This window comes from Cervus canadensis, chromosome 8 (assembly GCF_019320065.1).
Source record: "Cervus canadensis isolate Bull #8, Minnesota chromosome 8, ASM1932006v1, whole genome shotgun sequence".
Taxonomy (NCBI): Eukaryota; Metazoa; Chordata; class Mammalia; order Artiodactyla; family Cervidae; genus Cervus; species Cervus canadensis.
This window is the reverse complement of record NC_057393.1, coordinates 54,561,063-54,705,241: the sequence shown is the minus strand read 5'-3', so window position 1 is coordinate 54,705,241 and position 144,179 is coordinate 54,561,063. Positions and strand designations below refer to the sequence as shown.

The window sequence follows — 144,179 nt, the reverse complement described above, 5'->3', positions numbered from 1 at the left end:
GCAGGTGGATTCTTTACCACTGAGTCATTAGAGAAGCCCCCTCCCTACTTCAGTCCTATTTAAAATGTGGAAATGACAGTCTTGGCCTCAAAACATTTTAGAGTCAATTGAATGAAAGCTTATAGTAACTGCTGTTTTAAAATACATACATAGAGTTTAAGCCTATCCACGCTGGGAATAATAGAAATATTTATTGCCAACAAAGGTCCATCTCTCTAGTCAAAGCTACGGTTTTTCCAGTAGTCATGTATGGATGTGAGAGTTGGACCATAAAGAAGGCTGAACACCAAAGAACTGATGCTTTCAAATTGTGGTGTTGGAGAAGACTCCTGACAGTCCCTTGGACTGCAAGGAGAGCAAACTAGTCAGTCCTAAAGGAAATCAGCCCTGAATACTCATTGGAAGGACTAATGCCGAAGCTGAAACTCCAATACTTTGGCCACCTGATGCGAAGAACTGACTCACTGGAAAAGACCCTGATTCTGACTGAAGGCAAGAGGGGAAGGGGACTACAGAGGATGAGATGGTTGGATGGAATCACCAACTCGAATACATGAGTTTGAGCAAGCTCCGGAAATTTGGTGACGGACAGAGACGCCTGGCATGCTTCAGTCTATGGGGTTGCAAAGAGTTGGACATAACTGAGTGACTGAATTGAACTGATTCCTTTTGGAGAATATGTTAGAGGTAAAAGCCAAACTTTTAAAAGACAAATTCCTTCCAAATTCACAAATATGAAATGCTGTACAAATAAAATGTTTATGAGTGTCCAACAAAGAGCAAATGCACAGTATATATTAGTGACGATAACATGATCAGGGGCTTAAAAACACCATTAAAAAAGAAGAAATGGTTAGTTTGAGAGATTTGTAATATTAAGATTGTAAGTAAGGGGGCATCAAAAGGGAAGTAGAAAAAGTCCTACACTCAGAAAATTACAAAGGAACTTCCCTGGTTAAGAATCTGCCTTGCAATGCAGAGGACAAAGGTTCAATCCCTGGTGCAGGAACTAAGATCCCACATGCTTCAGGGCAACTAAGTCCACACCTGCCACAACTACTAAACCTTCACACCACAACAAAAGATCCTACATGCCACAACTAAGACCAGATGCAGTCAAATAAATAATTTTTTTTAAAAAAAGAAAATTACAGAGAATAATTCTCACTCTATGTTACTTGGGAGTTTTAACATGCATGTAAGAGAAAGCTCACCTCAACCTGGCTCAAAAACAATTAAAACACAGAACTGGAGGTCCAAGAGTTAAGACAGCTCTGGAAGCGATTGACTCAGGGACTCTCTGACGTCATGAAGATGAAGCTTGTATCTCTCTGCCACAGTGTGAGCTCCATCTCCTCCTTATGACTGCAGTCATAAGGTTGCTACATGCTTCTTCATCCTCGCCTAAAGGAGGCCCCACTATTTCAAGTCTTCTATTCTAGTCTCCTGCCCCAGAGAGTATGGTCAGGCCAAGAGCTAGTGCCAGTCCACAGCAAGAACTGAGTTGGGTCCTCAGCTTCATCCCAAATGGTAGAAAACAGAAAAGGGGGAAAGTTCAAGTGATAATGTGGGCAATAGTAAATGCTGAATAGTTAACCATTGGGTGTGCTGTCTCCCTGAGTGGTTTTTTCAAGAGGCCAACACTGAATAGCTAATTAATAGTGTTCATGACACACAATTGCTGGTCCTCTGAGAAATTCACCACATCCAAGGGAATGAATTTTGCCCAAAGGGTGGTCACCAAGCTCTTCTGTCAGAAACCATTTGCTGATCCACAGAGATTAACTGGCTTCTCCTTTGATCCCTTTCGGCCCAGTGTTTCTGTGCTGAGTACCATGAAGATCCAGGTTGATTATTCCACTGGGCTCAAAATGGAGATGTGGCTCAAAAGGCCGTGGACTTGCTGTGCCTGAGACCGATATGGGGTCAGAAGGCCCAATGCTGACCCAGGCCTGGGCTACACTCCATCCTTTGTACTTCCTCAAATTAGCAGTCTTGATTTCATAAATTACACAGTTTTCTCAATCCATCCAACATTCTGACAAAACTTTTTTTTTACAAGCCTGGTTTATTTCCAAAGGTGAAAAAGTCTAAATTATAAAACACTGCCAATGTCTCAACAAAAGTAAACAAGGGAGAATTAGGTGAAAAATCATGGAAGTTTATAAAAACTCCTACACAGAATGAAGACTCCCCAAGGGCACTTTGTCTGGTTTAAATTAATAACTTATGCTATGATTAAAACACCATTTGTAGGAATGCTTCAGCAATTCCACATAATGAGAAAGGTCAAAGCTTGGCCGCATGCATTGTATGGTTTGGGGCTCTGCTCACATTCTTCCATGCAGAAGGAGAGCTCTCCTAACTTTACCTGGAGGCTATGTGCTATCAGCACAGAAGCATGTACTCCTGGATTCTCAGGAACTTCTATTCCACTTCTAGCCTGGGGTTAGCTATGGCCCCTGTACCTTTTTATTTAAAATTCACAAAAACAATATGAATACTCCCAAAATATAAATAAAGAGCTGAAGATAGAATAAGATATTTTTTAAATGACAGGCAGAATCACTCAGAGAATCAGGGCTTATGGAAAACATTAATTTAACCCCAAGGCATTTATTACCCTCTTGGGAACAATGGTGGGTCATTGTCACATCTGTTTAGTGGCATCTATTTACTTTTTCAAGCAACTGTGCCCAGTGGTGGCTCTCAGAGAAGAGTTTTACAGCTTCTCAAAAATGTTTTCTCTGGCATCTATCTGGGATATCACAAAGTTACTTTTTTTCCACTTTAGTTACAGGGTGAATAAAGTTAAACAGATTTCTTTTTGTTGAACTATCCTTGCATGCCTTGAACAAACCAGTCTTCATCAGAATGCACTATTCTTTGTTTTGATCTTTGTGGCTCCATGGACTGTAGCCCACCAGGCTATTCTTCATTGTTAGATTGGTTAACATTTCAAATGTGATTTTGCATTCTTGTTTATGAGTGAGATTAACCTATATGTTTCCCTTTTAATGCTGTTATTTAATCTAATGTAGGATGAGGGTTATGTTCACTCTTTAGAAAAAGATGAGGACTGTTTCATCTTTTTCTGGGTTCTGGAATAGATTAAATAATAGAAATTATCAATCCTTTGAAAGATAGTGACTACTTTAGTAGTACATATTTTGGATCACATTTTACATTTCTCCCCTAGTTTGGGGGAATTTCTGTACCCTGATGGAATCAAATTTAGAAATTTAGTTTCCTAGAATTTGTTCTTTCCATCTAGATTGTTTAAAAGCTTTTATAAAGGATTCCTTCTTCTTTTTCTTTTTAATTTTGGCCATACTGCCCAACTTATGGGACCTTAGTTCCCTGATCAAGGACCAAACCCATGCCCCCTGAAGTGCAAGCATGGAGTCCTAACCACTGGACTACCAAGGAATTCCCAAGGATTTCTTCTTTTTAAAGTTTCTTAACTTTCACGAAACACACTGAGTTTCTCAATCTTCACTGCTAATATTCATCTTCTCTTTTTCTCTTGACTACTGTCAAGAGGTTGGCCTGTTTTGGTATTTTCAAAGAATCATCTTTTTTCTTTCATTTATCTTCATTAATTTTGTACTTTCTGTGTTTAATTAGTCCTTCCCACTACTTTATTTTGTTAAATTTGGCTTTTTGGTTTTGTTGTTTACCTTCTTGACTTTTTGCCTTATTTTTTCTTATCTAATAAATACATTTTAAGGGAGGGGGAATTCCCTGGTGAATCCAGTGCTTAAGACGCCACACTTCCACTGCAGGGGTCATGGGTTCAATTCCTCTTCAGGGAGTTAAGATCTCATATCCTTTGTGGTGTGGCCAATGAAAAATTTCTTAATAAAAATAAAAGCAAGAACACTCTTCTTGAGTTACATTTAGACACATCATGTCATGCTGTTAGTAGTTTTCACTTTTAAATACACGCTACTTCCTAATCGATATTTGCTATAGTCAAAGTTGTTTAGAGGTATGGCCAAAATGCCTGTAGGCCTCCTATAGGCACACCAAATCACAACAACCTATAAAACAACTATTTATGAGGACAAACTGAAGACTAGCAGAAAAGATTTTCCACAATTAAAAATATAAAAAAGGAGCTAGAACTAGATGAGTAAAGGGGGTAGAGACATAGTACAGTCAAGAATCATTCCCCTGGGTGAGTGATCCACATATGGGAGATAATCACAATTGCACAGGTTCTCTCCAAGTAGTGAGGAGTCTAAGCCTCACATCAGGGTCTCCAAGCTTTGGGCCTCTTGCACCAGGAAGACAAGCCCCCAGAATGTCCAGCTTTGAAGGCCAGCAGGGCTTGTATATGTGAGCCAGAGGACTACAGGAAACAGACTCTGCTCCTAAAGGGAACACAAAAACACTCACCTACCAAATCCCAGTGCAGAGGCAGTAATGTAAAAGGTGCTCAGGTCAGATCCACTTGCTGATCTTGGAAAGCCTCACAAAGGCAGACTGCAACTGGGACACCCTCTGTGGATAGATGATGGCAGCCATTTGGGGGAACTCATTCCACCATGAAGACACTGGTGTTGACAAGGGAATTTCTGTAGTCTCCCCACTAGCCTATAGCATCAGAGGGCCAGCACCAGTCCCAAAATCCCCAGGCCAAGCAGCTAGCCTTTCAGAGACCTGGCCCCTTTTACCACTGGGCCAGCAGCAGCCCAGGGGCCCCCACAACCCCTGCAGCTAACCACCCAAGAACTGGTCCCACTCACCAGCAGGCTGGCACCAGCCTGGGGCCCCCAAAACCCACAGCCAACCCTGGAACAAGGAGACTTCCACCAGTGGACCAGCACCAGACCCGGGATCCCTCTGGCCCTGCAGCAAGCCCACATAGGGGAAACTGCTAGAGAATATAGTTCTGGTGACCAGAATAGAGAATGCTGCTGGGTCCCCTAAGAAGTCTCCTAGGGTGTGGGGGAAGATCCAAGGGGAAGGAGATGTATGTAAACATATAGCTGATTCATTTTATTGTACAGCAGAGACTAACACAACATTGTAAAGCAATTATACTCCAATTTAAAAAAATAAAGAGGGATTCCCAGGTGGCACTAGTGGTAAAGAACCTGCCCGCCAATGCAGGAGATGCAAGAGTCATGGGTTCAACCCCTGGGTCAGGAAGATCCCCTGGAGTAGAAAATGGCAACTTACTCTAGCGTTCTTGCCTGGAAAATTCCATGGACAGAGGAGCCTGGTGGGCTACAGTCCATGAAGCCACAAAGATCTAAACAAGGCCACTTCTGCAAGATCAATAAACATAACCAACCCACCTACTATACAATAATAAACCCAGAGAATTAGGCAAAATGAGGCTACAGAGGAATATGTTCCAAAGGAAGGAACAAGATAAAACCTCAGAAGAAGAACTAAGAGAAGTGGAGATAAGAAATCTACCCATAAAAAGTTCAACATAATGATCATAAAGATGCTCAGCAAACTTGGGAGAAAAATGGATGAACAGAGAGAAGCTTAACAAAGAGTTAAAACAGAAGAACCAAAAAGAGCTGATGAATACTGAAATAAAAAATACACAAGAAGTTTTACTAAGATGATATGGAGAAATAAATCATCAAACTGGAAGACAGAGTGGTGGAAATCACTAAAGCAAAACAGAAAGAAGAAAAAAAAAACTTTAAAAAATGAAGATCATTTAAGAGACCTCTGGGACAACATCAAGCATACTAATATTTACATTATAAGGTCCCAGAAGGAGAAGAAAGAGAGAGGCAGAGAATTTATCTGAAGAAATAATAACTAAAAAAAAAAAAATCCCATAATCTGGAAACGAGAACAGACATCCAAGTCCAGTAAGCACAGAGAGTTCCAAACAAGATGAACCCAAAGAGACCCTCACAAAGACACATAATAATTAAAATAGCAAAAATTAAAGATAAAGAGAGCCCCTTAAAAGAAGAAAGAGAAAAGCAACTAGTTACAGACAAAGGAATTCACAAAAAACTGTTCTCTAACTTTACAGCAAAAACATTGCAGGACAGAAAGGAGTGGACCAATACATCCAAACTGATGAAAGGAAAAACCTACAACCAAGAATACTCTACCCAGCAAGGCTTTCATTCAGATTTGAAGGAGAGAGAAAGAGTTTAACAGGCAAGAAAAAGACCAAAAGAGCTTAGCACTGCTACATCAACTTAACAGAAAATGTTAAAGGGACTTCTCTAAGTGGAAAAAATAGACCACAACTAATAATATAACAATTACAAAAGAAAAAATTTTATTGGTAAAGGCAAACATAGGGTAAAGGTAGTAGAACAACCACTTAAACATTAGGATGGTTAAAAGACAAAAGTAGGAAGATCATCTATATAGTAATTAAGGGACACACAAAACCCAGAAATGAACCCACACTTATACATCAATTAATTTATGACAAAAGAGCAAAAGTATACAATGGGGAAAAGACAGCCTCTTCATAAGTGGTATTGGGAAAACTGGACAGCCACATGCAAAAGAACCAAAGTGGACTACTTTCTCACACCATCTGTAAAAATAAACTCAAAATGAACCAAAGACTTATTAAATGTAAGATCTGAAACCATAAAACTTGAAGAAAACATAGGTAGTACACTCTTTGACACATCTTAGCAATACTTTTTTCTTTTTTGACATGTCTCCTCAGGCAAGGGAAACACAAGGAAAAATAAACAAATGGACCATATCAAACGTTTGTACAGTAACATCTTACCAACAACAAAATGTGTTGATAAAGAACATGGTATTGAAAAAGAATATGTATCTTGTTTATTAAATATTAGAGCACATCAATTATATTAATTGTATTATTCAAACTATTTGACTTCTTCAATATTTGTTTTTACTATCCTGGCAATTTTCTGAAAGATATGCAAAAATACTCATAATTAATGCATCTCAGTAGGTTTTTTAACTTTTATAATATGAACAACAGCCCCAATAACTATAAAAATGCAAAAACGTTAAATAAGATGGATTTATAGATGGATAGCAGAAAGATGGATAGGTATTTAATAAAGCAAGTAAAACAAAATGTTCATTGTAGACTCTTGATGGTTGCATATTCAGGTGTTCACTGTATAATTCTTTCAACTTTTCTGTTTGGATATTTTCATAATAAAATGTTCAAGAGAAACAAAATTTTAAAACCAACTTCACAGATGTGTACTTTAAGAATGTCCACCAGCTAAAGTGCTCAAGCAAGTTAACCTGTCTTCATCACCCACAGGTATTATGGAACGAAGTTGATAGAAGAAAAGGTAACAAACACCACTGTCTTACATATAAACACTCAAACTTAAAAATCTAGCTAGACCTTTTCAGGGGTGGCAGGGAGGACCATGCCACCATGAAGGCCTCAGGCACAGTTCAAGAGGACAAGATGGCGGGCGATGCCTGCCTGACTCCCAGGCTCCGCAGGCCGCTTTTCTATCGCGTGAGCATGAAACTCTCTGCGCCCGAGCACGTTGTCGCCAAGTCCCCTTTCTGGTACTTTGCGTCTCAGCTGGGGAAGGTGAAGTCCTCAGGGGGAAATGGTCTACTGTGGACAGGAAATCCCCGCCGCCGGTGAAGAACTTTGGCATCTGGCTGCGCAATGACTCCCACAGCCGCACCCACAACATGTACCAAGAGTACCCGGACCTGATCACAGCTGGAACCGCCACCCATGCGCACGTGGCCCCATGCCCAGGACCACTCAGTCCAGATCATGAAGGTGGAGGAGGTCGCAGCCAGCAAGTGCCACAGACCAGCAGTTCCGTGACTGCCAGTTCAGATTCCTGCTGCCCCACCCCGGCCTCCATCACCTGCACAAGCCAGGCTTTACCACCAAGACGCTACCACCTTCTCTTAGGTGCAGGCCTTCTCTGTCCCTAGGTCAGTCCAAATAAAACTCACTGGGAAGACCGAAAAATAAAATAAAATCTAGCTGGAATGGTATCAGCAATTAACACTTACCTAACCTTTACTCTGTGCCAGAACATGTATTATCTCATTTTTATCTTCAGGACAGCCCCTATGAGGCAATAACTAATATGACCATTTTATAGGTGAGAAAACTGAGGCTCCTAAAAGTGAAGGAGGCTTTCTAAGTCTGGACAGCCTCTCGTGGGCAAAGTCAGAATTCACACTCAGATCCACGTGACTCTAGGACTAACATTGGTCAGCCATTAGACTCTGCAGACCTGCTGTGTCAACACAGTGGCCACTATTACAAGCAGCTGCTGAGCACCAAAAGTGAAGGAAGTCTGAATTGAGATGTGCTCAGAGTATAAAAGACACACCAAATTTCTAAAACTCGAAACAGAAAAAAGAAAAAATATTTCTGATCATTTTTAATGTTGTGTGTTGAATCAGTATTTTGTATATATTAAATAAAATATATTTTTTAATTAATTTTAACAATTACTATTGTGAAATGGAATATCTCCTACCATATCAATAAACAAGGATGTAACAGTCATCAGTGATTTCAGGCCTCCAAATGTGAATGAGGACTCCCAAAAGAGAATACAATGCCTGCAATCCAGCAGATGCCACCAACGCTCACAGTGATTGCTGAGGAGCTGGGGGTGGGGGGGATGAGAGAAATAAAAAAGACAGGACACTGGCCCCAGATAGCTGAGATGTATATGAAAGAAATGACTTCGATAATCCCAGACTCTTGCATTTTCCCATACATTAGTCAGTTCAGTCGCTCAGTCGTGTCCGACTCTTTGCAACCCCATAAATCGCAGCACCCCAGGCCTCCCTGTCCATCATAGAAGAGTGCTAAACTCCTTGACTTGATATCTGATTTCCCTTACAAAAATCTATTATGTTCAGACTGCCTGCCTCTTTTGTTGCAAACCTGTATATAGCCTGACACTGTCTTCCGCCTTCTCAGAGGAGTCTCCCAGGGCTACCTGAAATGCTATTTCCAGAGTTTGGAGTCCTAACATTCCCACCAAATAAAATAATTCTCTACTTTCAGGTTGTGACTACCTTTTTAGTTGACACTAGAAATGTCTTAATTGTATTTGTAGCTCATATTAAATTTCTACTGTATGGTGCAGGTCTACACCTATCTGACTCTGAAATGAATTGTTTTGCTTTTCTTTCCTCTGTTTGAATCAAGCCTCCTTGTGACAAAAATAATACAAAAGGGGCTGGTGAAAAGAATCACCTTAAGCATACATTGTGCCAGCTTGAGCTCAAAGGAAGGAGGACAGTATCATCAAAGGAGGGGCAGTAGGAGCAGGCATGCTTGGACTGGCAGGCAGGTGACATGGAAGTACTTGTTTTAGCTATGGAGGGGTTCTCATGTGAAGATCAAATAGACCAGCACATACTAGGCCTCTCCTACATTACAAAAGACCATCCATTGTGGGGTTTGCTGTTTAGTGAATGCCTGCTACATACAAGTTTCTCTAATCTTGCCTGGATTCACAGAGGTTCATGGTGGTTTAATAACATTGACTTTCCCTCCACTGCACTGAAGTGTGAAAAAAGGTAAGAGTAGAACCCCAGAGCAAGTAAGATAAGGCAATGCCTCTGCTGACACACCTGGCCCCTTGTCTCTGGAGCCCCAGAGCCCTGTAGCCCCGTCACAGAAATCTGAGCTCACACTCAGGCCAAGACTGGACATGCTAAGGGAAGTAACAGTGTTAGGTATATTGGTGCCAGATTGTAAATTCCTTTGGAGTCCACCCTGAAGGAAACGGGAAACCACTGAAGGTACAGCAATGGGAGGCAAATTAACATCAGGTTGGCAAGAGGGACAGCATCATGGAATTTAATCGAAAAAGACTGAAACCTTTGCTAGTTTTCCAGGAGTGCTTGCCAAATGTGACACTTTAGCAGGATGGGAGACTGCTGCATACCAGCAGAAAGGGCCTCTGGTGAGACTTCTGACTCCTTCCTCTAGACACTGAATTTCACCCTAACCCCATTTCTAATGTCCTTTCCATGCCTAAAATTCCCTGACCCTGTCACGCTGTAATGCCATGGTTGTTTTTTGTTCATTTTTCCACATGTTTTTGGAAAGGAACAAGCGATAGAATATTTAGTGTTATATGTAACCATCCAAATGCACAACGAATATTTCTGTTCCAATCATCCTAGCTACATCCTCTGTCATACAGAAAATAATATTACATCCATTCTATGTTTCAAGACAAATGAAATTGTCCAAAATTTCACAGATGTTGTGGCTGGCAAACCAAACTAAATTGCTTTTTTAATCTCTTTTTAATTGAAGTGTAACTGATTTACAATGTCGTATCAGTTTCAGATGTACAGCGCAGTGATTCAGTAGATAGATATTCTCCTTCATATTCTTTTGTTATTCATTATTACAAAATATTGGGGTTTCCCTAGTAGCTCAGTCAATAAAGCATTCACCTGAAATGCAGGAAACCTAGATTCGATCCCTGGGTCAGGAAGATCTCTTAGAGTAGGAAATGACAATCCACTCCAGTATTCTTGCCTGAAAAATTCCACAAGCAGAAGAGCCTGGTGGACTACAGACATGACTGAGTGCACATGCATACACACACACAAAAATACGGGATATAATTCCCTGTGCTCTACAAAAACTAAATTGGTTTTAATGAAATGAAACAGCCAAGAGTAGAATGACAGAACACACTAAGTCCTCTAACCTAATCCTTGAAACCATTCCCACTAAGTTGCCAAAGTGGTTTTCCAGACTTGTAGATTGTCATCTTTATCACAATTGCCTCACAACTACACTCAATGATAGAAGGCATTCACAGGGTGAGGAGTTCTGATGGCTGCCTTTCATAATGACTTTCTAACACAACTCTGTAAAATGGGCCTTAGTGGGCCCTCATTACATTGATAGGAAAACTCAAGTTCAGAGACTTTTGTCCCTCACCCTAAAATAGCATCTCTCCAGAATCTCCTGCCATCTAAGACCTCCACACAGACACCCAAATATTGAAAGAGAGTTTTCATATGCCCCACCCTCACCCTGAATTCTCTCAAAGCTGAAAACACTCTGCTCCTTCCACTATTCCCCATGATTCTGTATCCTTTCTTGATCCCAGCCACCTTCCAGTGAGTCTCCCCACTCACGTCCCACCCTCCACCCCAATTTCTACTATTGTTGATCTAATTGGCATCCACTCCATACCTTTATCCAATTTATTGGCAAGAACGAAGAGCAGAACACAAGGAGGACAGCATGTGTACTCAGCTGTGGAGTCTGAAATTCCCAGCTTCCGGGGTCAGTTCTGCCACTTACTAACATTGTAATTAGAATCATAGTACTGAAAACTCAGTTTTCCTGCCTGTGAAGTAGAAAATTATCTGTACTCCGTCCCAGGAAAGTGGGGATACAGGAAGGATTCAACGAAGGAAAAAGTCAAATAGGGCAAAGGCAAGAAGTGGCCTTGCCTGGAGAGAAGACAAGTTCAAATTCCAGTGCGCTGCAGGAAAGGTTGTCCAGTGTAGCATTCAAGAACAGAGTCTCCAGCCAACGCCCTAGGTTCGCGTCTTAGGGCTGCCTTGGTTTCCTCTTCTGTTTAACAAGGAGAATAAGTGCATCTACCTCACTTAAAGAAGCTGCCTCATGGATCCTGACTAGGAGCCCCGTTAAGACAAAACCCAAACATTTTCAGCTAATTTGTTAATGGAGAAGGTACCTATAATTGGAATACAAGCTTCAGTACTTGAGAAGGCTTGCTTCTTAGAATTCATTTACTTTATCAGTCAAAAAATATTAGTTTTCACTGCTACATCTAAAATGGATAACCAGCAAGGATCTACTATATAGTACATGGAACTCTGCTCAATGTTATGTGGCATCCTGGATGGGAGGGGAGTTTGGGGGAGAATAGATACATGTACATGTATTGCTGAGTCCCTTTGCCATTCACCTGAAACCATCACAAGACTGGTAATCAGTTATAACCCCATACAAAATAAAAAGTTTTTTTAAAAAACTATGTGTTTAGCACCTTCAATGTTCCAGATATTATTCTAAGCCAATGCAGAAAAAACATGCCTAACCTCATGCAGTTTACATTCTAGTAAGAATAAGCAGTAGATAACAAATAGGCAAATCATATAGTATGCCAGAAGGGCTAAGTAAGCACTGTCGTGTAAGAAACCAAGCGGCACAAAGGGAGTGGGAAGAAAGGTTGAGTATTAAGGAGAGTCAAATTAGACCTCATGGAGAAAAGGATATCTAAGCAAAAGCTTGAAGGAGTACATCTGGGGAGGAACATTCCAGCAAGAGTTACCCTAAAGCATGAACATTCTTGACAGATACGTGCCTGGTGTCCCAGAGGAACAGCAAGGAGTCCATGGGGGAGAGACTGGAATGAGGGAGGGACCAAAGGTCACAGAGATGCAGGACCCAGACTGTGGAAAGACATGAGGACAACGGGACGGATTTTAGCCTCTATTCTCAGTGAGCTGAGAGGCACTGCAGATTTTGATCGTAAGAGGTCCTCGAGTGCTCTGACATTTTAAAAGGATCATTCCAGTTGCTCCATTGAGAGGAGGCTATAATACAGCAAGGGTGAAGCTGTTTAGAAGCTCTTAGAATAATCCTCAGGAATGAAGTAGCAGTGTCTTGGCCTAAGTGGCAGCAGAAGAGGAGGTAAGTGGTTGGATTCTGGACTTCCGTTTTACATTTTTTTTATTGCGGTAAAATACATATAACATAAAATTTACCATCTTAACCTTTTAAGTTTACAGTTTAGTGGTATTAAAAACATTCATATTGTTGTGCAACCATCACCATCATCTATTCCCAAACTCCTTTTATCTTGCAAAACTGAAATCTGGAGATCTTTTGAAAATGAAGACAGCCAGACTTCCTGACAGATGGTATATCTTTGATCCGATATTATATCTATTTCGAACAGAACGTGGCCCAGGAAGTCAACTGCTGGGCTCTGGAAATTACTTTCACTGAACTGATCTGTTGAAGATTTTCTATAGAGAACCCAAGGGCTTCAAGTTTAGGTTTTCAGAGTATGGCTACCTCTTGTGTACATCCAACTCCACCTTATTATCCAGAAGGTCATGGAGGATCTCCCTCACACATTGTTAGAAATCACCTGAGAGTTTACACAGGGTTAAGACATGGTGGTACAAGAGGTAAAGAACCCGCCTGCCAATGCAGGAGACATCCCTGGGTCGAGAAGATCTCTTGGAGAAGCGAATGGCAATCCACTCCAGTATTCTTCCATGGTCAGAGGAGCCTGGCAAGCTACTGTCCTTGGGGTCACAAATAGTCGAACATGACTGAAGCAACTTAGCATGCACAAGACATCAGTAGATGCTCAAATTTGTCACCAAAGGAATTTGAAAGGCTGGATGTCTTCTGCTAGGTCCAGGAGTCATGGCTGGTGTATGGGCAGACAGGGATACTGAAACAAAAACCCATCTTTGCAACTAGGGCTATAGCAACTGCAGCCAGGCCTCGGGCTGAGGAGAAATCACTTTCCCCCAAAACATCGCTCCCTCTGGATAGAGTACTATGGCCTGGAACAGGACCCATAACCTCTAACTGCCAAGGTTCTCCAGAACCCACCATCCATCAGCAGCCCCTGGGTCTCCTGCCCCATTCTGGCCCTGGCTCACCATCTGCTTAGGTATGCACACCCAAAAATACAGTGATAGCTTGGAGCCAATGCAAGTTCCAAAGGATTAATCTAGGGGTTGGCAACATTTTCCTGTAAAGGGCCAGAGAAAAATATTTGAGGTTTTGTGGCATCTGTCACGACTTCTCAGCTCTGCCACTATAGGTCAGAAGCAGATAGAGTCAATATGTAAACAAATGAGCATGGCTGCATGCCAACAAAGCTTCATCTGTGGATACTGAAATTTGAATTTATATAGCTTTCTCAGGTCTCAAAATATCATTTTCTTTTGATTTTTCTTCCAACCATTTAAAAATATAAAAACCATCCTTGTCTTTCTGGCCAAACAAAAACAGTGGCTGGACTGGCTCATCAGCCATAGTTTGAGAACCTCTGGACTAAATCATGTGTCTTGAAGAGCCTTCATGGCCACCAGGACAATCCTGAGGACCAGACCTCACTGCCTTGGCCCCATCTGGCTGCGGTGGAAGGGAGGCCCCAGCACCCCACTCCCTCAGGTGCAGCCCAGCTGGGCACCAAGGTGCAGGTCTTGCTCATGGTGGCTGTCATTCTGCTGTGGCACCAGCTCAGATGTAACAAGGGCACATCCACTGCTAATTCAGAGATGCCGCACAAATGAGAACAAGGCACCTGCTCTTTATGACACTTTCCTGCCATCTGCTGGAAAATCATTATAGTAATAAGCAGATCCACCCAGATCATGAATTAGAACAGCACTCACTTCAAGTTTTGCAATGATCATTTGCTCAATTTAAGCAGTGGCCCTGGGATTGGGAAATACAGAAGGGGAAGCAACTAACTCACAGGAGTCCCAGAAGATGTCACACAAATGACAGAAAGATCTCTGTTCCACAGCTTTCTAGAATTTGGGGAAGGGAAGGAAGGAAGGAAAGAAGAGATCTCATTGCTGTTCTCATTCATTGTCTCAAGGATTCACCTACGACAAAGGTGTTCTACAGAAGGCCCTTCTCAGGTAAATGGGAGTCCCACCAACTTGCCTCCAGAGACCCTGGAGAGACAGAGAGGGGAAGAGGCCATCAGCATCTGCCGACTCCAGCATATTGCATGACAGTCCTTCTAAGCCACAGCCAGTCCACACAGCACTGCTGCTGCTGCTAAGTCACTTCAGTCGTGTCCGACTCTGTGTGACCCCATAGACGGCAGCCCAACAGGCTCCTCTGTCCATGGGACTCTCCAGGCAAGAACACTGGAGTGGATTGCCATTTCCTTCTCCAATGCACACAGCACTGAGGTTCTATTAATTCTGAAAAGACTTGGCACAGAGAGCCAGAAGAACTTGAGTGAGGCTAACCTTTTTCACTGACCTTGGGCCAACACCCGGCCTCCTCCTGCCTCTGTTTTTCTGTTCCTTAGAGGGTAACACAACAAAATGTTGCTGTGTCATAGAAGTTATATGACAGTGAAATGAACACCTTTTGCACAGCATTACTATTAGAATGTGCGATCCCCTGACCCAAAGGCTAGAGTGAGAACAGGAGGTGAAAGCTAAAGAGCTGGTTCTGCTCATGTAAAGTGTAACAGGAAAACCACGAAACACTAGAAGACAGTCGATAACATGGCTCCAGGCTTTCAGGACTTAGCAACAAATCCCCAGGTGTCAAAATGAAACGGGAAAAGGGTCAGAGAATGAGATCATGGGATATTTTCAAAGACTATAGGGTCCACCATTCCAAATTTAAAACCAAAACCTTTGCCATTTACTCTAGGGAAGCAGGGAAAGAAGAAACAGGGGGTTTCTTTTATTTCTCCCTGCCCCCCCGCCCCAGTCTCTGGACATTTGGAGCACTCCCAGGCAGGTTGTGAATCCAAGTCAAGAGTTCCCACAGCAAAACAGGTGTGGGCAAAATGAAGGCTTGGGAAGCCTAAGGTGCATGTCAGCTGGAATTCACGGGACCTGGGATGCAGAGAGCCCCTTGTCAGGCCAGGGGTAGGGGTCAAGCAGAAAGTGCAAACATCAGACCCAGATCTGGTTACTCAACTGTCCAAGGAAGAGCCAGCAGATCCCAGTGTTATGACAGCTGCACAGGGCAGTTCCCGCTGCAGAGACAATGGGTCCTTTGTGGGCAAAGGCCAGTGTGGGGGATGTAGTGTGAGCGGCAGCAGGCCCTAGAGTGTTCTCCAGGACCTCAGGAGGGAAATGCTGCGTGGGAAGGGCTGAGTATTGTGGCTCACCCAATCCCATGTCCACCATGAACATCAAGGCCCTTGGTCAGCTTTAAAAACTAGTTTCCATTCTCATCTCCTGACTAAACTTCCATGTTGAAGCTTCTATCTAGGAATATGAGGTTTCTCTGGGAAGACATGTTGTGAAGACTGCCTTCCTTGAGCACAGGGCGTTCAGCATAACACCTCTGGCACAGAAACCACAGGCCAGTGTTCAATCCACTCTGACCCACATAGGAAGGGAGAGCCCCCACCTGCTCACCCGTCAGCACTTTCTACACAGCCGCCCCATGGTACCACGGGTGCGGTGGTATTCGGGCCTGTTCCTCCCAGCTATAGTCAACCCAAGCGTGAGGCGAGGGGGTGCCAGCCAGTTTTAAATCTAAAATGGCTGAACTATCACTAACTCGGCAGAATTAACCAAGTGGTTGAGTTAGGCATAAAATGGAAAGAAATTAGATTGGAATTATGGAGAATACTTACATTCCTTTCATGCCCAAGTCTAACTGGAAGCTGTGTGTGGGCCACTACAAACGCATTTCCCCCTGATCTGCGAGTCTGTTTAATCAGCACCCTCAAGCGGCGGCATCAGGAGGAATCCACTTCCACTGCAGTTTCCCACAGGCCGGACCTCACCCGCGGTCTGGATGTCACATCCCTGGGATGAAGTTCAAAGAAAGTTGAGCAAGCAAGTTCCACTGGATCCACTTGATCGTAACACATGCTGTTTTTTAAAAGAGTTCCTTTGGGATGGAATAATTGTGCTTGGAAAGTCAATAAACTTCAGTTCATAAATAAAGATAGTGCGTTCCAAACCTTTTCAGTGATTGCAGTCAGGAAAGAGGCTCCTAAACGTGCCTGCCCTGCCCCCTGCTGGAAGCTTCCAGGAGAGACGCGTCTCGGTCCACGGCGGGCCCTCGTCCGCGCTTCCACTGCTAACGCATCTATCTATCTTTATAAAACTCTAGCTAAGCGGTCTTCTAAGTAACATCGTTCTTAATTCTTGGAAATCACTGTGTGACAGACGCTCACTTGGACTCAGTGAGCTCCTCTAGGACCCTCCACAGGGCCTACGGACTATAAGATGTCCAGGGGGCACACCAACTTGCCAACTGTGGGTACCAACTCTGAGCCAAGAGGCTGCTCAAGGAGGTGATTTGTGTCTCTGTGTGGCAACACGGGGTCTGCTGCTTCTGGGGTCCGCTGTGACTGTTCCCTTTTCCATCCACTGACATATAAGCCGAAGAGACTTCCAGGCAGGGAAGGGGTCCAAGGTGACTTCTGAGCCACAGGGAGTCCCTGAGACCAACTTACTGGGAGGATCCAAAATCTCTAAGTGGGCAGGAGTACCTCTAAGGGACCTCCAGAAGGGAGGGGCACCAACCGAAGCTGCTGCAACAAGCGAGAATAGTGTAAAATTATCCTAATTGGGGAGGGGAGGTAGGCTTTAGAATACCACCCAACATTAAATTGCAAATATGAAACATCTTAAATGTTCAACAGTTTGGGAATGCTTATGTTATCATTAGTAATAACCATTTGACTGAGTGGGCAATTTTTATTTACCACTATGACCACATAAGAGTTGACTCATTGGAAAAGACCCTGATGCTGGGAGGGATTGGGGGCAGGAGGAGAAGGGGACGACAGAGGATGAGATGACTGGATGGCATCACTGACTCAATGGGCATGAGTCTGAGTAAACTCCGGGAGCTAGTGATGGACAGGGAGGCCTGGCGTGCTGCGATTCATGGGGTCACAAAGAGTCGGACACGACTGAGCGACTGAACTAACGACCACATTGTGCCTTTAACATAAATGTTCATGATGCTTTTCTCTGTTTGACAGAATTAATAACAAATTTTTCCTCTTTTTTTCAGTACTCTTCTGTTGTTGTATTGTTCTTCTCCCCAAAACATATTTTCCTGAAAACAGAAAGAACATTTGGGAACAAGAGAGGATATGTGAAAGAACAAGTCTCCCAAGAAGACGAGCAGGTTAGAGTGCTTGACCTTCTGTCTGCTTCCAAAAGAAGTGTCAGGTGGCCTCACAAGGGCTCCGGTGGCAGCGGTGGGACAGAAGAGCTGGGGGCTCAGACCCGCTGTGTTCACTTCCTCAAAACAGAACGGGATTCTGTACATGAAAAGAGGACAGCAAATGCCTGAAAGGAGAGCCTGAGGAGTGGCGGAGGGAGCTGAAAGGGGATATGCAGGCAACAGGGTGTCCAGTGGTCAGAGATATGAACCTGGGGCTGGACCACAGAGGCTTTGTGGTTCCACTTCTTGCCTTGGGGGTTGTGGCATGCTTATCACCATGGCTCCCCTGATTTAACCCCCTTCCTCAGGCGGGTAATTACCTGCTTCTTAAGGCTGTGAAGAGGAAACACAAATCACCACCCATAGAGGGACTTCTCTGATGGTTAGGTAGTTAAGAGTCCCAACTCCCAGTGCAGGGTGCCAGGGTTCGACCCCAGATCAGGGAACTAGATTCCACAGGCCCCCACTAAAAGATCCTGCATGCCACAACTAAGACCCAGCACAACCAAATAAATAAATATTACACCACCCATAGAGCACTTGGAAGAGGGTCCACACACAGAGCAAGCACCTAGTAAGTGTTAGATGACTGTGTTTAGCTGTAGGCACCTCTGAGGAACTTTGGAACAAGCTGGGGTGTGCCGTTAAAGACATGCATTAGCCTCTGCTGTGTCCTTTAGATGTATCACAGAAGTTGTGGCTTGCCTTTGCCTTCACAAATTCTGTGATGAAAAATATGAACACAGTGTTAATGAAATTTTTTTTACTCTGTGTATTATTGCAGCTAAATATACATGCCAAAATTAACCATTTTAACCATTCTTAAATATACAGCTCAGTGGTATGGAATAAACATTCACATTATTGTAAAACCATCAGCATTATTCGTCTCCAGAATTTTTGCATCATCCCAAACTAAACTCTGTACCCATTAAACCGTAACTTCCCATTTTTCCCTCCCTGAAGCTGCTGGCAACCACCATTCAAATTTGTCTCTATGAAATAGACTGCTCCAGGTACCTCACATAAATGGAATCATGCAATATTTGTCCTTTTGTGACTGGCTTCCAAGTTATCAGGGTTTACCTATGCTGTAGCATGTATTAGAATTCCTTCCTATTTAAGGCTGAATAATATTCCATTTTAGGTATATACACATCTTGCTTATCCATTCATCCATGGATAGACATGTGGGTTGTTTCTACTTTTGGCTATTGTGAATAATGCTGCCATAAACATTGGTATTCAAATGTCTGTTCAAGTCCATGTTTTGATTCCTCTAGGTATTTACCCAGAGGTGGAATTGCTATGTTGACGTTTTTGAGAAGTGCCATATCATTTCCACAATGGCAGTGCCATTTTACATTTCCACCAACAGTGCACAAGGGTTCCAATTTTGCCACATCCTCACCAAATACTTGACATAAATGTATATATAATAGCCATCCTATTGCATGTGAAGTAGTATCTCAGTGTGGTTTTGATTTTAATTCCCCTGGTGATTAGTGATGTGTGCATTTTTTGTGTGTTTAGTGGCCATCTGTAGATCATCTTCGGAGAAATGTCTATTCAAGTCCTTTTCAGTCCTTTTCCTGTTTTAATAGAAATATTTTACAAAGGCTAATTTATTATTTTTTAATGATTGGTGTTTTTGTGTCCTATCTAGTAAAACTTTGCCTACTCCAAAGTCATAAAAACAATCTCCTATGTACTTTATGGTCCTAGTTTTTATTTTTAGGGCTATGATTCATCTTAATTTTTGTGTATGTAGTGAGATAGGGGTTGAGTTTCTTTTTTTTTTTTTTTTAAGTACAATTACTCAGTGTTAAACACTGTATTTATTAGATCTTCTTTCCCAATTGGGTTGATTTGGTATCATTGTAGAATATTAATTGACTGTTTGTGTGAGTCTGTTTCTTGACTCTCTATTCTGTCCCATTGGTTTGTCTATTCTTGTGCCGATAAACACTCTCCTTATTACTTAGTTTATATAACTCTTGAAATCAGGTTAGATAAGTTCTCCAACTTTGTTCCTCTTTTAAAAGATTGTTGTAATTATTATAGATTCTTGGCCGTTCTCCGTAAATTTTAGAATCAGCTGTCTATGTCTTAAAAAGTCTTGCTGGGGACTTCCCTGGTAGTACGAATCCAGGTGGTGCGATATCCAGAGTGGATAAGAATCCCCCTGCCAGTGCAGGAGACGTGGATTTGATCCCTGGTCTGGGAAGATTCCAAATGCCTCAGAGCAACTAAGCCCGTGCCACAACTACTGAGCCTGCACATTCTAGCTCTCCTGTGGCAACTGCTGAAGTCCTCAAGCCTAGAGCCTGTGTCTGCAACCAGAGGAGCCACCACGATGAGAAGCCTGCTCTCCAAAACCAGAGAAAACCCAGGTGCAGCAACGAAGACCCAGCACAACCAAAAATAAAATAAAAATTTTTAAATAAATTAAAAAGTCTTGCTGGGACTTCCACTGAGTCTATAAATCCATTTCAAGAGAAATGCCATCTTAACTGAATCAATAAACATAATATACCTCTCCACTTATTTAGGTCTGCCTTAATTTTTCTCAGCAGTGTTTTGCAGCTTTTAGTATAGAGATCTTGTGTGTATTTTGTTAATTTCTTTGTAGATATTTCATGTTTTGACACTATTATAAAAAGTGCATTTGTTTCCTTTTCTAATTCTGTGTTGCCATTATGTATGAATACAATTGTTAACTATGTCCTGTGACCATACAAAATTCAAAGTATTTTCTAGTGATTGTGTTTTTATTTTCCACAGGATTTTCTACATATACCACCACGACAGTGACTGATGACACTTTTTTCCCAATCTGCATGCTTTGGCTACTCTAGGGTTAGAATGAAGAAGAGAGGCACTGGTATTACTGAACAAAGTTTCATGTACTCCCTTACTAAATATTCTTCGAGTATCTGCTACATGTATGACACTGGAGGTGGAGGTGATGGAATTCCAGTTGAGCTATTTCAAATCCTAAAAGATGATGCTGTAAGTGCTGCACTCAGTATGCCAGCAAATTTGGAAAACTCAGCAGTGGCCACAGGACTGGAAAAGGTCAGTTTTCATTCCAATCCCAAAGAAAGGCAAAACCAAAGAACGTTCAAACTACCGCACAATTGCACTTATTTCACACACTAGCAAAGTAATGCTCAAAATTCTCCAAGGCAGGCTTCAACAGTATGTGAACCGTGAGCTTCCAGATATTCAACCTGGATTTAGAAAAGGCAGAGGAACCAGAGATCAAATTGCCAACATCCACTGGATCATCAAAAAAGCAAGAGAGTTCCAGAAGAACATCCACTTCTGCTTTATTGACTATGCCAAAGCCTTTGACTGTGTGGATCATAACAAATTTTGGAAACTTTTAAAGAGATGGGAATACCAGATCACCTGACCTGTCTCCCGAGAAATCTGTATGCAGGACAAGAAGCAACAGTTAGAACTGGACATGGAACAACAGACTGATTCCAAATCGGGAAAGGAATACATCATGGCTGTATATTGTCACCCTGCTTATTTAACTTATATGCAGTGTACATCATGAGAAATGCTGGACTGATTGAAGCACAAGCTGGAATCAGGATTGCCAGGAGAAATATCAATAACCTCAGACATGCAGATGACACCACCCTAATGGCAGAAAGCAAAGAAGAACTAAAGAGCCTCTTGATGAAAGTGAAAGAGGAGAGTGAAAAAGTTGGCTTAAAATGAAACATTCAGGAAACTGAGATCATGGAATCCAGTCCCATCGCTTCATGGCAAATAGATGTGGAAGCAGTGGTAACAGTCAGAGATTTTATTTTGGGGGGCTCCAAAATCACTGCAGATGGTGACTGCAGCCATGAAATTAAAAGATGCTTGCTCCTTGGAAGAAAAGTTATGACCAACCTAGACAGCATATTAAAAAGCAGAGACATTACTTTGCCAACAAAGGTCTGTCTAGTCAAAGCTATGGTTTTTCCAGGAGTCGTGTATGGATATGAAAGTTGGACTATAAAGAAAGCTGAGCCCCGAAGAATTGATGCTTTTGAACTGTGGTGTTGGAGAAGACTCTAGAGTGTCCCTTGGACTGCAAGGAGATCCAACCAGTCCATCCTAAAGGAAATCAGTCCTGAATATTCATTGGAAGGACTGATGTTGAAGCTGAAACTCCGATACTTTGGCCACCTGATGTGAAAAACTGACTCATTTGAAAAGACCCTGCTGCTGGGAAAGATTGAAGGCAGGAGAAGAAGGGGACGACAGAGAATGAGATGGTCAGATGGCATCATTGACTCGATTGACATGAGTTTGAGTAAGCTCCGGGAGTTGGTGATAGACAGGGAAGCCTGGCGTAATGCAGTCCATAGAGTCGGACACAACTGAACAACTGAACTGAATTGAACATGTATGACACTGCTCAGAAATGAAGAGGTTCACAAATGCCCTGGGTCAAGATCTTGCTCTCATAGTCAAGAGGAGACATGTATATAACTTGTTAATGTAGCAGAGAGAGGTGTAAGGATCATAAACTGCATACTGACAGCACTGTGGGAGGTCTAAGGGAGAGAGACTAGTTCTAGGCCCACTGGGTAACATGAAACCCTTACATACACAGACAGTCTTGTGTTTTCAAAAAGTGAAACATTACTACCAGAATTAACCTTCACCGCTCCATGACACAGGCAAGATCGTTGTCATTATTTGAGTCATTTGAAGTGATCTGCCCAAAGTCACAAAAGGATGAGTTTGTGAAAGGTGTGTGACTTTTATATTGGTACACTTTCTACCATGGGGCCAAAGATGGCCCTTGGAAGTTATTTAAAGATTAAAAAATAATCTTTGGGCTGGAAAGGATCTTTGATAAATTTCTTTTCTAATTTAACACTGCTATTCTGGAAGGACTGTTTGCCCTCTCGGGGCATGGATGATTTAGAAGCCAGTTAATTCTGCCCTTCTGAGTTTCTGAAGCACTTTCAGCACAAAGAAGAGAAGCAAAATCCACCCCCCCACCCCCCCACCCCCGCCCTCTGGTGCTCCAGGAGTGAACTTCAAATGCAATCTGAGCTAGCAGATTTTCCTGTTCAGAAATCCATTATTTTTTTTCCTGGAAATTATATCCATTTAGTAATTCATGCTATAAATTACATGTCTTTTTCTTTTCTTTTCCCACCAGGGTTTTAGGATCCTCATTTTGATGTTCCCTGCAACAGAAGGTGGGCTTCCCTGATGGCTTTGCTGGTGGCGCAGACTATGAAAAATCTGCAGGTGGCACAGTTGGTCAAGAGTCCACCTGCCAATGCAGGAGTCACAAGAGACATGAGTTTGATCCCTGGGTCAGGAAGATACCCTGGAGAAGGAGATGGCAACCAATTCCATTGTTCTTGCCTGGAAAATTCCATGGACAGAGGAGCCTATTGGGCTACAGTCCATGGGGTCACAAAGAGTCAAACACAACTAAGCACTCATGCACTAGGTCCAATGGAAGGTGGGCAAACCCAAATCTCCTTGATCCCTTCTGAAACTAACACTTAAGCAGGCTGGCTCTTCTTCCACTCCACCACCCCCACCATCACAAACTCCATGCTGCTGCTGCTGCTGCTACTAAGTCACTTCAGTCGTGTCCGACTCCGTGCGACCCCACAGACGGCAGCCCACCAGGCACCGCCGATCCTGGCATTCTCCAGGCAAGAACACTGGAGTGGGTGGCCATTTCCTTCTCCAATGCATGAAAGTGAAAAGTGAAAGTGAAGTCGCTCAGTTGTGTCTGACTCTTCGCGACCCCATGGACTGCAGCCTACCAGGCTCCTATAGGGTCTGTCAAATAAACAGCCCAGAACTCATCCAGGACTTCTCAGCAAAGAAAAGGGAGGGAAAAAAATTTTTTATGTTATTGTGCCCTCTGGTGGTCATAAGTGAAACCAAAGACCCCAAAATTATTCAGTTCAGTTCAGTCGTTAGTCGTCTCCAACTCTTTGCGACCCCATGGACTGCAGCACACCAGGCCTCCCTGTCCTGTCCATTGCCAATTCCTGGAGCTTACTCAAGCTCATGTCCATCGAGTCAATGATGCCATCCAACCATCTCATCCTCTGTCATCCCCTTTTCCTGCTTTCATTCTTTCCCAGCATCAGGGTCCTTTCAAATGAGTCAGTTCTTCGCATCAGGTGGCCATAGTATTGGAGCTTCAGCTTCAGCATCAGTATGAATATTCAGGGCTGATTTCCTTTAGGATGGACTGGTTGGATCTCCTTGCTGTCCAAGGGACTCTCAAGAGTCTTCTCCAACACCACAGTTCAAAAGCATCAATTCTTTGGTGCTCAGCTTTCTTCACCGTCCAACTCTCATATGCATACACGACTACTGGTAAAACCATAGCTTTGACTAGACAGACCTTTGTTGGCAAAGTAATGTCTCTGCTTTTTAATATGCTGTCTAGGTTGGTCATAACTTTTCTTCCAAGGAGCAAGCATCTTTTAATTTCATGGCTGCAGTCACCATCTGCCTTGATTTTGGAGCCTCAAAAAATAGTCTTTCACTGTTTCCATTGCTTCCCCATCTATTTGCCATGAAGTGATAGGACTGGATTCCATGATCTTAGTTTTCTGAATGTTTAGTTTTAAGCCAATTTTTTTCACTCTCCTCTTTCACTTTCATCACGAGGCTCTCTAGTTCTTCGCTTTCTGCCATAAGGGTGGTGTCATCCGCATATCTGAGGTTATTGATATTTCTCCTGGCAATCTTGATTCCAGCTTGTATTATCTTTGCCACACTCTTTCCTAATTAAGTATTGTTTTTACATATTGATCTGTTTTTCTTCATCAGATTTTTTTAGTGAGTTGTGTTTTTGGGGGTTTATAACTTTTATCTTTTGTGTTATCTAATTTATTTCTCCTTTTATTAATATTATTTTTGTCTTACACATCTTTGAGTCACCCTTTCCAAGTAATGTAAATTGAATTTTTTCTTCCTTTCTTTTTTCTTTATCAAGGATAAAATACATTATGTTAATTTTCTCTTGAATATTGCTTTGATAAACACTACAAAATTTTAGATAATTTTATATGTTGTTAGTTCAGTTGTTATTTAATAAACGTTATGTTGCTATATTCTTTAGTTTTCCACTCTGACCAATTATTACTTAAGAAATAACTGAACAAGTTTTAAATGGCACAACTTTGTAACTCCTATAGAAGCATTCATTGTTACTAGTCTTGCTAAATTGGGAAAGGGGTCATTGCCTGTAAGATTTTTCTTCATTTTTTGTAGTGTATTTATTCTTTTATATCATAATGAATTATAATACTTTGTAAAGATTTCAGACTCTAGGAAGCTCTAGAGCTCAGATTCTATCAGTTAATTCTATTTTATTGTTTTATAGTCTATACCTACCTTTGACTTAATATAAACTGATCATGGTAAACAAGTTTCTAAAGAGCATATTTTGTCAAATATTCCTTAATTCTAAATGCTATGTCTTTGTTTCAAATATAACAGATAACCTGAGCAGCTAAACTCCCACCTAAAGTCACATTCACATCTTAACCTTCTCGTTGCTTGGAAGGCCTCCCAACATAATGGGCTGTGCTCCCCCATGACACTTACTCAGAAGGGCCATTATGAGAGGATAACACTCACACACACAACAAAGGGCACCTCCTCTTTTTGTGTCAAGCAGCCTCTGTATCCTAAAGGGAACTTACGGCAGCCCCACTAAATGATACCAAACAAAATAATCAGCTCTATACATGAAAGGCTCAGCAGGAAATGATGGCCAGGCCCATAGCCCTGGAAACATGCAAATATATACTAAGTGCAGGGCATCAGTTCCAACCCCAAACTTTCCCTCCCATCTTCTGGCTTATAAGCAATTCCATCAAGAGGCTAAATGGAGAAAGGCACAGCTAGTTACATGCTAGAAATAAGTGGCAAGAATTTAAAAATATTGGAAGCGTGCATAAATAGCTCGCTTAAGGATAAACTTTGGCTACCTGACTCGAAGAACCAACTCTTTGGAAAAGACCCTGATGCTGGGAAAGATTGAAGGCAGAAGGAGAAGGGGATGACAGAGAATGAGATGGTTGGATGGCATCACCAACTCAATGGACATGAGTCTGAGTAGGCTCCGGGAATTGGTGATGGACAGGGAAGCCTGGCGTGCTGCAGTCCATGGGGTTGCAAAGAGTCGGACACGACCGAGTGACTGAACTGAACTGAATGATAAATAATTTCTACTTGAACAGCTGAAGGAATTTTGAGGTTACAAAAGCTAAGAGGCACACCCAAGGCATTATTAAGCCCAAATTATTAGTGTCCTGAATTTATAAATCAGGTAAGAGTAGTGAGATCAAATAGAAGACATAATTGTGCAGAGACAGCAGTACCTGCAGAGAACAGGAATGGCTTGTCCAAGGAGAGGCCAAGATGACTTCCAGCTCTGAGAAACACCCAGCAAGTCAAGAGACTTGCGTGGCTCTAATCAAGGTACTAACAACCCTCCAGAGAATTGCACTAAATCACAGACCCCTTTCTTTCTGGTGAGTTCAGCTACTCACGCCTGCCCACTGAGCAGGAGGGGTATGAAAGAAAGCCAGCTTTCTCCCCAGCACTGGCCTCCATGTTGGACCTAGTGTGATGGTTTCAGGGGGAGGGGAAGACTGGTTAGTTCAGTGAATGAACGGAGTAGTGGGGTGAGATGGGGACTCATTAGGGGGTTGCATTTCTCATGGGGGCTGGAGTAAACACAGACTTGAGGCATAGTGAAAATTATTCTGATAAACTCCTCCAGGAGGGCAGATCCTCATTCTACCACTATGGACCCAAGGACTTTGTTGAGAATATGGCAGCAAAAGAAGCCCTTACCTTTCCTTGAGCATCATGCCATCTCATGAAAGCTTCTGGGGCAGTCCCTCCCTTCAAAGGAACCAGGAATCCTTTCCATGTCAATAATTCACTTTAGAATTTACTGCAGAATTCCATAGCTTTCATTTCATATTTAGGACACAATTATTTCATTTTCCCTTTTCCTAAGGAAAAAAAAAAAAACTGTAGCAGTCAAATGTATATTTTTAGGACTTTTTGATACATATTAGCAAATATCTAATCAGAACGACTGTCTCAATTAACAGGGATGAAAAATCTCTATTTCCCTAGTCCTCTTTGCAATACTTTGCCATTCATTAGCTATAGGGAAAAGTTTTCTTTGTTTCAGTTAACACTTCCAAAAATTACTAGGGTCTGAGTATTCTTCCTGAATTCTATTTTTATGTATATATGAATTGCTATCCTTTGCCAAATTTCCATTGAAATGTTTTCTTTCTCTTATTGATTTGTGCAGTCTCTTTAAATATGACAATTATTAATATTTTCCTAGCATGTGTTAACTTCATTTAATGATGTTGCTGACACATAGCTATTGAATTTTAATGGAGTCAAATCCAGCAATCTTATTCTTAATTGTTTCTGCCTTTGTTACCATGGTTAAGGAAACCTTTCCTATGCCAAGATTTTAAATATTAAACCATATATTCTTCTGGGCCTTTTATAGATCTGGCTTTTACATTTTACGTGTAATCCATCTGAAGGATAGGAGTTACATAAACATTTACCTTTTTTTTGCGAAATGGTTTGCCTTTTGTCATAGCATCAGTTATTGAACTGTTTGTCCTCTGTAGTGTTCTGAAATGCGTGTGAAGTAAAAGAATAGTTTTTTTTGACAATTTTTAAAATTTACATTGCTGACACCCTCACCCAGCTTCCCTCCTCCCTGTTGAGTGTGTGTCTTAAGATACAGGCAGTACATATGACCCAGCCATCCCACTCCTGGGCATACACACCAAGGAAACCAGATCTGAAAGAGACAAGTGCACGCCAATGTTCATCGCAGCACTGTTTGTAATAGCCAGGACATGGAAGCAACCTAGATGCCCATCAGCAGATGAATGGATAAGGAAGCTGTGGTACATATACACCATGGAATATTACTCAGCCATTAAAAAGAATTCATTTGAATCAGTTCTAATGAGATGGATGAAACTGGAGCCCATTATACAGAGTGAAGTAAGCCAGAAAGATAAAGAACATTACAGCATACTAACACATATATATGGAATTTAGAAAGATGGTAATGATAACCCTATTTGCAAAACAGAAAAAGAGACACAGATGTACAGAACAGACTTTTGGACTCTGTGGGAGAAGGCGAGGGTGGGATGTTTCGAGAGAACAGCATGTATATTATCTGTAGTGAAACAGATCAGCAGCCCAAGTGGGATGCATGAGACAAGTGCTCAGGCCTGGTGCACTGGGAAGACCCAGAGGGATCGGGTGGAGAGGGAGGTGGGAGAGGGGATCGGGATGGGGAATACATGTAACTCTATTGCTGATTCATGTCAATGTATGACAAAACCCACTGCAATGTTGTGAAGTAATTAGCCTCCAACTAATAAAAATAAATGAAAAAAAATTATAAAAAAAAAAAACTAGCCTTCATCATGAAAAAAAAAAAAAAAAAAAGATGCAGGCAGTGGTTGAGGACTCGGCCCCATGTAGGATCTGGGTAAAGACTGCTAAGTGTATGTCAAGGGGATGGTGGGTGGGTCTCACATGGGTCTCATCAACTCCGTTCCTAACTGCTTTCCCCTCTACATTCTATTCAATGTGTCTACTTTCCTGAGATACCTGAAGATTTGTTGAGAAAGGTGACCATTCCCTCTTTATAGTCACCTTTTCCCACAAAGATTTATCATCTACTTTCACAATAGGAACTGAAATGTCCCAACAACCACAGCTGATCCTGACCTCAACAGAACTAACAGGACTTCTAGGTGCTGGGTGTTGTTTATCAACAGGGAAAATGACTTCCAGGCCTGGGGGGTGACACACACAGTCTTACTGACACAGCCTTGGGAGAAAGGGGAGCAGAGACACTCATACGGCATCATTCAATCAGGTGCAAGAACTGGCCCTTGCTTTGGGCCAGTTAAATTGGGCTTTGAAAATTAAGTATCTGTGGCTGTGCAGAAGGAAAAAAAGAGTGGTGATTGTGCCAGTCCCCTAATGCTCTACCCTTTTCTCTCTCTGACGCTGGAACAAGTAATGAAGGAGGCACCACAGGCAGCCCCGTGTTCATGCTGAGAGGTCTTTAGGGAGTGGGGCCTACAGGGCAGTTCCCCCTGCAGGAAATTCTCTGTGAGACAGCTGCTGGCCCAGGTTTGGAGGAAGGGGGTGCATTCTTCTCAACTAGACTGTCAGCTCCCTTCCTTGGAGAAGGGAGTCTGTCTTGTTGACATTTGTGTCCCCAAAACCCAGCACAGTACCTGACATTTAAAAAGGGCTCAGGACATCCAAGTTCAAAGAACTTACGTAATGATGTGTTGTTAGTAATAGTAATAACTAACATTTAGGCATCAACTTATTACACTTTATACACTGTGTTAAATTAAATGTTTTGTTTAACAGGTGGCTTTTTGGTAGAGAACACGGACCTAGCAAAAGGAAGCATTCCTTGTGAAACCCCTCATTCAACAGGATAGTCTCCGAGTGACAGCTCTGGAGCAGGGAGCCTAGAGAGAAGTACACTGAGGAGAGCTCCAGGATGAAGGAAAACAAGGGCAGTTCCAAGGGGGAGGAAGCCAAGCCGTCTCAGTCACCATGAACTTTAATGCCAGTCATCCCTGTTCAAATTCCCTCTCAGAGGCCAGGATCCTATAAAAATACATTTGAAGGTGGCCTAAGGCATTTATGAGAGGCTTTATCTCACAGCTTCTCAAAATCAACCCTTGCCCCCTCCCAGTATCATAAAACAGGGCCAAGGATTTGATTGCCTGTGCTTGAGTGGCCCTTCAGAGAAGTCCCATGAAAAAAAGAGCTCTTTCCCCATGTACTGAGTGATTCTTTAGTTCAGCTCAGTCATGTCCAACTCTTTTTGACACCGTGGACTGCAGCATGCCAGGCTTCCCTCTCCTTCACCAACTTCTGGAGCTTGCTCAAACTCATGTCCATCAAGTCCGTGATGCCACCCAACCATCTCATCCTCTGTTGTCCCCTTCTCCTCCTGCCTTCAATCTTTCCCAGCATCAGGGTCTTTTCAAATGAGTCAGTTCTTCACATTAGGGGCCAAACTATTGGCGCCTCAGCTTCAGCATCAGTTCTTCCAATTAATATTCAGGACTGATTCCCTTTAGGATGGACTGGTTTGATCTCCTTGCAGTCCAAGGGATTCTCAAGAGTCTTCTCCAACACCACAGTTCAAAAGCATCAATCCTTCAGCACTCAGCTTTCTTTATGGTCCAACTCTCACATCCATACATGACTATTGGAGAAACCATAGCTTTGACTAGATGGACCCTTGTCAGCAAAGTAGTCTCTGCTTTTTAATATGCTGTCTAGGTTTGTCATAACTTTCCTTCTAAGGAGCAAGGGTCTTTTAATTTCATGGCTGCAGTCACCATCTGCAGTCATTTTGGAGACCAAAAAAAATAAAGTCTGTCACTGTTTCCACTATTTCCCCATATTTGCCATGAAGTGATGGGACCAGATGCCATGATCTTAGCTTTTTGAAAGTTGAGTTTTAAGCCAGCTTTTTCACTCTTCTCTTTCACTTTCACCAAGAGGTTCTTTAGTTTCTCCGCGCTTTCTGCCATAAGGGTAGTGTCATCTGCATATCTGAGGTTGTTGATATTTCTCCCTGAAATCTTGATTCCAGCTTGTGCTTCATCCAGTCCAGCATTTCACATGATGTACTCTGCATATAAGTTAAATAAGCAAGGTGACAACATACAGCCTTGACATGCCCTTTTCCAAATTTGGAACCAGTCCATTGTTCCAAGTCCAGTTCTAACTGTTGCTTCTTGATCTGCATACAGATTTCTCAGGTAAGGTGGTCTGATATTCCATTCTATTGAAGAATTTTCCACAGTTTGTTATGATCCACACCGTCAAAGGCTTTAGTATAGTCAATGAAGCAGAAGTAGATGTTTTTCTGGAATTCTCTTATTTTTCTATGATCCAACAAATGTCAGCAATTTGATCTCTGGTTCCTCCGCATTTTCTAAATCCAGCTTGAACATTTGGAAGTTCTTGGTTCACATACCGTTGAAACCTAGCTTGGAGAATTTTGAGAATTTCTTTGCTAGCATGTGAGATGAGTGCAATTGGGTGGTAGTTTGAACATTCTTTAGCATTGCCTTTCTTTGAGATTGGAATGAAAACACCTTTTCCAGTCCTGTGGCCACTGCTGAGTTTTCCAAACTTGCTGGTCTATTGAGTGCAGCACTTTCACAGCATCATCTTTTAGGATTTTAAACAAGAGTAATTTTTAGGGCTTACAATTGGTCAATGCTTCAGACACATAGTCAGTTAAGAAAAAAATCTATTTATTACCCTAGAAAATACTCTTTTCTCTCCATAATTCATGGGGTACATGCAGAATGATTGTTTTTTTCTGAGTTGACTCACATACTAACCTGCCTTTGCTCTGAAGCAATATGATGGGGTTGAGGGAGGAGGCTAGCCAGGACCCTGACCCTTTCAAGAAGCCTTCACCTAGACACTGGAGCTGCCACCTGATCCTATCCTTGGTTCCCCACCAGGTAAGAAACTGTTCAGAATCCTGCAGCTAGTCAGTGATGGAGCTGACAAGCAAATTCGAGACAAATCCAAACCTGATCTCTTACCGGTTATTTCGGGTGCAAATTCTCACTGACAGTATCTGAAGGGCATAGCTCTCCACCAGATTGAACTACCTTCCTTTCCTACTGTTAGGTAGTCAGAATAGGAAAAAGGAGTCCAGAATGGCGGTGGTTAAAGGACAAGGAAGGGGAAAGCCCGGGAAAGAAGAACAAGGGAAGGTCGGAGGACCAGAGTGACAACCCCAGGTAAAACAAACAGCCCTCCTGGCTAGCCCAATTTACATAAGGAAGGGTCAGGGGGAGGAGAAAAAACATATAAAAAGAGGGGCCAAAATTGGACCTGGGGGTCTCTCTTCTGTCTTTTGGGTCGGCATGGCCTCATGCCTGGAAGCTGTATTTTCCTTTACTCTCTAAATAAAACCTAGCTGTAACATGGACCTGTAACACTGGTCTGTCCATCACTTCAAATTTTTGTTGCCAGGAGACAGAACCAAGGAAATTACACACTTCCCCGACACTACCTCTTGGAATTCTCCCGTGGTGTTTCAAATTCTCTTCTCCCACAGACTTCGCTTGAAATATTTGCTCCTTGCCTCAGAACTCTAATTTCAGAACAGTTAGTCTTGGCTCAGGAAACTGCTCGACACAAAACCCTAAGCACCCCAGGCTTCATCAACTCATTTCTTCCCAACTCTGTTTCCTTCCACAGTGCCATGCAAGACCCCTGGCTCGGAGGATGGCTTCACCAAGCTGCCATCCCATGCCTAGCTAATCTGAGTGGCCATTTGGCGCTCTTGGTAGTCGCTCTACGACCGCGAACAAGTCTGCGCCTCTGACTCGGTCCAAACAGGAGTGACCCGAGCGCCCAGCGCTCGCCTAGACACGCCGAGAGGGTCGCATCGCCGAACTACGTTTCCCACAGTGCTCGGGGAAGCCGGGGCCGCCAAAGCACGGGGCTGGGGCTCGCGCGGAGCCTCCTGGGAGTTGTAGTCCGGTCCACTCGCGCCGGCGTTCCTAAGGGCTCGGTGCCGGCCTTTGTCTGTCTGCGGGCGCGCGCGGCTGTGGTGAGTGAGGCCGCTGGCTGGGTCAATACACCCAGACAAGGCAGGGCCCCGCCTTCAGGCCGCCGCCTCCGACCCCCACCCCCTCGCGTCCCTGAGCAGGCCTGACCAGCCTGGAGCCTCCCCAGAGAGGCCAGCTGCGAGGCGAGAGGTCTGCGGCCCGCAAGAAAAGGTCTAGCTGGACCCGAGAGCTGGGTGCTGAGGTCCGGCGCGGGTCCGGGTGGGGAAATCGCTGAGGCGGGGAATGGCAGAGTCTGTCGGGAGGAGCAGGGGCCCGTCTGCCGCAAGGCAGGGCCGGGAGTGCGGGAAGGCCCCGCACCTGGAGACGCGGGAGGGACCATAGGCTGGTGTGCCTCTGGGCCCGCGGGGAGGGCTTCATAAGATGGAGACAGGAAATGCAGTCTCTAGGCTGGGTGAAAGAAAGAACAAATTCCTCTGAGTAGGGAAATGGGAAAGGACAAAGTGAATTCCGGTGTGCGGGGAAAATAATCACCCCTGCCCAGAATCTCCTAGTCCTGAAACTATGCCCCGGATACAGCAGAGTTCCCCCTGTCCTGGTCCTTCACTGAGGACTCTCACCTTTAGGCCTTAAGTCTGTTAGGTCATGTCAGAGGCCCTTGACGTTTGACTCTGATTCTCCCAGAAGCTTCTTGATATTACAGCATTTAAGTGACTGAGTAGGTCAGGGCTGTTTGGTTACTTCCCCAGTGTCATTTAAGGGGAGACAGAGGGTAGGATTCGTCTCTCGTGGCCTCATTGTAAGCAGGATATAATAGCTTGCTTGATAGGAAAAAGCACTATTTTCTATTATAAAGTGTCTTTCTACAGAATCTTCAGGAATTTGATTCCGCACACCTGTGCAATCTATGGAGAAAAATACGGCAATTTCCCTTCATTAATCAGGAGGTTCTTGAAACATAGCTGAGCTGTTACTTGAATATCTCACAGCCTGTGGAGAGGCACAGCTGAAAATTCTACCCAAGGTGTTCTGAGCAAACTATTTGCTGACTCACCAAGGACAGGGTCCAGCCTCAGGCAGCAGGTACCCATGTACTTTTCATTGACTCTTGGTGGATGTGTGGTTGATCAGTAACACCTAGCACTTCCAAGTGAATGGTGCTATGATGTCCTGACACCAATAGGGCATTGCTTTGTGGCTTGCAATGCAAACTGGAGCTGAGTCTTTCAAATAAGAGTTTTTAATGCCTCTACAGTCATCACAACATGGAACAGGAGGTGCAGCAGTCAAGAAGACCAGATGCTTGGGTTAACAAAGAACTGTAGCATCACACTGCTTAATTTCATTAAATCATAAGGCCAGCATTTTCATGGGATATATTAGAGGGAAAGATTATACACACTGAACCACTGCATTAAGTGTAAGAATTTAGTAATTAGGGTCCTGAAATAAGAATATTCCCCCCAAAATAGAAAATGATACTATGGAGTAGGAGGATTCCTAGGATCTGGAAGAATAGTAGTCTGATCAAGCTCTGTTCCATTCACTTTTTAGTGATGAGAAAGTAAAGAATTGTCTAGACATAGGCTTTGGATCCAAGAAGTCTTGGATTTGAACCTTTGCTCCACCTTGACTCCATACTCGCTCTGGGACTTGGGGCAAGTTACTTGGATTTGGAATCTGAAGTAGTTCTTTTTCCAAGAATTGACAAGTATGCTTCCTCAGAACTAGTATTCTCATATCTTGAAGAGCCTCTAAAGAAGTGCTAAAAGGAAATATGAAAGCTCTTGTTCTGTCCTAACAATCTAGAGGGGACTGGAGAGGAAAGTCAGAGACATTTCAATCACAGAACCAATTATTAAGGCTGAAATGTTGTTTTTTATAGTCTGAATTTCTCTGGAAGCTTGGAGGATAAAATAGCAGGCAGTTAGGCAGGGGAAGGAAATGGAAGATTCCAATCCCATGCAAAGGTAAGGTACAAATAGTAAGGACCATTTTCTTGGCATTGGCAGGAAAAGAAACATGTTTGGCTTTTTGTCTTCTCTGCTTTTGCACCTCTTGCTTCGTCCTGGACTCATTTATAAGTAGCTATGGTACGTCTTGGCCCATTTTGCAGTTATGTTATAGATGACTGGTATTACATTAGGCAAACAAGATTTCCTCCATTCACTCATACCCCAAAGCAGAGCTCCTGTTGACTGTTCTTCTCACTTATCAATTCTCTTATCCATTCCTGTTTTTGTTGTTCTGTTTTTGTTTTTCCCTCCCTAGGTACTCAAGTACAGCCCATGGAAGAATCATACGAAGAGGTGGTGATTAAGCTCATACAGCAGGAGTGGACATGTTTGGATTTCCAACAGCTACCCTGCTGGACTGTCATGGAAGATATGCCCAGAATGTAGCCTTTTTCAGTGAGTCTGTTGATTGCTGGGATGCCCTCAAGTCACAATAATCAGTGTCCCTGTTCTCACCACTGGACAACAGGCTGGGGATGCAGAGAAGATGTTCCTTTGGTGAAACTCACTATTTTTAGGGGTTACAGGGAAAGCCTACAAGCTCGAGTTAGAAACAGCAAGAGAACAGTTTTGATATGTAGGTAGTATCTGAGAAAATGAATGAGCAGTTTTAAATCTCAGCACAATCACTGAAGGAGCAATGGTAAGACAGAGGAATAAGTTGCAATCTACCTAGGATGACTCCAAAAAACTACTAGTGATGAATGGACTCATATTTAAAGTGCAGTAGGAGGTTCATATACAGGGCAATATTGGGAAATACTGTCAATATCTGCATAGGAAGGATTGAGAAAAACTTCCAAACCAAAACTGACTTCAGTTTCACCATAGCTTAGCAGATTGAAACAGCATGGATTTTAAAGGGAAAAATTCCTTGGATCAAATTCTATGATTGCCATGACTGGATCTGTGGTATTAGACAAGTTATTTAACCTTCTTGAGCTCCAGGCTCTTCATCTGCAAAATGGGACAATAAGTTCTATCTTGCAGGTTTGCAGTGATTAAAATTAATAGATGTAAAGTATCCAGGATTCTGCTACATATATCCTGACAGCATGGGCCTACTCTACTCCACCGTTAAGGAGAGCAGACTAGAGCAGAGGTGGATTTCTCATGAAGCCTACAAAACTTAAGCTTCAGGAGCTTTCCCTTACACTGGTCTCTTTAAGGTCCTATCCCTACTTCTATATTGCTTTTTAATGGGAATCTCTCCAAAATTTAAAACGTTAGGCCCCATACAGCCTGGATCCACACCTGTCTTGGTGTCAGATAAAACTTCAGTATGGGACTAAATGTGATCTTATATAGTTTTATTTTTCTGGCTTGTTTTCTTATCTGTAAAATGGAGATAATCATGTCTATACACAAGACTATTTGGGAAGCTAAATTAAACTAAATTTAGAGGCAGTACACTGCTACAGAGCATGCCTGTGTCTGAGTCCTAATTCTGTGCTTACCTAGACGCGATCTTTGATAACCACCCTATACATTCATTTCTTAACTGTAACAAAAGATTGTTTTCAGGATTAAATTATGCAAAGTTTATACTATTTGGCACATAATAAGCACTCAAAGCATTGTTTCTTTTTTCCCTGTTCTTCTCACTCAGCATATTGGTGCATCTTACATGACTTCCCTCTCATTTTACCAGATGTGATGACAGAAGCCCACCAAAAATATGATCACTCTGAGGCCACAGGATCCTCAAGCTGGGATTTCCAGAATTCTTTCAGAAGAGAGAAGCTGGAACAAAAATCCCCAGATTCTAAGACACTACAGGAAGATCCACCTGGAGTGAGACAGAGGGTCTATGAGTGCCAGGAATGTGGAAAATCCTTCAGGCAGAAGGGTAGTCTAACATTACATGAGAGAATCCACACTGGTCAGAAGCCCTTTGAGTGTACCCATTGTGGAAAAAGCTTTAGGGCCAAAGGCAATCTTGTTACACATCAACGAATACACACAGGAGAGAAGCCCTATCAGTGCAAGGAGTGTGGGAAAAGCTTTAGTCAACGAGGTAGTCTGGCCGTTCACGAAAGACTCCACACGGGACAGAAACCCTATGAGTGTGCTATTTGTCAGAGAAGCTTCAGGAATCAAAGTAACCTTGCTGTTCACAGAAGAGTTCATAGTGGTGAGAAGCCCTATAGATGTGATCAGTGTGGAAAAGCCTTCAGTCAGAAAGGAAGCTTAATTGTTCATATCAGAGTCCACACAGGCCTGAAACCCTATGCCTGTGCACAATGCAGGAAGAGTTTCCACACCAGGGGGAACTGTGTTCTGCATGGGAAAATCCACACAGGAGAAACACCCTATCTGTGTGGCCAGTGTGGGAAAAGCTTCACTCAGAGAGGGAGTCTGGCTGTGCACCAGCGAAGCTGCTCACAAAGGCTCACCTTGTAACCGCTCTCTTCAGAGGAAGTTCTCTTTATGAATTAACAGGATAAAATCACCTGAGATTAAACAGCCTATCCAATTTTATGGAATGAATGGAGACTCCTTCAGAAAGACCATCACTGGGTAGAGCAAACTGAGTTTTCTTTTTTCCCCCCAAATGAGTATGAAAAATAAATGTCTTGTTTATTATCATTATCATGTATGGTTCATAATTTCTGTCCATTTATTTTGACTTGATTTCCTAAGGTACCTCCATTAATTTAGTACACAATTGGAGATGTATGTAGCAGATACAGGTTTTATATTTGCAATTGACATCATCGGCCTATTCAAAAAATCCAGCCCCTTACCAATCCCAAGATTCTTTTCTTCTCTACATATTCAAATTTTGTTTTACATTCAAGACCCATGGGCAGAATTTATGAGGCAAATATAACCCCTCATATTGAACACTGTATTATCTGGATGATAGCCTCAAGAGCATATTCTAACAAATCACCCATGTTCGTAGCAGAGACCCTAAACTTTCCTTACAAAACAGGATCCCTTCCAAGTCTGCCCTGTGGTTCACTTCAATCTTCCACTCCTAACTAGGATAGAGATTACTTGCCTATAGCCAAAGAGCAGAAAAGTATCTACAGTTTGGGAAGAGATACGATGACTTTCATTCCCTTTCGGCAGCAGTAGCAATATCTCAGAATCACCCAGTAAGGGCATGCATGTGTGCACTTAGTCGCTCAGTTGTGTCCGACTGCGACCCCTGGGACTGTAGCCTGCCAGGCTCCTCTGTCCTTGGAATTTTCCAAGCAAGAATACTGGAGCGGGTTGCCACTTCCTCCTCCAGGGGATCTTCCCAACCTAGGGATCAAACCTATTTTGCATCTCCCACATTGGCAGGCAGAGTCTTTCCAACTAGGCCACCTGGGAAGCCCAGTAAGGGCCTAAGTGTCCTCATTACTGAGCTGATTTGTAGTCAATAATGAAGATCCAGTCCTCCAACAACACAGTCCTCTTCCTGCATACATGCATGGACTCACTGGAAGAAAATTTGGAAGGATTATCTATTAACTTTTTTTTAACCTCTAGTAGATGAGATCGAGAAATACTAGAGAAAAGAAGTTACTTTTAAGGGAGAATTTCCGTTTTTGTTTTTTCACTTTAGCTATCTCTAAATTTTCATTGTGAGCTTTTATGTAATTAAAATGATGAATGATGTAAATAGAATGGTTTTCTTGATAAGATTCTCATTCTTTCTTTATCTTATAAACTGTAGGTTCTTATAAACTCTAGGTTCCCTCTAGTAGATCCTAATAGGCTGGAGGCTCCTTAATCCCAAGAAACTTGACAGAAAATAGGTAAATTTTATCAAAAGATCTTTGAACATAGAAACACTATGGGTTTGAATTGTTGTTTAGTCACTCAGTCATGTCCAACTCTTGCGACCCTAAGGACTGCAGGCCACCAGGCTCCCCTGTCCATGGAATTTCCCAAGCAAGAATACCATTGCCATTTCCTTTTCTAGGGGATCTTCCCCATCCAGGGATCAAGCCCACATCTCCTGCACTGGCAGGCGGATTCTTTACCACTGAATCACCAGGGACGCCCCTTGGTTTCAACAGTAATACAATATTGCTCCTAAAGTACCCTGATAATATTTGAAGATGCATATAAAAATGTTCGTATCATCCTCATTTATTTATAACTGAAAACAGCCCATAGGTCCAATAACAGGCAAGGTAATAAACGATGGTACAGTCATATAATAAAATACCACTCAGCAATTTTAAAACTGATAAATGCAATAACATAGAAAAAAATCTCAACAATTTGTGTTGAGTGAAAGAACCCAAACATACACATACAAATATATAATTCCATTTATATCATTTCACAGAACAGAAAAAGCTAATCTGTGTTAAAACATGTCAAACAGTGGTTGCCTCTATGGACATGGAGGGAGGGGCCTTACTTGAAAGAAGCACAAGACAAGCTCACAAAGAAAAAATATTCTTTCTTCAGGTGATAGATGCATGGGTATATACAGCTGTCAAAACTGATTGAACTTAACACTTAAAATCTATGCATGCATGTAGGTATGCAAAGTACACTTTATATATATAAAGTTTAATAATCAAGTAATTTTAAAACACTGCCCAGTTCTTTGATACCCATCTCATGTCCATATCATCTCCCCTTAAATCCAGGTAGGCCTGTGACAGCTTCAAACAATGAAACATGGTAGAAGTGATGCTACATGACTTCCCAGAATAGGTCTAAAAAGCCCTTTAAAAGTCTGGAAAGTTCTGCATGATTCTCAGGACACCTACTCTGGAGACAACCAGGTGCTAAGTAAAAAACTCCAACTATCTCAAGGCCACTCTGCTGGACAAACAATATGTAAGTGCTCCACTGGACAGGTTCACCTTACTTCCCAACACTCAGCATAAACTCTCAGCCATGTGAGTGAGCCATAGTAGATGCCTAGCCCAGGAGAATCTACAGGTTGACTGAAGTCCCAGATGACATCTCATGAAAACTAGATGAGAAACCCCGTAGTTAGAACTTTCTTGCCAACTTCCAAACATACGAAATCATACAAAAAATTAAAGGTTATGTTTTTATACCACTAAATTTTCAAGTTATTTGCTATACAGTAGTATTAGCTAAGATATTTCTTAAGGATAAACTATTTTGAAAAAATGAAAAATCTGGGGAGCAACTTAATACTTATAAAATAAAAACAGGAAACTATGACTTATGGTTCACAGGAAAGCTTAAGGTTTAAAAATAAACATTCCCTTTGACAAAACAGGAGGTAAGGTTTAGATCAGCTAACACAGATGCAATCCAAATTATAAAATAAAGAAGTTTTGAGTTGGCCAAAAATTTTGTTTGGTTTTTCCCATAAGATGGATCTAGTAGTGCTTTAGTTATAACTTCATTCAAAACAATTTTATTAGACTGTATTGTGATAGCTGTCATATCAGTATGCATTTTTTAAAAACTTGCCAACATGAGTATTTGTGTAGCCATTTTAATATTGAAGACAGAAGAAAAAAGCAACGTTTTTCAGCATCTTATGCTTCATTATTTCAAGAATGGTAAAAATGAAACTGAAATGCAAAAAAAAATTGTAGTGTTTGGAGATGTTGTGACCAACTGTGTCAAAAGTGGTTTGCAAAGTTTCATGCTAGAGATTTCCTGCTTTGTACAAAAGTGATTCACTTATCACATATATGTATACACAGTATTTTTGATTTGCATTTCTCTAATAAATGACAATGCTGAGCATCTTTTCACGTGCCTGTTGACCATCTAAATGTCTTCTCTGGAGAAATATCTATTTAGGTTTCCTGCCCACTTTTTGATTGGGCTTTTACCTTTCATTGAGCTGTATGAACTGTTCATGTATTCTGGAAATTAAGCCCCTGTTGGTCATATCATTTGCAAATATTTTCTCCCAGTCCACAGATTGTTTTTTTTCCTTTTGTTTAGTTTCCTTTACTGTGCAAAGTTTGATTAGATCACATTTGCTTGTTTTCCCTTTTATTTATTTTTCCTTGGGAGACTGACCTAAGAAAATATTACTATGATTTATATCAGAGAATGTTTTGCCTATGTTCTTTTCTGGGATTTTTATGATGTTATGTCTTACATTGAAGTCTCTAAGCCATTTTGGGTTTATTATTGTGTATAGTATGAGGGAGTATTCTAACTTCATTGATTTGCATGTGACTGTGCAGCTTGCTCAACACCACTTGCTGAACAGACTGTCTTTTCTCCACTGTACATTCTTGTTTCCTTTGTTAAGGTTAATTGATAATAGTTGTGTTGGTTTATTTCCAGGCTCACTAGTCTGTTCCACTGATCCCTGTCTGTTTTTGTGCCAACACCGTTCTGTTCTGATTACTGTAGCTTTGTAGTACTGTATGAAGTCTGGGAGAGTTATGCCTCCAACTTTGTTCTTTTTCCTCAAGATTGCTTTCACAATTCTGAGTCTATTGTGATTGTATGTAAATTTTAGGATTACTTGTCTAGTTCTGTGAAAAATGTCATGGGTAATTTGGTAGAGATTGCATTAAATCTGTAGACTGCTTTGGGTAGTATGGCCATTTATACAATATAATTCTTTGCAACTTGCTTTTTTAACTTAACAAGGTATCATGTAGATATTTCTATGATTATAAATAGAGCTCTGCCTCATTCTTTTCACTTGCTATATAGCATTCTGTAGTAAATGTTTCCATACAGACATTTAGGTTCTTCAAATATTTCACTAGTATAAACCAGATAGTAGTATAAACTACAATGAATATCGTTAGTAGTGAGACATTTTCCAGGACAGTGAGTCACAGAATATATTTGTTAAGTATGTAATTTATTGAATGTCTCCTCTTTTATGGTCAAAAAGGAATAAACAATCTCTGCATGATTTACCAAACTACATTTGATGACTCAAATTATGAATTTTATTATGAATTTTCTTGTATCATTTGAGGCCTGAATTCTGAGGGAAAGCCTTCCCACGTTCATTACATTCATAAGGTTTTTCTCCATGATGGATTTTCAGATATTCAACAAGCCCAGAGTTATGCCTGAAGGACTTCTTATATTTCTTACAGTGATAGCGTTTTTCTTTAGTATGAATTCTCCAATGTTCAATAAGGGCTCAGCTCTTCATGAAGGCTTTCCCACGATCATTATATTGATAGGATTTATTCCCACTATGAGTTTTCTGATGTCCAGCAAAGGATAAACTGTACCTCAAAGATTTTCCACATTTATTACAGTGATAGTTTCTCTCCTGTTTGCATACTTTGATGATTAATAAGTCTTGGAATTTTCCTAAAGGATTTTCCATATTCATTACATGGATATGGTTTCTCACCAGTATGTATTCTCCGACGTTCCAAGACAGTTGAGTTATCCCTGAAAGTTTTCACACATTCATTACATTTAAGGCTTCTCTCCACTATGTATTTTCACATGACAAGCAAGGCCTGAATTCTGAGCAAAGGCTTTCCCACAATCTTTATATTTGTAGAGTTTCTGACTAATATAATGAAGTCTTCGGTGACTTAAAAGGACAGAATTATTTCTGAAAGCCATTCCACATTCATTGCATTTATGTATTTTCTCTTTAAAATGAATTTTCTCATGATTAACAAATGTTGCATGATTCTTGAGGAACTGCCCACAATTAACCCATCTGTAAGACTTCTTGCCTATGAATTTTATGATTTAAAAGGGATGAGCTGCTCATAAAGGCTATCCCACATTCTTTACATTTATGAGGTTTCTCATCAGTATGATTTCTCTAATGGATAATATTTGAAGTCTTTCTCACTTTCCTCTCATTTATAGTGTGTCTTCTCTGTGCAGCTTCTGCCTTCCTAATACAGGATGCTTACCATCATGACACTCTGTTCTCCCAAATCACATCTCAGTATTTTGCTTTAGGGCTGACATCTTTGTTTCAAATACACACTCTTGAACCAAAAAAAAAAAAAATTTTAATTTCAATGTTATATTGAATTACTGAAAATGAGAGCTGCACATGGATAATAATGTTCTGGTCTATACAGCTAAAGGTTATGTAAAATTAATTCATCCCACTTGTGATTCTTGCTAAGAAAAGATGGCAAGATTAAAGACTGGAGAAGCAAGTAGGACCCAAGCTAATACAAAGTGTTAGTTGCTCCACTGTATCCAACTCTTTGCAATCCCATGGACTGTAATCTGCCAGGCTCCTCTGTCCATGGAATTCTCCAGGCAAGAATACTGAAGTGGGTTGCCATTCCCTTCTCCAGGGGATCTTCCTGACTCAGGGATTGAACCCAGGTCTCCTGCATTACAGGCAGATTCTTTACCATCTGAGCCACCAGGGAAGTCCCAAGGAAACAGAAGGAAGGCATATTATAAATACTGTATTTACGACTTCCCTGGTGGTCCAATGATTAAGAATCCACATGCCAAAGCAGGTGACACAGGTTTGAGCCCTGGTCCCGGAAGATTCCACATGCTATGGGGTAACTAAGCCCATATACCACAACTATTGAGCCCACGCTCTTCAGCCTACAAGCCACAACTACTGAGCCCCCACGCCACAACTACAGAAGCCAAAGTGCCCTAGAGCCCATGCTCCACAAGACACTGCAATGAGAAGCCCCAGCACTGCAACTAGAAAGCAGCCTCTGCTCCCCACCACTAGAAAAAGCCCTCATGCAGCAATGAAGACCCAGCACAGCCGAAAATAAAATTAATTAATTTTAAAAGCATGTATTGTATTTAAAGAATGTAAGGAGCATCTAAGAAGTTGTAAAGTTAGCAAGGTAACATAGGAAAACACCAAAATAGAAAAAAGATTAAAATGTGAGGATAGGGACTTCCTTGCAGGTCCAGTGATTAAGATTCTGCCCTTCCACTGCAGGGGGCATGGGTTCGATCCCTGGTCACGGAACTAAGATTTCACATGCCACACTACACAGCCTAAAAAGAAAAAAAAAAAATTAAAATATGAGGATAAACACAACTTTGGGGAGAAAACCATACATCACAAAGCCAGGATTACTAGGACAGATTCCCAAAGGGTGGTACATTTGAGAACATTATAATATAACACTGTGCATCTCCAAGAATTTCAGAATAACATTCCTCTGCGAGAATTTAGCAGAGAAGCAACATTTAATGGCTCAGAGATAAAGATACACACACACATATATACACACATCTTTATTTATATATATGCTTATATTCATTAGCCTGAGAAGAAATTTCACGCATCAAATACTAGAGCTGAGATTTATTTTTTTAAGTAAATGCAAGTTGGAGGTGAAGTCTGGTAATAAGCAGCCCAAATGGCCTTTGATGAGATATGTATTTAATGTGTGAATAAGGTCAAGAAAATTTCAAGATACTGATTGTAAAGGTTAAACAGAGGCAAACTAGTCATATGAAGACAAAAGCACTCTTAAGGACCCATGTTCTATGATGAAAGTAGCATTGCAAAGCAGTGATGAAAAGGAACTTACATTGGCATATTGGGGAAGAGGAAGGAGTAAACATGAATCCTACCTCATAGCCCGCATGAAAGTCAATTGTAAGAGGATGAAAAATCTAAACGTAAAAGGCAAGCAATCAAGCTTCTAAAAGTTAACACAGAAGACTATCTTCATGACTTGAGGAAAGGCAAGATTTATTAAAACGGTACACAAGACACAATGAAAAGAAAGGAAACGAGTTCATTAAAATTAAAAGCTTCTATTCATCAAAAGGCCACTATTAGTGAAAAGCAAGCCACAGGGAGAAGGGGAATACACATATATAATCAACAAAGTTTTTTGAATAAATTCTTCATAAAAGATGACATATAATGGCCAAAAAACATTTGAAACGTCCTCCACTTCATTAGATATCAGGGATATGAATATTAAGATACAATGAGATACACAATAGACCTTAAGAACAATTAACTTCAAAGGACTGACAATATTAAAAGTTGACAAGGATATAGAACAATGAGTACTCTCACACACTGATGGTGAAAATGCAAATTGGTACAAAACTTTGAAAAACTATCTGGCATTATGTGCTAAAGTTGGATACATACATATCCTATAAACTAGAAATCTCACTCCGAGGTAGAATCATGCCCCCCAAAAAATGTATCTACATATGAACCAAGCAATAATATATATGACCGTTCATAGCATTAAAAGCTAGAAACATCCCAAACATCCATCTAAAATATGAGATAATGAAATATGCTACAAGACTAGTAGTAGACCAGTTTTACAAGACTCGTCTCCAGATCAATAACATCACCATCACCTAAGAACCTGTAGACTTTTAGTCCACACTTCAGACCTAATGAATAAAATATTCTGAGGGTAGGGCTCAGCAATCATGCTTAAACATGCATTGTAATAATCCACAACAAAGACAATGGATGAAAATGGATGAATCTCAGAAAATGCTATGCATAAAAAGCCACACCGTGTATATGTATATATAGTTTCATTCACATAAAGTTAAAGAAACAGGCCAAAATAAATTATGGTGTTAGTTCAAGGGGTGGAGGAGAATGTGGCTAATGACTGGAAGCGATCGAATATGATTTAGCACAGTACTGGCAGTGTTCTATTTCTTGACCTGAGTGCTGGTTACATGAATATTCATTTCAAAAATACCAATTTAGACCATATGTACATAAAATCAACTCTTCCATAAGACTTTTAAGAAAGAAAAAAGTTAGCTTATGACTTCCTGAATACTTGGATCAAAGAAATGCAAATTGAAAAATATCTAAAAAATAATGATAATAAAAGCTACAATACAATCAAAACACTACACAAACAAGTTTATAGCTTTAAGTATTTACATTACATAAACAAGAAGGAAAATCTATGAATTGATTAAAGAATCAACTACAAAAGGTTAGAAAAAGGAAATAAACCTAAGGAAGAGAAAAGAAAAAGGAATTAAAGATTTTTAAAAAAGGAAAATAGTAACACTAATAAATACATCTAAGAGTTCTTTAAAAAATAAAACAGAGCTAATGAAGGGGGTGAAATGCAAAAAAAACCCAAATACTGTAAGAAATTATAAGTAACCATGAATACGGAAGATAAAAGTAACCATAAATATAAAGGATAAATGTAGAACCAAAAAGGACTACTAACTATGCAGACAAACTTGAGAACTTTAATTACTGGATATTTTTTAGGAAATTGGAAATTATCAAAACTGTTTCGAGAGAGAGCAAGAATTTCAGTTGGCCAAATCACTGTATAAGAGAGAATACTGTTAGGAACTATCCCCCAATTCCTCTGTCCTACTCCCTATATCACAAAAAGTTTTTTTTTAAAAAAAGCACCCAAACCTTCATGGAACCACCTACCACGTAAATTAAAGTATAACAAAGAATGAAAATAGTCAAAAACTTTTACAAAAATTATTACGAAATTTAAACCAAAGGCAATGAAAATGGCTCAAAGGGGGTAAAAAACTGTCCAACCATCAATACTTTAAAAAAATACGAGCAAAGAGAAACATCTTACTGATGTTAAAATAGTATAATTGCCCATGACCAAGTGAGGTTCTACTAAGAATGCAGTCATTAAGAATAAAATTTATCGTATTAACAGATCAAAAGGGAAAAGACAAATATCTCCACATATGTTGAAAAGGCATGTGATAAAATTCAATGTCCATGCTTAACTCGAAAGAACAAAACTTTCTTAATAAAAAGAAGTGAGCAGGAAGAAGGAACCTGCCTGGAGTCATGCCTTGCAGCAAGCTCTAGGTCAAGCTCTGACTGTGAGCTACTCAGGCGCTTTCGCCAACAGGGGTGGAAAGTCTCGTCGGAGATTCAATCCCTGGCCTGCTGGGACACCACGGCTCCCGGCGTTCCACCGCCACCACCGCCCGCACCGCCCTACTACTTGCCCGGCCTCCTAGCTCGCTCCTTCCTCAACCTGCCCCTCAAGGAAAGGACAAGCGCACCGGTCTGTGTTCCTGCCCGGCAGCAGCCATTCTCGACCGAGCTGGGAAGGCGCTGCTGCAAAGCTCTGCACAGAACAGCCACAAGAACACCAAACTGTATTTACCGCCGAAACCGAGAAGCAAGCGGATGCCGCGCTCCACTCAAACGAAGACTGACGAGACCGGAAACGGAAGTGCCCGTTGAGGCTTCTGGGAAATGTAGTCTGGGATACAATCCAGTGGCTTAGGTTCTTCATTCCACGTGCAGGTTGGCATCACCTGGGGAGCCTGGAAAAGTAATTATGCCTTGGTCCCAGCTCCACAGATTTTGCGTTAATGCTCTGGGTGTGATCCCGGCATCGGGATTTTTTTGAAGTTCCTAAACGATTTTAATATTCAGCCAAGACTGCACCCACTGCTAGAAACTGATTTGAATCTGCAAAGCATGTTCTAAGTTGCTTTGGGTGAGCTATTTATGGCTTGTTTCCAAATAATCCTGCTTTGATTTCAAACAAAGAAAAGGCGTGAACACTAAAAATATTTTCTCACCACTAACTGACATAGAACATGGAACAAGATTTAATCAATTTTAACAAATGTATTATTTTCTAGGAGAAAAAAAATCTATGTATGAAATTCAGCAAACTGACAGCTAGGAAGGAAAAATGCATCTCTTTAATTCAATTAGGACTTTTTATTTCAAAGAAAATTTCTCAGAATGGGGTATGCATTCACCAACCTTCCAATGATTATAGTGTCCCATTATATGCCACTCACTGTTTTAGATGCTAAGGATAAAGCAGATGTCAATGACTCCTTCCCTGACCAAACTTCAGTCAGGATCCTATGGATCCTCTCCTCCTCTAGACCTTGTTTTTGGCCTGATGGGTCCAATTTCAGCAAAGAATTCTGCTAAGCCAATTCATCCAAGAATCCCAACCTCCCCTCCCCGCTCCCGCAACCCTTGATATTGTCAACTACAAACTGGCAGGTGCCCTGGGCACGGCCATCTCCCTCTATAAGGATTAAATCATGTGCTGCTGCAGCTGCTGACCTTCAACCCACCATGAAAGGAGAACGAGAGTCTTGAATATAGTGTTTGAGGTTTCAACAAATGTCAGAATAATTTTTAACATAGTGAACAAAATAAATAATGTTCCTCCGTTTAAAGATCCTACATTCAAATAGGGGTCAGGAAGAGAGAGGTTAAACAAAAACAAAGGAAAAAGAGATGGGAGAAGGATTCCTCTTCAACATAGAGCTGTAAAAACTGCCCTCTTTGATAAGAGATCATTTGAGCTGAGTCTGAAGGAAGTGAGGTAACAAGGAGTGTATCTGCAGGAAGTCTGTTCCAGGCAGAGAAAACAGCAGATCCAAAGACACTGCAGAGAGTGTGCTTGGTTTATTTGAAAAAAGGAAGGCTGGAATACTAAAAACATAAGAAAAAGTCAGATGTTTGTGATGGCTAATTTTTTTGTGTCACCATGATTGAGCTGAGTGATACCCAGATAGCTTGTAAATATTATTTCTGGGTCCATCTGTGAGGGTGTTTCCAGAGAGGTCAACATATGAATTGGTGAACTGTATAAAGCAGATTGCTCTCCTCAATGTGAGTGGGCAACATCTAACCCATTGAGGGACTGAATACGATTTAAATGGAGAAAGGGAGAATTTGGTCTCTCCCCTTGAGCTAAGACATCCATCTTCTCCTGCCCTCAGACCTCAGAGCTTCTAGTTGTCAGACCTTCAGATTCAGGAACTTAAACCAGCATACCATTCCTTCCTTCTCAGGCCTTTGGCCTCCAACTGGGAGTTACATCATTGGTTCCCATAGTTTTAGGTCTTCAGATACAGACCAGATCACACCACTGGCTTTCCTAGTTCTCCAGCTTGAAGGTGGCAGATCATTGAACTTCTTAGTCTCCATAACCATAGGAGTCAACTAATTAATTAATTACACACACTATTGGTTCTGTTTCTCTTAAGAACTCTGACTCCTCACTTGTTAATAAGATACAAGTTTTTGTGTGGATGTGTACTTTCATTGCTCTTTGTTAGCTATCTAGGAATGGAATCGAGGAGTGATATGGTAATTTTATATTTATCATTTTGAGGAACTGCCAGGATTTTGAGGATCCTATGGACAAAGGAGTCCATGAGGTCACAAAGAGTTGGACATGAGTGAGTGACTAACATACACACACACAACAAATAAGGATCCCAATTTCTCCACATTCTGACAGCTTCTTACTCAGTTGAAATAAAAGCCTGTGTCTTTATAGTGGACTAAAAGGATCAACACTGTATTAGTCTAATTGATTTTGAAGCCCAAGAAAATAAAATGTGTCACTGCATCCACTTTTCCCACTTCTATTTGCCGTGAAGTGATGGGACTGGATGCCATGATCTTAGTTTATTGAATGGTGAGTTTCAAGCCAGCTTTTTCACTCTCCTCTTTCACCGTTATCAAGAGGCTCTTTATTTCCTCTTCACTTTCTGCCATTAGAATGAGAGTGGTATCATCTGCATATGTGAGGTTGTTGATATTTCTCGTGGCAATCTTGATTTCAGCTTGTGATCCATCCAGCCTGGCATTTCACATGATGCATGCAGCATAGAACTTAAATAAGCAAGGTGACAATATACAGCCTTAACATACTCCTTTCCCAATTTGGAACCAGTCCGTTGTTCCATGTCCAGTTCTAACTGTTGCTTCTTGCCCTGCATACAGGTTTCTCATGAGACATGTAAGGTGGTCTGGTTCTCCCATCTCTTTAGGAATTTTCCACAGTTTGCTGTGATCCACACAGTCAAAGGCTTTAGCTAGTCTGAAGCAGAAGTAGATATTTTTCTGGAAATCCTTTGCTTTCTCCATGATTCAGTGAACGCTGGCAATTTGATCTCTGGGTTCTTCTGCCTCTTTGAAACCCAGGTTGTAACTCTGGAAATTCTTGGTTCACTTATCGCTGAAGCCTAACTTGAAGGATTTTGAGCATAACCTCACTAGCACGTGAAGTAAGTGCAACTGTCTGGTAATTTGGACATTCTAGAGAGGGTAAAAATGTAGCCTCAGTTCACTCATGTACAAAACAGTTAATAATCTCCGCTTGCATACTTCCTAGGATTGTTATGAGAATTTACTGAGATAACAGAAATGAAAAGTTAAGAGATCCAAGGAGAGAGACACCAGAGAGCAAGCACAATGGCAGACATACCTGGAGCAGGTGCAAGACATCCAAGGGCATGTCCCTAGTGACTGCTGCCACCTGGAGGCCAATAATGAGAATACTACAGCTAACTTTTCCTGTCAAGCTTGTTGATAAGCGGGATTCCCAGGTGGTGCTAATAGCAAAGAACCCGCCTGCCAATGCAGGAGACATAAAAGACACAGGTTCAATCCCTGGGTTTGGGAAAACTGTCCTGGAGAAAGGAGTGACAATCCACTCCAGTATTCTTGCCTGGAGAATCCCCAGGGACAGAGGAGTCCGCTGGGTTACAGTCCACGGAATTGCAAAGAGTCAGACATAACTGAAGTGACTGAGCACGCATGTTGATAAGTACCTTACACTTTATTTTATGCAGTCCTCACCACAGCCAAAAAGGCGAGTATTGTGAGCCTCATTTTAACGAGGAAGAAATCAGGGCTTAGTGACTGTAAACTTGTTCATGATGGTGCAGTTTTCTGTTGGCAGAACCTGTATTTGAACCCAGACTGTCTCATCCAACAGCCCCTCCCTTTAGCTGCTCTGGGTTGGCTCCTGAAATGAAGGTGTGAATTTTCACTAAATATGAAGAGAGGAGAGAGGACAGGGTGAGCCAGAAAAGGCTGGTTAGGTCTCCTCCTGTTGGAGGGCTTTGGGCAGCTAGCCTCAGATCCTCTTTCTCTGTAGCAGGTGACTGAGTTGAAGGCAGGGCTTAGCACATCTTTTGTGTTGGTTTACAGGAGGCCAATTACCTACTTAGTCTTTCCAGGAGTTCTGGGAAGCATACCGCTCCTCTAGAGTTGCCAGATGAAATACAGGACACCCAGTAGCATTTGAATTTCGGAAAAAACACTGCAGGGGCCACATATTTTCCTAAAAATTGCTCATTGTTTATCTGAAATTCAAATTTACCTAGGCATACTGTATTTTTATTTGCTAAATCTGGCACCCCAACCCTATTCATTCCATATAGATCTTTTCTAAAAAACATCTCTCTTATCCTAATACAATATCTAAAAAGCCACAGTTTTTTGGTTTTAAGATTTCTAGATATTTTGGGATACCCTATGATACATTTAACCTTGGATTGAGGGGGACACCCTTTAAGTTGTTACCTACTTATTAGTGTACTTAGTTGGCTGTGCCCAACATCTTTCAAAAAGTGGACAGGTGGAGTATGAATAAAGCTGAGAAATGAAACAACAGCACAGTCAGGGAGAAGAGGCTGACGGGGGAGGAGAGAGGATTCATAAAGCTGAAAACCACTGAAACTCTCCTCATCCCCACTGCTGGTGGAGCCCTGTGGAGGGACAGCCTTTCACGTGACTAGGTACGCTGAATATACTCACGGAGTGCGCTGAATGAGTAAATGCGGGAATGATGCTGAGCTCCTTCCCGTAGCATGTACACTATAACATGGGCCTCGACAGCCCGGAGGCCATCTTCCCTGGACTCCTCGCAGGGCAGCACCAACAGCCCTTCATTACTGGGCAAGATTAACTTCTCTCCTGCTGCCCCGGCTGCTTGCCTGGGTACCTTTGAACAAGCCTCTTCTGTTCTTTGGGCCTCAGTTTTCAGTCTGAAAACTGAAGCTGTCTGGACGAGACCCTCCTTATCACCCTCCCCATGTCCATGGCTCTTGAGGACATCCTGACAACAGTTTGGGTACTAGAGCTAGAGACATTCTTTGAACTCACAAAGATCTGGAAGGAGGGAGCTCTGTGTGCCCTTGCTCCAGTCAGGAGCCAGCCTGCTGGGGACAGGGCTCATATCTACAAAGGAAACCTGGACTCCCTTTTCCAGTTCCAATTGTGGTTTCTCCAGCTTTCCAGGCAGTCCAGCATGGCCAGACTTGCATCTGCCACCACCCACCTTCATCTGGTGCTTTTCTGTGCTGGAGTGATCCCCCAGCAGGTTGGACTGGAGGCAGGGCCCAAGGGATCTAACATAAACTCCTTTCTTCATCTCTCACCTGGCCTGTTCCAATTGTGATACCCTGAAAAGATGAGGTGATAGTCATGTTATAGTGAAAGTGACCCCAGTTCAGTACTCAATATGCTGAGTTTGGTCCCTGGCTTTGGCCATTTGCCAGAAGCAGAATCTTGGGCAAGTCACTGCCTCTCTTTCTCTCATCCTCTGTGACTTCATCTTAAGAAGAGTGAGGAAGAGCCCTTACTCCACAGTGCTGCTCATAGGCAAGGATGAACACTGGACTACGAGCCCAGACTAGGTCACCCAGAAGGAAATGGACGTGTCTCCACCTTTCTTTCTGTGTGTCATCCAAGGGCTCCCCAGATAAGACCTAAAGCCTCAGGTGCTCCCTAAGTAGTGTTTCTCTGGATCCCAAGACCTTAACATGCAGAAGATGCAGGCCACAAATGAAGACTTCCCAAATTTTTGTAGAATGAAAACTGTTAATATAGATGAGAGAGAATGCCTTCATGTGTTAAGAAAAGGGTAAGATTCAGAATACAAACAGAGGGTTTTCTTAAACAGAAATGGGGGCTGTTCATTCAGAATGGAAAGTAGAGCATACAGGCTCCAATGGAGAGAAGTGGGTAAATGCACTTGTGTGAGGGTATAAAGTTCTCTTTTCCCATAGAAAGCAAAAGTCATCAGTTGTGAGTGAGATGGAAGAAGCAGTTGTTGGAGGTGTGAAGAAAGAGGAAAAACTGTGAGATAGTCATTGACGAGGATGGATGGACTAAAAAAATGTAATAGGATAGTTTGACAGCATTAAGGGCCCACTTGACTTTAGCACTCATAAACTGAAATTAAGAATCATCAGAGTCTTGCATTTTTCTGAGGCCACGTCTGCTACACAGGTACAAGTATGGAACAGGCAGGGAGCTGGATTCAAGAAGATTTGGTGTTTTATCAGGAGAATAAAACCAGATAAGATGGGGCAAAAGACTGATCATAATGATGAGCCATTATCTTTAAACTGGGTTAGGAGGGAAGTGAGAATATGAAGGCATGAGCATCAGAGCAAGAGTGATAGAATCAATGAATCAGCAAGCAGTGAGTCCTGGGGAGATAGTTTGTGTTCCTCAGACAAAAGGTAGGAGAGTATCCCTGAGGAAGAGCCTCTCCAAATGTCATGGGCCTCCCAAAAGTGTCTCCATGTCCTAATCCCCAGAAACTGTGATTGTTACCTTATACGGCAAAAGGAACTTTGCAAATGTGATTAAAGGTTGTAAAGTGGAGAGATTTATCTTGAATTGACCAGGTGGGCCTAATATAAATCACATCAGTCCTCAAAAGAGAGACACAGGAAGAATTAGCACCGAAGATAATATGTTGACAGAAGCAGAGACTGTAGTCATGTGCTTTGAAGATGGAGGAAGAGGCCACAAGCCAAGGAATATAGGCCACAACATATCTTGAAAGAGGCAAGGAAACAGATCCTCCTCTGGAGCCTCCAGGAGCCAACAGTGCCCACATCTTGACTTTAGCTCAGTGAAACTGATTTCAGACGTCTGACCTCCAGAACTGTTAGAAAATAAACTTGTGTTTGTCGTACGTCACTAACTGTGTGGTAATTTATTACACTAGCAATTAGAAGCTAATACACCAAGAAGGGGAAAGCTATAGAGGAGAGGTCTAGGCAACAGCTCCTTCACCCCCAGGATAAATCTGAAGAGAAAGTATTCTGGAGAGACTGAGAGGTCCTGTGTCACTCAGTGAGGAGTGAAAATAATGGAGAGAATTATGGTGCCATTCCTTTGAAGGCATTAACTAAAGGGTTTCAGGAAGCAAGGTTTCCATGTAAATCAATGATATACAGTACTACTATACATGGTATGACCCCATTTTTGTTTAAAAAGTGTATCTGTTTGTACAGTCATGTCTGCGTACATTTAGGAAAGAGTTCGAACCCCTGAGTATTGCATGACTGACTGATTCCCTCCTCTCCTCAGTCTTTGTTCCAGCATGTCCCAATCCACACACACCCAACACCTTCAATCCCCCGACTCAATTCTTTTTCCGTAACACATATAACTTTTATAACACACTATACCTTTTATAAAAATCGTATACTGCTCCAGTGGGAGATCTCACTAGAATTTAACATCCACGTGATTTTTTTTTTTTTTTTTTTGCCTAAGTGTCTTGGACAGTTCCTGGAACATAGCAGGACCTCAGATGTTTGCTAAATGAACGAACTTCAGAGGTGAGAAGGGGATACTCATTTCAGAATGTTTTTAAAAAGAAACAGAAATTACGGGTGATATTTCCGTTCTTTTCCCCCAGTAGCACTTTAACAAAATGAAAAGCATGTTAATGGGTATTCCTAAAATAAACACAAGAAAGAAATAAAGAAAATACCACACATGAGGATAACTTGAAGGAACTAGTTGCGAATTTCCAAGAACACTTCGCAGGCGACTGGACCATACTCTGTAGCGCAGCTTCTGGCAAAGCCCCGGGAATGGCGCCGGAAGTGGGCGTGGCCCTCCCGCGGCTTTCTGGGACTCGTAGTTCGAGGCCCTAGGCGCTGGCGCAGGTCAGTATCAAGAATCCTGCGCTTCTAGGTATCGGATTCCACGTGAGAGGTGAGAAAGGCCTGGCAAGCAGCACAGCCTACGCAGCCGGCTGAGAGGCGTCTGGCGTTTGAGTTGTGGGAGTGTCGCCGGGGGAGGCGCTGGGCTGCGGGGGCCCGGAAGCCTGGCGGGTGGCCGTGGGAGGGCGCGCGTCCTGGCGGAGGTGCGATCAAGGGCCGCACGTGTGTCCGCGCGCCGCGGCGGCGCTGCGTTCCCCAGACCTAGCGGTGATCAGCTGAGACCAGGCGGACCCAAGCGCTGAGCCGGCAGTGGCTCCGAGGGGTCTTCCTCTCTACTGCCTGAGCTCCGGCCTTGGCCGGCCTGGGAGCTTCGCAGTTGGCCACACCGGCCCTTTACACGCCGATGACTGTCCTTATTCGAAGGAGGTTTTCGGTGGACGTTAGGGGACCTAGAGGGGCTCCTGGGAGGGCCCAACCCGCCCGTCCCCACAGTCCTGTCCTCGCTGAAAAGAGATTGCGTCAGAGCCCCTGCATCCCAGATAGACTCTGACTTTTCAGGCGTCTGGGGCAGCCGAAATACCTCCGAGAGGCGACACATTCATCCGGAGAGCTACTGCTCTAACTAGAACTTCAGGGCAAATGCTGGGGAAATAGGTACATCTTAGAGCTGCTGGGGGCAGTGGGATTTTCTTGCTTTCATGGGTTTGCGAGGGAGGCTTGGCCTATTTGATCCAAAGCCCTGTGGAGAGAGGTGAGGGAGGCGCAGCTTGAAGAGACAGCAAAAGCATCCCAGGAGAGGGTGTGTAAAGGTAACAGGACCTGACAACATTTTTCCCCCAGCAGTCTTGCTGGACTGGCTAGTCTGTGTCAAGCAAAGTGGACCTGATTTTCACGGCTTTTTCGCTTCCCTTAACTCCACTTTTCCAGGAATCTGTCCTTCCTGAAAGGAGAAAATGACCAAGTTCCAGGTGAGTTGGAGTTTCTCTTCTCTGAGATTGGGAATATCCTATCTTTGGGGGGAAGGACATCAGCATTAACTGAGTGTGTATCTGGTGTCAGGTCCTGTCTTGGTTCTGTGTGTTTTTTTTACCTTGTCAGACTTCAGCGTGAGACATATGGTGTTTATAAATGTGAATATAGGAACATGAAGATACTAAGAGCATATAGCTATCAAATGATGTCACCAGGGTCTGCACAATCAGCTGACTTTAAATTCTACCCCTGTTTTCACTGAACTACCCTGCCTCCTTGAGGTTGACTAACTCCTCAGAGGACTGGGCTATGCTCCTTTATTGAAAGACTTCACACAGCATGTTTGGTCCAATCTCTGGGAGCATGCCTTTTCCTGCCAGACATTTCACTCACATTGAAAGTCATCCAAAGCTATTACATGCTCAATCCAGTGCTACGTTGTTTCAGGAAAGCAAATAGAATTATAAACTGCAGTGCTTTTCTTTTATGAGCATGTGATGTGTGTGGGAAAAAGTATGCACATTAACAATAATCATTTATTAAACTTGAGTTAAAGACATGAGAAAATTTGTTACATAACAGCTCAGTAATTACCATGTCACTCCCAGAAATCCTCCTCAGCCAGTCTGTGCATCAGAATTATCTGTGGTGTTCTTTAAGAATTAAATGTTCCTAAGCAACATTCCCCTAGACCTACTGAAAGGGGAATTTCACTCCTTTTTTTTAATCTCTTTGATCTTTGTACAATCCAAAGATTTATTGCATTTATTGTGAAGTATTTCTCTGCATACTTGACGTGAGCATCACTAAGGTAGATAGGATGGGTTGCTCATCTTTTGTGTTCTGCTTGTTTTGTTCCCTTTATCAACGTATCTACATTTTAATTGGTACAATGAATTGTTGAATTACCATGTAAGCTTTTTTAAAAAACTTGTCATTTGTCTGCACAAAACCACTTCTAGAAAACTACCTCAAGACTAACACTTAGTATCATAGAATGTTTGAAAAGAAAGGGATTAGCCAGCCACCAGGGATGCCCCTCCTAAACCTCTGCCTTGGTGCCATCATCTTACAGAGGAGAGCTCTAATTCTGAGGGAGCAGAAGAGAAGTACCATGTGTTTATTGCAGAGAATAGCAAAGTCAGAAGTCAACCCCATGTTTTCTGACTTCATGCTGTTTCTTCTCTGAAACTAAACAGGTCATCACACCAGGATTTATTTGAATAAAATATCAGGCTGGGTTTTTTTTTTATATTAGATGATTTTTTAAAAATTGAAGTATAGTTGATTTACAGTGTTTCAGGCGTATAGGCTGGATTTTAAGGGGGAAAAAAAAACGAACCAATTCTTAACAGCGCCACCAGCAAGACCATCTTTTTGGTTGGCAAAAACCATCCTCTCATCCACATTCATAGAAAGATACCATGAGTTCTTATAAAAATTAGTTTGTTTAGAGGACAGTAAGCTGCCTCAAAGTATTGAAAGCGTGACATCTTTGTGCCTTGAATATGATTGAGAACTTCAGCAAAGATTGACATAAGAACCTGTGCTCTTTTTTTTTCCCCTTCTATCTCTTCCCTAATGCTTATGCACTGTGATGAAGTTGGGGATTGCTAGAACAGTGACATTTTGAGATCCTGGCATATGTTAATAATTTTTTGAATTTAAAAAAAGGACTTCACTCCATCAGTACTTCCTGTTTTCTATATACCAGACATCGTCCTTGAGTCTGCTGAAAGGTAGGAGTCCCACTTAACCCTTCTCTTCCTCTGTGACTTTGAATGAGTCACTTTGCAGCTATGAACCTTAGTTTTCTCATCTATAAATTGAGTGCCGAGTTGGAGGATCTTGAGATTTCTCTTTTACTTGTATCATTGCATTATTTTAAATTGTGAATTTATAAATAAATATTTGTCATTTAGATTTTGAGTCAGGTGTGCTGTTTGCTAAGGATTTAAAGATTAGTTGAGTGTGGTCACAGAAGCCAGGTGAAATGTAAGGGGGGAAGGACTCAGGCTGAGCTTGAAGAATTGACAGGACCCCAGTCTGGAAAGCCTTGCAGGCCAGAATGAAGAGTCTGGATTTTACTCCATGTGCATGGAAAAGCCTTTGGAGAGTTTCATGCTTGGCATGGTACGTGTTTTAAAAGATCACCCTCTCTGCTCTGTGGAAGATTCATCATGTGGGGGAACAAAAAAGACAAATTTAGGAGGTTGGTGTAGGTGGAAAGTTAATGACAGCTGGGACTTGTAATGATAATAGTGCAAGCTGGAAAGAAGTGGGTGGCTTCAGATATGTTTTAAAGGCAGAGTTGAGATGACTTGGTGATGAATAAAATGTGAGGAAGTGAGAAGAAAATCAAAAGGACTTCTGGGATTTGGGCTTGAGCAATTTAGTAGGTTGTGTGACACTTGGGGGACAACAAGGGAAGAGCAGATACTGATGGAGATTGTGGGAGCAAGAATTCTGTTGGGGTGACTTACCTGGTGGTCCAGTGGTTAAGACTCCGAACTGCGGAAGCAGGGGGCATGGGTTTATCCCATGTCAGGGAACTAAGATACCTACATGCTATGTGGCACAGCCAAAAGATTAAAAAAAAAATTATGTTGGGGCTTGATATGTTTTAAGTGCCTTTTAGACATCCAAGTGTAGATGTAGGTGGGAAGTTGGAGTCTGGAATTGAGAAGTAAGGTTAGGACTAGATATAAATGTTTGGGAATACCTAAGAGTGTTTTGTGGTTGTGGGTAAATGTGCTATTTTATTTTTTCTAGGAATGTTCAACTACTTAGTTTAGAACAAGAAAGGACATATGATTTATATGACTAGGGGAAAAATTGATATCAGAAGTATACTTTGGCTGAGAGGAAAAAGAGGAAGGATTAAAGGATGATGATCTTGGTGAAATAGATGTGAGGGAGGAAAAAGAGAAGAAAAAATAGGAAGATGTTTTTAAGTGTGAGTTTTGAGGTAACCTTTCAAAAACAGAGTGATCCAAATAGTGAAATGGCCCTAATTGTGGTTTCTGAGTTTGAAATGAGGCAAAGATCGTTGGCATTAAAGAGATTAAGAAATGTGAGGTTAGCATGTTGGGTAAATCGTTCTCCTGAGTGTTAAGGTTATCAGGATAATAGTAGGAATGGGGCAAAAGGACAGCTCAGCAAGGAAATGAGAAAGGAAAGGTTCTCCATCCAAACTAGACTGAGATCAGCCTGAACCGCACACTTCCTCTGCATCCTTCTCCCCTCTTCCAGTGCTCCCAACCTCACCTTCCTTGCGGGGCATTTGTTCAGATGGTTGTCAGTTGAGGAGGAATGTGCTTAATGTTTTAGGAACCAGTAGCATTCACGGATGCCTCTGTGGACTTCACCAAGAAAGACTGGGGTTGCTGGACTCTGTTCAGAGGAAGCTGCACGGAGCTGTGATGCTGGAGAATTACCGCCCCTTTGTCTCAGCGGTGAGAACATGAGCATGAATACCAGTGCCCTGGAGTCTGTTTCTTCAGTTTTAAATATCCATGGGGCCCCAGGAGCTATAGTTGAGGAATCACTTTCTTAATTTCTTTTTGGCAGCAAAGGATGTTTTTGATTATTCTAAGCAGCTAAAGAACTTTGTGTGTGTATGCTCAGTCATGTCCAGCTTTTTGTGACCCCATGGACTGTAGCTCACCAGGCTCCTCTGTCCGTGGAATTTTCCAGGCAAGAATACTGGAGTGGGTTGCCATTTCCTGCCCCAGGGGATCTTCCTGCCCCAGGGGTCGAACCCATGTCTCTGTCATCTCCTGCATTGGCAGGTGAGTTCTTCACCACTGCGCCACCTGGAAAGCCCGAAAGAACTTTACTTGGTGAGAACTGGAGAACAGTAGCCTTACTTGGAGAATTTTCCAAGAACTCGTACGTGGTCCATCCTTTATAAGCCAGAGTTTGAGACTGCTTTTTTTTTGGGTTTTTTTGGCACAGTCACCCACACCTGTGTGTCTCAGATGTGCTCTCTCAGTTGGAGCAAGTTGAGGATTATAGTATAATGGAGAATTCTCCATGCCCATTACCTTTAATTGCTGGTGTAGAGCCTCTAAACTCCCCCCTCGCTTTCAGAGCCTTTCGAGCTCTACTTTTACTACAGAGCATTATTCTCTGCTGCCCCAGGGTCACCCTCCTTTCCAGCTAAGCCTGTTTTCCTGAGGTCCTCCATGCTCCCTTGCTCTGGGGCCCTTGATTACCATGCTCTGGTTTCTTGTTAATTTTGTCTGTTAAGATTTTATTTGAAGTACTTTACATGTGTGAGATCTTCAACCAGCCCTCCCATTCAATCTCCTTCTCTTTTCCTTCTTTTTTTTTTTTTTAAATCTTATCTATCTTTGGCTGTGCTGGGTCTTCATTGCTGTGTGCAAGCTTTTCTCTAGTTGCAGAGAGCAGGGACTACTCTTCGTTGTGGTGAGTAGGCTTCTCATTGCCGTGGCTTCTCTTGTTGTGGCGCACAGGCCCTAGAGCACGTGGGCTTCAGTAGTTGTGGTGCATGGCTTAATTGCTCCGTGGCATGTGGAATCTTCCTGGACCAAGGATCAAACCTGTATCACCTGCATTGGTAAGCAGATTCATATCCACTGTACCAAACAAGGAAGTCCTCAATCTCCTTCTTTTCTCAGAACTTTCAATTTATGTCTCACAGGCTCAGACCTGATTACATATTTTTTTGTATACTTTTATTATAACCCTTAGATCTGCAAGTCTGATTTATTTTCTTTGGTTCCAGCCAGGTTTCTGGAGGGAAAGCAATGTATCTAATACTCCACTGCTTTATGTACATGTGTGTGTGTGAGTCGCTCAGTCGTGTCTGATGCTTTGCAACCCCAAGGACTATAGCTCTCCAGGCTCCTCTGCCCATGGAATTCTCCAGGCAAGAATACTGGAGTGGATTGCAGTTCCCTTCTCCAGAGGATCTTCCCGACCTAGGGGTCGAACCCAGGTCTCCCATGTTGCAGGCAGATTCTTTATAGTCTGAGCCACCAGGGAATCAAGATTTAAAAATTGACTGCTGTGGAGCTCAGCAGCAAAGAAATATGTCTTATAGTCTTGTAAAAGAGACATTATGGTCAACACAGTGTGTTACTGTGAATTCATTAAGTCCTGTGAAGGATGGAGAATTGTGTTCTGAGAGAATGAGGGCATGAGATGGGACGAGAGTGATAAATGTATTGTTGAGAGGTTCAAGGAAAGTCTCTGAAGTGATGTTTAAACTGAGACCTAAAGTGTTAATGGGCATCAGACAGGTGACTGGGTAGGGGAAGAATATTCCAGGCAAGAGAATAGTTCACGAGAAGACCCAGACACCTAAAAGGAGTGTGACTAGAATACAGGAAGCATCTGGGAAGAATAGAGTGGGGGTTGACTCATTCGTGGCATTGCGGGCACTGGTAAAAAAAAAATGTGAATTTGTGTTGAGTTCAGTGGGAAGCCATGGGGACAATAAAATGGTATGAACTGATTTACCCAGTATCACTGGGACTGCTTGATAGAGACTGGTTTGCGGAGAGGCAAAAGTAAAGGTAGGATCTATATTTAGAATTCTGATCATTTGCTGTCACAAGCTGTCTGCAGTGAATAAATCTTGTGCAAGTAGCACTCACAACTGTGCCGAGACATCTGAAGAATAAAACCCCCGAGATGGACTGCTGAGTATATACATTTGTGATTTTGACACATAATTGTTAAAATGTCCTTTTTGAGGGGTGATACCAATTTACATTCAAAAGCAACATGTGTCAGCGGGCTTTGGGTTTTTAACCAGTGTTAACAGGTAGTTTTAATTTTAATTTATTGTATTATGATATACTGCTATTTTTTCAGTTTATCAATATTTGATATTTTGTATTGACTTCATTATTTCCAACATGTCCATCATTACGTCAGAGTCACATCAATGATTAATACTTACATTGCTTTGACTTCATAACTCTTGTTCCTGCAGAGTCAAATAGTATACATATACAGTTCCTTTTTTTGTTTTTTCCTTTTCCTACAACTAATTTTTGCTTTTCAAAATATATTTTATTTGAGGTTTTTCCCTTTCCATTCCGTTTATAGAGCATTTTGGTTGATTTGGTTAATTACTGTTTTCCTTTATATATCAACACTTGATTCAGCTTGTCTGTTTTATTGATTTCTTAATGCTCACTGCTATTTCTTGTATGTCATCTTTTTCTTAATTTAAAAATTTTTACTACAGTACACTGCTGAATAATTGTTTCAGTAATTTTTTAAATCCTTTCTTACCTGAAAAAGTGTTTAGCCAGTCTACTGATTGACTTGGGTATGAGATAGAAGGCTAATTTTACAGTCAGTTTACTTCCTAAATTAGAAGATATTGCTCATTTATCTTCAGGTATACAATACTGCTGTTCCGTAGTTCACTGTCAATATAATTCTCATTTGTATTTGCACATAACCTGGCTTTGCTGTCTAGATGCTTTCAGCATTTTCTGGGGTTTATTTTTTGAGTTTTTTTGTTTCGTTGAAGTCCTGAGATTTCACAGACAATTTTTAACATTTAGTGAGCCCTGACTCCTAAATTCTAAGAAATTTTTTTTCCTTGTTATTTCTTTGATCATTTCTTTCTCTTCATTCCACCTCCACTATATTTATCGAACTCCCACAACATAGGCTTTTATCATTCCATCTGTCTACCTTTACTTTGCATTCCTTGAGTACCCCTCAGTCTTCATTTTAGGTGGATATTCATTTAGCTATTCAACCCATCTAGATTGCAGACCTTAAAATCAGACTGCCTGACAGTAGCTATGACACAAATTACCTGATCATTTTAACCTTGGTTCTTCCAGTGTAGGATGAGTGTCCTAATAGTTTTTCTCACGTAGAATCATACATCTGCTGTCTGAGTGCTCCACATGAGGACAGTAAATCTTAAATGTTGGATGGCATCACCAACTCAATGGACATGAGTTTAAGCAAACTCTGGGAGATAGTGAAGGACAGGGAAACCTGGCATGCTGCAGTCCTTGGGTCATAAAGAGACAAACACAACTCGGTGTCTGAACAAGTCTCAAATATTATGATTGTCATTGTTTTCAATCTTTTTATTAATGTAGAAAAATTCTAATTATTCTTTATAGCAATGTGTTTATATTTTGTTATTAGGTCGTAGTTTTTTTAGATGTGATAGCCCCTCAGATTTCTCTGGGATTTTCGTTATGAACCTTTTCAATTCTGTTACCTCTGTTTACTGTTTCATGAGTTTGCGGCTCCGTTTATTAAGGTTAGTTTCTACTTTTTTTGTTTGTTTACTTATGTTTATTGTCTCTCTCTCTCTTTTTTTTTTTTTCAGAAGTCTTCTGTTCGCAGCATGATACTGGAGGGTGCCACCCTCAGCTGACGCTCCGTCCTTTTTTGCTGCATGTGTATTCAGCTTACAGGGGACATCTCTGCTGATTGGGCTTGGGATGAATCTAATAAGAACCCAGCTGGTGAGTGATGTAGACCCTTTTTTTGAGATTGCCTCTTAAGGCCAGTATGTTATCTGGGACATGCCTTGCTTCAGTTTCCAGCTCTGGGATGTCCTTCTGGTCAGAAATTCCACCTCACAGATTAGCTTGAGGCTTTATCCTGGGCACATGTGGAGTTGGTTGCTTCTTTTTGTACCTCAGTCCTGTCATTGTGCAGGTTTGGCATTACCTCAACTTACGCTGCTGTCTTCAGCCCAAATCATACTATTAGGAGTCCTTCTTTGCAAACAGTTTGTTTTTGAAGCTTTATATGGGGCCACTACCCTTAACCTCCTAGTTTTTCATTTTTTTTTTTTTTTTTGGGTAGTTGGGACAGTGACGCTGCTAATGGCAACAACTAGTCAAGACATTAGAAATGCCCAACGTGATATAATAAACCTATTTCCGGAATAAACCTCTCTTACTTCAGAATAGTTGATTCTGAGCTTGGAATTTTAATTTCTCGGACTTCTTCAGACATTCTCCTGCTTCTCCAGGAGCCTTTTTCTGTACGTAATTTGAGCTGTGCATTTGTTTTTTGTTTGTTTGTGTGTTTCCCCATTAGACATCATCCATCTGCACTTTATCACAAGGAGTTCCCTAGTAATTTTATTCTAGTAATGGCAGTCTTTTTTTTTCCAAGATCATTGTGGATTTTTTTATTTTGGTCATTTCAGTGTAATATAAGGATCTTTACCCTAATTGTTTTGACTAACATACATACTACAGATCTTCCTTAACTTATAGTTGGGTTATATATAAACTGATTGTAAATTGAAAAATACTTTTAAGTCAAAAATGCCTTTAATACACCTAATCTACTGAAAATCATAGCTTAGCCTAACCTGCCTTAAATTTTTATGCTCAGAACATTTACACTGGCCTACAGTTGGGCAACATCATCTAACACAAAGCCTGTTTTATAATAGTGTTGACTATCTCATGCAGTTCATTGATTACTGTACTGAAAGTGAAAAACAGAATGGTTGTAAACGTACTGTGTGGAGCTGCAGCTGCTCCATTGCCCAGCATCACGAGGGAAGTTTGTCCAGCATATTGCTAGCCCAGGAAAAGACCAAAATTCAAAGGCATATCACTGTCACACCACCATAAAGTCAAAAATTTGTAAGTGAAGCTATCGTAAGTCAGGGACCATCTATAGTAAGTCTAAAATCTATATTCCTAGCACAGTTCTTTCCCAGGAGCTCCAGGTTCACATGTTTTACTTACTGATCAGAATATTCCACCAGCACCACAAATTTAAAAAGTCAGATCCCAAGTTTGTTTTCTGTTCCCCTTCCCTACTCTAGCCTTGGAGATTAAGATCCCCTGTCTTATGATATTGTAACCCATACCTAGTCACTCATTCAAGGGACTTGAGAGTCATGCTTGGGGCCTTCTTTCCCTTTTGAGTTTAGTCAGTCATTATGTGATTTAGAACAAATCTCTCCCTTTCTCTCCATAACCATCCTCCTCATCACTCTTCTGATTTGCTATAGCAGCTCTCTCTCTACCTTAAAGTCCTGCTCATTTATGATGGTATTTATAATCACAGAGTCAGTCATTTCACTCACAACTGTAATCCTTAGTAGCTTTACATCTCTGAGGGGATCTCTAACTACACACTGAGCCCTTTGTTCTGGCTCTTGTCTTCGTCTCCAAGCATAGTCTACCACTGTTACCTGTTTTTTTTCCTTCACAAGAAACTACTTATACTTTTCTAGAACATGTCATGTTTTCTCTCCACATTCCACTTTTTTTCCCCTTACATTTGCTCCCAGAAATCTTCCCCAAGGTTTGAGCCAACTGCCCTTCCCTCTGTGTTCCCATGACTAGCTGTGCGTGTATCTGTCCAGTAGCACTTACATGGCATTATTGTTGACCTATTTGTCTTTCTTCCCAGTAGATTCTAGCTTATCAAGCAAAAGGATTTGTATTTTCTTCCTTGTATCCCAAGCACTTATTAAAGTCAAGTACTTCATTTTATTTTAATTGACATTTAATTGGTAAAATGGAATGAAATGTTAATTGTGAAATAACAAGGATGTGGGATTCATAGCCTTCTACAAAGCTAGGGTACAAATACTTTTATTGGCAGTACTTAAAAGCAGAGACAAGATTTCTGTCTTGTGTACCCAAGCCCTCTCCCTTCCTGACATTAACCCAAAGGACATGAGTATAAGGACAAGATTGAACTTTTTGCTAGTTACCTTAGGCAGCTCTGAAATCTTGAAGTTTCGTTTGTTATCACTAAATTCCCTTTGTTCCCTAGGAGACTTGAATGAAACTTTTGTGGAAAATGAAGATAAAGTACTTACGTTATCTGTTACCTCAGGAGCTTTCCTGCTGGCAAATTTTGGACCAGGTGGCTTAGTACAGTAAGGAGGAGTCAGAATTAAATTGTGAATATTCAGAGGGAGGTGTAAGTAACCCTGAACTGGATCTTTCTACTTGTCAGAAGTGGAGAAAAGTATCTTCTCATATTTCCAGGAACCACAAGCAGTGTGGTGACTCTTCAGAGTGATGATTTAAAAAAACATGGAAAGTGAAGAATATTCATCTTTGAAAGTCCCAATCCAAATGGCCACCCAGTACTCCAGTATTCCAACCTATAAGAATGAGCCCCAGGATCCTCAGGAAAGCAAAAGTCTGTTTGTAACTGAAGAAAGCACTGAGAGGAAACTGACAGAGGGAAAAAGTCCTCCCATTGAGCATTGTTCAGAGAACCTTCAAGATAAACTTGTGGCTGATGTAAAAGAAGTGGTCTTGCCATTGTTCAAAGGGGAGACAATTTGCCATATTGGCCAGTTGAAAGAATCCTTGGAGCCCTTTGACTATAACCACAAAGACGTTTGCAGTTGGAAATCCCAGGTGGCCAGTCATCGTCATCAGAGAGCTCATACAGAGGAGAAGCCCTGTAGCCATCAAGACTGTGGGAAGACATGTACCACCAGCCCAGGTGGTCACCCTGGTGAGAAAATCCGCCTTTCAGAGAAAGTGTACAGATGTAGTCAGTGTGGTAGGGACTTCAGTGAGCGCTCAGAGCTAGTCCTTCATCAGAGGGACCACACCGAAGAAAAGCCCTACAGATGTGATCAGTGCGGGAAGGGCTTCACAAGGAGCTCGAGTCTCCTCATCCACCGTGAAGTCCACGCAGATGAGAAGCCCTATAAGTGCGATAAGTGTGGGAAGGGCTTCACCAGGAGTTCAAGTCTGCTCATTCATCACTCAGTCCACACAGGTGAGAAGCCTTATAAATGCGACAAGTGCGGGAAGGGCTTTACTCAGAGCTCCAAACTGCACATCCACCAGCGAGTGCACACCGGCGAGAAGCCCTACGAGTGTGGGGAGTGCGGTATGAGCTTCAGTCAGCGCTCCAACCTGCACATCCACCAGCGCATCCACACAGGGGAGAGGCCCTACAAGTGTGGGGAGTGCGGAAAGGGCTTCAGTCAGAGTTCAAACCTTCACATCCACCGCTGTTCACACACGGGGGAGAAGCCTTACCAGTGCTACGAGTGCGGGAAGGGCTTCAGCCAGAGCTCAGACCTCCGCATCCACCTGCGAGTCCACACTGGGGAGAAGCCCTATCACTGCGGCAAATGTGGGAAGGGCTTCAGCCAGAGCTCCAAACTCCTCATCCACCAGAGAGTCCACACTGGAGAGAAGCCCTACGAGTGCAACAAATGTGGGAAGGGCTTCAGCCAGAGCTCCAACCTCCACATCCACCAGCGGGTCCACAGGAAAGATCCCCATTAAATGAGGTCTTCAATCACATGCTCTTACTCCAAAGACTTCAATATTTCTAACATCACTCTTACTTTCACATTCTCAGGATATAGTAAGAGTTATTCAGATATGTTCCCTCACTGAAAGTCATTCACTTAAGGTATTTAAGTACCAAGCACTTTGTTATGCTACACAGTGAATTGATTATTCTTGTTGCTCAGATGGGTAGAGTGAAAACGTCTGTACTTTGCCATTCAGCCAGTGTTACTAGAGCTACATATCCTACCCAGCATTTCTAAGTGCAAGAACCTTATATTTGTCTAAGCAGAACGTGTTTCCTTTGTTCACAGTCTCTGAGAATCTGGAGCTTTGGCTTTCTCCTCAAATCGTGTGCCTTGTGTTTTTCATATTTCCTTCCAGCCCTGAGTAGCCCTCTTTAAATTGTGATTGCACAGTATGTTTTAATATTTGCTGTAACCCCCAAAAGTCATTTGCTTTTGCAGCGTTGTTACTGAGCCAGACTTGGGTCTTCTTGGCCAAGCAGAGTAAAGCCAATCTACTGACACTGGCTTGTAAAGAAAGGGCACCATTTATTGCAGGGCACCAAAGGAGTCAAGCAGCTAGTGCTCTTCAGACCCAAACTGATGGCTTTCAGGGAAACATAAGGTGAGGAACAGGGGACTGTGGGGTGCATGATCAGCTCATGGACATTCTTCTCATTGGCTGATGGTGAGGCAATTCGGAGTCAACATCATCAACCTTCTGTTTCTAACCCGTGTGGGGTCTGCTTGCTTGTGGGCAGCAAATAATTAACCTCTTACATCTGGTGGCAGTTTCAGTATCTGCTAAACAGCTCAAAGGACATGGCTCAGAATATTATCTGTATTCTGGAGGAATTACAGGTCCTTGCTTCACTTAATAGCTAAACTATTATTGTTTTGTTTTGCTTGACTTTTTCCCTTTCTGCATTTTCTCTCTTCTCTGATTAAATTTACACTTTGGAACTTGGGGAAGGCTCGGAGAGTATGTTTTGAGATGACAAGGCTTAAAATATGTACTCTATTACACATAATTCAATTGGGGTGTGGAGCTAGGACACCTCAGAGGGTTAAGGATCATCTCCTAGAAGTTAAAACAAGAAGCTTGTAAAATAGTTGAGAGAAAATGGATTGTTTTTTAGTGAATACGTAAGTAAAGCAGAAGTTACTATACAATGAACTAATTGCAACCCTGATTTTCTAAACAATGACTGATTCCTCAAGTGGTATTTAAGAGACTCCCTAGTCACCTATATTTTAGTTATTCACCAGTGACTAGTATCCATACATGAAAAAATGGTGGGGAAAATATAGATGTAATATTTATTACCTTGAGGAGGTGGGGTTATAACTGGTACATCCTGATCAAAGGTAACCTGAAGCAGTTAACTGGACATGGATAACAGGAAAGTAATGTTAAATTTAGAGGAAATGTAGCTAATGTCTAATAAGAAATGGAGGAAAGTGACAGATTGAGACTTGCTTTCCTTCAAGAGACCATCCCAGAATATTTGACTCCAACTCAGAGGCGCCCACATAAAATGATTAGGGTAGTGACTGAGCATCTGCACTTTGGCACTGCATAATACCTTCACTAGTTTGGAAACCATAAGATGGTATCACAACTGATGTGATTCTGCTTTGGTGATCTCTAGAATTATGAGTCCCTCCCAGTTCCTCCTGGTCTCATAAGATTATATGTGAACATCTCTTCTGGATTTGACTCTTGTTTGTCACATATGTCTTCTAATTGGCTGATAGATATAATCTGTTTGGGACTTAGAGCCAAATATGATCATAAGAATCCATGTGTAGTGAGTCCAGAGAGTAGATCTAAAGTCCAAGTCTCATATGGTTATAAACTAGCCTGTTTTCCAAGTCTCCTTTTATACATACCTTAATTTAGCAATGTTTTTAACTCTGTTTAGCTTTTATTGTTCTCTTTTAAGTGTTAGCTTTCTTAATACAATTGAAATGTGGTCAGAGTACTTGGGAAGCATTTTGCTGATTGTGGTAAGGAAGTTTGGAGAGAAAGTCAGAAAAAGGAACTTGTGCATGAAAATGCAGGAAAAGGAGCCTTCCTGATGGCTCAGTGATAGAGAATCCGCCTGCCAATGCAGGAGACATAAGTTCAATCCCTGATCTGAAAATATCCCACATGGCTTGGACCAACTAAGCCTGTGCTCTAGAGCCCAGGAGCCCCAACTACTGAGCCCACAATTACTGAAGCCTGCATGCCGTATTGCCTGTGTTCTGTAACAAGAGAAGCCACAGCAAATGAGAAACCTTCAAACTGCAGCTAGAGAGCAGCCTCTACTCACTGCAACTAGAGAAAAGCTCACACAGCAAGAAAGACCCAGCACAGCCAAAAATAAAATTATTTTTTTAAAAAATGCAGGAAGAACAACAGGGCATGTCTCACATTTCATCAAGTCCTAAAGATGCCATAGATTGACAAAGAGAAAACACTTTGTTAATTTTAAAGACATCCCAACTTCAGACATGTGAAAGTGAAAAAAAAAAAAAAAAAACAGATGTGTTACAAAATGGTTCTTTTTCAGAATTCAAGGGTTGTCCTAAGATTGATCCTTTACTGGTACCTGAACAAAGACCTTTGGAAAATCTCAATAATTGTATTTGATTGATAATTCCATCACAAATTTGGCAAAGAGTCTAGGTTACAGATTAAATTCTTAAAATTCTTACCTACTCAGTAGGTGCTGTTTACTTTCTATATGGATTGTTTAAGATCTTAAGGTCAAAATACTGGTGAATATATATGATCACTACTTGCAGTTACACTTCTAAATTATAATCTTTTAACCCACTGACAGCCAGAGTTAGGGGATAAAAAGAAACGGGGTACTTCCCTGGTGATCCAGTGGTTAAGAATCTGCCCACCAATGCAGGGGACAGGGATTGATCCCTGGTCTGGGAAGATTCCACATGCTGAGGGGCAGTTAAGCACGTATACCACAACTACTGAAGTCCACTCTCTCTCAACAAGTCCACTCTCTCTCTGCAACAAGAAAAGCCACCACCACGAGAAGCCCGCGCACCACAACTAGAGAAAGACTGGGCAGCAACAAAGACCCAGCACAGCCAGGAAGAAATTGGGAAGTTCATCTACAGCTTCATGACCTTTCTTACTGTACTTCTATTGGCAAAAAAGGGTCATGACTGAGCATGAAGGCAAGGTAGGTAATGAGAGCCAGGGAAAGTCCAAAGCAACATGCCCAAGGTAGTTTTGAGAGTAAAACTGGCATTGGAGTGGTACCTGAGAGTAGGTGATACTGACAAGCAGGTTCAAGACATAGAGCTGGGAAAAGCTAATACACAGGGAGTGTGCGGCAGCTGATTGCAGCCGCTACAGAAATCATTCAGGGTTTGGTCAGCTAAGCAAAAGGGTAAGGGGAAAGGACTAGAAAATGTGCTGTGTTGAACATCTCTCTGGACAGCATTAAAATGCTAGAGATTTTTACATTTATAAAACCACAGCAATGAAGAGAACAAGAGAAAAACCACCAGTAAACAGGAGGTCTCGATGAAAATTTGAAATATGAAGGACAACTATTGTATCAGAGCAGAAGCAGGGGCCATTTATACTGCTTACATTAAGGACAAAAAGGAACCAGTTTGGCTGCAGGCTCAGAAATGCATAATACTATAAACATGAGACATGAAAGGGAAAGCAGTGAACTTAATGTTCAGTTGTATTCAAGACATTCCCCTCATTCCAAACACAATTCTCCCCTAAGACATGTGCACTGTCAACCAGGGACCTACCCTCCAGCAAAAGATGAGAAATTTCTTCTCTGTAGAAATCAAATGGCCCTTAGGGACAGACCTGCATTCTGCTTTTTTGAGTCCAATAGGAAACAGTTATCTTCTAGCTCCAATACATTTATAACAGCTTCAAAATGCATGAAATAAAAACAAAATTGAAATAGCTGTAGGCAAATTATCAATCTCAACACTTGGGTAATTGATAGCACAAATGGACAGAAAATCAGGTAAGATACATAAGATTATCAACTAACTTGATTAACATTTATAGACTACTCCAACAACAGCATAATACACATTCTTTCCAAGTACACATGTTATGGGCAAAAAAAATAGTTGCAAACAATTTAAAAGAATGGAAATCATACAAGATACATTGACCAGAATAGAATTGAATTAGAAATTACTAACATATCTATAGAGTCACCAAACATTTGGAAGTTACTGACTTCTAAATAAGCCATGGGATAAAGAGAAAATAACAAAATCTAAAAATATTTTGAATGAATATAACAATGTGTGGAGTGTGGCTAAAGTAGCATAAAATTTTATTAATTATGCCAATAAATCCAACAACTTAGTTGAAACAGAAAAAGTTGTTGAAAGGTACAAACTACCAAAGCTCACTCAAGAAGAAAGAGAAAATTGAATAGCCCTATTAAACTAACAATTTGTAGCTGACAACCTTCCCACACAAAGTACAGGCCAGATGGTACAAGTGAATTCTACCAAACATTTATGGAAGACACAGTAACAATTCTATATGAACTCTTCTAGGAATAAACCCATTCCAACTTATTTTAGGAGCCAACATTGCCTACATACCAAAACCAAAGAGGTCTGCAAGACCACAGTCTTGCATCCCCTAGAAACCTGAACTGAATTCTCCTTCAGCACAAAGTGCTGCTTCCCTGAGGAGCAATTGCAGGCAGCTGGTTGCACCCATTTCCCATAGTCACTGAAAGATTATTTACTGTGACACCCACAGGAAGATTAGGAAACTTTTTTTTTTAGGATTCTTACTGTCTCATGAGAAATTAGCATGATGATTTCTTTAAGGGCCAACACAAATCATGTAACAATATTTGCATTTTTGCTATGGCTATGAGAAAACAAACTGGGTCAACAATAGCACAGAACAGTAACAGCATAGAACCTGCATATTTCTGCATATTATTTCATCCTGGTACTGATGTGTTCCTGTATATTACCCTTGAAGTTGGTTTTCATCTATTTCTGTATTTCCATTCTAACTTACTAACCCTAAAAAGTCTCATATAAGACACTAAACGAAGGAGGGAAAGAATAACTCACTTGATATCTGTTATTTTCTGTGGGATCAAGGACACTACATGTAGAGAACTACAAGAGTAGGGCTGGAGGAGAAAGAATAGATCACAAGAGATCTGCTGTGTCTGAAAATCTGACTATTGGCTAGGCTGCTAAGAATGGGGTGGCCTGGACATTCATCCTCTGGGGCTGAGTTTTCTTCATCTTTCGTGCTAGGCAGAAGCAAGTAATCCAGGAAACTCTTTCCTTCACTCACTTCCTGTGATTGTGAAGTGAGGATGAAGGAAGCACACACAGCTCTCAATGCTCCATGTGATAAGGGGCATGTTGTGAGGCCTCCTCAGGAACTGGAAAGAGTGGAGAATCTGAAATAAGTCAAAGGCTTTTAGGAATGTCTGAGATAACATTTTCTTAGTGGTACGTGGTGTATCTTTCCATCATACTATGCTCCTTCAAACCCTCAAAAGTGTAATGTCCTGGGCAAATTTGCCCCTTGCCTTAGCCCAGCTCATCTCTTCTCTCCAGTTCAAACAAGTTGTCACAGTCTGAAGAGAGGTTTGCAGAACACAAGGGTTACTTTGTGCTATCAGCCGTGCAAATGTAGGATCTGTTCTTTCTTGGCCTTGTTCTTTATGGGTTCTGCGGTCCTGGTGGGAGGTCTCCGCTCAGATGAGCCACTTTCCAGGTGAGATTCCTCTTAACCTTACAAGATCGGCTTTGTTCCTGGGAACCAGGAGCTGAACCTAGGGGACAAAATCATTTTAGTTGGAACCTACATGAGGATTCCAACTTCCAGAGCCCCCAAATCTCAGGTAGGTCTTTCAATAAACTCAAATCAGGACTTCTGAAAAAACACAGGTTGGACACATCAGGCCAGGCCCATAACTCATTACGAATTGTGATCCCAGAGCCCTTAAGGAACACCAAGAAACCCAGAAATACAAGTGTCCCGTGGTGCGAGTCCACGTTATACTGCAAGCGATGTCTTCTGGCTCAGTGCAGGGACGGATACAGACTAGGCAGACGGTTTTGTGCGGAGGAAGCTAACGTGGATGTGCATCCTAGCGCCGCCTCCCGCCGCCGGTGCGGTTTTGAGGCACTAGCTGGCCTCTCTGAATCTGTTTCCTGACCTATTAGAGTGGATGGGCGAGGACTCCCTGCGGTCTTCACGGATTACGCAATGGCCTCAGAGCAGTGGCCGCCAGCAATACATTGGCTTTCCCTGTGACTCGAAGGCGCCGATAGGACCTCAAGAACGGGACCGAACCTTTCACTCTCCCAGTGCTCCCGCCGGCAGTAAGAGAGGGCCGAAGCAAGCCCTCACGCAAGCTCGACCTGCCGTTCGCACCGGCCACGCCCCAAGAACGCTTCAGTCCCGCCGCACCCGACTGAGGCTGCGCGCCAGGTGGCGCATGCGCCAGAGCGCCTGTCCGACTTGAAGGGCAATTCCACATCTGGCCTACAGGCGGTATCCTGGCCACAAACTGGCAGTAAGACCTAAACCGTCGGTGAGAGTATGGAAGGGGATGTGAGGTGGCTGTTCCGCTAGCTGGGATCCTGACGCAAGGGGAAGAGATGATGGGAGAAGAGACCTAGAGTGCATGAAAACCTGTTGACAATAGGGCTTCTCCCAGGAGGCACAGCAGCTCGGTGTGGTGGTGTTGGCAATTGTAGTAATCATGATAAAATGATACCAGCTTCTCAGAATTACTAGTGAGAAATGGAACACTGCCTGCCATATCAGTAAACAAAGGATGTCATAGTCATCAGTGGTTGTGGCCACCTTTGAGGATGAATTGGTGAGCCCTAAGGGAACTCAGACGGAGAAGACAATGGCACCCCACTCCAGCACTCTTGCCTGGAAAAATCCCATGGATGCAGGAGCCTGGTAGGCTGCAGTCCATAGGATCGCTAGGAGTCGGAAACGACTGAGCGACTTCACTTTCACGCACTGGAGAAGGAAATGGCAACCCACTCCGGTGTTCTTGTCTTGAGAATCCCAGGGATGGGGGAGCCTGGTGTGCTGCCTTCTGGCAGCCTTCAGATTGCAACCACTCCCCATGGTGCGCCCTGAGGAAGCTCAGGATATTGGCCATAGCTGAGGTGCATATCAAAGGATTGGTTTGAGTCCAGACTTGTGTATCTTCCCATGCGTAGAAAAGCGCTAAATTCCTTGAGATGTTTGGTTTTCCTCTAATTTACAATAATTTTGTGTCATTCAGACTATCTACCCTTTGTTGCAAAACCCCTGTATATCCTAGCTAACCCGTCGCCTCCTTGGAGCAATTTTCCCAAGGTTACTTGAGAGGCCGCCTCTGAAGCCTGAAGTACTAATGTCTGTTGTATAAAACAACTCTCCAACATTTAGGTTGTACATTCTTTTTCGGTTGACATTGGCAATACACAAAATTGTTAGAGTGAAAATGCACACCAACGGAAAAAAAGTATCATCTCTCTTAGATAACATGCACAACCATTTGACGTTTTACTCAAATGGAATTTTCAAGCCATAAGAATTTCAGTAAGCAATATAAACATTTTCTTGGTCAATAGATTTCCCAATATATTTTAAATTGTCCAAATATTTCGACAATTTCAAACAAAATTTCTAAGAGTCAGTGAGCAGGCATACTTCATCTGAAATCAACAGATGCTAGTATCTTTCCATGGCTTTATCTAGATGGCTTTATCTTTAGCCAAGCTATTATCTATCAATGCAACTACACAATGCATCAGAATTAAATTTTATTACAAACATGATTCTGTTCCAGTTACTAGCTTTTAGAAATGTTTTACAGCACAAGCATTACCACTCCTAAATGAGTATTTCAGTTAGTTGATTTTTTTTTTTTTTTAACTTTTTGGATTATAACAACACTGAGTATTAAAATAGCAGTACAAGTCGGCAGATCATTTACAAAACTTTCAAAGCACATACACAACATACATATGAAACTGACACATGATAAATTTTGTGTTAAAGGTGACTGCATATAGTAATATCAAACACTGCCCTCACTTTGCTGTTCAAGAGTGTTTTGAAATTCTATGACTCCCAGCCATTTTTAAAAATTTTAAGATTGCACTAGTTTAAATGTCGTGCATAATATACAACTTTCAAATATTTATTCATATTATTTTAAATTCACATAATTTATTTTCCCATAAAATGCAACAGCACTGTCCTCAAAAGGCAATCCTTTGCAGGGCTCAGAGGTGGATGAATTTCATCTGACAGAGTTTGGTATCTAACCATTTCATCCTCTACCACCCCCTTCTTTTGCTTCCAATTTTTTCCAGCATCAGGGTCTTTTCCAGTGAGTCAGGTCTTCACATCAGGTGGCCAAAGTATTGGAGCTTTAGCTTCAGCATCAGTCCTTCCAGTGAATATTCAGGGTTGATTTCCTTTAGGATTGACTGATTTGATCTCCTTGCATTCCAAGGGACTCTCAAGAGTCTTCTCCAGGGTCACAGTTTGAAAGCATCAATTCTTCACTGCTCAGCCTCCTTTATGGTCCAGCTCTCACTTCTGTACCTGACTACTCGGAAAATAGCCTTGACTATACAGACTTTTGTCAGCAAAGTAATATCTCTGCTTTTTAATACACTGTCTAGATTTGTCATAGCTTTCCTTCCAAGGAGTGTCTTTTAATTTCATGGCTGTAGTCACCATCCACAGTGATTTTGGAACCCAAGAAAATAACATGTCATTGCTTCCAATTTTTCCCCTTCTATTTGTGATAAAGTGATGGGAACAGATGCAATGACCTTACTTTTTTGAATGTTGAGTTTCAAGCCAGCTTTTTCACTCTCCTCTTTCACCTCCAAGAGGCTCTTTAGTTCTTTACTTTCTGCCATTAGGGTAATTTTAAAATGTTTAGCCTATTTAAAACTTTTGTTTACAGTCAATTTTAAGTATGCAGTTTCTTAGCCAGTAAAAATTTTTTAAAGTATTTTTAATGTGCTAGAAGATGGTTTCATGTACTTTCCATCAAATATAATCAATGATTTAATTACCAAAAATATTTTATTTGTGAACAATGTGACAGAATGCTGATACTAACTTTGTACAGTTTTACTATTTGGAAAATTTTACAAATTCAAAATAATAATATGTTCATTTTTTATTCTTTCCAAAATTTCAATTTAAAAGAGTATTACTGCTTTAAAATTTCAAAACATATTATCTGCACTTATAACATTTTCAAATTTGTCTGTAAGAGCTTGGTGCTTTGAAAAGGAAGAGGAATAGTGGCTGTGAGGAAAGAAAAGGAAGGAAGAGAGTATTCTTTTTTTGTTGGAGTAGTCTTACAGTAAAAAGATTGGTAAAATTAAGAGAAATAATGGAAATTAATTACTTACCTATATAAGAAGTTCCTGCTGCTTTAGCACAATCTGGTGGTGATTAATTTTAGGTACCATTAATATCAGAAATATTAATAAAATTTTCTAGTTACTTTAACTCCATTTTAATTCAGCAATGTAAATATACACATTCATGGCCAACTATTTAAAAAAGCATGTATCTTATAAAAAAAAATGGCATTTCCAAAAAAGGAGTTAGCCAAAAACAATAGCAAAATTACATGATTACAGTAGGCTGAATCTGCACATATCCCTTAAACATCGGAAAATAATTACACACACATCCTTGTCAAATTATTTTATAAAATCTAATATTGGTACTCTAGTGAACATAAGCATATCTGTGATTGACTGCTCAGACAGCATAAACACTGTTTTCACTTAAGCATCTTTTCCCTGGTCACAATTCTTTAGCTTTTAGTTTCTTGTTCAGTTATTTAAGAATGGCGACCGGTTACACACCTAGCCACTGGTTATTGATATAAGCTCTCATTCTTCATAACAGAGTATTTGTATATACTGTTAAATTGGATGGCATTTAATACATGGTATGGAGAAGGAAATGGCAACTCACTCCAGTATTCTTGCCTGGAGAATCCCATGGACAAAGGAGCCTGGTGGGCTATCGTCCATGGGGTCGCAGAGAGTCGGACACAACTGAGCGACTAACACATCCCATGTACTGAGGTTTATTAAGAAAGGTGTGGAAAAAAAAAAAAAGGTGTGAAATCAGATTATCCTAATATTTAAAGTATTAACAATGACACTCTTTTAGAAACAAAATGGTTTTGCTATAGCTCCTTTCACTGTTTCATACTTTTCCTCCCTATATTAGGAAGTATATACGTGAGAACTTAGCAGACACCGAACTTCCCAGTATATTCAGGAAGATATCTGAATGTGTTTGGTGTAAAACAGTATAGGCAGCTAAATCCTAGAGCTCAGAAGGTAGGTACAAAGATGTGTTTTATACATTTGTGCTACAGGAGTTTATAATTCATTTCTCTTCCTCACCCATTCTATAATATTTATTATAAACACTGACTCCCATGTGCTCCCTAGGCTCGTCTGAAGCACAGAACACAGTAAATTATTTGAGTGATTATTTTCTCCATTCTCCTAAAGATGGTACAAAATCAGTACCATTCTAGATGCCATAGGGAATTAGGGCTTAATTCTTTCCTGGAAACCTAATTGAGAAAGCTTGCAACAGACACTAGCAAATGTCCTTTTCTTCCCTATGTCTTCCTCCCCAGAATACTCTACCCTCAGACCAAGGGTCATTTACATAATGGCAGACTTTGTCCTGCATTACCATCCACAGAGGAAAGTTGTTTGAAAACTTCAAACAACTTCATATATTTAAATCTTAGGCTAGTCCTCTTAAGCTGTATTTTTCTCTACAGTCCCGACCTTTGCCAAGTTCAGTACGTAACAAGTCATTTTTTAGTGATTCTTTTACTTATTTTCTATCCACAAACTACAAAAATCTTCTTTCTGGAGATCTAGAATACACACTCTTTTTTTTTTTTTTGCATATTTTGCAAAATACAAAGTAAATATTTAAATTTTGAGTTATAAATTCACGTGAACTGACGATGACAGTTGAGCATTTTGCTCAAAAAGATGGTGTGGATTTTGAAGACCTTTTACACTTATTAAGAAGATAATCAAATGCTAAAAGATGGTATGGTTTAAATGCTAACTGGAAAACTGTTAAGATGTATTTTACTGAGCCATAGCGAGTAACTTAAGAGCATCTCATTCCACACTACATGGGTTGGTCTTTGCAGGCTACACATCTCTGTAGCAACTAGTCAACTGCACTGTTGTACAAAAACAGCCATAAACAATGAGTGTGGCTCTGTTCCAATAAAACTTTTTTTTTATGGACACTGAATTTCATATTAATTTTCATGTGTCTTGAAGCATGCTTTTTTTTTAAACTATTTAAAACTGTGAACAATTCATAGTTGACAAGGCCATGAAAAGCAGGCAGTGGGCTGGATATGGGCATCAGGCTAGAACTCGCCATTATTATACAGGCTTTTATATGTTATGCAAATATTTAAAAATTATAGGTTCCAATTTGAGAGACTTTGGAGACATGATTTTTTTAGATCTCTCATTTTAAAACTTACACCAAACAAGTTCTCTACTTTCTGGATAAATATCTTTACATAAGAGAAAAAATAATTCAGTATACAAACTCCTACTTTAAAAAAACAAACAAAAATCCCAGAAAGCTATAAAATGAATGTTTCACCTTAAAACATAATTAGGAAACATAGTTTTTATTCTATGCAATATAAAACAATATGCATAGATTTGGTACATAATTTTTTAGTTTTTAATTTAGGAAAAAGATATTGAGGAAAAGGTTTATAAATCTCTCTATCCCTTTTATAAAAGTTGCAACTGACACCAGAAATTCCTCACATGTACAACCATCAACTCTGATTACAATATGAATTATACTCAGGATTTGGAATTTACCAGGATGAGTTCTGGATGCTCTTTTAAAAATGTAGTTATATCATAGACCACTATGGCTTCTACAAACTTTGAGATACTTATGAATAGGAAACTCCTGCTTCCATAATATAAGGAAACAAGAATATTTTTTCCATAATCATCAAGTATAAAAAAACTTCACAGTCTGATTTACCTTTATCAAAGGTGAAATGATTCACTGCTACATTTCATGGATTATTTTGATGCTCAGTAGTTCCTAAACACAAAATAAATTCCACATGAACTCTTATCTGTTTGGGTTTTCAAAAGCAAGACACCAATACAAAATGTATTGAATTGGCTGGCAGAAGTCCATGGGCTACAGAAAAGGAATTAAATATAAATGTTCACCAACTTTATCCATTCTAATTTTACAACAGCTTCGGGTATTGAGACCTAGTTGGTTTCTTGTATCTATCCATTATGAACATAACTCAGTCTTCTATTTTAAAACTTCTCAGGGTCATTTTTTGCTGGGTATTTAATTGAGCGACGTATAAGATCTTCTCGTCCAACTTCCATCATTTGTTCCTCCCAAGATTTCATTTCGTTATAATAACGAATTTTATCATCTTTAGCAAGTTGAACATATACCTGAGAAAGAGTGTAACTGTTAAAATGATTTCTTTAGAGGAATTTTTGCAATTAATTTCTGGGATGCTCTCCAAAAATATTCTAGAAATTATCTTACTCTTCTATATGTTAAAGGGGGGTTGGAAAGAAATATTCTTGGGAGATAAAAATTAGATGAGAAACACGTAAGAGATAAAGATTTTTAAGTGTTAATGAAGTTGCTACAATTTCAGGGTTTGGAGTGTGGAAAAGCAACAGGGGCAGGGTGTGATCATCACTGGATATGATGACACTAAGTTATGAGCGACACTGTTTTAAATACCAGTTTTATATGGAATCAAAAACTACCAAAAGAAAAAAGCCAAACTGGTTCCAAGAATAGGACAATAATTTAAAAACACTGTGTAATATAGGGTTGTTTTCACATGAATCAAGCCTTGCCCTAATATATTCTCACAGATATTCTAACTAGGCACTTGGGACTAAAACCATACTACTTACTTGCTTTTGAGAATTAGAGAGATTTTTCCAGTTTTCATTTATAGCTTTCAGCTTTACCTGTAAAAACAATATACATTTAAGTACCAGATATAGGGACTTCAGTGATTAAAGAAAGATGCTGTTTTATTATTCATTCCAACAACAAACACTCAGATATCAAGAATCACAGGCAAAGACTCCTCAAAAATCTGAGATATAACTGACATAGAACAATACTTTCAGGTGTACAACGAACGTAATGATTACTGGAAGTCTGTACCTTTTGACCAGCTTTACCCATTTTACCCTCCTACCCCACCCACCAACTCGAGTAATTACCAATGTGTTATTTGTGTCTATGTGCTCTTTTTTTTTTTTTACTTAAGTGTTTTAGCACAAGGGTTCCCCTTCTACCGCATCCTCAGTAATACTTGTTTTTTTTATAATAGCCATTCTAACAAATATGAGGTAGTATTTCACTGTAGTTTTGATTTACATTTCCCTGATAATGATGTTGAGCACCTTTTCATATACTTGTTAGCCATCTCTATGTCTTCTTTGGGAAAATATCTATTCAGATCCTTTGCCCATTTTTTTATCAGATTTTTTTTCTTCTGGGGTGGGGGAATGAGTCATATGAGTTCTCTAAATTATTTGCAAATATTTTCTCCCATTTGGTAGGATTACTTTTCATTTTGTTGATGGTTCCTTTGGGCAGATATTTATCTTTTTGAATTCAAAGATATTAATATTCAAATATAAGTTACTCTGTCATAGACTAGCTTCAAATACTGTTTTATTTCCTCTGTGGCTTAAATGCTTACTTAATTCTAATATTTGTGCCACCGTGTTTTAGTTGTTGTCATAGGAACAATACAACACCAATTCTTCTTCTACATAGCTGAACTTAATTATGTGACCCGGAAAAAGTTCTATGACCTCCCTTAGGCATGGGAGGTTCAATCTATAAAATTAAAGGGAGGAATCCTACAGTTGAAGGAGAGGCAGAGAGACAATGAGTACACCTCACACAGCCTGTGGTGTTGCTACCAGACAGCGAAGACTGAAGAGGAAAATGGATGGCTGGAGAATACGGAGCAGAGAAGCAGCAGAGAGATAGGAGGAGAACGTGAGGGAAAGAGGAATATGAAAAGTACCTATTAAAGGCAGGAGGATATCATCAGTGATTTTATGAGTAGAGTTAAAACTATTAGCTTTACTATTCTGACCAGAACTTTCACTGAATTTTGTTTTCCTATCAACAAAAAGTGAGGTACCCAGATAGTATCTGAGCCTGTCTTGAATATTTTAAGCTTACCTTTATAAATACATTTAGTATATTCAGGGATAGTTACTCATTAAATAACTGCTCTCTTAGCTTTGGAAAGAATTGCTTTCATGCTTTTAGTTCTTTCATAATGTATCTTTTTGCTTATGTTTAATCCATAAAGTTTCATATTCAGTGTGTTAAACAATAATTTATGAAGCTGCATGCATAAATAATATTTCATCTAAAAAACTAAGTCATGGAAAAAAAAATTAAAGGGATGGGAAGGTATTTACTTCTGGTGCTATCTAAAATCACATTAAATGAGCACTCGCACCATGTGAGGACAGTGAGAGAAGGTGCCAGCTATGAACCAGAAGAGGGCCCTCACCATGATGTTGCCTTGATCATGGACTTTTAACCTTCAGAACTGTAAGCAATTCATTTCTGTGAATTTATTTTTTTAAATTAAACAACTAAAATTTCTAAAGGCATAAAAACCACATAGACAAAGATAACAGGAGAAGACACTACCAACACAGCATTTGGAGAGCAGAAAAGCAGAGCTAATCCCAAGTTGTAAGTGCGGAAAGTGTTAGTTGCTCAGTCGTGTCTGACTCTGCAACCCTATGGACCAAAGCCTTTCAGGCTCCTCTGTCCATGGGATTCCCCAGGCAAGAATAATGGGGTAGGCAGCCATTCCTTTCCCCAGGGGATTCTTCCTGACCCAGGGATTTAACCCGGCTCTCCTCTCCAGGCAGATTCTTAACCGGCTGAGCCACTGAGCTTCCCAGATGGGGCTAGTGGTAAAGAATCCACCTGCCAATGCAGGAGATTTAAGAGATACTGGTTTGATTCACGGGTCAGGAAGATACCCTGGAGGAAGTCATGGCAACCCACTCCAGTATTCTTGCCTGGAGAATCCCATGGACAGAAGAGCCTGGAAGGCTACGGTCCATAGGGTCACAAAGAGTCAGATATGACTGAAGCAAATTAGCATGCATGCATAATAGCATTAAGTACTCAATACTGATCTAACCAAAATTATGGTAACTATCTTGGGAGGTAGGTTGATAGAAAAGTGAACAGTGGAATGAGATAGAGATAAATGTTCATCTTACATAGTGAGAGATAATGCCTAAAATATAGGTAATGCTTAGAATTTTAAAAAAATCAGGAAGTAACAATATAAGAACATTATTTAGAGATATGGAGGTAAATACCACAAGAATCAACTAAAATAGAATGTATCTGCTTCTGGAGCAAAGAATATGACAGCACAGTAAAACTTGTATCTGTCATAACAAGCCTTATTTTCATTCTTTAAAACTATGAGTATGTACTTTTTTACATGAATAAAAATGATAAAATTAAACTAATTTTAATTTTCAGGGATAAAGGCCAGCCATGAAGCTTCTGAGGTGATTCCAAGATGCAGTCAGAGTTGAGAAGTACTGACTCAGAAGGATTCTCTAACACAAAACCTTCTTATACTAATAAAACTAAATCCAAGGTAAGTTTGTGACTGAACAAATTCCAACTGAAAAAATAAAAAGGCTTGCTGTTTTAGTAATGTAGGGCCATGGAAGCTAAATTTAAAATCCAGGGCTTCTCTGGTGGCTCAGTGGTAAGAATCTGCCTGCCAATGCAGGAGACATGGGTTTAACCCCTGATCCGAGAAGGTCCCCTTTTTGTTTTTCAGAAGTAACCTAAAATTTCCTACAACACTAAATAAAATGGTACTACTTTTAAAAGAAAAATAAAATCCCCAGGGAAGTAATCAGTGAAATCATATATAGCCAGAAAAATACTTACATATACACATCATTTAATCATATGTCCAACAGGATTTGTGATCCTACAGATCTAAATAACCCAAAGAATCAGAGTGGCAAAAACCTTCATCTCACTTTGACAAGAATTAGGAATCTGAGCAGACTTCTCTTACCAAGGCATATTACAAGAGGAATAATACAACTGACAATCTGGAGCCTCTAAAAAGGAAATAAAGGAAAGACTAAGCCACAGCAAGAATGACAAGCTTTTTTCTTCTTTCCGCAGTCATAGATGCCATTCATATGTGTAATATAATACATCCCCATGGGTATAACCAACAATTTTTAAAGGACGTAACATGAGGCTGCAGGTTACACTCAGACCCCAGCATGAAACATTACGCCTCTGCTCTCATTCTTCCCCAGTGACTGTAAAAATACTCAGAACTGCCGGGTAAGAGAAGTCTCCAGAACTTGAATGCGCCTATAAAGGTGAAAATTTTGTTTTTTAATTTAAAAAGTTGACTATGTATATACATAGATGAATATGTATATATACACATTCAAATTTTAAACACTTTATGTGTTAAGAAAAAGGATTTTTAGGTCTTATTTATATAAACTATTTTATAGTAATTTACCACTTTTTTTCACCATTTGACAGGTTGCACCCCGAAAGTTTCCTGTCTATGTTATATTAAAAATTAGAATAAACATCTTTAAAACACACAGAGTTCTGTTTTACCTGTGATGTGCCATCCCTAGCTTCCTGAAAACGTTCAGCTATAAAAATGTTATAAGCTGAGCGAGGTCTTTTCGGTTTTCCAAGCATTGTTAACTCCTGAGTAAAAAAAATGAAAGATGAGATAAAGTTTTAAACTTTATGATACTTAACTTTACCTAGAGAAACTTCATTCACTACCATGAATTACAGAATGTTCTTTAAAATGAATGTTATGAGTATGCGATTTGTTCCCTCTTGGGGTCACAATTTTTGATAATACTGTTTTGAAAATTCTAATAGATTTTATGAGTTACTTTTCATATAGAAACATTTCCTTTACATATTATTTTCATGGTCTCCATGAACTGAATAAATGAGCAGTATGTACAAAATCTTTTTAAACATTAAAAAAAAAAAGTTTTATCCTTGTAAGGCACCACTTCTCCTTGGACAAAGCATTACGTACCTCCACTTGACAACTCAAGAACATTAGGGTATTTGCTGCATAATCTAATGAAGGACACTGCATCATCCTAACCTACTGAGCTTCTGAACTTAGACAGAAATTTATAAAATGACGGGGATTTTAATGGCAATTTGGTTTACAGTCAATAACAAACCCAACTTTCATTCATAAGTAGGGCTCCTCTGATTTACATATAGAGATCACTTTCTTGGCCCTGAGCCTCTCAAGAAAGGAGGCATTTTACAACTTAACTCTGCATTTCCCCTTTTGTTTCCAGAGCTACCACCGCTAGGGATTTCTTCTAGGTGCTTTACTTGCAACTTACTGGTCCCCACACCTCTCACCTAATCTGTAAGTAGCTGGAACTGGGACTCCAATGGGAAGAAAAATTCCAACAGGGAGAGCAAATGGAAGTCTTAGGGAAAAATCACTCAGACTTTCAAGTTTCTGGTTCTACATGTAAGGAGTTTGGAAGTCATCACTCCATCCTAATAAGGATAAAGCTGATCAGACTGCAAAATCAACAACTCTCTTGGATCCATAGAAGAGGGGACACAGGGCGAATTGCTGCTCCCAAGATTGGAGAGAGACACAGACAGGTGAACACAAGGAGTCGAGACTTACTGGAACAGATAGAGGAATGGAAACCAGTGGTGTGCAAGAAACTGAACCACAGCTGACTAACTGCTGGAAGCTCCATGTGGACAACTCTGAGAGTTACTACCACTCATAGGAAAGCCTCATAATATTGTGAGGTTTTTCTCCAGGAACTTGACCAGATTCCCACAGTAAATATCAAGGGAAAAAACCCCTCTTGCTTCCAGAAGAAAGAAAAGGAATCATTTCAAAATGCCAGAGTACTTTATTATTCTTAACAAGGCCTTCCCTCAAGGGAAACTAGTTAATCAGAACTTAATCTGCTAGGACTTCCCTGGTGGTTTACCCATTAAGACTGTGCTCCCAATGCAGGGGGCTGGGGTTCAATCTATGGTTGGGGAACTAGATCCCATGTGCTGCAACTAATGATCTGGTGCAGTCAAATAAAAAATAAACACATAAACATTAAGAACCTAACCTGCTGTTATACTAACAGAGCTTAAAAGACTTCAATGAAAGGAAATACTAGACTACAGCTTACTTTAGCCATCCTGAACAACCTAAGCGCAAAGCCACAGGCTCATTAAAGGTTTTTTTGTGTTTTAATTGCTAACTCATATCTGACTCTTTTGCAACCCCATGGACTGTAGCCCACCAGGCTCCTCTGTCTATGGGATTTCCCAGGCAAGAATACTAGAGTGGGTAGCCATTTCCTTCTCCACGGGATCTTCCCGACTGATCTTCTGCATTGGCAGGTGGATTCTTTACCACTGAGTCACCAAGGAAGCCCTTATTAATGGACCAAGACCTAATCATAAGACTGTAGGATGCTTCCCCTGCCCCATGCCTTACCACATTACGAAGGCCCATATACAGTAGTTCCTTTTACCCAGCACATCATATGCCTAACTATCAAGAAAAAAATCCCAAGGCGTACTAAAAGACAAAAAGCCTAAAGTAAAGAAACAAAACAAGCATCAGAACAGGCAGGGATACAAAATTATCAGACCAGGATTTTAAAACAACTGTGACTGATATGGTAAGGATTCTAGACAGCCTGCAAGAATAGGCACTGTAAGCAGAGAGGGAAAATCACAAGAAAGAACTGAAAAGAAGTGCTAGAGATAAAGGGAATTCCCTGGCAGTCCAGTGGTTAGGACTCCAAGCTTCCACTGCAGGGGGCACACATTCAATCCCTGGTCAAGGGACTAAGACCCCAAAAGCCACACAGCATGGCTGAAAAAAAAATCCTCGAAAATCCGAAAGTAAAGAGAACAGAGACTGAAGAGGAAAAAAAAAGACCAACCAACCACTATGGGACAACTACAATATGTATAGTACTCTCATGCAAGACAAACGCTGGGCTGGATGAAGCACAAACTGGAATCAAGATTGCTGGGAGAAGTATCAATAACCTCAGATATGCCAATGACACCACCCTTATGGCAGAAAGTAAAGAACTAAAGAGCCTCTTGATGAAAGTGAAAGAGGAGAGGGAAAAAGTTGACTTAAAACTCAACATTCAGAAAACTAAGATCATGGCATCTGATCCCATCACTTCATGGCAAATAGATGGGGAAACAGTGACAAACTTTATTTTTGGGGGCTCCAAAATCACTGCAGATGGTGACTGTAGCCATGAAATTAAAAGATAGTTGCTCCTTGGAAGAAAAGTTATGACCAACCTAGAGAGCATATTAAAAAGCAGAGACATTACTTTCCCAACAAAGGTCTATCTAGTCAAAGCTACGGTTTTTCCAGTGGTCATGTATGGATGTGAGTTGGACTATAAAGAAAGCTGAGCACCGAAGAACTGATGTCTTGAACTGTGGTGTTGGAGAAGACTCTTGAGAGTCCCCTGGACTGCAAGGAGAGCCAACCAGTCTATCCTAAAGGAAATCAGTACTGAATATTCATTGGAAAGACTGATGCCGAAGCTGAAACTCCAATACTTTGGCCATCTGATATGAAGAAGCGACTCATTAGAAAAGACCCTAATTGAAGGTAGGAGGAGAAGGGGATGACAGAGGATGAAATGGTTGGATGGCAACACCAACTCAATGGCCATGAGTCTGAGTAACCTCCAGGAGTTGGTATTGGACAGGGAGGCCTGGCGTGCTGCATTCCATGGGGTTGCAAAGAGCTGGATACAACTGAGCAACCGAACTGAACTGGAATAGAGGAGAACAGAGAAAGGAACAGAAATACCTGAATAAGAAACTCCTTATATCTACTCAATCCTCATTTCTGGTCCTCCCCACTCAAAGTACTAGTGGGCTGCATTAAAGTGCAAGGAAGAGCTCAGGAGAGAGAGTAAATCCTAATTTTCCACCCTCCAAATACCATCCGTATCTTTTCTGGCTTCCTTTTTACTAATTGGATTAGCAGTCTTAGATTACTATCATTGACTTGAAATTGGGTGAGTCCTCAACCCAAGAGATAGGAGTGCTTAAGACACAGGGATCAGGAAGAGAGATCCCATCACTTCACATTAAAGGCTGGAATCTACTTTTCCAGAGAAGTAAGTTTTTGCTCTGATGACCGTTTTCTGTGGTATATATACTGGATCAGCAAGTTCACCACCTCACACCTAATACTATGGAAAGATGTAGTCTGTCAAACAACAGAATTTATATGAACTAATACCTTAAACTGGAAGCCACTAATTTTGAACCATGTGGGATTTTTGATGAGGAAAAATCGAATTTCATCCTAAAGGCACTTTAACTTTATTAGCTACAATAGGCACTTTTAAAACATTGATAAGTTAATGAATTCAGTCTATTCTGCAATATTCAGAATCAAATTCACCATCATCTATAGAACAATTCAAATCAGTAAGTTACTCTAGAAAAGACCCACAAGCAAGACTTTTGCTATTCCTGATTTTCCTGTTTCATAACTCTGTTCCTACAGCTTTCACACCAGTCCTAATTATGTATTTCGAACTCAGACACATCCAAAAGGAGCAAAAACGGTTTACAATATACTCAAAGGCAAGTGGTCCTAGTGGCAGAAGGAAACTATCCTAACTGAAGTACATTCTCTACCATATCATCAAAATAAGGGGGAAAAAACCAAACCTGTATTTACAGATATATAAATTTCAGTTTTTTGCCAAAGGAAAAGACTATTTCAACCATACTCACTCTCTTTTTTATTAACGCTTTCTTTTTTAAACGTTTCTGCATGATTTCTTTTTCCAAAGATACCATTTGACTTGGAGTTAGTTGTTCTTGAATTCTGTTTATCTCTTCCTTGTATGCCTGCCAGTCTGCCCTGTAAGCATCTTCATATATCTATAAATATAAAACCCAAATAAGAAGTTAATAAACTGCTGCTGGCTAATTAAACATAGCACACCTGACAGGGAAGGACAACTGCATAACTTCGGGAAACTGACTGAACCACCAAGTGGAAAATGTACTCTGAAATCCCACTTACAAATCACGTGTTCTTCAAATATGCTATCCAAGGTGAAGGTCTAGCAACTGGCCTCCAACTTCAAATTGCTTCAAAAGCCAACCCTCATCACCACTGCCATTTATCCATATTCTCATCATTTATGTGGATGAGAAAGTATGACATTCCTTTGAGTTAACAAATGTAACAAAAAAAACAAAAAAAAAAAAACACACTCTGGGTCATCTGGCTCCTTAAAGGACATGACAGTTGTCCTTAGCTGCAAAATAACTGGTCAGCAATGCTGAAAATTTATATGCTTACCTTTTTCTCTGATTCAGGAAGTTCCCGCCATAGCTTGGCGATTTTTTTAATTAGTTCTGAATTTTTTGCATCTATGAAATGAAATAAAAATTGATGTCACCATTTTACATCTCAGGATCAATTTCTAAAGACTTTCAGGAAAGTATAATCCATTAGCTCTAAAATTAAGTATTTTTACAGACATTTTCCCATACACAACTTAAAATTTTAAGTCTTTCAGGAATGATCAAGTTCATAAAACCTGACTAAACAACAAAATATAGCCTTGATTCATATAACACCACCCTGTATTTCAATTACAGAAATATTGTTTGCAAACAAGCTAAATTATTCTAAAACCAATTCATTATTCTCCATTTCCTTCCTCATCTTAACTGGAATGACAAGGTATAAATGATTTAACAAACCACTTGTTAGTTTCAACTCCTACATTTTAAAAGATGTGAGTACTGAAGCATGTCTCTTAAACCAGTTCTTTATGTGACTATTACAGCTCATATGATTTTCATAAGTGCCCTGTGATGTAATGCATATGAAAAAGCTTTAGAAATTATAAGACAAGCTCAGCAATTACTAATTTGGTCACTACCTTTACACTATAGCCCCAATAAGGACCCAGTCTTTCTAGAGAGTCAACAAACCTAACTGGAAATCTTTCAGAAATTCAAGAACTGGCTTTCAGTCAAAAACCTCTTAAAATTAACAATAACCTGTATTCAGCTTTAAAGTTTATGCAACACATCCACAGAAATTATTTCACTGCGACTTTATTAATAATTCCCAGTGGCAGCAGTAGGAGCTAAGCAAGAGGTAAAATGACTCGTCAATGGTCCTCTGGGCCAATGGCCACAAGGTCCCAAATTCAGCTTTTTCATCCTCTTTCCTGGGTACTTTCCATTCTACATGCTATTTTTAAAATACCTTTCACTAGTTCTCAATTACATTTAAAGCATTTTTATTTGGTAAAAATTACCTTACTGCTGTGCTTACACTGATTTCTTATGCATGCCTGCTAGGTCGCTTCAGTTGTGTCTGAGTCTGCAAATCCATGGACTGTGGCCTGCCAGACTCCTCTGTCCATAGTTTTCCAGGCAAGAATAAAGGAGTGCGTCACCATTCCCTTTTCCAGGGGATCTTCCCCACCCAGGGATTGAACCCATGACTCCAATATCTCCTGCATTGGCAGGTGGCTTCTTTACCACTAGCGCCACATAGAAAGCCCATGTTATATCTATTTGACAGGCCATCAAACAGAATGGTATGTTTCTGCATTCAACAGATGCCCTGATACTGAAAATCAAGTCTGCAATTTAACTGCTTAGTGGCATCTTTACTACATTAGAGAAGAATATATAACCCAAACTCCTCACCTGGGTTCTGAGCTTTAAATATGGGCAGCTGTTCTTTAGAAAATCGAACGTATGAAGTCATAGGCTTCTTTGGATAACCACTCAAGTTGGATGAAAACCATTTTGGAACATACGCAAAACTACATACAAATAAAAAGAAAATAACCAGTGTTAAAACATTTAAGTACCCATATTCATAATTATGTGAACATAGATGCCAAACAAGGTATCAAGATGCTACATATCTGACACCTAACACCTTCGACAAGAACACTAATGATATTTAAAATCCTGTCCTATCCAGGGGAAAGAGCTTGCAAAACTGAAGTCTCAAAGCCCTAAGCTCCTAGCAAGGGCAGAGAGTGAAGGAAAGCATGTATCTACAGCTCCTGGGCCCTGCCTCAATGCCTAGATGAAGGCAGGAGACTCCTGGAGCGACTTCGCAAGGGGACGCCGAACCCGGTGCTCCAAGGGACGAGAGTGAGGAGGGACGGGAGGAGGGGAAAGGTGGCCGGAAGGAAGGCAAGGGGTACTGATGGAGTAAGGCCTGGTCTCAAAGCCACCATCCCCTTGGCAAGGTCGAGGTCGGAATCACAGGGCCAAGTCAGTCCTGACCATTTTAGGGGGGACAGAAAGCGGAGAACAGCGTCTACATTCCAACCCCAAGGCGTCCTGAACCTTTCCGCCTCCTAAGGTGCAGGCGAGCAGGCTTACCTAAAGGGAGAACGCAGTCGACTGCCACAGCCCGCGCAGAGATCCGCTCCCGACTTTCCCAGTGCATTCAGCACGCCCCACACGCCCCGGAGAAGCGCCATTGCATCCGCAGACAAAGCACTGACCAGGCCCCAATTCCCTACAGCGCCCTGGCAAAAGAGAAACCTCAACAAAGCCGACTTAAACCCGCGAGAGAGCCTACCAAATTTACTATCGTGCCCGCCACTCTCGAGGCACTATGGGAAATCGGCTAACTTCCGGTTGAGCTAGGAGGCGGGGCAAGGTAGAAGGCGCAGGCGCGGTAGTGGCTTCCTTGGTGGGCGGGACTACGAAGAAATAGGAGGAGCTCGGAGGCGGAGAAGGGAAACTATAACCCGGCTAGCTTGCGGAGGGACCTGGCCTCGAGGGGGCGAAGCTGAGCCGCCTCTGTCCCAACCCCACCCCCCCCCACCCCCCCGCAGCCTACTAAGCCGCCGGGCCAGGAGGCTGATGGAGGCACGGCGGTGTCCTCACACGGATAGGGCACTGGCTGGCCTGTGACGACTGGAAGGGCTAGTACGTAACAGACAGTTTACGACTAGGACGGTGGTAGCTGTGCCGCCCACGCTGCTCTGAGGTCAGGTTGCTGGGTGCTATGCGCCCAGCAGAGTCCCTCAGTTCAAGTAGGAGCGCATAGTCCACAATTACCGTAGAGGAGGTGGGGTGGATCACGGTTTCTAACCTTAAAATGCAGATTCCCGGGCCTTGCCGCAGAGCCTGATTCAGTATGTTTGTGTGGGTCCCATGTCTCAGCTTTTTAAACAAGTTCTTCAAGGTTTAACAAGCTCTGATGCCAGTGGTTATGGGACACATTTAAAGCAACACCGATCCAGACCATGACCCCATTCACTGAGACTATAGCTGACCTAATCTTCAAGCTTGACATACAGCCCTGCTTACTCTGTGGGGAGGAGAATGGCTAGTTATCTGTACGGAGGCTAGAGTTCTAGCCCCATCATTTACATTAACGTCTTGATCTGGGAATGTCACTTCCCCACTGTAAGATTTAATTTCCCCCACTGCAGACGAGGATGTTGGACCAGATCAGTCTTCCCAACCAAATCTCTGAGAACGTGTGACAAGTATGCCTTGAGATATTGATCGATGTGCAGTACAGCCATTTTCCATGTGGACAATGACATGAAAAAAGATTGGGAAAACCTAAACTAAAGCTATCTAAGGACCCTTCTAGCTCTCAGGTTCCATTTATTTCAAAGAGCCACATACTGAAACAGCTTTTTCTCTGTTGGATAGCTTTGTAAGAAAATTCTTACTAGTGTCATATTGAGCTGAGAGTCTTTATCTTTGAAACACTGGCCCTTTGGTGCTACCACTAAGCCCACTTCTTTTAAGTGGTAAGCAACTATCACCGCTTTCTTTTCAAAAATTCTCAGGATTGAAAGGGACCTTTTAGGTCATCTGTTCAAATCTCTCACTCTGTTATGGAAGAAACAGGGTTGGATTTTGTTTGTTTGCTTATTTTCTGAGTACACATTATGTACAAGGCCACAAACAGATAAAAAAAAAAAGCACAGCTTTCTCACCGCCAGTGAACTCTAGTGGCAGAGGCAAAGAAATGAAGTTACATTACAATGTCAAGCTAAAAGTATCAGATAGAATTCCTTATAATTATATTTTAGCTGATTTCTGCAACAACATTTCTTTACATTTTTCTAGAGTGTTTTTATTCTTTCAGATGTTTGATAGATATAAAGTTAAACTTTTTTGAATATTTTAAGTCTTTTTGTTGTTCTAAAGTGTCATTTTGATAAATCTTGCTATAAAGTTCTTATAAATCTGATTTATAAATCTGTTCTCATCAGATGTGAATATTCTTTAAGACTCATACATTGCTGTGATAATTTTATTCCAAATTCAGTATTTGCACAGAAAATATAATTCTACCTACTCACCCAAACTGTCTTTGTACAAAAAAGCATGTGGCTTTATGTATATTTACTTTATAAAACTTGAAGGCTTACCACAGTGTTTTTCAGGGTTCTGTCCCTTTATTATGCTTTAAAAGTTCATCTACTCCCAGTGTTTCAGTTCCAACTGATTTCCACTGTCAGTTACATCCTCATGGTTTCCATATTTCATATTGAATCCATATCTCTCCTTTTACTCTCACATCTATATACCCACTGTCTTCTGGACATCTTTACCATCATGTTTCACAAATACCTCAGTTTTTCCTGAACAGAATTCACTATCTTTTGCCTATCGAACTCCTCTTCTTGGTAAGAGGCACCAGTATCCTATTGGAATCATGCTACCCAATAACCTGATAAACCATTGTGTAGTCTCCCTCACTGACCCTCCTCACCCATCAACCAACTAATGATAAGTATTGCTGATTCTACCTCATTAACCCCTCTAGTAAGTATTTCTTCTTCTTCTGTCCCATTGCTGTAGCTTTTGTTCAGGCCAGTAGTGTGTTGGTAAATCTTCTCTCCAAAAAGAGAACCCTAATTTGTAGTGTTTGCTGAGATCTGTGGTGTAGATAAGCCCACCAGGGCTGGTTTCAAACCATCCAACTGAATGTCACTGAACCTGAAGTTGGGAAGAAGTATACATGATTGCCTCTTCAAACCAGTACTGTCAGCTCCAGTACAGCTCTGCTATCTTTTCCCAAACTTTTACAGGAGCTGTTCTACTTTCAATCTTAGTTCCCTCCAAACCATACTTCACAATGTCATTAGGTCAGTCTTTCTAAAAGGCAAATTCCATTCATTGATTTGTTCATGAAGTGTGTATGGAGCACCAACACTATGCCAGGCAGGCAGTGACCACATTTCTGTACTTAAAACATTCTGTGGCTCCTTTTTATCCACAGAGTCAAGTTTAAATTGTCATACATGGCAAATTAGGTACTCTATGCACTGGCCTTTCTCTTCCTTCTAAAGCTTCATTCCTCACTTCAGCTTTGCTTGTAATAATTTATTAAATATCCATTTCTTATCAGGCTTAATAAATACATCAAAGCCCTTCAATTTGGTTCTGACTTTATCACTGTGTTTTGTGTGATGTGCCAAAGTTATGGAAATTACTGGATAAGAATACAGGCTTAGGGCTTCCCTGGTGGCTCAGTGATAAAGAATCCACCTGCCAATGCAGGAGTCATGGGTTCAATCCCTGATCTCGGAAGATCCCACCTTCCACGGAGCTGCTGAGCCTGTGTGCCACAACTATTGAGCCTGTGCCGTAGATCCAGGGAGCCGCAACTATCGAGCCCACCTTCCACAACTATTGAAACCCTCACCCTCGAGCAACAAGAGACACCCCAGCCACAGCTAGAGAGAAGCCCATGCAGCAACAAAGACCCAGCACAGCCAAAAATAAATAAAAGTTTTTTTTAAAAAATAGAGGCTTAGAAGTTAGACAGATCTAGATTCAAACCCTGTGCTTGTTACTCGCTGTGTGACTTTGCCAAATAAAGATCTCTCTGACCCAGGGTTTCCCCCTCTGTGAAATGGGAACAATGATGATCGATTCTTAGGATTGTTATGAAGATTAAATTAGAGAATACATAAAAAGTTATTAGCACAGCCCCTGGCACATAGTAAAAGTTCAGTAAGTATTACCTATTATTATCCCCACATTATTCATGACAGTTGTTAGCTTTTAATTAAGTATAGGTATAGTATGGATTGTACCTAAAAAAGTCATATTTGTATCACAGCCCTGTCTTTTATTTTATCATTTTCTCTCCCAATTAAATAACATACATATCAGCATTGCTCCCCTCTTCCTATTGAGCTTTTAACATTTCTTAATTGTTAGTGATGTTTGAACATAAACACTATGGTAGGTGATGAAAAATTAAAACAACACACCCTTAGGTTGGAGTTTTTTTAATGTTTTCAGAACTGCTTTATATAACCATATTTGACTGTATGATTCACAAATTGAAGTAGAAGAGAAGTATTATTATAATCATGGTTCCCAACTTACAGATGAGAGAAATTAAGTTCAGGTTACGATAGTGAGCTGTGGAAGTGAACACCTGGTCTTCCAATTCATTGTGCTTTTCCCTTTATAGCAGACTATTCCTCAGACTCAGTCAACACATCACATCATTCCAGCCCCAGATATCTTCCTTGGATCTTCTAGACTATGTGGATTTGTGCTGGTTACTTGTGACATATCATATAGTATTCTGGTTGTTGATCTTTTATGTGCACATATGCACATTTTTTTCCTCAATAGATGGTAAGCTATACTTTTAAAAATTACTTATTTGTTTTGGCTGCAGATCTTAGTTGCAGCATGTAGGATCTTTTTAGTTGCAGAATATAGGGTTTTTTTTGTTTTTGTTTTTTCTTTCAGTTGTGGCATGCAGGATCTAGTTCCTTAAAGAGAGATGGAACCTGAGACCACTGCATTGCGAGCATGGAATCTTAGCCACTGGACCACCAAGGAAGTCCCAGTGGTAAACTATACTTGAGGACAAGATTAAGTCTTATGCTTCTTTCTGTTCCCTATAGTATTAGCATAGTATTGATACATTGAACATGACTGATGGACAGATGGAGGGAGGGAGGAAAAAAAAAAGGAGATAAAAAATGTAAAAAGATTAGTTCTGCACAAATTATTTATATACAAATTTGACCCCATAGAAAAAATCAACTACCTGTTAAAAGTGTCGTTTGCCAATAGAAGGGACAGTTATGTGTGGAAGGGACAGTTACATGAGAACCATGTAAAAGTTGGGAACATATATGTGATGTTCATCACGCAGTGATCATGGTTTATTGATGCTTGCACAGTGGTAAAGCTGAAGGTAGGACCAATAAACAGCAGCAGCAGAGACCAAGATAATTCTGTGAATAACAGAGGTAGATATATAGATATCACTTGGAGAAAAAAATATTCCTAACAGAAAGCAGTGTTGCTTTTCTAATTATGGTGGATAAATAATATAGCTATGACAGGAGCAATCATCAAATAGGTTTAGCACGAGGAATAGATGTAATTCTGGACTCCTAAACACACACAAATTATAGAAGTATAACAATTAATTGAGCAATACAAGAAATTATAATCTGAATATCTCCTAGCTTATCTTTCCTGTGAATCAAGATTTTAATGAGTTATATATAAAGAAAGCTACATGTGTCATTTTTTCCTTCAAACCATTTTCATTTACGTAGGGTCTGTTATCACTTCACAAGCTTTTGCCTTTTAAAACAGTATACAAAAGGTTGAAAGGGAGAGAAAAATAAGAAAGAAGGATCTGTTACATGTTACTGGTTCCCAGATATCCAAATTAGTTTATAAATTACTTCTCAATTAGAACAAGGTATGCAGCCTTAATTATTAAGAGCATATCAGAGTTATTTTTAGCCATTGTTGTAGCAGTATTATGCAAAATAAATATAGCTTTTCTATTTTAAAGCTGATTCTGTGACTCAGCAGGAGGAAGGACAAGTAAAAAGGACAGGTGTAATTGTATGCAAATTTATAAAACCAAAATTCATATTGTTGGATATTCCTAAAAGCTGACTTAAAGAGTAGAAGAAATTCAGCATGGTTATACTGAGGGAATAATGTTATTAGTAAACAAGATAACCTACATTGTCTGCCCTCACATTATTGTAAAACACTCTATCAATACAAATGATAATAATTATAATTTATTGCTCGACTGCATGGCAAACATGTTAATATATTTTATCCCTAATCCTTTCATAAACCCTACAAATTGGGATTACTTGTGTTGTACAGGTATGAAAACTAGTATTCAGAGAGATATATAAGAAGGATTATCTTCCTTGTTGCATCTTGTTAAAAATTCCCACCTATGAATCCACAATTTGCAGCTTTGAAATTATATTTGATTCTATGTTAAGCGTAACACAGGTAACTCAGTCATCAAGTTGCAATAGTTTTTTTATTTTTTTGTTTTTGGTTTTTTGGCCACCCCTTGTGGCTTGCAGGATCTTAGTTCCCAGACAAGGGATGGAACCTGTGTCCCCTGCAGTGGAAGTGTTGAGTCCTAACCACTGGACCACCAGGGAATTCCCTGTTGTGTTTTTTTTTTTTCCTTTTAATACTCCTTCACAGTCTATTGTTTCTTTTCTATCCTCATAAAAATTCTTTCTTGACTTCAACTAATTAATGGATTGTTATAAATAACATCTGAAGTTCTTTTATTCGCTCATCCATTCAGTCATTCAAAAACAGGCTTGAATTTTTAAAAACTATACACACACAAGTGTGTAAAATAATACACACAAAATCCGATTTAATGGTGATTATACCTCAGTATTGCAGGCGTGAGTAGAAGGCTTTTACTTTACTCAGTTTTTACTTTATATAGGTCTGTATTGTTTTGCATTTTTTCCAGAATACAACAATAATATTTATCATTAAACATTTTTAAAACTCTGTTTCTAGTAGAAGCCACTGCTATGCTAAATATTGCAATGAGTTCTAAAAATACAAAAGTGACTAAGGCATGATCCACCTGTTTAAATCTGCTGGGAGAGTAGGGAATGGCTTCATAGAGTAGCTGACATTTGAACTATTTTTTTCAAGCAAGGAAGGGTAGAAGTGCTTTCCAGAAAAGGGAAATAACATGTGCAAGTCACAGATGCACAAGGATATGGTGTCCTCAGAAAGAAAATGTATGTGAAAAGGAGTGGTCTGAGACAACCAAAGAGATTGAGTGGCATTAGTTTGTGAAAGGCTGTGTGTGATATGCTAAGGAATTTGTTAGTAAAAGATGGACAAATAGCTTTTTAGGTAGCTTAAACTCATTTTTAGAAATATCTCTTTGGTAGGCACATGGAGAGTGATGAAAATGAGACTGAAAAGAAGGGGATGAATTAGGAGGCTATTGCTCTAACCTAGGAAAGAAGTTAAGATCCTGAGCTAAGATTCTGCTATGGCTCACACTCCAAAGGCATTTCTAAGTACAATCAGCAGGATTTCATTAATAGGTGGAAGCCAAGAATGATTCTGAGGATTCTAGTATGACAAACTAATCTAATTCCAGTTCTGCACTCTGCTAAGTAAGTAGCCCTAAACAAAAACTTTTATTACATCATTTTGCTGGTTAAAAACTTACATTGATTTCTTGGGCATGTGTGCTAAGTACGTCAGTCATGTCTGACTCTTTGTGACCCCACAGACTGTACCCCACCAGACTCCATTGTCCATGGGATTTCCCAGGCAAGAATACTGGAGTGGGTTGCCATACCCTCCTTCAGGGGATCTTCCCAACCCAGGGATCGAACCCAGGTCTCCTGTGTCCGTCTCCTGCGTTGGCAGGTGGGTTCTTTACCTAGGAAGCCCCATTGATCTCTTACAGGCCATCAAATCAAGGTTTCACATCGAGTTAATCTGCCTTCTCCATCTAAGCTTTTCTGTCATTAATTGCACACAGACTTACCAAGGCCATTTTAACTTGTTTTTACTTTATTATCTCTGTTTGGTTTCTCTTATTTGAGTGAATGTCTTCCACACTAAAATATGCCATTTAAAATCCTAAGTATCATCTGAGACTCAGTTCACTCATTTGTTTACTCAATAAATGTTTGAGCTCTTGTGTGCCAGGTACTGTGCTAGGTCCCAAGGAATAAAAACTGAGAAACACTAAGGCTCTCATGGTTAATGACACTGATAATACAGCATGGTAACACAGTACCTCTATGAGGGTACTCATAAAGATACACACTGGGGATAGAATGATGTCTGCACTATAGCTGTGTAAGTTGACCCTTGCTTGTGCCCACCTCTAACAAAAATTTGGCATCTCTCCACAGACAAAAGTGCCTTTGTGGGAGCTATAAGTGTCTATGATGAGGGATCTGGGAGGAATCTTGCCCAAGTGTGCACTGGGTAATAGACATATAAACCACAGTCTTGGTCCTGGCTTTGGACCCTTCAGTGGCCCGTGAACTGGCTCCACCCCTTCATGTCCTCAACTCAGGAACTCCTGCAAAACACTGTCTTAGACAATCACTTACAGATGAAAGAGCCATTGTGGAACTCCAGGTTTCCAGCAGAGAACTTCCAGAATACTGAAGCAAAAGAATTACAAGTTTGGACATATCAGAAAGGGTTAAAAAAAAAAACAAAACATGATTTTACCACATCAACCCTCCCCCACACAGCACAGCTTAGGGCCAAAAGCTATCTTCTGAGCCTGTGATATCTCCAAGAAGGGAAAGTGATAGTGTGTGAGTGACCACCTGGCCTCCCCAGCTGTGTGGAACACAGAAAGGCGCTCATTTCCTTTTCAGCCCATCCATGAACTGAATCACGAACTTTAGGACTGGGGATTGGGAAGAGTCTGGGAGGATACCAGACAGAGTTCTTGGAGGGTGTTGAAGGAACATGGTTCATACTGTGCTGTGGACTCCATTAAGAAACCATAAGCTGCTGAGGATGCATCACTCATGATCCCCCCAACTGGTCCACAAGCACCCCTAGCTCTTGGCACAACTAATATACACACATGCCCCCACCCTGAGTCCAGCTCCCTGTGTGCACTTCTGACAACAGTAGTGGTGAAACTGAGTGGGGCCCCCGGGCACAGAGGCCTCATTTTGATTCCTATTTCTTTAGGCAAGACTCCAGCCTTCATGACCTTCCCTGAATTCCGAAGGGCAGATTCAAACACACCCATGTTAGTGCCAGTAGATATCCCTCATTCTACTTAATGGTTGCATAGCAGTAAAGAATCCTCCTGCCAGTGCAGGTGATGCAGGAGACACAGGTTCGATCCCTGGGTCAGGAAGATCTCCTGGAGTAAGAAATAAAAACCCATTCCAGGATTCTTGCCTGGAAAATTCCATAGACAGAGGAGCATAGTGGGTTACAGTCCGTGGGGTCACAAAGAGTCAGATACGACTGAGCACACACAGAAAGCCAGCCAGAATCTGCAGGCCACAGAGAAAACCATAAACTAGAGCTTTAGCACCACCTTTGGGAAAACAAAAGGGATGCTATCAGCACTTGGCGATGTAGTTAAAGGATTGAAGATGGCGTTTTAGGCACCAGGAACAGATGGACCGAAGTGTGAGATTGAGAAGCACCACTCTACTGGTGGAAGAGGTTGGTGGCCAATGGGAAATGCAGGAAGTTTAGTAGAAGGCAGGGAGTGGAAAATGAGTCTGGAGATGCAAGCCACATCAGATCATGACGGTCCAGTTTTAAGGGCTTAGTACTTTAATTCTGCTGGTTGAAATTGGAAATGAAATGTGTGAGCCATAGACACATATAAATCTGATAAAAATGAGCTTCAAAGCAGAAGTGTAGGATTCAAAGGCTAACCCTTTAGTATCTCCATTCTCTCTTTCCCAGACTCCTCTCCAAAACCTCTGAGGCTGTGGGGAACTATTATTAAACCCCCCTTTTTTTTTTTTGGCTGCACCATGCAGCATGCAGGATTTTAGCTCCTCCACTAGGGATCAAACCCTCAACCTGCAATAAAAGCAGAGAGTCTTAACCATTGAACTGCCAGGGAAGTCTCTCAACATTTTTCAAAATGATAACTCACAAGATTAAATTTCAGTTATTAATAGATGGAATACTTTGACTTTCTGAGGATGGTTAATCTGAGGATAGGGGGAAAGATAGGAGGTTGTACCAGTACTGCATTTAAAGTGTGCAGAAATAGGGATAGGGGTCTCCAGATAGGTGGTCCTACTGAAAACCTGAATGAGATGAAATACAATGAAAGTAATCTCCGAATTTGTGTGGTCATTCTTCTCCTGGAGTACAGGCTAGAGCTGAGAATTTGGCCTTAGCACAGGCAGCAGGCCGCTGCTGGGGCAGAGAAACTAACAGAGCTTTCTGTGGTCGCACAATGCTAGAGTGAAAAAGCTAGAAAATTAAAGGACCTCAACATGCAACTTGTTTTCTCTGAATCTTGAGCTATGTTGGTCAAGAAGCTAAAGAAATAAACTTTTGAAAACATAGTATATATTTTTGCAGTCTCATAGCATTGAGTAGACAAAGGCTTGCCAGAGGACAAGGGCCCCAAAGAATGTACTAGGAGTTAAAAGACTGATGTGGAGATCTGACACTAATGATCTACAACCTCCCTTTTAACCTGGGGCACTTAATCTGGATGTGGCATAAGGCCGAGAATTCAGGCTGGATCTCTGAGAGTGGCTGTTCATAACAGAAAAACTAGTAGTACTTTTGATGATTGTACTGAACGGAAGTGACAAAATGGTGGATTTGAAAGACTTCAAACATGTGGTTAGTCCTTCATCAAGATGTTTGCCATATTCTGTAACTCTAAGAAGCAAGAGGCTAAACCTGTGAATCAAAAATACTATTGAAAAGCAGAATGGAATTTCCTGTAATTTCTCTGGTCTGAGGAAACCAAGAGACTCCTAGAGGGTTGTGCACTACACACAAGGGTAAACCCGACACAGACTGAATCTCATAAAACTGCAACCAGCTTCAACTAAGCACAGACCCTGACTGCCTTACAGTGATCATCTTTGCACACTATTTGTCTGGCAGAGAGGGTGAGCCCTCTCTTGTGGAAGAGAAGCGTCTAGAGACTCTACAGTTTCTATACACAGTAAATGGCTTTCAATAAAAGCGTGAAAGCACATTCGCACAGGTGATTCATTTCCTTGAAGTTAACAAAGACTTAAAATAACAGTAATTAAGGGCTTCAAAAATAGAAAGAAACATGGACAAAATAAACAATTTTGGAACAAAATGGAAAACTAAAATATGTTAAAAAATCAAATGATAGTTCTAGAACTGAGAAAGACAATCTGCAGTTAACTACAATATCTGAAATTGAGGGGATAGTTTTATGAGCAGATTGATATGCAGAAGACAGAATTAGTGAATTGGAAAAGAAAAGATGAATACAAAATTTCCAAACAGAAGCTCAAAGGAAAAAAAAGAGAAAAGCATAGGAAAAAGGTTAGGAAACAGATCTAGTACATTTTATACTGGAATCCTCAAGGAGAAAAATAGAATGGGACAGAGGCAATATTTGATGAAATAAGGGCCAAGATTTTCCAAAACTCATGAAAATGTATCAACCTATAGATCAAGAAGCTCTGTGAACCTCAAGCAGAATAAGATGAAGAAAAGTATACCTTGTAACATCACAGTAAAACTCTTAAGTAAAAAAAATATAATCTTAAAAGCAGTCAGAGAAACTAGATACTTTTTAAAGCAGCAACAATAAAAATAAACTTAATAGCAGATTTCTCAACAGAATTGTGGGATCCCAAGACAATGGAATGATATCTTTAAAGTGCTGAAAGAAAATAGCAAGCTAAATTCTACTTCCAGAGAAAATATCCTATATAAATGGTAGCAAAACAAAAAAATAAAGAAAAAGAGTATTTGTCACCAGAAAACTTGCACTAAAAGCAATACTAAATGAAGTTCTTTAGTCAGAAGGCAAATGATCTCAGATAGAAACATGAAAATTCAAGAAGCAATGAGGACCCCTGGAAAAGTATATATGGAGATCAGTATACTGGCAATAATACACACAAAAAGACTGTCTTGTGGAATTTAACATATATGTAGAATCAAACTTCATAATGATAATGCAAAATGTGGGAAAGGAGTCAACAGGGCCCAAATAGTTCCTACATTATGGGAAAATGGTATAAGTAATAATTTACATTAAACTGAGATAAGACAAAGATGGATCTTTTAATTCAGGGTAATTACAAAAAACTAAAAGGATGTCTAATAAGTTATTAGAGGGGAAAATGGGACTATTATAAAAACTGGAACAAAAGAGGACAAGAAAGGAGGAAAAAATGAAAGATGATTTTAAACATATCAGGAATATGGGAATTCCCTGGCCGTCCAGTGGTTAGGACTGGGTGCTTTCACTGCCGTGGCCAGGGTTCAATGCCTGGTGGGGAAGCTAAGATCCCACAAACTGAACAGCATGGCCAAAATATTAATTAATTAATTTTAAAAAATCAGTAACATAGTAGGTAGAAACCAAACTATATCAGTAATTCCATTAAATGCAAAGGACTAAATACTCCAATTAAAATACTAAAATTGTCGTGTTGGATTAAAAACCAAATCAGAGAAAACCAAACTATAATTAGTACAGGAGACACATGTTTTTTAAAAAGACACAGAAAGGCCCCAAATTAAACAACATAGAGATACACTACAATACTAGCCAAAAAGAAAGGTGTATTAATATTAAAGTAGACCTTCAGCTAAAAGCATTATTAGAGATAAAGACATTTCTTAAAGAGAAAGGGATCATTCTGCCAGTAAAATATCATGATTTCACCTGTGAGTGTAGTGTGTGTGTGTTTCCAACAACATGACTTCAAAATCTTTACAGCAAATATAAACTAAAAAATAGACAATTTCACAATCATAAAGGGGACACTTGGGACTTGCCTGGTTAAGAATCTGCCTTCTAACTTGGGGGACGTGGGTTCAATCCCTGGTAGATGAACTAAGATCCCACCTTGCATGGCATAACTGAGCCTTCGCTCCATAACTAGAGAGAAGCAACCAAAACCTGATGCAGCCAAATAAATATTTTTTAAAAACACGGGGGGAAACTTGCACACATCACCCATAATGGCTGTGAGAACAAGCAAATATTATAAGCACAATTAACAAACTTGATCTTTCAAGAGTAAAGAACAGTCCTGGCAACAAATGGTGCACCAGGTTGGCCCTCACCTGGCATCTAGGAACATTGCTTCTGAAACTCTTCCTATGCAATGTGAGGTTGTATCTGCTGTGCTGGCATCATTTCAGTGAACACCTGCTTACCTTCTGGGAGCCTAGAATTTTGGTGGGCCACGTATGCCTGCATGGTCTAGCCCCAGTAAAGCCCTTGAACATAGTGCCCGTGTTCCTGCTTTCACTGCTGGAGGAAGACTGCACTCTGTGTGGCCCCTTCAGAGGAAGCTTCACGGTTTCCTCCAGGCTCTGATCTGTCTTTTCCCCTTACAGATGCAGCTGCATTCCTCTTCTGTGTTGCTGAAACAAATCAACAAATCTTAGCTGTGAGTATGAGCATATGCTTCATCTTGTGAATTCTTCTATTGACACATTGAATGTGCGGATGGTCATGGGACCAAGACGAGTGTACTGGAAGTGCTTAAGTGGCATCACAACTGTTCCCCAAAATGTATATAAAGAGTTTACAATAAAATACTGTACACACAACTCATAGTGTTCTTTTGCACTAAAAAGATTTCAACAAAAGCAAGCAAAAGATATGAGGAAAGCATAGCTCAGAACTTGGACACATGCCAGCATAATAAAAACAACTTCCTCCCGGGGTGAGAAAGTCATGCCTCTCCCTCTGCAACCACAGAACCTAAGAGAGTGCTGAAAGTAAGATTTAAAGAAATGTATCCTATTATAGGAAAATGCCTTCAACTGCTAGAACTTTTAGATGAGTATTCCCTCTTCCTATTACTGCAAAACCACATTCTTACATATATAATGAGAGCAGAAATTTAAATGTAACATGATACAAATAAGTGATGGAACACTACTTTAGGCTATCACCAAGACACTATTGCATCACAAATTACTTCCAGAACCAAAAATGTCAGCTGTTCACAAATTTTCTACTAATTTCTACTACAAAGTTATTACTATTAATGAAAAAAACTCCTGGTCAAAGTGTTATCAATATGCAGTTTAGGAGTTTGCAGATCTCAGCACAAAGAAATTTTTTTTAGAAATGACTAGTTATTATGGGCTTTCTTGGTGGCTCAGATGGTAAGGAATCTGCCTGCAATGCAGGAGAGCTGGGTTTGATCCCAGGGTCAGGAAGATCCCCTAGAGAAGGGAATGGCAATGCACTCCAGTATTCTCACCTAGAGAACCCATGGACAGAGGAGCCTGGTGGGCTACAGTCCACAAGGTCGCAGAGTCAGACATGACTGAGACTAAGCAGCAGCAGTTATCTATGCACAGGAATTTTACTAGTGAAATTAGATGAATCTCTACCTGCTATCTTGTCTGTACAACACAACTGTCAGAGCAGTCAGAGAAGTACTATAAAAAATGAGAACTGTCACAAATAATCAGCATCAAATTTTAGGGCCATTAAACTGCAATTAAACTTCTGCTTTAAGAAAAATTTTTGGAAGTCATAGTTAACAGTCGATAGAGTGATGGAAATAAACTTTTAAAATCTGGATTTGCCATTATTTTATTATATTAATAGTCACTTCAATAGCTTCACCAAGAATTTCTCTTAATCCAAGGGGAAAATAAATTTCCCTAATCTTTCCACATTAAAAATACAGAACTGTGACAGAGCAGGATTCTGCAAAACATCAATGACTGAATCATGTACAAAGCAGGTCACTGTGATAAAACAATAAAGGAAATGAAAAACTACATATGGTCATGTTTCTATCATTTTTTAAAGTTACTCTTTCGAATACTAACTCAGCACAAGTTACCCTGGTGCTGTTTGTGTTTCTCACCTAACCCATTTTGATTCTTTTGAAATTGACAAAGTAACTTTAAAAATTCCCCTAACAGAATTCATGGAGGGGTAGCAAAAATGAATAATCATATATGGTTTACACAAGCATGTGTAAAGCTTGTTCAGGAATCATATGCTTTTGAGATAGTTGGGGGATAAGGGTTACGTTATCCTGCATAGCCTGTATCATGGATTTATTGTATATGGCAGTTGTCAGTGTCCAGAATCCAATCTCAATACAGTTTCTAACTGTCTCAAAGCACTGAGGACCTAGTGGGATCCAAAAGACTACCCATTTTCCTCATTCCCAAGAGGTCCTTAAATTAATGGCTAATCTATGAAAGAAGGTCCTTGTCTTCAGATTTAATTAGGTACTGATGTACTCTTTTTTAGAATTAAACACATCAATAAGCCCAAAATAGAGATCTGACTGATCATTATGCTGCTTCTGACTTTTAATTAATGATGAGAATTTGTGCCCACTCAAGAGAGGTGGCTGTACATTTCATATATAAGCAAAGGCAAACAAGTTAGGCAAGCTTCAAAACTTTAATACAGAAAAAAAAGACACTTCCAAAAATAAATGTCACACAAATAAAAGGTTTTTAAAAAGTGAAAGATATTCATGAAACAAAACCCTTTATTATCAAAATATACTAAATACTTACATCTAATGATGTTGAGTGTTCAAATTCTGGGCCAACATAGCTTATAATAACATAGTAAAGTAGTGTTTTTCATGTTAAGGCTGTTTTAAGACATCACTTAATATAGTTACTTTTTAAACCTATATTTTCTTAAACATCCATTTCACAATTCATTTATTTATTTTACATTCATTTGTAAAAACACATTTTCTAACACTGGGTTATCTTGTGCTTTAATAATAATGAACCATGGTAAAATACTTTAGTGATTTAAAATCTTTGCTAATGACTATACCCATCACAGATTTTCTGGACACTTATACAGCTACTGCAATAATCAGAAGAGCTACAACTCTTCTTAAAAATGACACTCAAGTTTGATAAGCATGCTAATAATTAGAGATGTATTTTTTGCTAAGTTAAATCATCAGGATTTTCTAGTTTTCTTTAAAATCTGCAAATATAATCTGCTTATTTAAGTTACTTTAAACTGACAAATTATAAAACAGAAGAAAAGTGTCATTTTTAGAATTTTCTTTATAATTTCTATGGTTAAAACATGGATGTCCTCTTTCAAACTGTGATAGCACTAAAATTCTATTTTTGAAATTCTAGATTTTAAAATGTTAAGAAATAACAATGCTAGTTACATCTAGAGGGGTATTTTAATGAATTAACCTAATTATTCTTCAGGTCTATAAAGACTTTTCTTCAGTGTGGGTGACACTGCCTTATATTCATCTCAGTACTCTAGAAAATAATTCATTTTATATGTGATCCAAGACAAACCCCGACATATTCTAAATTCTCTTCTATAACAAAGGACTAATGTATATCATCCTTTAGATTGACAATTTAGTAGACAGATACAAATCTAAAGCAAAATTTATATAATTAATGGTGCTTAAGTTGGACACAACTGAAAGACTAAGCACGCACTCAATGCCAAGTACAACAGACTTCATCCTTAGAATCTGGAATTAATTTTCATGCAAAATTTTATATAAAGTATTGATCCTTACTTGTAGATAAGGCAATTTTTTATCTTTCAAAGTAATCAAGACAAATAGTAGAAAAAGCATTTTATTTAAATGGAAAAAGCTACATTAAGATCTGTAAAAGGTGTCAATATAATATTGCCTATACAGAAAAAAATTCAGATGTGAATAGCAACAAATAAAAGTTATACATCTTTCTACTTAGCAGTGCAATTAATTCACATTGTAATAAAGTTAAGTCAAGTATAACAAAATCAAAACAAGTGTTTCTCCATAATCAGTATACTGAGAATTACAGTGTAAAGATCATTTCAGGTTTAAGAAATCTGCAGTCAATCTACAGAATACCCCAAGACAAGGGAGACAGTTAATTCATTCCATTATCAGCTGTTGGGTTTTTTCAATACTGTTCACAGGAAAAAAGTAACAAGTTGACATACATGTAAATAGAATATATTTAGTCTATACAGTAAAAAAATACAAATTATAAAGTGAGCTAACAAAGAATGAAATCTGAATACAGATTTATAAAACTGACAACATCTTAGATAACACATACAGTATTTTTCATGTAAAAACATCTAGTTTCAGCAAAAAATAATTTGGTTGCTTTTCAGATGCATTGTAGATCTTGTAAGCTGAAGATGCAGATGTCCAAGTATCTTAAAAACCATAATAAATGTCTTTCTCAATGCATACAAAATGATAAATGCTCTCATCACAGTCTCAAGAATATTTTTGGAAGTTTGTTTTGTCTTGCTTCAGAAATACATTTAAAATGGGTAAAAATCAAAGGATTTCATGGTACAATGAAACAATAAACAGTGCTCAATTTACTGCTAATGTTGAAAAAACCTAGATTTTACAGTACTCTGGTATATATGAAATTTTTTTTGATTTTACATTGCATATTTCTGAGTCCATTCTCTTGCATGTCTGTTGTATCTGTAGATATACAAAAGGGATACAGTAAAAACATACAAATTAAATGTTTTAGAAGATCTATGTAAAACTGTCTAACTTTTTACATTTAATCACAATAATCATACATATACCAATTATTGGGTCAATGTGACTTTGGTTCATACATAAATAAAACAGAAAACATAAGGGATTTCTTAAACTCATAGATCTCTTTACAACCTATATGAAAATGTACCTAAGTTATAAATAACAAAATAAAGAAGTCAATTTCTAATACAAATCTATAAAAGTCAACCCTGAATGGTCATTATCTGTAAAATGCAAATGAATCAATGGTACCAGCAAGATGTAGGTCAGTTTAGGGGTAGTTAGGGATAACTTCTCCTCCTGGGAGAAAGTAAGGAATCTGATATTCAGTACTTTCCAATTACCAACTTCTTAAATTTTAAATTTACTACTTAGAATCAAAAAACATGCATATTATGCAAAGGCAAAATAAGTACTATTAAATAGTAAAGGATGAAACAATAAGTGGGAAGGGGTGAGATTTTTTTGTAAAAGGAGTAACAAAGTTTAAAAAGAAAAAGATCTACTCCTTTGGAAAGATAAACTTAACAAAAATAATAAGCTTAACTAAATGTACCTAAATATACTGATAATACTTATGTTTTGGCAGACTACATAGAAATGCACAGAAACCAATATAAGCAAACACTTACTTTTCTTTGTCTGATTTATAGATTTGTGCAATATCTGGTACTAAGGGATCATCTGGATTAGGGTCACAAAGCAGAGAACATATGGACAATAAAACTAGATTTAAAAGAGAACACCATATTAGGTAATGAGTTTTCTACTTTATACAAAAGTACATATGTAAAAATAATTTTAATGAACAGACGATAAACTTATAAAGAAAAAAAGAAAAATGAACACATTAAATTACATTTGAGATTAAAACACACAGACTCCAAATACACAGCTGGAAAATATTAGAATAGCATCCTAACCTCAGATGTTTCTTAGAGATACTTTTTTACTTTAACAAGAAAACTGTCCACTTTTTATTCTATTTTAATGCAAAAAATCTGTGTTTGAATCAATTCAAGGTAAAGCAATCAAATTATAGTTAATAATTCAAACTATTTTGGGAGACTGAGCTCATGCACTTTTTATTTGGACTTAGAGCTGAAGAGGGAAGATTTGTAAATTATTTTCAATGAAATTTTTTATTACATGTACATTATTTGTATCAAATGCACTTAAAAATAATATGTGCAGCTATCATTACATAACTTGTATATTTTACAATGTAAATTAAAATTGAAAAAATATAGTAGTTGTCTCTTGCCATGTTGAATCCAAATACTAATGCAAATAGCTATACTTTAAAAAGCAAAAACAAACAAACAAACAAAAAACCTAAGTATCTGAAAAAGAAGGGAACAAGGACTCTGGTTCCTCATTTGTCTGCTTCCATGCCACCACTTCCAAGGGGATACATGGAGTCTTTGGAACAATCTTCCATCTTCACCTTCCTCTACTATGTTCCTTTATCTTTTCCTACTGTTACACATCCAAAGGTGAATTTATAAGGCAGAGGTGATCCTTAAATGACCTGGAAAGGTGGCGATAAGGGCTAAGAAAAACTAACATTTCATTCCTCTTTTATCTTCCATCTACCCAATGACATTTTAAGTCTGTATATTAAACAAACAGGGTAAATTATCTGGGCTCATGTCTCCAGAAAGTTTCCAAACTAAACTCATGATAAAAAGTGAAATAAAACATTTAAAATATTAAGAAGTGAAAAATGAACAAATATAAGGAAAATACAAGCTACTTTATAAACTAAGCAAGAGGGAGGTTCCTCATCTCCCCCCTCCTGCTAACAAGAACCCTGTACCCTGATTTCACTATTATGCACACAAAACAAATGTTTTAAGGGAAAAGGTAATAGCAGTTAACGTTCATTTGAGGCCACAGGACTGGAAAAGGTCAATTTTCATTCCAATCCCAAAGAAAGGCAATGCCAAAGAATGCTCAAACTTCTGCACAACTGCACTCATCTCACATGCTAGTACAGTAATGCTCAAAATTCTCCAAGCCAGGCTTCAGCAATACATGAACAGTGAACTTCCAGATATTCCAGCTGGATTTAGAAAAGGCAGAGGAACCAGAGATCAAATTGCCAACATCCGCTGGATCATCAAAAAAGCAAGAGAGTTCCAGAAAAACATCTATTTCTGCTTTATTGACTATGCCAAAGCCTCTGACTGTGTGGATCACAACAAACTGTGGAAAATTCTGAAAGAGATGGGAATACCAGACCACTTGACCTGCCTCTTGAGAAATCTGTATGCAGGTCAGGAAGCAACAGTTAGAATTGGACATGGAACAACAGACTGGTTCCAAATAGGTAAAGGAGTACGTCAAGGCTGTATATTGTCACCCTGCTTATTTAACTTATATGCAGAGTACATCATGAGAAACGCTGGGCTGGAGGAAGCACAAGCTGGAATCAAGATTGCTGGGAAAAATATCAATAACCTCAGATATGCAGATGACACCACCCTTATGGCAGAAAGTGAAGAAGAGCTAAAGAACCTCTTGATGAAAGTGAAAGAGGAGAGTGAAAAAGATGGCTTAAAGCTCAACATTCAGAAAACTAAGATCATGGCATCTGGTCCCATCACTTTATGGCAAATAGATGGGGAAACAGTGGAAACTGGCTGACTTTATTTTTCTGGGCTCCAAAAATCACTGCAGATGGTAACTGCAGCCATGAAATTAAAAGACACTTACTCCTTGGAAGGAAAGTTATGACCAACCTAGATAGCATATTAAAAAGCAGAGACATTACTTTGCCAACAAAGGTCCATCTAGTCAAGGTTATGGTTTTTCCGGTAGTCATGTATGGATGTGAGAGTTGGACTATAAAGAAAGCTGAGCACTGAAGAATTGATGCTTTTGAACTGTGGTGTTGGAGAAGACTCTTGAGAGTACCTTGGACTGCAAGGAGATCCAACCAGTCCATCCTAAAGGAAATCAGTCCTGGGTGTTCACTGGAAGGACTGATATTGAAGCTGAAACTCCAATACTTTGGCCACCTGATGCAAAGAGCTGACTCATTGGGAAAGACCCTGATGCTGGGAAAGATTGAAGGCAGGAGGAGAAGGGGATGACAGAGGATGAGATGGTGAGATGGCATCACCGACTCAATGGACATGAGTTTGGGTAAACTCCGGGAGTCGGTGATGGACAGGAAGGCCTGGCGTGCTGCGGTCCATGGGGTTGCAAAGAGTCGGACACGACTGAGCGACTGAACTGAACTGAACTGAGTGCTTTACTATGTGCTAGTTGCATAGTGACCATATGTGGTAACACTATTATAATTCTCATTCGACATATGAGGAAACTAAGGCTATGTGAAACTGTTCTTAAAGGACAGCTTCTAAGCTAACTAATGAGAATCGACCATACAGCACAGGGAATTCGACTCAATGCTCTATGGTGACCTAAACAGGAAGGCAATCCAACAAAGAGGGGGTACATGTGTATGTAAAGCTGATTCACTTTGCTGTGAAACAAACAGCAGAAACTAACACGATACTATAAAGCAACTATACTCCAACATTTCTTTTTTTAAGTTTCTAGAAGTTGACAAAATGAATTGTTTTTTATAAAAAGCTACCAATATCAGAAGGTGAGTATTTAACACCTAGCAGTCCGCACTTTCTCTTGTAAGTATTTAGCTGCATAGTTCACTCAGTTCAGTCGTTCAGTTGTGTCCAACTCTTTGCGACTCCATGGACTGCAGCACGCCAGGCTTCCCTGTCCTTTACCAACTCCTGGAGCTTGCTCAAACTCATGTCCATCGAGTCAGTGATGCCATCCAACCATCTCATCCTCTGTCGTCCCCTTCTCCTCCTGCATAAGCTAACTGAATTTCATTTTGTGATACTATTCCAGGAAAGTTTATTAATTTGAATAACCTTATGACAGTTATCTTTCCTATATCTAGTATGTAACAGTTATGTGAAAGATTTTTTAAAAAACACTAGAATCTACACAAACATTTTATAGGAACATTTTAGGTCAGAAAAATTGCCATTCATAAATACCTAAATGATCTGAAGGGCTGTCACTTATCTAATACTTAAAATAATCATGGCTGTGGACACTGTTCCTATAAAGCTTACCAATTTTTACACAAGTTATGTAATCAGGTAGCATTTATTTTTAAAAAAAATTTTAATGATCATTGATTCTTCCTCTAAATTCTTCAAGAGAAATAGTTTTCTTAAATTTTATGAAAAGGGAAAACTACCAAGTTACTTTGAGGGGCAGACGTTTCTAAATCAAAATAGTAACTCAGGCTCTCTTCTGTTAGAGACAAGACAAAATTAAGAGGGTGACAAAGCAAACAGCATTAGTGAATGAAACAAACAACTTCAGATGCCCTATATACACATCTCATAATTTAGCAAAGAATAATGCTATATTATGTAACTGTGAAAGTTGAGAATCTGCATGGAGTATTTATCAGTCCTTACAATGATGCTACTGATTGCTTGAAGTTTAGACTAACATGCTACATGTACTGCATTATTCTAAAGTGTGAATATGTCTTTCACTTTTTTTTTTTTTTGGCCATACCATGAGGCTTGTTCCCTGACCAAAGATTGAACCTGGGGTCCTTGGTAGTGAAAAGTCTGAGTCCTACCCATTGGAGTGCAAGGGAATTCCTGTCTTTTTAAATTATTTACTTTATCTGCCTAGTTTGCCATTACTTCTTAGATGAAGTAAAAGAGAGGTAAAGCTTTATTATGTCAATAAATAATTCCATTTAATGAATGGGACAACTGGTCCTAAAATCTTATTTTTACTTCTGTATGTGTATCTCTTTCTGAGTCCCTGTCTGTTTTTAAAGATAAAGCCCAAACTAAAGGAATGAAATGTCAACAGTCTTATCCCCAAATTTCTAGTTTTATCATTTTAAATTTCTCTCATTTCATCATTTAGATCAGCCCATCAACCTCCCCCCACCTCCAAGCAAGAGTAATATAAAAGCTATGAAAGGAAAGCAAAAGCAAAGCAGAAGAAAACACAGTAGATTGGTTTTTTGTTTCAAACTTTGGTCCCTAAGACATTTTTGCTGTATTTTTTCTGTCTCACTGTTATTAACTGTTTTAAATCTGATAAATGAAATTACCTTTTGACACAGTCAGAGCTGGTGACCACTGTGACCTCAGGATATCAAGACAAATACTTCCATTACTGTTTATGTTTGGATGGTAAATTTTTGTTGTGAAAGCAATCTAAACATAAAACAAAACAAAACTGTTGATAATCCATGAACTATGAAAGCAAACAGAACCAATCTGCTCTAGGGTAAAATGTCCTCAATTTCAAATAACCTTAGAGGAGAAATGTATTCAACACAAACTGGATGAGCATCTACTTTATCCAAATGTATCTTTAGCTACTGATAATGTGAAAGCAAATAAATTCAGTTTCCTACTCTTCCTAATGCCAAGCAACTGAGAAGTTATTTTAGAAAGTGTAATAAATAAGTCTGTACTAGCTGGTATGACTAGTTGAGTAGCACCTGAGATAATTAACCATGGCTTTCATCACCCCTCAGAATGATCCTTTCCTTAATTTGATTATCAATTGACACGTGGGTCTAGAAATAGAATGCTGACCCTATTCTAGAGGAAAGTTGAGGGGCCCCAGCTTATTACCTGTCCTAAGAAATCTACCAAGAATTCTAATCTTTCACAAGAATTATTATATCATTTCATATATAAAGTTAATCAGATGTTTTTAAAAATCTAAAGTAATTATCTCGTGAGTGACAGGATTTGTTAATGATTCGCTCCCTCACTGACACCCCATAATCTGTTGATTTCCTCTTTAGAGCTAAGCTAAATTTAATAAGAATGTGTTTTAATCTTTCCTATTTTTGTGCTTAGCTGCTCAGTTGTGTCCAGCTCTTTGTGACCCTATGAACTGCAGCTCTCCAGGCTCCTCTGTCTCTGGAGATTCTCTAGGCAAGAATACTGGAGTGGGTTGCCATGCCCTCCTCTAGGGGATCTTCCCAACTCAGGGATCAAACCCAGGTCTCTCACACTGCAAGTGGATTCTTTACCTTCTGAGCCACCAGGGAAGCCCAAGAATACTGGAATGGGTAGCCTATCCCTTCTCCAGGGGAACTTCCCAGCCCAGGAATCAAACCGGGGTCTCTTGTATTGCAGGCAGATTCTTTACCAGCTTAGCTAGCTACCAGGGAAGCCCTTAATCTTTCATATGCTAAATATAATAAGAGGACTGTGTCTTATTTATTATATTTTGTATTCCCCAGCGCAACAGCATATGGTAGGTGCTCAATAAATGTTGGCTGAATACTTAAAAACTGAGAAAGAAAGATCAGCCTTGGAAAGAAAATCCCCTGAATGGAAAAGTCTAATTCTTGACCATAAAAACTTCCAAACTACACATATGTAATGAGGAAGGTAAGACATGTTAGGGAAGCTAATTTCTAACCTAACAGATACTTCTTTTTGTTTATAGACATAGTAAAATATTTGATGAGGAAACATATTTTAGATTCAGTGGCTTTATATAAAAGTTTGGACACGCCAACCCACCCACAGTCTTTTGACATCACGAAAATATCTCTGGATGGAGAGTTAATTCCCTGACACAGGGGTGACATCAATGATAAAAAATAAAAATACCTTTGGTGGTTTAAAAGGATAGTCTGTCGGAAAATGTACAGTGAGAAAGAAGACTCCACCTTGATATGCGCTATCAGGCTGAAATTACAAAACAATTACATCAGTGTCTGACTGCTGTATTTGTTAGTAATCCAAGATGATTCCCTCCAAATACAACGGTTTGAAAAAGAAAATGCCATCATTTTGTCTTAAGTTCAAATCATTTACCTTGAAAACAGGTTTCTCTTTGTAGGCATGAAGGAGGATTTTCCAGCAATCATGCCGAAATCATAGTTTAAAACAAAACAAAAACAGGACACACACAGTGGAGTGGTGTGATTTGCCCAAACAAACCTGTTTGTGAGTACAGATTGTTAAAGGTAAGTATACACACAAGACTCTGTGAGAAAAGAATGATGATTCGCAGCAGTAATCAGTATGCAAGAAAAGGGCTGAGGCTAGTATATTTCTTCTGAATTATAAAACCTAAGTTTTTGTGCTCCTTCCCTTAAAGGGGCAAGAATAGAGGTAAATTGAAATGACCAATTTATGAAAAGAAAAGGCTAAGTGACACTGTTACATAATTTAAACCTCAAATCTTCACTTAGTAACAGTTTACAAAATAATGTGGAAAATGCGAAAGAGCTGCAAATGAAACTAGAGAAATTCAGTTTCATAGAATTATCAAATTAGGAATCAACTTTACAAGAGGAATTTAAATTTGGCCATATGTCTTTATAGAAATTAGGAAATATTTATGTTACAAGCAAGAGGAAAAAAAAGGATGATTTAAAAAAGGGGGAAAGGGGGAAAAAGTAGCAAAAATACCTTTAAATTCTATTTTAATTCATTTATTTTAATTAAATGTATCATGCTATACTCTGTCAACATGTTGGTAAGAACAGAAGGCTATCATTGATTCCTCCTTAAGTTTCTACATAGATATTAGAGGACTGTACTGTATAATTATTCTTACCATATACATTGTTTAATTCTAGTTTAGCAAAAATTATAAGGAATGTAGAAAATATAAGTTAATTACAATCAACAGATATGATCTTCTTAGATATTCAATTATACTATACAGCGGCATATTTACATTACTAAAATAAAGGGGAGTATGAGTAACATAAATTGCTACATGTGATTCACCTGAGAAATATTTGTGGAGGGCTATAATTCATAAGGGTGAGAGGTGATATTATTTTGAAAGTTCTTGGTAAGGAATGAAAAAAGATTCCTATCAAAGTAGTTAAATAAATATGTTGCACTTCACCCTTTAAAAAACTAACTTAATGTAACAATTTAGTGATTTAAAACATTTGCCCATGACTCCTGCTCTGAAAATTCAGTAACTGGTGTATGTTTTAAAAGTTAAGCATGAGGCAATATGATTAAAAACTCTATGGCTTCCTGGATAAAGCTCCTTCAAAGGGGGGAGGATAGAATGATGCTCATGGAAACATGTTACTAATACACTCTCATCCAGAAGCAGACCTGAGCTGCCAGTGCCCATTCTCACACAACCACATTTTTGCCCTAAAAGGAAAAGTCACAACTGCTTCTCAGGTGTAGAAAGAAATAATCTTAACAAAGGCAATAAGTATAAAGAGAAGCCAGTTACAGAACAGCAGGTGATTTTGAATTCAGGACAATGCAACAAAAGAGGCAAGCTCATGAGATGGCAACAGAGCCACTGCAAAATTGAATCTGATCTGTCACACAGTGATGAAACACTGCAATGAAACTTACTGCTTGTTACTTGTAGGAATTCCATTATTGGGTTAATTAGACTTATATCTAACCTACTAAAACGTGGAGAGTAATTATGCTTCGTTCCAAACAACTTTCTGTACTTAAAAAAAGATAAAGCAAACACAAAGCCTGGTTGCAAATTGTGTGTGATCCATTACTATGCATAATGATCAGGGATTTGGCAAAGCACTATAAATGTGCTTTGCCACCAGGGCTCTGGAAAATCATCATAAATCCTTTACTTGTATTTTGCTTTCTGAGTGACTCAGAGTACAAGAAAATTCAACCCTAGCCACAAACATCTGATCAAAGATGAAATGGTAAGAATGAAGGATGGCCGAAGGGATTAATTTCACATGTATGAATCATACTTACAGGCCCCATAATAGTTGCTTGCCAGTGGAACACTGAAACAAACAAAGGAGTTGGAGTCATTAACAAGAGTTCAAACCTGTACTATGAATGGTAGCAAAATCCTAGCAAGAGAGTAAAGCTTACAGTCATCTCCCACAGGTCCAGCCGAACAGTGAGCAGGTGGGTCACGTTGTAGATCACTTAACTCCTGAAGCAAAGCAAAAATACTTCGGATTAATTCTTTTTCAGTGAAACAAGCCCAATAATCCATGAAGACACAAACAATTCATTTAAATATCATTTTAGGCAGTTCTATTCAAAATATGGACACATAAAATGTACTATGTCACTGATGGATAGAAGAATATGGAATAAGGTATTAAATTCATGAGACAGCTCCAAACTTTTTAAAAAAATTAAATGAATTAAAATTCTGTTTTTCTTTAGCATCCCTAATACAAAATATTTTTGAGTATCTAATGTATGCAGGGTAACTTAGGACTTTTTTTCCCTCAAATCTATATTATGCCCCTAGTACTTATATAGGTACTAGGTATATGCTGCTGCTGTTGCTAAGACACTTCAGTCGTGTCCAACTCTGTGTGACCCCACAGTCGGCAGCCCACTAGGCTCCCCCGTCCCTAGGATTCTCCAGGCAAGAACACTGGAGTGGGCTGCCATTTCCTCCTCCAATGCATGAAAATGAAAAATGAAAGTGAAGTCGCTCAGTTGTGTCCAACTCTTCGCGACCCCATGGACTGCAGCCTACCAGGCTCCTCCGTCCATGGGATTTTCCAGGCAAGAGTACTGGAGTGGGTTGCCATTGCCTTCTCCAACTAGGTGTATAATATAGATTAAAAAAACCACACACACAGATCCTACTTCAACAAGTTTATAATCTAATTTGGGAGAGTGAAGGCTCACGGACAGATGGATATTTAAGGAACAACATGAAGGTTAAATGGAAAGAAAGGAGAGCAGCTGGGCCATATCTTAAAGCCAAGCACATTGATTCATATGCTCTTCTCTGCTTTCAAGGAAGCAAAAGATCATGGAAGTGGCACAGTTGTAGCTGGTCAGTCCTAGGTTGGCATTCCAGTTCTACCCTAACTAACGCTATGACCGTGGGGAAGTAATTTACCCTCAGTTGGGAAGGAAATGACCATTACTAACTATGAAAGGTGTAAATTCAATATAAAAGACTGTAAATTAGGACTGAAGAACCTAATTTAGTTAGGCAATGTCTTTGAGAAAGTGACATTTCAGCTTGAATCTAAAGGGATGAGTAGAAGTTAGTTTTGGGAGAACTGAGTGCTCCTGTCAGGCACGGCAGCGTAAGATGCATTGAAAGAGCAGGCAGAGGCCAGGCAGAAAACAGAACAATATACACCATATTAAGGATTTGGGGCTTTATACCAAGTGCACTGGGAGGGGTTTTAAGAAGTGGCATAATCTGATTTAAAAGATGGCTCTGACTATGTACTGAATGGATCAGAGATGGGAAAAAGGGGAAACTGCAAAATTAATTGCTACAGGCAATAATAGGGGCTTGGACTAGAGAAGAGGTAGGTCAAAGAGGATGGATTTGGGATATTGTGAAAAGACTACTTATGACAGGATTGATGATGAATTATGTGTATAGAGAAAGGAGAAAAGTCATAAATACATATGATGAAAACAAGCAGCAGCTAATATTTACTCAATGTTTTATCATCTTAATAATCCTGTCAGGTAGGTGTTGTCATGCTTCCCATTTTACAAATGAAGAATAAAAGAAACACGGTTCACTATGCGCTCACAGAACTAGTATGGGGGGAACTGGGGCTCAGACCCCGGCAGCAGACCTTCTACAGGTGTAGATACCATTTACTGAGAGGTGGGAATAACTAGATGATGTTGATCTGGAAAGTAGGTACACCGTATCTGTGATCCCTGTGATATCGAAGAAAAATTTATTCAACATACAAGGCTACAGCTTAAAAGAGGATGATACTAGAAATCAGAAAATCATAATATACTCTGTATTTGAAAACTTTGGGGATGATGTGAACAATTTCATGGGAACACATGTAAACAAATACTGCACTCATCAAATCTAAGATGCTGTCAATGGTAAGTCACATCCTTATATATCAATAATTAAGAAGAAATGTTGCTGATTAATTTTAAGACACCATCAATTACAAGGCGCATCCAGATTTTAGAAATGTTAAAATGAAAAAGATGGGCATCTTAGCATCATTGCAATGAGTTTAGTGCTCTAATAGAGACAAACAAGAAAGAGGATGTGGTAGGAAAAAGCTTTCCTAAGAAACTGATACATGAACATCAGCAGACTAATGGATAAGGAAGCTATGGTACATATACACAATGGAATATTACTCAGCCATTAAAAAGAATACATTTGAATCAGTTCTAATGAGGTGGATGAAACTGGAGCCCATTATACAGAGTGAAGTAAGCCAGAAAGAAAAACACCAATGCAGTATATTAACGCATATATATGGAATTTAGAAAGATGGTAACGATAACCCTATATGCAGGACAGAAAAAGAGACACAAATGTATAGAACAGACTTTTGGACTCTGTGGGAGAAGGAGAGGGTGGGATGATCTGAGAGAATAGCATTGAAACATGTATATTATCAATTGTGAAACAGATCGCCAGTCCAAGTTTGATGCATGAGACAAGTGCTCGGGGCTGGTGCACTAGGATGACCCAGAGAGAGGGATGGGATAGGGAGGGAGGTGGGAGGGGGATTCAGGATGGGGAACTCATGTAAATCCATGGCTGATTCATATCAATGTACGGCAAAAACCACTAAAATATTGTAAAGTAATTAGCCTCCAACTAATATAAATAAATGAAAAAAATAAACAGGAGAAAAAAAAAAGAAACTGATACATGAGCTAAGTAACCAAGCCAAGTGCAAACTCAGGTCTCCTTCCAAGTTTTCTAGTCCCTTCCAGCGTAACTCGGTAACTTCCTTTTTGTTTTTGTTGTTTCCTCCCCACAGCTTGTGCTGTGCTTCTCTTCCTAACAAGAATTAACTAACAGAGTTAGCAGCTTCTTTGGTCCCAGTATAGTTCAACGATAAAGTGGAAGATTTCAGTGATACTGTTAAAAAAGCAAGGCTTTGAAGTTTTCAGTCCAGACGGGGGAGCCTGGTGGGCTGCCGTCTACGGGGTCGCACAGAGTCGGACACGACTGAAGCGACTTAGCAGCAGCAGCAGCAGCACCATCACTTATTTGCCACATGATCGTGGGCAAAATCTCTTTTTCCCTCTACAAGTGGCTTGAGGAATCAGTTCCCCATCCAGGGATCAAACTTGGGGCCCCAAAAGTGGAAGCGCAGAGTCCTTACCACTGGACCGCCAGGGAATTCCCCATAGCCTCATTTTAGAATGACTGCTTTATTTAACCATTTTCTAATTTGGGCTTTTAAAGGAGATTGCTTTTAAAAAGATTCATCCCACTGAATTTTCTAAACATTAGTGTAAATGAATAAATGGAACCTCTTGGCCCTTATTTTAACTAGAAAACTAGTTAAATAAAAAATGACAGTGTCTTATGAACCTGAAACAGAATCACACACATAGCTGGGGGATGGGTGGAATGGGAGGCTGGGGTTAGCAGATGTAAGCTTTTAAATATAGAATGGATAAACAACAAGGCCCTACTGTATACCATAGAGAACGATATTCTATATTCCTATGATAAACCATAATAGAAAAGAAAATATACATAAGGATGTGTGTATATGTATATATACATGTATAACTGAATCACTTTGCTGTATAGCCGTAATTAACAACATTGTAAATCAACCACACTTTAACTAAAAAATAATTTAAAAAAGAAGAAAATAGTCTCTAATTGAGATTTAAAAAACTGTTAATGATTTGCATGTATATATTTTACAGAGTAATGCATATGTGAGTACGCATATCATACAGAAATACATACAAATTAATTTTGTTTACTAACAAAAAACCCCAAACCATATTTTACTTGGAATAGCCTTGAATAGTGTTCAAATTTCAAATGTCAGACTGTTCTTTCAAATCCCTTCAAAATAGTATATAAAAATACTCGTTATCATGTTCTTAAATTTTTGTGCCCTGATTCTACCTCCTGTTGGAAGTGAGAGCTAAGGATAAGAAAGATAAAATCTAACAAGTGAACTCCTGCAAAGGTCAGGTTCTTAAGCTGTCTATTTAAAGCTGACATTATAGGAAAGCTCACTTATTATAGAAAAGAGGCAGCTGATGGTACCTCAAACATTCTTAACAGTCACACCAATCATTAGTTACTACTAAAAACTACACAAGTGCTTTGGTGAGAAGACTTACACATCCTAGAATTTTTAGGAGGGTTTTGAGAGTCCCTTGGACTGCAAGGAGATCCAACCAGTCCATCCTAAAGGAAATCAGTCCTGGGTGTTCACTGCAAGGACTGATGTTGAAGCTGAAACTTCAGTACTTTGGCCACCTGATGCAAAGAGCTGACTCATTTGAAAAGACCCTGATGCTGGGAAAGACTGAGGGCAGGAGGAGGAGAGGGGATGACAGAGGATGAGATGGTTGTATGGCATCACCGACTCAATGGACATGAGTTTGTGTAAGCTCCGGGAGTTGGTGATGGACAGGGAGGCCTGGCATGCTGTGGTTCACGGGGTCGCAAAGAGTCAGACACGACTGAGCGACTGAACTGAACTGAAATTTCTAAAGTTCTATCCCTTTATCAAAATATGTATCTGGAAATATGCCCTGTTACACTGTTTGGAAATGTGTTACTGAAACTATGATATATATGCACAGAGTCACCAACAGAAAACAAAAAACACTATATATACCCACACTCCCCTGCCTGCCAAAAGACAGACCTCAAATTTGATAAAGGAAAACTTCTGAGATATCCTAAGGAGGTGAAAATATAAAACAAAAAACTATAACCAGACATATCAAAGCTGCACCTTTTTGCTCTATGTCTATTCAGAGGCCAGTGCACTTTTAGATAAACACAAAAAATCAAAGACTACTTATACTTTTCCCTTTTGATTTAGTTTACTCAAAGTTTTCCAGAAACTGCCCTGTTACCTGATTTATGCTTTCTCTACCATAACTGGAATTCTTATGTATCTACTTCAAGCATTGCAGCCACATGTGGAGTATTAAAAATAATTTAATGATTCTTACTTTTAAAAGAAATGCCAGGGTCAGTAATCTCTTCCTTTGCTCTTCTCTCCACTGTTTAAGAATTAATACTGAACTACTGTCTTGTGAATTATACAAGTTGCTCAAGTCCATAAGATCTTCATAAGATCCAATGTATTCCATGCTGATCAAAAGCAAAAGATCTCAAAGACAAAGCATTTAGAATCATTCATTTTAATTATTGTGTGTGTGTGTACAAAAGCAAAACAAAGCAAAATAATACTTTGTAGGGAAAAATAAGATAAAGCAATGCATAAACTGTGAGACACCCATAAGGTTATTACCCAAATCAAACCACTATCACCCTATTAGAATACCACTATTATGACTGGCAGGAAATAAGCATGTCACTTGCTGTTGGAGGGAGCATAAGTTGAGATAGTACCTTCTGGAGGGAAATTTAGCAATAATCATCAAAGTGCAAAATGCATACGGTCTCTGATCCAGGAGCTTCACCTCATAGTAATAATCATCCAAACAGACAAAGATATGCATATAAAAATGTTTAGTCAGGCATTTTGTATAATTAAGAAAAACTGAGATAACCTAAAGGCCCATCACAAAAGGAATGGTTCCATGATACAGCCATATTATCAGATACTACAGCTGTTAAAAAGAATGAGAGAGGGATTTCCCTGGTGGTCCAGTGGTGAAGAATATGCCTTACCAAGCAGGAAACATGAGTTCAATCCCTGGCTGGGGAACTAAGATCCCATGTGTGGAGCAACTAAGCCCACATGCCTCAAGGAAAGATCCCGAATGACTTGAGTGCCACAACGAAGACCTGACGCAGCCAAATAAATAAATGTTTGAAAAAAAAGAATGAGAGGACTTCCCTGGTGGTCCAATGGTTAGGTCTCTGTGCTTTCACTGCAAAGGGTATAGGTTCAAATCCTGGCCAGGGAACTAAGATCCCACATACTACAGAGCCAAAAAAAAAAACAGAATGAGAAATGTATGTTGACATCAAACAATGTTGTGTGAAAATAATAAAGTTTTTGAGTGAAAAATATACGTGGCAGAAGTATGCCCAAGAGATTCTATAATACTATACATGCATAGAAAATAAACTAAAAGAGTACACACCAAGCTCTTAATAGTAGTTATCTCTAGGGGTGGGTTGTCACCTTTTATTTATTTTTTTTACATTGTTTTAAATTTTTACAATAATTTTTCAACTTTTTTTAATTTTAAAGATAACTGCTTTACAATATTGTGTTGGTTTCTGCCATACAACACGAATAAGTCAAAATTTTTATATATATGATAATATATATAATTTATTATATATAGTAAATTTATATATAATTCATATATACATAATTTATATATGCATAAAATTTTACATATATATCCCCTCCCTCTTGAGCCTCCCCTCCCACTCTCCCTAATTTTTCAACTTTTTAGAGGAAAAAAATGATGTTTTACTCAGCTTCTTATGCATTTTTAAGAGAGATTAAATGACACTTTTCTCCCCCACTACATATAAGCATCTTCTTTTTTTTTTAAGGTCACTGTAACTTATTTGTTTATTTTGGTTGCCCTGGGTCTTCGGTGCTGCGCACCAACTTTTTCTAGTTGCGGTGAGGAAGGGCTACTCTCTGCTGAGATGCGTGGGCTTCCCATTACACTGGCTTTTCTTCTCATGGAGCACAGGCTCTAGGCGCACAGGCTTCAGTGGTTGCAACATCTGGGCTCAGTAGTTTGGTGCATGGGCTTAGAAGCTCTCTTCCTGGATCAGGGATCAAACCTGTGTCCCTGCGTTGGCAGGCAGATTCTTACTCATTGCGCCACAAGGGAAGTCCTTCTGTCATTTTTTTTTTAATTAAAAATTTTTACAAGACAAGGAAAGGCTGAGGAACTGTCACAGATTAAAGCACACACAAATACACACACACAAAGGGGGTAAAACAACTAAACCTGGGATCCCAGATTGGATCCTTGGACAGGAAAGGATCCCAGACTGGATCCTTGGGCAGGAAAACAACAGTGAAAAACTGAATGGTAAAATCTGAATTAGGTCAGTAGTTTAGTTTACAATATTGTATCAATGTTCCTTTCTTTATTTTGATAACTGTACTATAATTAAAGTGAAAGTGAAAGTCACTCAGTCGTGTCCAACTCTTTGCGACCCCATGGACTATACAGTCCGTGGAATTCTCCAAGCCAGAATACTGGAGTGGGTAGCCTTTCCCTTCTCCAGGGGATCTTCCCAAGTCAGGGATCAAACTGGGGTCTCCTGCACTGTAGGCAGATTCTTTACCAACTGAGCTATATCTATGGTTATGTAAGTTGTAAATAATAGGGGAAATTAAGTGAAGGATTTATGAGAACTTTCTGCACTAATTTGGCAAATTTTCTATAAGACTAAATTATTTCAGAATAAAAATAATGAAAAATATTTTTTATATATTCTAAAACTTAATTCACAATTTTCCTTCCCAAGCTTCCTTCTTTTTATGTGTTCCCTTTATTTATTAATGGAATTATTAGTCTCCTAGTCACCAGGCTCATTTTGACTCCCCTTTTTCTTGTTCACCTTGTCAGACAAACAAAATAATATATTCTACCCCAATACCTATTTGTTGTTGTTGTGTAGTCATCAAGTTATGGCTGACTCTTTTGTGACCCCATGGACTATAGCCCGTCAGCCTTCTCTGTCTGTGGGATTTCCCAGGCAAGAATACTTAAGTAGGTTGCCATTTCCTTCTCCAGGGGATCTTTCTGACCCAAGGATTGAACCCTGCTTGGCAGACAGATTCTTTACCACTGAGCACCTAGGAAGCTCCCAGTAACTATTACCTCAAAAACCTATTACAGTTCAACTATAATTGCTTCCCAATACTCTATGAATTACTTGCATAACAATCTTCTAAAAGCACAGTTTAATTTATTTCATTTTTCTGTTTAGAAAATGTCAGTGGTTCCCTACTACTTATTAAAGACCAAATTCAACCAATGAAGGTCTTTTCATTTTCTAGTCCTAACCCTACTCTTTCAATAGAGTTCCCATTCACAAACATGTCCAATAATTCTCCAAAGAATGCCCTTGGGTTTTCTAAAACATGTTCAGGAGATCCATGAAGTCAAAATTAATTTCATAATAAGACTAAAATATTTGTATTTTTCACTCTCAATTATCTCATGGGTATAAGGTAGAATTTTCCAGGTTAAAGATAAGTAATACTGTGACAGACTGAATGCACGAGATATGAGAATTCAACTATCATTTATAAGCCTGACTATAATGAGATCTGAACATGTATAAAACAGTGGCACTTTATTCTTGTTGTTGCTGTTTTCGAATATATAGTTGTTTTTAATAAAAATGTTATTTATGTTAATACATAATGTTCAGTTCAGTTCAATTCAGTCGCTCAGTCGTGTCCAACTCTTTGCGACCCCATGAACTGCAGCACGCCAGGCCTCCCTGTCTGTCACCAACTCCCAGAGTTTACCCAAACTCATGTCCATTGAGTCGGTGATGCCATACAACCATCTCATCTTCTGTTGTCCCCTTCTCCTCCTGCCTTCAACCTTTCCCAACATCAGGGTCTTTTCAAATGAGTCAGCTCTTTGCATCAGGTGGCCAAAGTATTAGAGTTTCAGCTTCAACATCAGTCCTTGCAGTGAACACCCAGGACTGATTTCCTTTAGGATGGACTGGTTGGATCTTTTTGCAGTCCAAGGGACTCTCAAGAGTCTTCTCCAACACCACAGTTCAAAAGCATCAATTCTTCTGCACTCAGCTTCCTTTATGGTCCAACTCTCACATTCATACATGACTACTGGAAAAACTATAGCCTTGATTAGACGGACCTTTGTTGGCAAAGTAATGTCTCTGCTTTTTAATATGCTATCTAGGTTGGTCATAACTTTCCTTCCAAGGAGTAAGCGTCTTTTAATTTCATGGCTGCAGTCACCATCTGCAGTGATTTTGGAGCCCAGAAAAATAAAGTCAGCCACTGTTTCCACTATTTCCCCATCTATTTGCCATAAAGTGATGGAACCAGATGCCATGATCTTAGTTTTCTGAATGTTGAGCTTTAAGCCAACTTTTTCACTCTCCTCTTTAACTTTCATCAAGAGGTTCTTTAGCTCTTCTTCACTTTCTGCCATAAGGGTGGTGTCATCTGCATATCTGAGGTTACTGATATTTCTCCCAGCAATCTTGATTCCAGCTTGTGCTTCCTCCAGCCCAGCGTTTCTCTTGATGTACTCTGCATATAAGTTAAATAAGCAGGGTGACAATATACAGCCTTGATGTACTCCTTTTCCTATTTGGAACCAGTCTGTTGCTCCATGTCCAGTTCTAACTGGATGAGTTTATTGTTGTTTTTAAATTGCTAAATATTTTTATATTTCTGGTTTAATTTCTCACGTGGTAAATATTAATAGATACAGCCTATACAAACAAAAGCTCATTGAGGCACTCAATGTTTTTAATATAAGGGGGTCCTGAGACCTAAAAGTTTGAGAACCATGTAGTCAGGTCTGGCCTGAGTACCTAGATGTTCGCTGAACATGTCTAAGTTTTCTGGCCTTCAAAATTTTCCCTCTCCTAAAACAACCTTCCATCTGTCTCCCTATGCCCAAATTTTACCCCTTCTTCTTAACAGTAACAGTGGCTGTCTTCTCAATGGGCACTTTAAAAACAAGAGGCTTGGAGTCAGACCTGGCCTTACTACTGACCCTTACCCTAAGTGACCTTAGGCAACCCCCTTAACCTCTGCTCAAAGGCCTCACATGAGGACATCACTGGAAGAACTATATTCAGAATTAAATGAAAACATGTAAGTGAAGAAGCTTAATGCCTAGCCTGTGTAATAGAACCTTAAGAAATACTAATTTCCTCCTTCCCTCTCCTCTTCTACCAGAATATTATTTTAACACTAGGAGTTTTTTTGCATTTATTCATGATCTCCTCCATTATAGTTAGCACAATGCCTTTCATATAATGTGCTTGATATTGTTTGAGTTAATACAGTGGAAGAAACAGTGTGATCAGCAAAGTATAGATCTCTCAAATTTCTATTTTTTTCAAAATGCAAATAATTAGAATTGACAACAGAATCAGAATCAATACTCCCTTATGTAGATCGCATATAATAAAAAAAAAAATCTTAAAAACAGGTGTTAGAGAACAGTGCAGGTCACTTAAAAAGGCTGGGGTAGCCTTTTAAATAACATATAACAACATCTAGAAATGCATTTCTAAAGAATATTCATCATTAAGTTATCAAAAACATATGCTGCCGTGACAACTATTTTCAATTTACAGAATGTATGATATTCTATCAAAGTCTCTAAAGCCACACAAAATTTCTGTTAGACATTTTTTGTTGTGGTTCTTCTGATTTGGAAGACCTCAAAAGTTGAAATATTCCATCCTTATTGTTTATTTAAGATGCTGCTGACCTACTTTCAGAACACAGCTTTGGGCTGCCTTTCCAAGATGAGTTAGGGTTTTGTGCTGAGCTGACTCAAAGTTAAGCTGACTGCCAATCACCAGTGATCCTTGGTGGTGGAGACACCCATAGACAGAGCTGCAGTCTGTGGCGCCAACAGAGATTTTTTTTCTTACTTATACCAAGCTCAATTTAACCAGCTGAACTTAGCCTAGCAGGAGTGAAGCACTTCCACATCCTTCCTAACAGGGGTCACGATTCTGACTTTACATTCTCATCCCAACTCCACTCCCAAAGTTTTCAAGATTCCTTTTAAAGGTATAAGATTATGATGTTAATAAAAAAAATCCTCACAAGTCACTGGTCAGGCACATTTGCTGATGATTAAAACCAGGGCATGAAATTTGAGGAGAACTTATTTGTGGAGAAAAGCAACTTCATTAGATATAGCTTAAAAGATATAGGAAAGAGGTCCTCTGGAACCTTACATGTCTCCAGAAAAATATTTATAACAGTAGCTACAGGCCTCAAGGGTCACCTCCTGATTGTGTCCATTAAAGTTTTGATCACTCAAGGGAGTCCTGGAAAGTTTCTCCTAGGACAGAAAGTGTGATCTAGAAAGGTACTGGTATATAATATTTTGGCTGACACAAACTGCTTTCTAGATAAAAAATAAACTCAAATGTGAAACATTAAAAAAGTTGTAAGAGCTATCACCTCAGAGTTTTGTTTTCTTTTTTTACTCCACTTCTTTAAAATTGTGGCACACCACAATACTTGAACACAAATAACACTCATTTGTTAAAAATGTGGATTGCTGGAGCACAGGAAAAGGTAATGGTTTTTCTTTTTTTTTTTTCCAGTTACTAAACACAGCACTCAGGGCTGCTGCATTCTGCCCCACGGGCCAAGCGCACCAGCTCTAAGCGGCACCACTCACATAGATTTCAATGTGAATGGAGTTCCCCAGGGCTCTACAAAACTTCACTACAGAAAGCTGCACGTTTGAAAAATGGAAAGCATATCTTTCATACCCAACTTCGGATATGGTCTGTTTTGAATAAACAAATAACACTTTTGATGTAGAAGCAAAAGAGATGGTGTTTGACATCTGAGTGGTAACTACCAGCACTTACTTTAACTTCAACAATGTGCTGAAAATGGAAAGTAAATAGTAAGCTTGGAATTCAAAAGTGAAGACAGTGACATTCTAGTGGAGGGAAAAGGAAAGTTTTTTTTGCTAAGTGCTGCCAGGTCAACTGGGGGAAAAAATGTAGGGGGAAAAAAAAAAAAAGAAACTTGATCTCCTCCACTTCAAACTTATCAAAAAAAACCAACCAACTGTAAATAGATTATAGATTTAAATATGGAAGGTAAAGTAGTAGTGCTTTAAAAAGAAAACATAAAATGTATTTATGACCTTGGGGGAGGCACAGATTTCTTAAATAAGACACAAAGAGCATTAACCATAAGAGAAAAAGAGAAAAACGTGAACTTGATTAAAATAAAGAATATCTATCTTTTCATAGAAAAGACACATTAAAAGTGTGAAACGGTAAACCATGAAATAAAAGATATTTGTAATACATATATCTGACAAGAGGCTTGAATTCAGAATATGTTAAAAAAAAAATTCCTACAGATCAATTTTTCAAAGACAGACAAATAAGCACATTACAAAAGAGAGTATCCAACTAGCCAACATGCACCAGCTTCATTTATCATTGAGGAAATGCAAATTAAAACAAAAATGCTATGTCACTATAACCTTCAAAGGATGGTGAAAATATAAGAAAAGAAAAGTACAAATGATAGCAAAGATGTGGAGGAACTGGAACTCTCACATGCCACTAGTAAAAAAGTCTGACAGTAACCATTAAAGGTGAACACAGGAATATACCATGATCCGGAATTCTACTGCTAGTTACACAGACAGAAATCATATAATGTAAAAGACGGTCATCAAATAATGAGACTATAGCTGTTAAGTCCATATATGAAAAGAACTCGTTATAGTTAACAGACTGTGTATACATATATTTTGTGTGTGTATCTTTCAATTTCATTTCTGGTGGCTTTTTAAATTGAAAACTGAAATACATAGTTTCAACTTTTGTCTTCTTTGAGACAAAGTAAGCTTAAAACAAACTAATGTTATATTTAAACAGAGACTATGCAATAAATATCAAAGTGGTGAATGTACACCCCAAAATAGTCCATGTCAATGAAGCAGTTTTCTATTCCAATCTGACACTCAAATTAAAAAAAAAAAAATTAATTAGGGTATTTAAATTTCAAAAAAAATACAAGATACTGTAATGAAAGGCAGATTACAAGATACTGTTTCTGTATTATGACTACCACTATAAAAGCACTGAGTCCACAAAAACATGTACTTAATGAATTTATATAGCCTTACATGGGTAAGCGCCTCGACTTTAGTTCAGATTTCTATATCCAACCAGACACAAAGAAAAGTACTGAGAGGCCTGAAACTGAATTTTAAATTGGCACAGATGGCATGTTTATAACATCCCTACAATATGCTGAGTGTTCTCCATAAAACCAACCTAGACACAGTCCCTGCCTCTAGGGGACTTAAAATCTAAAAGTAGATGAGGCAGCCTAATTCAAAGAGAGTAAACAAATAAGAGGAAACAAAGAAGGGAATGTGAGAGAAGAGAAGCCTCATTAATCTCTCAGCTCCCAGAAGGGTAAGAGCCCAATCTGAACAGTGGAGAAGGAAAGCTGACAAGTCAGAGTTTCCTTATTTACCATCATCCTTAATATGACAGGATGCGGTAAATATTCTCCAACAAATTGTGCTGACCAGACTGAAAATGCTTTGTTGTTCTCCAGTCTCAACATTCAGAAGGTCTCAATCTCCATAATAGATAAAATATATACCCCAATGGGTATGCATAAAATACATTAGCAGCCCATGCACAGGAACTGATTTACAGTCCAAAATCTAACTTACTGAATCCAAAGCATATGAAAATGTTATTTAAAAAAATCCTGGCTCAACAGGCAATTAATTAATGTGACACAACCATCTTTATCTCAAAACTCCTAAAACAAGACAGCAATTCTTACTGGATTGCATTTTTGATGTTGTCTCTAAAGGGATATATGAGCTATATTTGGTTTGTCTGTAAATAAACATTTCATGGGCTTACAGTTCAGACTCTGATCTCCTTATCCAGTTGACTAGAGCTATTTCAATAAGGAGATGTCAAACAATTCTGAGAAATGTCTCTGAATACAGAACCTCTCTAAGCCCTTGAATTAAAAAGAAAAGAAAAAAAGTATTTTAGACCATGAAAATTCCTTCTGGAAGACTTCAAAATGCTGATGACATCCAATTAATTAAGTTAGAGGAACCAAATTCACTTCAATAAAAAGGTCCTGGCTGCTTCACTGTCTCTTTGGATCAGGTATCTCTGGCAAAGACTGTCTATTAAAAATGATGATATCACAGCCAAACCCCACACAAAAAGATGATGAAGAAAGAAATGACACTATTGACTTTGCTGCATCAAAGTAATATTTATTGAGTCTGAACTATAAAGAGCACAATTTAGAATAAATGTTGGAGGTCACTTAGGGATATTATCTAGCCAGTGTCTCAGATCTGTAACCACTTTCCCCCAGTGCTCGCCACAGTACCACAATGTGATGACTTTCAATTTCCCAAAATGTTATTTTGCCTCTAGTTTAAAACACGACTTCCTTTTAAAGAAAAGACTCAAAAATCTCCCTTTATACATAATATTTCCCTGGTAGCTCAGCTGGTAAAAAAATCCACCTGCAATGAGGAGACCTCAGTTCAATTCCTGGGTCAGAAGATCCACTGTGTAGGGATAGGCTTCCCACTCCAGTATTCTTGGGCTTCCCTGGTAGCTCAGCTGGTAAAGAATCTGCCTGCAATGTGGGAGACCTGGGTTCAATTCCTGGGTTGGGAAGATCCCCTGGAGAAGGGAACGGCTATCCACTCCAGTATTCTGGCCTGGAGAATTCCACAGACGGCAGAGCCTTGCAGGCTCCAGTCCACGGGGTCGCAAGACCGGGACACGACTGAGTGACTTTCACTTCATACATAATATTTCCTCGGGAAGATCTCCTGGAGAAGGGAATGGCAACCCACTCCAGCATCCTTAACTGGGAAATCCCATGGACAGAGGAACCTGGCAGGCTACAGTCCATGGGGCCCTGAGAGTCGGACACAGCTTAGCGACTAAACCACCACCATATGTAATATTTCCACCATAGGACTTACATAAATAAAAATATATCTTGACAAATTCAAGGTATCCCAGTAAAAACTGTGTTTGAGTCCACCTTATGAAGATTATGGTAAAAATGCACTTATTCCAGTAACTTGAACTCTAAACCTTGGGATCACCATGATTCCTTCCTTCCTACACACCCCATCCCGCTCTACACTAACCAGTACCAAGCTGTTCAGATTCCCCTTTAGTCCAAATCCTCCCACTGAAAGGGTCCCAGGAGGAGGTCCATCATGTAGAAAACCTGAGGTCCAAAGGGCAGAAGAGTCTGAAAAAAGTCAGAGAGACGTTTCAGAATAACAAGCCAAAGGTTTGAACCAGGGAGACACTATTAAAGACTCTGGGATCAGACTGGACAGTAGACCAAAGAGTCTGTAGAGACTCTAAGGCCCAGAGCTTGAGATGTGACTTGAAGGGCCAAGCACAGGGAGGTGTGGTGGGTCAGACCAACCCAAAAAGGCCGGGTGGTACAATCATCCTACAACTCTTCTCATATACCCCTCTTTCCAAATGTCCTCTGCCATCAGGCTAGCTCAGACCCTCCTGGACCTCACGTGAACAAGTGCAATAATGTCTTAACTAACCTATTTCTCTACCAACACTCTGTGGTCAAAGTACCTGAAAGTACCCTGTCAAACCTTTTCAATGTTTTCCATTAGCCTTAATAGAAGATTTATAAATCCTTAAAATGACTTTGAGCATCTGTCCCCTCTCTAGCCCCACATGTGCAACCACTTTCCCCCAACCATTCTCTGTATCAGTCATAATGACTTTCACTTCCCCAAAATGCTGTCTTGTCTCTAGTTTCAAACATGATTTCCTTTTAGACAGAAGACTCCTAATCACACCCCCCACCACACACACAATCACTTTGTCTCATCTTAAATATCATTTCCTTAAGGGGGCTTTCCCTGAAGCCTCTAAAGGGTCCCTGCTATATTCGCATGGCACTCTATACGTCCCTTTTTGTGACAAATCTATAAACGGTAAAGAATCTTGTGTTCTATGAGAGCAAAAGCGTGTATCTAGCAATAGGATTAAGAAAGTTACTTCCTTACTTAAAAACCTTCAATGGTATCCCCCAACTTCCGCATTAAGAACACATTTGTCAGCATGGTGGCTCACAGAGTAAAGAATCCACCTGCAATGCAGGAGACCTGGGTTCGATCCCTGGGTTGGGAAGATCTCCTGGAGAAGGGAATGGTATCCATCTCAGTGTTCTTGCCTGGAGAATCCCAGGGACAGAGGAGCCTGGTGGGCTACAGCCCATGGGGTTGCAGAGTCAGACACAGCTGAGCGACTAACACTTGTCAGTGTAGGTATTCAAAGCCTATCCACAGTATGAAGTCTTAAGGTCATACTATTTTCTGACCCCCCAAAACAGGATCATCTGTTCCTTTCCAAATAAGTCATGTACTTTCTAGTGCTTGCATTTCTGTAGCTTCCTCTATGAACCTGTTTTCCATGTCTTTGCTACCCAACACCATCACTCCGCTCTTTTTTTTTTTTTTAATATTTACTTATTTATTTGGCTCTTATCAGGCTTAGTTGTGGCATGTGGGATCTAGTTCCCTGACCAGGGAATGAACCTGGGCCCCATGCATCAAGAACATGGATTCTTAGCCAGTGGACCACCAGGGAAATCCTATTCCACTCTTTTTTGGTCTGCAGTTTCTGAATTTTCTACAATAAACATGAATTTCTTTTATAATAGGAAAAAAAATGCTACCCAATCTTCCAAACCTATATCTAATTCTATCTTCTCCATAGACTTCTTCCTGATTTCCCGCAAATAAATTTCACCTCTCCCACCTTTGACTCCCTTCATGCTCAAGTATGGTGTATTTTCCTTAGTATACCGAGTTGTTGTGATACATCTCATATCTTTATTAGTTTAAAAGTTCTTAGATAATGCTGCTTATACCTTGCTTTCCCATACATCTTCTTATCATATTTTGCATATGCCTTATATACATAAGGTGCTCCATAAATGCATTAATTTGAATCTTAAAAAATCTACTATATGTAAAGCAGTTGTGCAAGGCAGTTGTCTAAATGTATGGATAATTTTTTTGTTGTTGTTGTACTGGGTCTTTGCTGCTGGTCACAGGCTTTCTCCAGTTGCGATGAGCAGGGACTACTCCCCACTTGCAGCGCAGGATGGGCTTCTCATCGCAGTGGCTTCCCTCGTCGTGGAGCACAGGCTCTAGGTACAGGGGCTTCAGTGGTTGCAGCCTGTGGGCTCCGTAGTTGGGGCGCACAGACTTAGCTGCTCTGTGGCATGTGAAATCTTTCCAGACCAGGAATTGAATCCATGTCCCCTGCATTGGTAGGAGGATTCTTATCCACTGTACCACCAGGGAAGTCCTAAAATTATCTCTAAAGTACAAAAGATACCTGTGAAACAGATGGGTGCTAAATGGAATGAGAAAATCACACTATGTTACCAGTATAAAAAGAGAAATAAATCTTATCTGCATCTCAAATAAATGCTCTTTAATCAAAAGGTAATATATCTTTAGAGACTCATTAATTTTATATTAGACATTAAGAGGCCCATATTTATTTCAATTCTGACAATTTAAAATAGAATTTTAATTCAAGTTTCATGTAGCAGCAAAACAGTACCACTGCTCCATATTTATTTTTGTGACCATTTTTGCTGTTTGAGGGACAAAAGGAAAACAACACATAATATTAGTTAAGTGTGCTGAAAATTATAAGTCAGAAAAGGCCACAGTAGTTACCTAGTGCAACCCATTAAATTTCTAGATAAAGAAAATAAGGACTATGAGTTTCTTGGCCAAGGTCACAAAGCCAAAGCCAGGACAGAGGCTCAGACCATCTGACTTCCACTGCAGCGCTCTTCCTACCTCAAAACAATACTCCTCTCAAGGCCGTAATAACTAGAGCATATTATTTTCAATCAACACTGAAGCCAACAATGCTCCAGTACTGAATTAAGGCCATTTGCACATTTTCAGTCATGCTCAAGAGAAACCAAAGTGTGACGAATGAAGGAATGAAAAGGAATTCTTATTATCTTTTCCCTGGAGGCTTCTACCTTATAAACGGATAGAAATGAACACTACTTCACAAGCTTTGAGAGCGTCTGTGTTCAGACACTCTGAAAAGCAAGAAAAACATGATAGGAAATTACATACATAATAGAATTTTGACACATGGTGGAACATGCAACACAGAGCATTTTAAATGCTACATTATCAAAAGTTACTATTTATTTCATAGTTACCAAGAGAGATATGCTTCAAGGAAAAAGAAAAAAAGGCAGCAGCCTATTTCTCAAAGCCTACTTAAAACACAAACCTATCTACCAATATTTACATTTTTACAATTTCATCCCTAATAACTGGCACATAGTAGGCACTTAAGCATTTTCATAATAAGGTAATTAATCTTTCTTAGTATCACCCAGTACTATTCTTGAATACTACAGCTGTACCTCAGTGACTATAAAATGCTGCTAGAAAATAATGAGCATTGACAGTTTGTATCAAACAGAAATGTTCCAAGACTAGAACATTTTACGTGTTGTGTACGTGTATATGTGTATATAGGTTCATTTGCTTTCTCTCTATATATATGTACACATATAGGTACATGTATGAATATATGGTAGGCTTCCCAGGTGGCTCAGTAGTAAAGAATCAGCCTACCAATGCAGGAGACAGGAGATACAGGTTCGATCCCTGGGTCAGGAAGATCCCCTGGAGAAGGAAATAATAGCAATCCACGTCATTATTCTCACCTGGGAAATGCCATGGACAGAGGAGCCTGGCAGGCTAAAGTCCATGGGGTCACAAAGACTGAGCGACTGAGCATGCATGCATGGATAAATATATGGCATGTATTTCTGACAACAGTGATCTTACCTAAAGATCTTATGCTATGGGACAGTGATTTTCAAACTTTCATTACAGCAGTTACTAATAAAAAAAGTATTATACACCACAACCTAGTACACATAACACACATGCACAGGAACACATATACATAACTAAAACTAAGGTCTCATGAAACACCACCACTACTATATTCAAAGCACTAATATTTTTTATTCTATTTTTAAAACTGCTGTTTGTGATCCACTAAACTGATTTTGTCACCCCTGTTCTGAAAGCTTATAAAAGTACAAGAAAACACTAAAACATCAGCAAGGTGTAGACTTTAGTTTTGCATTCACTCCTTAGACATAGCCTAGAAGCCAACCAGACACTAGCAAATGAAGACTAGAAATCCCTGGTAGCTCAGACGGTAAAGAGCCCATCTGCAATGCAGGAGACCGGGGTTTGATCCCTGGGTCATCAGGAAGATTCCCTGGAGAAGGAAACAGCACAACCAGTATTCTTGCCTGGAGAATCCCATGGACAGAGGAGCCTAGTGGGCTACAGACCATAGGGTCACAGAGTCAGACACAACTGAGCGATTAAACAAAAGATGCCAACCAGAGATGGGCAAAATTAAGACTAGAAATCACTAAAACACTATTCATTCAAAAATCTATGTTGAATGCCAGAAGGATGTTATTATTGTGTAAGTAAAAAATAAAGACCATATTCTTGGCCATAAAACAGGTCAAAAATTTTAAAGGCATCAAATAATAACACATATTATGATCACAATGGAATTAAGTTATAAATCAGTAACAAAAAGCTCTGTAACATCCCAATTATTTGGGAAATAAATCATGTTTTTTTAAATAACTCAAGGACCAAAAAGAAAATCAAAAGGTAAATTAGAAAATATTTTTAACTAAATGAAAATACAACACATTAAAACTTGGGGGAAGCAAAAAAATACCCTCAACAGTTTCACGGGTTTAGAGAAGAACAACAGGCCCAGGTCAACACCTCAGCTGGGTTCTCTCTCAGTTCAGTTCAGTCGCCCAGTCGTGTCCGACTCTTTGTGACCCCATGGACTGCAGCACGCCAGGCTTCCCTGTCCATCCCCAGCTCCCGGAGCTTGCTCAAACTCATTTCCATTGAGTCGGTGATGCCCTAGAGCAATCGAAACTGCTCACAAAAGGAGGGTGGCAGCCTGGAGGGAAAACCATTGGGTTAATTTTACTGCTAACAAAGGTGAAGGAACCAACCCCCACCACTCCCCAGGTGGAAAGGCTTTCCACAATCTGAAAAGAGAGTAGGAATCTAATAAGCTGTAGGTGAAGGAGAAGAGCCACGCAAACAGGATAAAATGAATAGAGAAGAGTGGGGACAACATCCAGGAAAAGGCAAGACAGGAAGCTGCAGATCATGGTGGTGATCCGACCCACAGTGGTAGATGAAGTGTGTCACGGTGGTTCCCCCCAATACTGAGGACAGCTCCCGGAGCCTATCTATCACTACTGTCTAATGTAAGTAACTGAACCTTCAGATTCCTCCCAGAACCAAGTTAAATTTGGGAGGAAAAACCCTCAGCTTCTCAGAGGCCATCTAGACCAACAGAAATAGAAACTGTCTTGCCTTCAATTGTTCTGAGGTGCCCTGAGGGTCCCCCCAACACCTAAACCTGCAAATCTGGATTATATTAAATATTCCAGAGTTGTTGGTTTTTTTTAAGATATATTTGTTTTGGCTGTGGTGGGTCTTTGTTGCTGTGAGTGGGCTTTCTCCAGTGGCAGTGAGTAGGGGCTACTCTTCATTGTGGTGCGTGGGCTTCTCATTGTGGTGGTTTCTCCTGTTGCGGGCACTGGCTCTAGATGCATGGGTTTCAGCAGTTGTGGCAAATGGGCTTAGTTGCTCCAAGGCATATGGGATCTTCCCGGACTAGGGATTGAACCCATGTCCCTTATACTGCAAGACAGATTCTTAATCACTGGGCCACCAGGGAAGCCCTATCCAGTATTTTTTAAGCCAGCATACAGGGTTAAGAGGAGACACGAAAAGTATTTAAATACTTATTTTTAATTAAACATACTCCCAATCTATCCAGTATTTAAAAAGGGGGAGGGGAGCCAATTCATTATAGACAACCATTAACTCAGTTTGATGGAAAGTATTACTAACTGATCATTCTGATGAGTGGTGTTCATTAAATATGTTTTCTACATGTATTTCGGGGAACTAAAATGAATAAGGATGCTACTTTGCTTTGCTGGAGGCAATCCCACATCTTGCTAGGTTTAGTTTTTATATGTGCCTGGCTTCCTAAAATAGGCATAAACTGCCATATTTAGATCTATGCTATTTATTTCCATAGAGAAGGAACCTCAGAACTTTTAAAGTAGGATAGGTTATCTAATCTTTTTACACCTTTGTTGTGAAAAAGGAAGAAAAATACATGATCCTGGAGGCAAAAGAAAGACTGAACTTAATTAAAAAGATTTAAAAGCAGAAAAATTCATACAGTGTCTTTTTAGAAAAAGAACATTTTCTTCCTTTCATCTCAAGGCAAACCATTTATCTACCAAGAAGCACAGATACTGTGTTCCTTCTTTTTAAAACTTTTTAAGTCATATCCTTTTTAACGGAAGGAACATGGAGTCTTAATCTTATAATCTGAAAGTCTTTCTAACATATCTGAACTGTTGACTACTTTTCAAAGCTATTATGGGAACTAATAGCTAGATTAATTCATATACCATTTTCTCAAATAAAAACTTCACAATGAAATTTTCTTTTGACAGGACATTTATGAATTACAACCATTGTTTCCTAAATCCTTTCAGAGGGGAAAAATTTAAGGTGATGGAACAAAGATAAACAAAGTTATATTATTCTTTTACCATGTTAACTGATCTAGTGCACATCACTTTAAAGCAGAAATTTACAATGTATAGTCAACACACTGAGTGATGTGTCTATGAAGATGATTAAATATGCCAAGGTATTAATTATAATGCCACTTTACATTTGTATAGAATGTTCCAGTTTGCAAAACATGTCCATAAACTCATCTGACTCTATGTCATTCAATTTAAGTACAACAGATAGAAGATGTGAGTTCATCTGGATATACCGAAATAGTTAAGAGGAGGGATTCTGGAGCCAACTGTCTGGTTTGGACTCCTAGCACTGCCACTTACAATTACAGAATGTGATTCTGAGTACATTACTCAACATCTTTGTGCCTTAGTTTCATCATCTGTAAAATGGGGATAATAATCATTTCCACCTCGTGGGTCCACTAATGAGTAAATCAACTAATATATGTCAAGCACTTAATTCAGTGTCTAGCAGAGAGTAACCATTATATGTCATACATGCCAGTTTTACTTATCAGCAGCATAATTGTATGGGTAGGGAAACAAACTAGTAAGTCACAGAGCCAGGAATAGAAACCATAGCTTCTTCTCCCATTTGATGTTTCATCCACAAAAGGCTGGGGTTTTGTTGTTGTTGGGGTTTTGTTGTTGTTGCAATTTTGAAGTATCAGAAGGTTTTCTAGACTGACATAAAGCAGTCTAATGTGAAACTGTACAAATCAAAAGATTCAACAGCTCAAAACACTTATAAAGTTGTATTTTAACCTATATTATATACATTTTAAGTTAAATTGAAATTAAAAATATAAATATTCCATTTTGTTGACAGAAGTATACACTGAGGAATAGTCATCTATGTTGCTATATTTGCAAAGCAAAACTCAAATCTAGAAGGAAAATACTAAGATGATAACTGTGTTAGAATTTCCTTTTTTTTTTTTTTTCTGGTTTTCAAGACATTTAGGACTATGATATTTGCAATTTAAAAAATGATTTCCAAAATATGTTTACAAAAGTTGGTATTGATAGAAGAGAGAATGAAGTCGCTCAGTCGTGTCCGACTCTTTCTGACCTCATGGAATGTAGCCTGCCAGGCTCCTCTGTCCGTGGGATTTTCCAGGCAAGAGTACTGGAGTGGGTTGCCATTTCCTTCTCCAGGGGAACTTCCCAACCCAGGGATCGAACTGGTCTCTCGCATTGCAAGCAGACACTTTACCATCTGAGCCACCAGGGAAGCCCCACTGACAGAAGAAATACTTCAGAGAAAAGAAAAAAGAAGAAGAAACACTTCAGAATTAATTCTGGAAAATAAGAAATGTCCACCTGAAAAACTATTCTTTTTTCAGACATGTTTGAGGGTATCTTTCCTCAGACTTTGTTCGACTTTTTCCCTTTAGTGATTTAGGTGACTGTGACAACATCTTCCACTGTATCTAAAAATAGGGAAAGAGTGTGTGAATTTATGAGCTGAAATGCAAAACTGGCACTGGGTGTCTAAATTAGAGTATTAAATCACTTAGCATACTCTTAGCATAGAAATATATTTTAAGCACTCATATCCACATGCTTTGTATATTCATACAAATACATTTAATTCAACCATCTTTCATCTTTTCCTATGAAGTGAAAAACTGTGAAGTCATGACCTTTTTAAAACACGCCAAATCACTTCTTAAGAGATTAACTTGGACAAAGCACTCCACTCCAAACCTCAAGCTCCTTCTCTGAAAAACAGTGAGTAGACTAGAATGTCAGTCAGTAGTTCACGACCTTTTTCCACAGCAGCCCATCTGAGGGACTCAGCAGCATCTCTCCACTTACAGCAGCGGTTCGTTCAGTTCAGTGGCTCAGTCGTGCCCAACTCTGTGCAACCCCACGGACTACAGCAGTGGGGATGGTCTGCAATGTCCCATGGTTGATTCTGATGTACTACCCAAAAGCTGTTCCCCTGCCCTTCACTCCTGAAAGTTCTTTAAGGTTCTGCACAGTTCCAAAGCCTGCCACTGTAGATCCAGGAAAATCGCAACCCAATGACCTTACCTGACAGTGTTACTTTCATACATTTTAAAAGAAAGGCCAAAAGTTAATAACATGTATTCTTTTGTTGAAGCATGCAAGATTCAAGAAGAATTTATATACTGATGATATCAAAGAGGGCTCTGTAACATTAACTGTTCATATGGCAAACAGCACACCTCCCCTGGAACTCACTTCTCATCAAGAAGGTAGTAAAGAAAGAGAAAATGTGCGGAATCAAACAAAATACTTCCTAAAGTTGAGAGTGGTCTGACAAGTGATTAATGGAAAAGAGATCTACACAAGTCACTTTTTTTGGTAACAGAGAAGGGAAGCCAAAGACTGACACACAGCGATGGGATGTTATGTCATCCCCAATTTTTTTTTTTTTTACCAGACAACTCTGTTATAAACTAAAAATAACTAATAGTGACTAAAAATATGATTTGGATATATGCCATATTATAAATATAAGCCAAATACATTGGCTCAGCAAGGAGATTGATAAACTGCCCAGAACACTTAACAGTGTCCATTTTCTTTGAATGTTCACTTACTGTCGACAAATTTTACACTATTTGAAGCTACTGTACATGCAGTCTTGCAAAAAACTGTCACAGCTAGGGAAGAAGGAAATGGAATTTTAAGACTTCCTTGGAAAATGTGTGTTTACCTCAAATGTGAGCCAACATTACATCATCACTTAAAAGTACACAAGACATGGCAAAGATGCTGAGTGGGGTTTCAAAATCAGAATCATGTATATGAAAAAAACTGTGTAACTGCATTATCTTCAAATCAGAAAACATATTAATCAATATGTGCTGATTATTAGCTATGTGCTTTACAGTGAGAGTAACCTTAACAGGCACAAAAAACAACAGGATTTCTCAGATCTATCATTTGACCCCTCCCCTTCACCACCACCAAATTGGCTGGGTCAGAAAGTTGCTGTCCTCTGTACCAGAAGATGATATCAATGGTGACTGAGAATACAATGTATACTTCCCTATCACTGCCCTATTGATTTGTGCCTGAAAAAGTTGATAAAAAATTTTTTTTCGGTAGTATTTCTTCTGAAATCCTTTACAAAACATGCTGTCCACTGCTGGCTTAACTTGCTGAACGCACTTCCCATTAAAAAAGAAATTCTCAGTGTTCTCCACGTGAACCATAACAGTAAAGCCTAAAACTTGTATCAGTGAACAGACCAAATAACCCAACAAGAAACAAAAGTAAACAGAAAGAAATCGCCCCAATCTCAGGTTTGTAAGATGTTCACGTTACAGACGGTAGCAAAGAACATTCAAGAGAAAACAATTCTTTACACCGAGTTGGGACGGATACATATTTGTTTAATAAATATACACATTTCTTCCTCATTCTATACCCATGTGTCAAAGCATCGAACAATTTAATTTGTGACAGTTTCTGTTGTGTCTCAAACTTTACATATAAGTTTATCACGGCGAGAAAAAAAAAAAAAAACCTGCTTGGCTTGACTCACCATGAATCACAGCCAGGAGGTCATCTTGTTATGTATCAGCAACTATGTTTTCACTACAGCTATGTGACCTCAAGTGGCAGCAGCAGAGGCACCAAAATAGAAGGGGCAGGAGGCTTCTCCTGGCTTCTCGGCCCCAAATGGGCTTTCCCCAGCCCATTCGGGCATCTGAGCAAGAGCCAACAGCAGAGGAGAGAAAGAACAAACCCAACAGCTCCGCGGAGGAAGGTTGCAGGCCCACCACACCTTCCATGCCCTCCCGGGAGCATGGGAAAGCAAGATCATAAAAGAGGACAGGCTTCAGAAACAGCGTGAAGAAAGCAGCATGACAAGGGCCAAAGCTAGCCGGGTGTAAGGCAAAATCCAGCAGTGACCGAGCGGCACATATTCTGGGAAGGTCTGGAGACAGAAGAGGCTCTCCTGCCAGGGATCGCCGGGCGCTGCTCCGGCGCGAGCGCACATCGGGCCCCCTGCCTCCAAGCACCTCCAGCACCCGGGACCTGCCTCCGATCCCACCTCACCTGTCGGGTGCCCGCTGGCCCCGCCGGCGTCTCTGGCCCCCGGTCCCCGCCCTAGCCCATCCTCCCTGCACGTTTCCTCCCAGCGCGTCTCTCGGGACCACCACTGGGGTCAGCGTGGGCAGCGAGCCGAAGCCCGCCCCGCTGCCCCAGGCCCGGCCCCGGCACTCACTTTCTGAATCCGCTTCAGCGCCATCGGTCACGGAGGGCGGCGGGGACACCGGCCAGCGGGAGACGGCTGCAGGGCTCGGGGGCGTGGGGTAGTGCGGGCTCGGATCGCCGGCTGCTCGGCTGGCTCAGCCGGGTGGGTCCCCGGCTCGCTGCTGTCTGGCTCGCTCTGGGCGCGGGTGCCTGCTCCGAGTGCGCCCGAGCGCTAGTGTGTGCGAGTGTGCGGGCGGGGACGCCGGCGAGACTCTTTTGTTTCCGCTTTTGCTTCTGGGAAGGAACCTGCGGCCGCCCGGCCCCGCCCCCTCCCGCCGAGCATACTGGGAAATGTAGTTCCTGCATCCTACTCGGCGGCTGCCCGGGTAGGAGACCTTCACCCACCGTCTGGGCCCAGAGGTGCCAGGTCTGGGTTAGTCTCTGCAGGTGGATTTTGATCAAGTAACTGAAACTGGAGTTCCCAATCTGTAAAATGATAGTAACAAATTAGCTCGAAAAACATGTACCGGATTCTAATGTGTGCTACAGCTCATCCTGTAATTTTTTTTTTCATCTTCCCTTTCTCTGTTACCAAATCCTCTTCTCAAGAGTTAGAGTGCCCTGGAGTTCCAATCTCAGACCTCTCGCCATTAATATAAGGTCTATCTAAACGATAGACCTTGTGTCGTCCCATAAACTGAAAGGCCACCCAACATAGCTGGAGGAACGTGGGCTTTGTGGACTGACCCCTCTCCTGGGATGGAATCCAAGTTCTGATCCCTATCCACTGTGTGACCTTGTAGCACTTAAATTCTCTAAGCCTCAGTTTCTGCGTGTCCAAAGAGAAGATAATCTCCATATATTATTGTAAGAATTAACTGGTATTAATATAATGTGCCAAACATACTACCTAATATGTTGAAAGTGCTCTATAAAAATTATTTCCTTGTTTTTATGTATATGATAAAGATTTTAAAATCTCTTTTTCCAGCCAAACTCCTACCCCAGTTTCAGCATTTTATGTCCCAAAACCTCCTGGACATGTCCACCTTTCTTCCCTGTGGCCAGGAATCAGAATGTGTTACAAGGTGAGGGTTGGAAGAAAGCTTTCCAGGAAACCCTAAACAATAGCTACCATACCATCCCAAATGCTTACAAAGGGCAAAGAACAAAAATCCACTCAGGTAACTTAAAAGAAAACGTTCAGGGAAATATGATAGTGAAAGAATGATAGAAATATTAATAGAATCTGAAACTTAATTTAGAAGCCTCTCATTCTCCCTTCTCACCACCCCCCACATCCAAAACAAATATAAAAACTAAAACCAGTCTGGAGTCTAGCTCCTGTCTTATTTTCCTTTTCCTGAGATCTTGCTTCTCTCTGCATGCTGGCCCACCATCCTTTTTCCAGCTCCCCCTTAACTTCTCTTGTACAGGGTATGAGCTCCCACTACCCTTACTCCACTTTCTGACACTCTTCAAACAAACACTCTGCAAGCACTCTTCACTGTTTCTGCTGCTAAATGGCCAAGCCTTTTGGTACTCCCTATTTATCTCCCTAAAGGGAAGAATCCCATTGACACAACTCATCTTTTTACTTCAGACTATGCATTTTCAGCTAGTGAGCAAAGTATAGGTTGACTATTCTTGAATTAGTTTGCCAACCATGGTCTAATCAGCTGTGGGAAATTTGAAGTACTTTGGGGCAAACAGGTTTCTGAAACACGCCAGCAAGGTCATATGATCCTGCAGAAAGGTGTACTGGGTCGAGCTTGATACACCATCTTTGGGCTCCTGAAAGTGGGACCCTACCAAACATTGCTCTTCCTTTTCATAGGGCAAGTGTGAGAGTGTCCTTGTAAATAGGGGGAAAACAGTCTGGGCTTGGGCACCGTCTGCTTTGGAAAGTTACATTCCCAAGCTGATAGTATTTGGATATAATGCAGCAAGTGAGGCCATCCCAAGCCACTCCCACTGCAGGGAAGCACTAATTCCAAGTAAGTGCTCATTACCAGGAAGCCCAGGAATAAAACCTCCAGTGTTGTTAAATGGACAGTCCTGATAAGTAAGTCTATCACCACTCGATAGATAAAAACACACACTTAGTCAGAGACGACAATCAGGGCAGTTTCATTCATAAAACACTAAGAGTCCAAGACACTGGCATTAATTTCTCCCTCTTCAAGGCTATCACGTGTGCGTGTGTGTGTTCAGTTGCTAAGTCATGTCTGACTCATTGCGACCCCATGAATTTTAGCACACCAGGCTTCCCTGTCCTCCACTGTTTCCCAGAGTTTGCTCAAATTCGTGTCCATTGAGTCAGTGATGCTATCTAACCATCTCATCCTCTGCTGCCCCCTTCTCCTTTTGCCTTCAATCTTTTCCAGCATCAGGGTCTTTTCCAAAGAGTTGGTTTCCAGGTTACCATACATACTACTAAAAGGCACACTAATCATGTCACTCCACTGCCTAAAAATTTCTATTGGTTTGTATCATGGAAGTTCAA

At 40.0% G+C, this 144,179-nt stretch overlaps 4 protein-coding genes, 1 long non-coding RNA gene and 1 pseudogene across 22 annotated transcripts; 3 read left to right on the top strand and 3 right to left on the bottom strand.

The window, feature by feature from the left end:
• Nucleotides 1–7,375: 7,375 nt before the first annotated feature.
• LOC122446802 lies at nucleotides 7,376–7,916 on the top strand (annotated as a pseudogene).
• A 24,537-nt stretch (nucleotides 7,917–32,453) lies between these two features.
• ZNF32 (zinc finger protein 32) lies at nucleotides 32,454–37,124 on the top strand. 9 transcript variants are annotated; one of them, XM_043476277.1, is made up of 4 exons: nucleotides 32,489–32,561; nucleotides 33,387–33,600; nucleotides 34,789–34,928; nucleotides 36,142–37,124. In XM_043476277.1, the coding sequence occupies exons 3-4, from the start codon at nucleotides 34,859–34,861 to the stop codon at nucleotides 36,933–36,935; spliced, it is 864 nt and encodes a 287-aa protein (XP_043332212.1). In that variant the 5' UTR covers nucleotides 32,489–32,561; nucleotides 33,387–33,600; nucleotides 34,789–34,858; the 3' UTR covers nucleotides 36,936–37,124. The 9 variants fall into 9 exon arrangements, with proteins under 9 accessions (XP_043332214.1, XP_043332209.1, XP_043332212.1 ...); XM_043476276.1 differs by having other exon boundaries at nucleotides 32,506–32,730; XM_043476275.1 differs by having other exon boundaries at nucleotides 32,506–32,761.
• A 5,902-nt stretch (nucleotides 37,125–43,026) lies between these two features.
• LOC122446288 lies at nucleotides 43,027–54,045 on the bottom strand. Its single transcript, XR_006270839.1, has 3 exons — nucleotides 53,945–54,045; nucleotides 46,538–46,700; nucleotides 43,027–43,418 (listed from the first exon to the last, which is right to left on the bottom strand). It is a non-coding gene; the product is annotated as an uncharacterized LOC122446288 (long non-coding RNA).
• Nucleotides 54,046–54,076: 31 nt separating this feature from the next.
• ZNF239 (zinc finger protein 239) lies at nucleotides 54,077–67,324 on the top strand. 8 transcript variants are annotated; one of them, XM_043476266.1, is made up of 6 exons: nucleotides 54,094–54,171; nucleotides 55,047–55,087; nucleotides 58,422–58,546; nucleotides 59,481–59,522; nucleotides 62,431–62,569; nucleotides 64,860–67,324. In XM_043476266.1, the coding sequence occupies exon 6, from the start codon at nucleotides 65,126–65,128 to the stop codon at nucleotides 66,344–66,346; it is 1,221 nt and encodes a 406-aa protein (XP_043332201.1). In that variant the 5' UTR covers nucleotides 54,094–54,171; nucleotides 55,047–55,087; nucleotides 58,422–58,546; nucleotides 59,481–59,522; nucleotides 62,431–62,569; nucleotides 64,860–65,125; the 3' UTR covers nucleotides 66,347–67,324. The 8 variants fall into 8 exon arrangements, with proteins under 8 accessions (XP_043332202.1, XP_043332201.1, XP_043332199.1 ...); XM_043476270.1 differs by lacking the exon at nucleotides 59,481–59,522 and adding an exon at nucleotides 56,695–56,830 and having other exon boundaries at nucleotides 54,114–54,171; XM_043476269.1 differs by lacking the exons at nucleotides 54,094–54,171; nucleotides 59,481–59,522 and adding exons at nucleotides 54,325–54,928; nucleotides 56,695–56,830.
• A 9,146-nt stretch (nucleotides 67,325–76,470) lies between these two features.
• On the bottom strand, nucleotides 76,471–90,399 carry TFAM (transcription factor A, mitochondrial). Its single transcript, XM_043476263.1, has 7 exons — nucleotides 89,981–90,399; nucleotides 89,288–89,406; nucleotides 87,918–87,988; nucleotides 87,341–87,490; nucleotides 83,150–83,245; nucleotides 79,384–79,440; nucleotides 76,471–78,903 (listed from the first exon to the last, which is right to left on the bottom strand). Exons 1-7 carry the CDS (start codon nucleotides 90,079–90,081, stop codon nucleotides 78,757–78,759), a joined length of 741 nt encoding a protein of 246 aa, XP_043332198.1. The 5' UTR covers nucleotides 90,082–90,399; the 3' UTR covers nucleotides 76,471–78,756.
• A 15,771-nt stretch (nucleotides 90,400–106,170) lies between these two features.
• On the bottom strand, nucleotides 106,171–141,981 carry UBE2D1 (ubiquitin conjugating enzyme E2 D1). 3 transcript variants are annotated; one of them, XM_043476261.1, is made up of 7 exons: nucleotides 141,705–141,981; nucleotides 116,001–116,064; nucleotides 115,878–115,909; nucleotides 113,769–113,846; nucleotides 112,241–112,346; nucleotides 107,745–107,838; nucleotides 106,171–107,046 (listed from the first exon to the last, which is right to left on the bottom strand). In XM_043476261.1, the coding sequence occupies exons 1-7, from the start codon at nucleotides 141,726–141,728 to the stop codon at nucleotides 107,001–107,003; spliced, it is 444 nt and encodes a 147-aa protein (XP_043332196.1). In that variant the 5' UTR covers nucleotides 141,729–141,981; the 3' UTR covers nucleotides 106,171–107,000. The 3 variants fall into 3 exon arrangements, with proteins under 3 accessions (XP_043332196.1, XP_043332197.1, XP_043332195.1); XM_043476262.1 differs by lacking the exon at nucleotides 141,705–141,981 and adding an exon at nucleotides 129,458–129,468; XM_043476260.1 differs by lacking the exon at nucleotides 141,705–141,981 and adding an exon at nucleotides 121,056–121,895.
• Nucleotides 141,982–144,179: the final 2,198 nt, after the last annotated feature.

Coding starts and splice junctions, on each gene's coding strand:
- ZNF32 (XM_043476274.1), top strand. CDS start 34,859: ATGTTTGGATTTCCAACAGCTACCCTGCTGGACTGTCATGGAAGATAT. Junction 34,929..36,141: donor CCAGAATGTAGCCTTTTTCA/GTGAGTCTGTTG, acceptor CTTCTCACTCAG/CATATTGGTGCATCTTACAT.
- ZNF239 (XM_043476267.1), top strand. CDS start 65,126: ATGGAAAGTGAAGAATATTCATCTTTGAAAGTCCCAATCCAAATGGCC.
- TFAM (XM_043476263.1), bottom strand. CDS start 90,081: ATGGCGCTTCTCCGGGGCGTGTGGGGCGTGCTGAATGCACTGGGAAAG. Junction 79,441..83,149: donor CTAGGGATGGCACATCACAG/GTAAAACAGAAC, acceptor TTGTTTTTACAG/GTAAAGCTGAAAGCTATAAA. Junction 78,904..79,383: donor TCTCTAATTCTCAAAAGCAA/GTAAGTAGTATG, acceptor ACTCTTTCTCAG/GTATATGTTCAACTTGCTAA.
- UBE2D1 (XM_043476260.1), bottom strand. CDS start 121,196: ATGGAATACATTGGATCTTATGAAGATCTTATGGACTTGAGCAACTTG. Junction 113,847..115,877: donor AAGCAACTATTATGGGGCCT/GTAAGTATGATT, acceptor TTGTAATTTCAG/CCTGATAGCGCATATCAAGG. Junction 107,047..107,744: donor TATAAATCAGACAAAGAAAA/GTAAGTGTTTGC, acceptor GTATATCTACAG/ATACAACAGACATGCAAGAG.